The sequence below is a fragment of the Podarcis filfolensis genome (genome assembly GCF_964270895.1).
Source record: "Podarcis filfolensis genome assembly, chromosome: 3".
In the NCBI taxonomy this organism is placed as follows: Eukaryota; Metazoa; Chordata; class Lepidosauria; order Squamata; family Lacertidae; genus Podarcis; species Podarcis filfolensis.
Genome location: NC_139606.1, coordinates 67,887,791 through 68,031,969, shown reverse-complemented (window position 1 = coordinate 68,031,969; position 144,179 = coordinate 67,887,791). Strand labels below are relative to the sequence as shown.

Sequence of the window (144,179 nt, the reverse complement as noted above, 5' to 3'; positions counted from 1 at the left end):
TTACCCATTTTTGCTATTTCTGGATGCAACGGGGCACCTGTATTTAGCTCTGCTTGCACTAATAGACATCCTGACCTCTAGTGTTTAATTGTATTGTAATCGCTATTCCTATATTCTTCGGTATTGTTCTAATTTCCTCTCATCAATCAAATATACTTAGCTCAGCCCATTTAGCTGCAGAACTTTTAATGTAGATTTCTCTTATCGGGAATCAGGCTGTAAAGAATTTCAGGCATTTCCCTGGTTTCAACTTGGGTCCAATATAACGTGAAAATTGAAAGAATATCTCTGACATTCCAGTTTTTTGCTTCTCAACTCCACAATAACTACTCATAGCAAATCGTCTTATGTTATCTTACAAGAAGCCCTAATCTAGTTTGTTGGCTTATCAGATTGCCATTGCCATTTGTTTACATAAAAATGCATAGGGGATATGTATTTGGCTAGCTTAGCTTTATCCAGGGAGGAAATATGGCATAACAATTTCAAATAAAATGATCTCAAAAACATAACATGTAAAATAAAAGTGTGTCTATTTGCATTTGCACATCACAAGCTGAGTGATGTATTGGAATTTGCTGCTACAAGAAAAGCTGCCCAAGGCAAAATTAATGACACAGACAAGTTCAACATCTGCCAAGGCATCTAATAACTCTCAGCCATTTTGCTTGTTGGAGGTGCCTTTGTTTGAAATGACAGGTTCTTAATAGCCTGACTTACTCGCCAAGTCTCAAGGGACTCTTTCTACTCATGGACTGTTGGGAAGCAGGGCGGGGGGACACACAGGGGTTCTTTTACTCTTTTACAGCCCATCATGCTAATCAAGGAGAACATCACCATGTGAACCCATTTTAATCATGCAAGTAAAATAGACAGGAAGCAAAAACTGAATGGAAGCAACTCTTACATGTTTCTCTAGTTTTTGTTTAAAACATCGTTTGTATTCTGAAACTCTGCACTACAGAGAAATTGCAAGTGTGTTGCAATATTGCTAATCATTGCAATTGTTAGTTGAGGGCCATTAGTGTTGATTGCACAGGGTTCCTGCCCTGAGGAGCTTGCAGCATTTGAGGCAGGAGAAGCTACTGTACAATGAAAGCAGAATAAAGTGGATTCACAAATGAACATGGAAGTAATATGCAGTTGTTTAAAAGCTATTCATGCTTTCAAAACAGTGTTTCGAAACTGGCACTTTTGAAGAAAAAGCAATCCCCGATACTACTGAGAATCCCCCTTGCCTGGCTTCTATTTGCTACCAAGGGTTCTATTTGAGGACATAAAGGTGAGGAGATAACGTTTAAAACTAAAAATTATCTTATTAAGAAATTATCCTGTAGTGTGGTGATCCTTTTCCTCTTTAATCAATCATTTTGCAAGATAACACATATACCAGAACAGCATGAAAAGATCTAGATAAGCAGCAAACACATGTAACGAAACAGCTCACTCAGAAAAGTCATCCAGCTTCCTCACAATGGCCTGCATCTTATCAGGGATCAGAAGCAGTTTCTGCCATTCTAACACAGCCTTGCATGGCCACTTCTCCTGCAAATAGTAATTGGAGATCCCAGACTTATGATGATAGAACAAAGATGTAATATGATTTATTCTAACTGTTGCCAGAATCCAGTGCTGTCTTATTCCATTGGTTTCGGAAGCCACAAATAAATGCTTTGTTATTTTTTAAAAAAAAGTTGCTGAAATTTTATGTGGAACACACACCACATAGAGAAAAAGCAAGCCAGTCTCTACAGAACAAATGGTTAATTATCAATCTGACAGATAATCTAGATTATTTACTTCTCCCCTATAAATGTTCTACAACAGAGCAAAAAATATAGGCAACATTATAACAATCTTAGACTGTATTTCTAAAATACACTTACTTGCATTGCTATGCTAAAGTGAGAAGAGGACAGATTTCAGTCAATTATGTGCAAGATAACTTTTTTTTGAGGGGGGGAGATGTTTTGCCAATAGAATAGTATGAACAAACAACAAACTATACACTTTCTAAAAAATGAAATGGGACATGGTGTGCTGAGCCAAACCAATACCATAATAGAATGTTCATTCCCACTTCTAGACAACATTTGCCTCAATGACAGTAATCACTAAAATATATTGAAAGTATATTTAAAATGCAGCTGTTATGATTGGGATGTAGAGCTAATAGTCCACACATGTTGTGGAGAAGCTGACATCTGACTTGTGGGCATCCAGCATTCTAGTCACCTGCAAACACATTTGAAAGATTTCTGTAGGTGGAGATACAACCTTGCTTAACTTTAATATTTGAAACATCACGTTTCGTGGTACCAAGCTCACAAGACCAGCTGATCGAATACACACAGGGAAAATAATGTATACAAATGATTAAAATGGTCAGACATTTCCTAGTTAGTGCCTCAAAAGAACTGCAGTTCCTAACTGGCACTGCATAATATAGCTTTCTTTCTGCTAAATGTGCTCAGATAGCCAAGCGCCTGTTGTTAATCCTGAGCATCTGGGAGTCAGAATAATGCTGTCTTTAAAGCTGTGCATTATTCCACAGTGGCTGAGGAGGGAAACAGCCACCCAGAGCGATCCCTTGAGAGGATCCCATAACAAGGGTTGCATCTAGACACTGATTGGTAGAACACTCACATTTCTGATTCCTGTATACTGTGTTATCCCCCAGGTTAAGTGGGGTCCTTTCTCCCCACTTGGTGTTGATCCTGGATTTGCATAATACTGACTGGTTGGCCCTGTGTCAATAAAATCAGTCCTGCTTCAGAAGCAGTTAAAAATAATGAAAGCAAAAAATGTGCTCTTCAAAAGCATTAAAGCTTCAGGTATAACTATTGGTTTTCTGATTAGCTCTGGGTGAAAAAACAGGCAGTGGCAGCACAGGTGACACAAGTCCATGTGTTAGCTCTAGTGTAAAGGGACCCCTGACCATTAGGTCCAGTTGTGACCGACTCTGGGGTAGCGGCGTTTGTCTGCAGACAGCTTCTGGGTCATGTGGCCAGCATGACTAAGCCACTTCCTGCGAACCAGAGCAGCACATGGAAATGCCGTTTACCTTTCCCGCCAGAGCAGTACCTATTTATCTACTTGCACTTTGACGTGCTTTCAAACTGCTAGGTTGGGAGGAGCAGGCACCAAACAATGGGAGCTCACCCCGTTGCGGAGATTCGAACCGCCAACCTTCTGATCAGCAAGCCGTAGGCTCTGTGGTTTAGACCACAGCGCCACCCGCGTTCTAAGCTCTAGTGTACAAAGCCCTAAATGGCTTGGGACCCAGGTACCTGAAAGAACTCCTCCTGAGGAACAACCATATTAGGTTCTAAGATAAGCAGGGAAGTCCCTATTGGTGCTGCTACTGCTGGGATCTACCCAGCTGGCCCTCTTGGTGGCAATTCCATGCCTATGGAATGCTTTCTCTGGTGAGGTGCATCTATTTCCCCCATTATTAACTTTTAGGAAAAACTTTAGAACATTCCTATACACCCAGGCATATGAATTCTGAAAGATGACCTTGAAACTATACGTAGCTGTTTGGCACATTTTTAGATGCTCTCAATGCTTTTAAATATTTGTAGATGTTATTAAATGTTTAAATGCATTTTTATTTTAAAGCTGTAATTTTATCACCTTGTGCTTGTGCCTCTGGGCTCCTTTGTGAGGAAAGGCAGGAGATAATTTTAGGGCAGTAATCCAACATTCCTGCTCCATCAGCACAAGAGACTTCCACTTGTTAGACAGAGTTTCAACCCTCCTCGCCTCTCCCATGCAGCCACCCACCCTCCCTCAAAAGCACCTCTGGAAGGTAGGGGAACACTTTGGGGTGCAGGGGGGGAGGAGTTCCTCTGCTCAGGGAACACTGGATACAACCCTAGATAAATTAATAACAATACTAATAGCAATGTGGCAGGGAAGCAGAGGTTGCCTTGCAGCAGCAGCAGATGATGTGTCAGCCTAGCAGGTTTTGAAGGAACTGAGAAATATGAGGGCCACTCTTAACAAACTTAGATTATTAGGAAATCCTTTGACCGGCTCATGCATATTATAACTATCTAACTTATATAATGGGAGTTGGTTCACAGGGTGGCTTCTGACACATGTCACAATTGTACAAAACGAGTAATTATGTGGTGATTAGGTGATTCAATTCATGCTTGATATGAAGAAGTCTCATGGACACACTAAAAAGCAAAGAGACTGGTGTTTTACAGAAATAACTTCTGATTCAGTTTTCAAAAAGGAATATTAGCTCTTACTTTGTTTAGTTTGCTTTTCAATCGTTTCCTTTTGGAACCCTTTCCTAATTTTCTAGGAATGCAGCACTTGTAGAATGCTAACAGTACTACTGGCCAGGAAAAGCGGAAACCCACGCCTACAGAACACAGATCATTAATCAGTTCATAAAACTGTTGTCAAGCACTGGACATAATTCACAATCAGAACAAGTTCACGTAGAAGCCTTTCCATGTAACTTCTGGACTGGCCTTAATTCAACCATCTATTTAGGTCAGAATGATTACCTAGAAACTATACTCATTTTAAGCCAGATGTTTTAAGTTCTCTCATCCTGATTTATTATTTTAACCATTTTTGAATGCCCAATAATTTCCGTTCCATCTGTGAACATTTTAATGTACAGCCTTCCAAATTCCTGGAACTGTGTTACTGCATAACCCCGGGCATGCTAACTTAGAAGTCAGTAGGGCTTACTCTCTAGTAAATGTGCTTGGGATTGCAACCTTAATGTACACCACACCATGGATACAGGCCCTCTCCCTTCATGTGTATCCCAGCTCCCAGGACCTAAGGTGTGCTAGGTGATACAGAGTTAGCGTATACACCTGGCTGCGAAGAAACTTAAAAAGGATCTCTTCAGGTGCAGGAGGCACTAACTGCGTTTTGTAGCCCAGTTGCTGATCTGGAAGGGGTCAGGCTGAACTAGGATAGAACCCCCCCCCCCCGAGTCTATCTGGCCTTTCCTAGTGCAACAACTTCCAACAGGGTGTTTCTATTCTCATTTCTTCCTTGACTTAGCTTCCATTTGTTTTAAGTTTCGTTTCTTCTGCCTAATCTTGAATAGAGCCACTTCAGCTCTGTGGTTGTGTTTGAACTGGTACGCTGCACCACACTTCCAGTATCTATACCACCAGATGCTGGTATCATACTGTTTAGATCCTAGTACAATGAAGTGACCATGGGACAAATCCTCTCTTGTCAAAAGCAGAACAATTACATCCCATATAGCAATGTGGTGAAAGCAAATATTTTCCTTCCCACAAGATAGCCAAAATTGGGGTTGGCGGTGTCCTTTTCACATGGGGATGACCTGGGGTTTTTTGGCGGCGTCAGAGGCGGGGGTGTTATTTCATTCTGGCTCAGCCTTAGACTAGTACTAACAAAACAATTCACTAGTTAATAAAATATCCAATTCTACCTCAAGGTTATGTTTAAGAGTAATCTACACCCATTGTTTTTACCAAGCTACCTCCATTTACGAATCAATGTCATTGTTTACTCTGTATTCATCAGAATAAATCTTTACTGCAAACATGAGGAAAAGGAAAGAGGGCAATTGCAGTCTTGGTCAAGCCCTCCTGTTGCAACATCATCAGTAGGAACTGTGTTTGACAACACCCTCTTTTATAAAAAGGCACAGACTACTTGAAAGGCACTTTGTCCTTTGGTGAAAGTTCATCCTATGGAAACACCACTTGACAATCAGTGTAATAAAAGAGGGCAGGAGCAGAACAGTCACTTATTGTGCATTAACAGTCATCACCTTGAGCAGAAGGAGCAAGTTAAGAGGTGTAGCAGAGCAGGAACTCTACAAAATATCAATAATAGTTATAGTTCACAATTTAGAATTGTGAAAAATGTGGAGCTGCCTAAAGCCAATTTTCACCAGTTCCTCCTGCTCCCCTCTGCCAAACCCATTCCACATTCCTTTTGTGAGACCCCCATCTTTCAGGAAAGGCTTTTCAGAGAGTATAGTAAGAGGAGAGGGCAGAACTGGGCAGCTTTCTGATTGTGTACATCGAAGCACACAGCTTTATACACTTAAAGCCCCTGTGGAAAAGGCTTTCAAAAAGTTTCCAAAAGTAAAGTGAAGTGAACCTATAGAACATGCCATTTCCCCAAAGGCATGCAAAATACATCCAAAGGAGAAACTTCTGTTGTTTATACCATTTCTACTAATACACTTCACTGAACCATCACAATAAGAATATGCAAAGGCTCCCCAAAGTTGCTATGAATTCAGGCTTAAGTCCACTGAGCCTATTCAGAGGAAACAGCCAAAAGCACATCTTCTGACATATAGGAAATCACTAACAGGAAAGAAGAAAACAGGATGCTAAGCTTTATCTGCTCATCTGTTTGAGATGGAATAGAATCCAGCACTTTTGTCTAACAGTTTTGTGCCCTTTTTCCTGTTAAGAAAGGTTCATATTTCACAACATTGTTCTATTAATATTCAGAAGACAAGCTTTAAGGCAGGAAGGTGGTGATGAAAATGGGGGAAAGAACCTGTAAATTGCAACCATTCATTAAAATGATCAATGAGGCAGGATTTTCATTTCTAACTCGGTAACCTCACTGCATGTTTCCTGTTTACAGAGTCGCAGATGGCTAGAAATGTAAGATTCCCATGATAAAGGAAAGAGTTCATATCAACTGCATGCCCTCTTGGCTCTTTTTTATGGTATAAGGAAATCCGATGACTGTTGCAAGAGGGGTAGGAAGGTCCATTAAGGCAGCCTCCATGGCGTAAGAAGTCAAACCTGGTTCTCATCAAGTCTGTGCAACCTATTTTGAAGGGACTTAAAAGTTTTCAGACAATAAAAACTAAGTGTCACATTTCTAAATCTAGAGCATTCCCAATATCTGTAATGCAGGAATAAATCACAAGATGAGTTCCAAATATGAGGCATATCCCCACACCAGCTCCTTAACCCAGAAGTCTACCACATTAAAGCAGGCACTCTCAACTAGAATCCTTGGAGAGACAGGAGGGATGCACAAGCTCTGTCACTTCTCCATCGCCCAGGCCCACCTCCAGCTTTCAATGCTGGAGGGCAAATGTCTGCAGTAAGGAGGACTATACTCTCTCTAGCCACTTAATGCATTTTGCTTTAAAGAGAGGTGTGCCTGTTCGTCTTTGAAGGTATAAGACAGAAGCCACAACTCTGTGGTAAGCATGCATACAGCCCTGAGCCCGAGACCTCGGAGAATCATGCCAGTCAGTGGAGCCAGTACTGGATTAGAGGAACTGATGGTATGGCAGGAACAAGGCAGTAGTTCTACTACATTGCTTAAGTGTACTTTGTATTTTTGCAAGGAAGGAAGATGGAGAAGGAACCCACATTATTGAACTCCACCTATTGTCATAGCTGTCAACTTTTCCCTTTTTTAAAGGGAAATTCCCTTATTCTGAATAGGATTCCTTGCAAGAAAAGGGAAAAGTTGACAGCTATGCCTATTGTGACCCCTAGTTCCCTTCAATAAGAAAAAGCTCTTCTCTTCCCCATGCATCCCCTCACTAACCCCACTCCAGCAAAATCCAGTTTCCCCATAGGAAATTATGTGTCCTGCAGTGATTCTAAATAGAATATTTGCAACTCAACCTTTCGCCTAACCTCCCACCCACCATGTTTTTCTCATTATGGTTATTAGGGCACAGGAGCAACTCAGACTTTGTATGATTAGCCCATCTTAACTTAATCAGCTTGAGCTGCTACAGTTTGAAGCTGGTTAGCTTGTGTACTGGCTATGGAGTACCATATCTGGCAATCACACACCCAGCAAATGAAAAGGTCATATGCCACAACTCTCTAGGTCACCAGAAAGACATACATGCATATATGGGTGTGGGTGTGGGTGCGCGTGCTTACACACATACACTAGCTAGATGGTGATACAGCATTTCATTTACCATGATCTAGCTCTTAGGATTTCAGCCCCAGTTTATCCTGCCTTTACAAGACAGATGATTATCTCTGATCCATATGAGAGCTCAGGACACTTAAATCTTGTGATTGCTAAATAGCCAGATGGGCTGTCTGTCTGTCTCTCTGTCTGTCTGTCTCTCTCACACACACATCTCAAAGATTCTTTAGAACTTAGTAGTCTGAAGAAACAAAGCACCTGCAAAAAAGGGAGCAGTTCAGTGTCTAAATTCAGGCATTTATTTGCTAAGGGTCGTGCCTAGCAAAAGCAAACAGTTATTGTGAGAAATATAAAACTAACTGATTCCTAAAAGCTAAACAAGGTATTACAAGCTCCTGTGGGCCAACAAACTATAAATGTACATGGACTTTCCCCTCATTCAATGAACATTACCCTGTATGTTACATCTTATAAATATAATGTCATGAGATGTTAAAAACAGAATTGAAGTTTTGCTTTTCAGTCTCTATCAATATTACAAAACTGGTGAAGAACAATTGAAAATATTGTTCATATTCTCTTAAAATATAAAAATGTGTCCTACTGAAGAAGAGGTGCAAGAAGATGGGTTGCACTGGATGTATTCTGGCACTAGGTATAGTGAACCTCTTCACATTTAGGAATATGAATTATTGAAAAAGCATGGATTCCAGGCCCAGAACAGGGAATTACAATAAGGTTCAGTTTGGAAGGCTTACATGCTCCAACACAGAGCTGGTTTGCATACAACGCTAAACCAACCTGTCAAACAGCACAAATGCACAGGTCCCTGGAGGAGAGATTGCCACCATTTCACTCTTTCCCTGGTCCTCCTACTGCTGTGAGCTAAGCCATGATTTGCTTCAGCATGGCTGTTGGAACCCAAGCTTGTGGTTTGTCTCCTCCAGGCAAGTCTTGAGCTGTAAACCCAAGAGTAGTTTGGAAGAAGACAAGCCATGAGCCTGGGTTCAAATGACCAAAGCAAACCATGGCTTAGCTCACAGTAGACTGAGGACTAGGAAAGGAGCACAGTGGTTGCAATTTCCTCTCCAAGAACCCACAATACACTAAACCATGGTTTGACTTAAAGTTACTGGTACATGTAAACCATTTCATTGTCCAGCTCATTGTCAAAACTTCTCATATCAGATTGTTGTAACTCAGTTTTGGGGTATTCACATGCATTCAAATGCATGTAAAGTTTAAAATAAAGAATACAGTTGCATAGAAATGCTATTAGGAAGTACAGTTGTTTTATGGCTTAAAACCAATGCAAATAGATAGAAAACAACATTTCTATACAGCACGGGCCAAAATGTTATTTTAAGCAACATACACTTACACACAATCTTTGTTTCCAAAAAGCCTCACCTTTAAATAGAAAGGGCAAGCAAAAAGAATGCATATCTGTGTTGGGAAATACCCCTACCTTGACTTGCTGCTTATAAAGCTTCTTTTTCCCCTGTGTTGTTTATTTAGTACTAATAGTATGCTCATTTACACACTGCCTAGGTGTTTGTCTAGAGGAAATCATACTATTATGAAATGGAAATATTTTAAAAACGTCTCTGCATACTGAATGGGATATTCTTTAAGTTTGGGCTACACTAGGCATTTCTACTAAACTTTTCATTTCTTTGGGCTTTTCTGAAAACCTTAGCCATTGCCATTCAAAGGCCAGTAAAAATAACAATATACAAAATATTTCCTCTCTCTGCCTCCACGCCTGCTTCTAGTGGAGTTTTAAATTTAAAGTAAACCAATGCCAATCAAATCCTGACAGCCAACTGTGCAAATTCAAAATTTGGCAAGGAAAGCTGACATAATCCTGTGGAGAAAGTAAAACTTTGACAAATAAAGCAAACGCAATTAATTAGAGGCAAAAGATAAAGACCATATTCCTATTAAAATTACCACTTGTGTAAATGTTACTAAATGTGTGAAAATCAAAGTGATAATCACTGTATTTTCACTTATTTAATTGTGGTCAGTCTCAAGAGATCACAGCCAAACCATTTTCTGGCAGTTGTGAACACGAGTTGCGTTAATCTGATGCTGCTTCATCATTCTTGCCAATTTTCCCTTCCTTCCTTTCTTTGCTCAAACCATGGTTTGCCAATTCAGAGATCATGCTTTGAAGAAACTAGGAAAGGGATGAAGGAATCAGCATGTAAGAAAGTAATGCAAGCCCATGATCCTTTAAGGTTACAGTCACCAATGATGGTATGACCATGTTGTTTGAACTGGGCGGATGACTGACTTCACAAGGAAACAAGCTTAATGTTTTAACTAAATAGATCAACCAGGTTTTATTGTATACTTCATATCCTTGGGTTTATCTACTTGTTAATTGCTACCCAACACACACCCTTGGAATGGCAAAAGTTAAAAAATAATAATAAGCAAAACAGCACAAAGGGGAATAGAGAAATATAGCAAATAGCAAATAACACAAATATTAATAAACAAAAGTATTAATATCATCAGGTAGTTCTTCCCATGGAAAGCTGTAACAATTTTGCAGACAACATGAAAGAAATTATTCTGGACAGGACTTGGGTATTCCAGTGCTCTAATCAGACAATTAGTATAAACATTATTACTTTAGAATCCAGTGGAATGACACAATTATTAGGGTAAAGGTAAAGGTTAAACTGGCTGTAGCACCACCAATTAATTCTGCCTAATTCTTTGTGATGCAGGTTCTCTGCAGCAATAACCACACATAAGGGAAATTTAATAAGCAATCAAATGCCTTCCAATACTTCACTGGTCAATTATTACGTTTTTGTAAAGTGTGAATAGATAGTACTTTCAGGCTTTATTCACATCTTGGAATCCTTCTAATTAGATTAATGTTCAGGTTCGCCTGCTGACACAACAGGTCTGGAACCCAAATAAAAAAGTGAGCAATGACCAAACTTGAAAATATTACTTTGTCCAACAGAAAATGATATTTCTTAATATTATATCATCATGAAATAATCACACAAAATAATTAGTAATTAGGGCTCCATTTCACAGCTTGCTTACTCTTTAGGCCTATTATATTTGCAAATAATTAAAGCTAAACAGAATGGCTACATTCAGACATTACGTGAAATCATACTTTAGGACGACATGAATGAGCCTAGGTGATTCTTGAGCTTACCCACACCCCCATCTCCTTTTGTTTCCACTTCCACTTCTATTTTACCACAACTTGTCATGTCATCTGAGCCAACAAAATGTTATTATTGTTAACTATGGTCTGCTTTAAACAAGCAAGCTTGAAATCATAGTTAACAACAATAATAACAGTTTCCCAGTTCGGGGGGGGGGGGATACAACCTGTGGTTAAGCAAAGATGGAAACAAAAGCTTCCAAAGTCCACAATTTTTTCATCTAGGCTAGAGCAGCACACTGTCACATAAGGGGAAAGAATCTTCTTTCTGCTGTACAGTGGTGCCCCGCAAGACGAATGCCTCGCAAGACGGAAAACTCGCTAGACGAAAGAGTTTTCCGTTTTGGAGGTGCTTCACAAAACGAATTTCCTATGGGCTTGCTTCGCAAGACGAAAATGTCTTGCGAGTTCCTGCGGGTTTTTTTTCCTCCCCCCCCTCTTTCTAAGCCGCTAAGCCGCTTATCCGCTAAGCCGCTAAAAGCCGCTAAAAGCCGCTAAAAGCCGCTAATAGCGCTAATAGCGCTAATCCGCTAATCCGTCAATGGGCTTGCTTCACAAGATGGAAAAACCGCTAGACGAAGAGACTCACAGAACGGATTCTTTTCGTCTTGCGAGGCACCACTGTATTTGTATTTGTTCATGGGAATGTGGAATTCAATGAATAATGCATCTATTCTTAGGTGAACATTCCAAATTATCAAAAGCAGTTAAACAGTAGGCCTGCAAACTTCCCAGTCAGGCAATAACTGGGGCTTTACATAAAATTTAGTTCAAGACATAAATGAATGTTGGCTGCCACTTTCCCACCATTTCTTTGTAAATTTAACAAAACAAACTAACCTTGGTTATTCTGCTTTATGGTTCTCCTCTTTTCTTCCACTGTTTCCTGAATCAGCAACATTGAGACATGTTAGTATGTTGAGCACGTTGACATGACTCAGTTGCTTCACCAAATCTTCTGAAAGATAAAAATATTTGAACATAGATTTAGAATAATATTAGAAATACTTACCAATACCTGCAGATGTTTGGGTACATTTCCAAAGACCTAACTCATACACTAGTAAACCAGACAACTTGGGTGTGCCTTCCCTATAGAATAAAAGGTAATCATGCTAGACAGTTCTTCTAATGACTATTAATTCCCCCAAGGATAGCATTTTTGCCTTTTATCCTAGAGGCAATCAATTCTAGAGACACTCAGTTCTTGGTACACATCTGGGTTTCCCAGTTTAGGTGGTATGAAGATGGACAATTTTGGATTCTGCCCTTCTACAACAAAAACTCTTGTGGTGTTTTCATGATATAAAGTGGCTCATTATTAAAGATGTAAAACCAGTGGTTGATTCTTTGATAACAAGTTGTTTGCATGCAATTTCCTAAAGGGAATTGTATCCCCAGGAACGAAACACAGAGTCAGTGAAGCATCTATGTGACTGCAAGTAAGAGCCTAAATTACATGTTCTTAAATCAGCACTAGTGGTCAAAGCAGGACAATAATACAGAAGAATGTTCTTTATTTCACTCATGCCCCTTCTTATCCACCAAGGACAGAGGTCACTTCTAGACAATCTGTTTAGTGAGAATTCATCCTGATTGGTTTGCAGGGAGATCAGACAATGTTGGCTATTTAATGAGCATTCATTCCCATTTGTTTGGGTGGGGGGTTGCATTAAAGCAAATGTTATCTCACTCTTTCCAGAACATTTCCCCATCATTTTCCTAATGGGAAAAAGTCTTGATCTTCTGTGGAAGATTTGTTGTGCAAGAGCTTCCAATCAACTATAATTGTGCAACATGGATTCGCCAGTATGTAAATGAATCCCACCCCAAAATAGTGACAGTCTGAAAGTGCAACTTGCACTACTTCTCTCCATACAACAATATGCTGCTTACTTCCTTCAATGTGCTTGAGCTGGATAGTCCAGGAATGGCAACATTTACCAAGTCTTTATAAAGAGAGAGAAAGGCCTTAAGTCCTTTTCAGGATACTCCCATATGCAGTGGCTGGATATACAGAAAGAAAACTCAAATTCAGTTTAAGCCTCCACATTGTGCTGGACATACATGACCTGCTCACACTTTACATGGACAGTGTGCCCATAACTCAGTTCTCAGAACTATCATCATTGCTCTTTCCTAGAAGGCAACCAGCTCCCTCTGGTCTTCTTCTCCATCACCTTGTTTGTAATAACTAAACTGAAGACATCACCACTTTGCCTCACTATCTAAATAAAGCAGCTTGAATGATAAATCTTTAAACAGTTAAATGGCGTTTTTCATTCCTACGAACCAAGTCAATTTCCAGTTGGAAAAACATGCAATATTTCTGGATGCATTTCATATGAAACTGAAATTAACAAGCCTGCTTTTCAGCTTCTTCTTCCCAGAATTTAGTACCTTGTTGTACTAGATATTTATTTTTTACAACAGTTCTAGAGTGAAAGAAGAGTAGGCCTATTTTTAAATGAAAAGTTTCTTTCAAATTCCTGGAGGGAGTGAAGCACAAACTGTTATGAGGACATTTAAAAATTTGCTTTTGGAGGTTACTTAACAGAGATAATTATCACAGACCATTGGTGTTAAAAGGCATCACATGGTAACAGCAGAGGCACCTGACCACTGCCTGTCTGCCATCAAAGAGAACTCTGGGGATGTAGAAGACTACTATGGTACAAAAAAACTCATGGATTAAATAAATGTGCTCTTTCTTTCATTATAAAGTTGCCTGGGGGAAGAAAGCACATATTCCAACATCACTTAGATATTGAACATCACTTGGCTATCCATACATCAAAATAAAAGCTTCCCAGAAGCTGCTATTATTTTTCAGGATCAAAGATTAAGCTAGCTCTGAGATAGCCCAAGATCATGGGTATCACAAGGTATATTGCTCACAGAATTATTAACGCCTTGCATCAAAGTGAAGACTTCCTTATTCAATAAGACAGTATAAGGGGTGACTTGTGAACCCATGCTGGGTGGAAACAAAAGAATACTGTCTTGCAAGCATGGAGCACATGCACCCTCTCTATACAAACACACCCCAATGGATGGAAGGGGTGGGGTTGGCTGTGGCAGGGCAGAGCTCAGTAGACTCCTAGATTTGTAGAGTTGGAAGTGACTCTGAGGGTCTTCTAGTTCAACCTCCTGCAAGGCATAAATATGCACGTGGTCCTCTGGGGATCAAACCTGCGACCTTTTCATTATCAGCTCCATGCTGTAACCAACTGAGCTAACTGTTCCTTCCTGTAAATAGGCATATGGGCACTCATACCATTCAATACTCAACTGGAAAATACAATTTCCACATAAATATCATAAACACTGCATCACTGCTTTTCTGTTTCTCACATGGAATAGCTGTGCTTCATAGGAAGCTTTTTCAGATGGGGGACAGGTTGGAGCCAGCTCCTTAAAAAGCATCCTAAAGCTCTTCAGGTCTTGGACTAGGGCCAAGTAATACAGCCTTGCTGTCTATATAGAGTAGGAACAGCTTCTGTTCTTAGTGAGCCACGAACTCTCAATCCTAGCTCATCCCTTGTTGAATGATTGAGGTTCTACAAGTATTTTGCCAGTCAAAGTTCTTACTTAGTACTGAACCAATCGAAGATTCTATCTATTAAGCATTTGTGAGGAAGGTTCTTGAAATATACTAAGCTCAAAAGGGTAACACATGGAGAATCAAATCTAATTTTCAATGTGAACAATTAATTTCCATGCTTTGGACCCAGTATCTATTCCAGAAGGATTCAAAAACAAATTACCCACAATTTCATTAAGAAGTAGAACTCCTGTCTCAATAATACAAGGCAAAACAGAATTAGCATATATCAACACCAAACTGGAAATCACACCCAAAAGGAAGCATGAGCAATAAGATTTGAAAGAGATTATTTGTTCCCAGCTATTATAACAAGACTGTTTGCATTTGTGTCGGACACTTCCTCAAAAGCAAAACAACCTTGTTTCATAGTGGAAGCTGATCAAATACCCAAGATTCCAACATTGTACAAAACAGGACATTACAACATTGGAATTCTTGTCTTCAAATGCAACCAGAAAAGAAACTGATTTCAGTTGAAATGGCTAGAGAGCTATAAATGAAGAATGTGTAAAATTTATTAGCAGAAATCCAATTAACAGACCTGGAACAACACCAATAATAAGTTATGGTTAGAATGTCTAAGGGAAACACAGAATGAAGTAACTTTTATTAAGCATAAGTAATAGTTACATCTGCTTAAAGCTACGTTTATGCTGCCAAAGCAATAGAGTTCAATGAAAATACATATACCATGCATAAGTTCATTGTGGTGCCTGATTTTCCATGACAAGATGCTGACCACTCCTGGTGCAAACAGCAACTCCATGGTAACAGAGTGATTAGTTAAGGAAAGAGACACAACAAATAGCAGCCTAAAAAACCAAAATTGCTCAGGGAGCACAACTGTCCCACCTGTTACACATAAGGGATGCTTCATGTTGTATCTTAGTTACACAAAGCTATCTTTGTGTGGGAAAATGATCATAAAATCATTTTCTAGGAAAGCTGTAATATATTGCATGCAGTAGCAATGGAAGAATAACCATGGAAGAATAAAAAGTGGGATATAACTGAACAATAAATACTTACGTAGCAATCGTGTTGGGGGTTTTGTCCTCTTTTGACAAATGTTAGGCACCTAAATATGCCATTATTCCACACCTGAGCCTTAATTCCCTTGAAGGCCACACAAAGGTGAAGTCTCACTGATGCATATGTTCCCAATATTTGAAACAGAACTTGATGACTCCAGGTCAAAAGAGACTACCCAGGCAAGAACCAAGAGGCAGCTGCTTTAAAAAGTTTGCTACATGATTGATGTACCTGCACAGGGAGGCAGTAATTTACTGCCCCCAACTATGCAATAAGCAAAACATTATCCAAATCCTTCTGCTGCAGTCACTTGGAATGCTACAGAAAGGAGATCACACTGGAATGACTACTAAATTTTGGTAATGTTCAGCCATAATGCTATACCATTGTTTAGCGTGGAAAGAACAAGCTGCAACAATGGCTGGGGTCCTCTATTCTCCCCTTTCTGTCGATGTAGTTGCAAAGAGGCATTCAGAAGCTTTTCCTTCCAATTTCTGTTAGCTAGTTTTGCATGTTGTCTGAACTGAAACCAAAACTGATTAACGTTAACAAGCCAAATTACTGTTTAACCAAGCCATTTACCAAGCCATGGTTCAAAGTTGGATTCGTTCAAAAAGCTACGGATAAGATTTACCAGGGTTAGAAGATTTTGAGCAACATGAAAAGTTTCAATTAATGTCAGCTACAAGCTAAAGTTTCTGAATTTCTCCTTTTGTGGGAGGGGGAATTTGTGAGTCCAAAGCTTGCCTAGGCTCATTCTTGCAACACTAAACTATGATTTAGCATGCAGACTGGCTACAAGAAACCAGCAGCAGCACAAGTAGTCACTACAGTTTAACACATGCTATGCAGCCACTTTTATAACACAACCACTTTGTTAAAGTTCAGCTAAGTTCTAGGTCTAATAAGTGCCAGACCAGGCCAGGTCATGAATGAACAACACCATCATATTCCCTTGATAACCATGGAAGAATAAAAAGTGGGATATAACTGAACAATAAATACTTACGTAGCAATCGTGTTGGGGGTTTTGTCCTCTTTTGACAAATGTTAGGCACCTAAATATTTGGGGACTTGAGGACATAGCCCAGTTTAAAGTAGAATGAAATAAAGTAGCTTGAACTTACTTTTTAAAATTCTTCTGTCATTTGAAGATGGGTTTATGCAAATTCCATGCAATGATAGGACATCTGCATAAAGGAAGAATGTACTAGGGAAGCCTGCACAGCTGCTGTTTACACCTTACTGGTAGTCACTGCCTGAGGCACATTTTGGCCTATGATGTGCTTAGATACTTTTCAGGTTGAGGACTTTACTATAAAAGGGTAGAAGCCAAGACATGCTTCTACTCCACCCAAACCCAGGTCTTTAATAGCTGGTTAATGAACCTGCCATTAATTGCTTTACACTACTATGACCAGATGTTCCTAATCTGGATGTACTCTTCATTACCCATTTCAATAGTTTCAGAACTCTGTTGGGTTCCTTAAAGGAGTAAGAAATTCTGCCCAAAAAAGTCAGCTTTTTTTTAAGTGATAGAAAAGAGTTCCATCCAAAAATAATGGATTTGCTTGAACCTTTCCTTCCAAGTTTCATAATGGAACTTTATTTGGATTGATGTTTCCTGAGCCGTGAGCTAATCTGGCACAAAATATTTCCTAATTCCTGCCACTAAAATGAGCTTAATCTTGTTTAAAATATTGTGAAAACTCTTGTCACTATGTGCCACAAAACAGTACATCAGCACATCCCAGAAAGAAAGGAAAATTACAGCAGTCGTAGAGCAGGTGAAGTTTATTTTCCTCCAATTGCCCCAATGAGAGGGAAATTCTTTTTTCCCCAGGAAGAACCAAAAGGAGTGGCAACATTCCCTCTAGACATTCCACCCTGCTCGTATGACCCAACAGGACTTTGGATTTGGCATTTAATCCACCTTAAATTTCGTTTGCGTTGGCCCAGTAGGATTTCTTTGTCAGCTGACTTTGTTCACTCATCATACCTTCAGCTCTTTCTCCAGGTACAAAGTTTGTGCCTACCTGTTAACTTCCAAATAACAGAATTTTACAGAAAATGCATTTTCAAGGCCAGGCAACAATAACTGAAAGAGAATTATTCAACTAGATTTACTATTTATCAGGTCAAACCTACTTTTACAAAGGTTTTTCAGATCGTAGTAGGCTCATCTTTACTTGGCTTCACTTTGCTTAAATAAGCAGAACAAATCTGAGTTTGGGCTTATCACAATTTGATGGAAGCAAATGAATTGTCTGATTTGGGCAGGGGGACTGTTCAAGGAAAACAACCACTTTTTGTACATGGAGATTCAGATGACAGAATCTTGATTCTGGGTTAGCTGTGCAAATTGGCACTTGCCACACATCCCATCCCATAATTCATTAAGTCTTCAAGAATCAAGAGTTTTCAAAAATTATCTAAAGGGTTTTCCTTGCAAGGAAGAAAAGTATATATAGGAATTAGAGGGCAAGAATCAAACAAAGGGGCAAGAAAGAGTAGCTGGGTAAAGAGAAAGCACTGAGAAAGCTCTGTGCAGGGCTGATCATGGAATTCCACCCCATCCCTCTTCTGCGTCTTGGAAGATGCTGCCAGCATGCCTACATCAACTTCCCTTAGTGAAGAGGATATCAGCTTTCTGAAATAGCAACAATGGCGGGGGGACCACCCTCAAGATTCCCAGGGTACTCGTCTCTTCCGAGCTAGGTTTCAACCTTTCTTGGCAAATTTACAAACGTTCACGATACACTCAGTCCTGCTTATACCTTAACCAGGACAGTTCAAGCTGAGTAACTTAATGTCAGCTTCAGTTCCTGCGCTCTCTAGCTAATACCAGAACTCATTACAACAGTTGCTGCCGATTCCACTGGGCAAAAACAGTGGTTGTCAATGTGGTGCTTGTGGAAACAATGGCATCCTTGAGATCTCCCCTAGTACTCTCAAAGCCTCTGAGCTCTACCCACTCATGGTTATCTTTCTTTCCCTTTAAAAGCATTCAGAAGGAGGGAGCTGGAAGAGCAACACTCTGTCCCATGTCCCCTCTCAGTTCTATGTAATTTTTAAGGCCCAGATTAATTCTACTAGATCCAAATTTTGCCAGATGCCTTGGCAAGGTGATGTGTGTACAAGTGCTTTCTCTCTGTCTATCTCTTTGGGGTGGGGAGCTGATCCAGAAGTGGCCAGAAAGGAAAGCACACGCCGCACTCGCTCAAAAATCCAAATGCACCCATTGGCCTGAAAAGGTTGTGGACCTCTAGGATGGACAAATTGTGATTTGATGGACAGAATAAGGCAGCTTCATATGTTTACTTACATCTCTAAAAAGTTATGATGCAAGTAGCTGCCTCTCCTTTCCCACTTTTGCAATGGCCGTGGCAACATATAAAACTCTGGGGCATAACTCAGTTCTCTCTTACACAAATCCTGCTGGAGTGAATTGAAAATGCCTTCAGTGGAAGTTTGAATGGTAGAGAATCCATTTCACCCAGATTTGTGTATCCTGGATATCATAGTCTCAGAGTTCTATGCACCAAAAAGAAACAAACCTGGTATTTAAAACATTTACATGCTAGATTCTCCAATTATAGGGTCTGCATGCCAGCAGAAACATTAGTCATTTGCTTAGTAACAAACCAAAATGAAATCCTTTTACATTTGGTTTCCATACAATATCATTTACTTTTATAACTCAATTTTTCAAAAGGTTTCTATCTTTAAAACAAAGTTTTGCACAGTATTTAAATTTTACCACTATTCCTATATATAGACTTCATCTTACTAAAATAGCAATGCTCAAGCACATGGGTGGAAACTTAACAGTAAATCTGAGCAGCTTGGAGAGCTCGTATGAATTTTACAGTAAGAGCACTTCACATTAGACATGGAATAGGAAGGCCAGTGGGGACCTAGTCAGCATTCTGCTCTCTTCCACACATGCAGGGTACAGTATTGCAACTATTTCCCAATTCAAGCCTTCTCCTCAAGAGGTAAATGGGTGCAACTCCACTGCCACAAAGTTCTCCTAAGGTTATTAATTTGGATGGAAGAAAATAAAACACAAGCTTAACTTGCAAAGCAAAATCATTGACATTTAACATGCCTTGGCTGGATCACATCTGAAAAGTCTAGGATACTCTCTCTGGTTTTATTGTCATTTAGTTGCATTAGTTTTATTAATTGCATATTAATTGAAGACTAAAAAATAATGCAGCAAATATGAAACTGCTCAAACAGAACTTGTGGTTTGTTATTTGGTAGACACAGCAAATGTCGTTTTGAAATGGAGATTTTTTTTTCTAAAAACAACAACACAAAGTTCACATGCACATGGCTACAATTATTTTTTAAAGGGTTTTGTGAGGGGCCACCACAGGCAAAAATAAAAGGCTACGCAGGATTTGGTACCACACTAGGCTACAATACTGAGTGCTACAATGTGTTTGCAGTTTCATCATGGACCTATGGAGCAGGGATGAGTGGGGAAGGCTGGCTGGCTCAATGGTAGGTTGTTACTGACAAAGTGGCTTGGCAGGGTGCACTAGATTTGGAAATATCAACAGCCCCTGTAGAAAGAATCATGAATATAGCTGGAGCCATCTGCAGTTCTTTATTCAAGGAAAGGAAAGAATCCAGTAACAGAGCACTAAGAAATGCAAAGGTATTATCTTGCTTAGGTATAATAATTGTCCAGAGCAACATAGCTAGTACCAAACCAGTACTGAACCAGAATACAAATGCAGCAAACTTTACTCTATCAGTAAAAAAATAAGCTATTTCTTCTGACTTCAAGGAATGTGATAACAGCTGCAAATATTACTTCTGCCTGACAAGTTGCAGACACCTTTCCATATAAGGTGAAAAATGTATAAAAGCTGTTCAGGCTATACTGTTGCCTCTGTCCCAGCTGGTTCATTACACTCTAGTTGAAGCCTTTATGTTTTTAAAATCTATATAAAAATATTTAGAAGCAGACCACAACCACTTATCTAAAGAATAAAAGTGGGGAGATAAGCTTTAATTAGGATAGAATCATCCCACATTTTACCTTCTGATGTTTTGGAGTTCTCAGTGTGTCACCCATGGCCACTTTTCTGGTTGCCAGAATGGAGGGTTACATGTGTTGTTGGTGTTTCATTTTGGAGGGGGTTATATGTATTTTGTTTATTTGGGGGGGGGGTCCAAGTACTGCCTTTTCTTCTGCTGTGAAATGGGTATTTTGTGACACCCACAACAGTTTCTTCGATTTCCAAATCTGTGCCAGGGTCCAAAAAGGCTAGGGATCCCTGTATTAAACCTTTGAAGTTTAGAACTTAAATGCAAAATGCACTTGAACATTCTCTTACTGAGATATGGCAGTGTGTCATCTGTGTCTCCTGAACTAAAACTGGATCTGAGGGAAAACTCATATATGGGTAAGCACATCACAGCAGCAAAACCTCATATGTTAGAACCAGAAGTGATTGCAATATTTGTCTTGTGCAAAGTAGAACTCTCCATGTGATGACATACGCTCTTCCTCCCAAGGTTCCCTGCATAGGAGCCAACTCCTAGGGGCTGAGGTCCCTTTGTCCCCACCCAATAAAATATTTGAGGGGACCCCCCAGTTGATGGGCATTGCCATTCAAATGGATGTGTGTGCAGCACCTCGTGGTCGATTATGTGGAGTGGGGCTTACCTGCCCCCCAATATTTTATCCAAGGTGGCACCCCTGGTTTCCTATACTTTCACTTCATCAATCAGTTCCTTCCTGTTGGTGAGAACCAGGTCCATGCAAGATGACCCCTCTGTTGCTTCTCCCACCTTCTGGGAAATGAAATTGTCCAATTTTGTTGGACTTTACATTTTTGGCAGTTTGCGTTCCAACAGATAATGGGGTAGATGAAGTCTACCATGACTACTATATCTGTCCTTTTTGAATGTCTGGTAATCAGCTCTAAGAAAGCATCATCCACTCCTCAGTCTGGCTTGGAGGTCTATAGCAGACACAGTAAGGTCACTGTTGATTCCCTCTCTTACAATCTTTACCCATATTCTCTCAGTCAGCCTTTTATTTCCCAAGTCATGGATCTCTTCACAAGTGTACACATCCTTTACATATAATGCTACTTCTCCTCCATCCTTCTTTGATCTATTCCTTTTGAGCAGGTTGTACCCTTCAATTTCTACATTCCAAATGACCTGTGCCAAAAATGTTATTCTTCAAACAAATGTGCCAAATATTATGCTGCCCTATAGATTTTGGTTGGTTGGCATCTGTCTGGCTTGACAGACAATGGTATGTGCCTCCAGGGGTGAAGTCAAACCACTGCATTAGTAGCACCAAAGTGATCTCCCCAAGGAACAAGCCTGGGCAGTGTGTATCAGCCTCACTGATGTGGTCCAAAGGACAGCAGAGCAATACAACCACCTTAGGGACTCAGGATTTGTGTAGGGTTTACTCCTTAGACTTTTCTTCTCCTGAAGATATCCCAGAAGGCAGTAGAGGTTTAGGATCAGAGTTTCACTTCTTCTAGACTGGCTACCTTCCCAGGTTGACAAGCCCCATCTGCTTCTTTGCAGCATGTGCAGAAACTGCCTTCTTGCCTGTGGAGGCCACTATTAGTCTTGTCTGCTCAAATGGAGCCTGTTTTTGCATGCAGGGGAAGTCCCTAACACACCGAGAGTTTGAGACCCATTGGCTACCCTCACTTGGTTTAGCCAGCCAAATTTATTCCCAGGTGTGGCCGCCATCACAGGCTGGCAGCTTCTAGGAGCCACATATAAGAGCTAAGTCATGGGTAGGCAAACTAAGGCCCGGGGGCTGGATCCGGCCCAATCGCCTTTTAAATCCGGCCCATGGACAGTCCAGGAATCAGCGTGTTTTTACATGAGTAGAATGTGTCCTTTTATTTTAATGCATCTCTGGGTTATTTGTGGGGCCTGCCTGGTGTTTTTACATGAGTAGAATGTGTGCTTTTATTTAAAATGCATCTCTGGGTTATTTGTAGGGCATAGGAATTCGTTCATTCCCCCCCCCCAAAAAAAATATAGTCCAGGCCCCCCCACAAGGTCTGAGGGACAGTGGACCAGCCCCCTGCTGAAAAAGTTTGCTGACTCCTGAGCTAAGTGCAGGATGGGGATCAAAGATGGACAAACTACCACAAAAGAAGCATGATATGTCCCCACCAAAGCTACTAACTTCCCTAACAGCCCATGCACCCTAGCCCTACAGCACAGAGCTGGAAACAGTGACCCTATTCTCCTTAATATTGGGGGTAGCCTGTATAAGTATGTATGCACACACTGAAGAAATTGTTTGCTACTAGGAAGGGTCCCCCCCCCTTTTTAAAGAAGGATTGCATTTTGTGCATCAGAATAATCACCTGTGTTGTGCAGTGCTGCTGAATTAGTGCATGAGAGTGCATAAATGGAACAAAGCTACACAGTTAACACAGTGCTTCAGAGCATTTGCCTATGCTAAATGGAAAGTAATGCATATTCCTAATTATTTAAGCATTGCTGTACATGATATACTGACTATGAACAGATGTAGGCATAGCCAAATACACTGTGGGCATATAACTCGCATGCCTAGTATGTGAACTATTTTTTATGCTTTCTGACCTGCTGATTGCTTGCTGTTGAACAACAGGCCATGAAAATATGTGCGAAGGAGAAAGATATAAATGTGAAAATACATGTGTGTGGTTTATGGGTTTGGTTATTTAAAAAAAGAAAAGGGGGAAATAGAACCATTCATTACTTTTGAGAAATATTCAATATGCTCCCCAAAGCATCTGGGGTTTACTTCAAATTTTATGCCAAATTACAGACTGTGAATTCCAACGAGTTTTCTAGGCAAAGAATGTTGAACTGTGTTAATAATGGAGAAACCTCTGGTACTTTTGTCCATCTATAACACTTGCTATGATTGTGATTTATATTATTTTTTCAAACATACTTGGTTTATTAAACCAACAACATGCTAAGCATAATTTCATTTTCCTTGAGGAGAACCTTACATTTTATTCATTATCTGGCTTCCAAAATCCCATTTAGTTATAGATTTTGATACATGGGCAGAGTCACAAGAAACAGTAACTCTTTGTGAAAATAAAACTGGAACCATTTGATGGGTGTGCTAGCAAAACTGGAATTCCTGTATAAACAAATACCAAGATTTTAAAAGTAGCTGAAGCAAAACTGGCATGCCCTATGCATTTGACTGAAGTATGTGTGGCTAATGTTTGATCAGCAAAATGTCAGAGGGGATCACAATTGTTCAGCAACTGGCCACACATCTCATGCACTTCGCAATGTTTCAGAAATGCATGGAGGAATCTGTTGTAATCCAGAAGAAATGAATCATGGCATGAAATCAGGCAAACAAAAACACTAAAGAAATGGGAGAGGGGAAGATATTGTCCAAACTTGGGAGTGGGGTGGAGTTGCTGTATGGTCTCTACCCACAGACCTGCAGCTTTTCACATTGCCTGAGTGGAAGAAAGGAGCAACACCACAATTGCAAAATGCAAATGGACTCTATTGTAATTAGTAAGACTGGCCACCCTTCTTCGCAAAATCTTTGTAACATTAATGCACTACCCCCCCATGTTTTTCCCTCACTCCAGTTCTTGTAAAAACAAATTCTGAATTCTAAAATAAACAAAACCCGCCCTATATGCTAACCATCACAACCAAAGTAAATTATTCATCTGCCCATGCTACGTTGTTTAATAAAATTAATTCTTCTTTTCCGGCCACTCTTCTCAGAGTAATTAGAATCTTATAGCAGCAAAGTTGAAGGAAATGTAACCATATGGATCGAATGTGGCAGGAGGATAACAACTTTATTTGTGGATATTAGAGAGCCCAACTCAAATATTCATATACACATATGTAAATAGAAAAGGATGTGGTTATTTAAAGGTCAATAACTGTATTCGGCTGTTGACTGAAATCTGCTTTGTCTTTGGTTTAAAAGTTTCCTGTACTTTACAATAAAACCACCAAATAAGCCACTATTCTCGGAATATGATGCCAATTAATAAAAACTATACAAAATATAACTAGAAAATCAAAATGGATTTCTTATGCCCTGGAAATGTCAACAAAATGCCCAGTTCCAAATGGTATTTTTCATTGTATTTATTGCTTAGCCAGAGGTCAGAAAGCATCATGTCATGAACAGTAATGCATTCCACAACACACAGTTTCCATGGATGGAGATAAAGAACAGCTTCCTTAAAAACAAAAACAAAACAAAACAAAAAAACACCCAAGACCCTCAATTAAATACACAAATTTCACACAACTTTAAAAAGCAAAGAGCAGCAAAATGCCTAATTACAATTTTTGTAATTACACCTGTATACACATGACTGCACTTTTACTATGTGCTAAAGCTGAACAGTTCAAGATTAGAATTTTGCTTCCATACATTCCTATAAGATGATTAGTATTATCATAAAGGCATGAATAGAAAGCAGGTATGTTTCATATATAGAACATACTTGAGCAGCTACATATGTAGAACTTATTCTTTAATAATAGCATGTGTAGGTATTTAAGATCACATCTACTGATTCATCATACAATTTCCCAGGCACAATTTGAAGTGTTGGTGCTGACCTTTAAAGCCCTAAAATGTCTCGAAACAGTATACCTGAAGGAGCGTTTCCACCCCCATCGTTCGGCCCGGCACTGAGGTCCAGCTCCAAGGGCATGCTGGCGGTTAACTCTCTGCAAGAAGTGAGGCTACAGGGAACCAAGCAGATAGCCTTCTCGGTAGTGGCACCCATGCTGTGGAACGCCCTCCCATCAGATGTGAAGGAAATAAACAACTACAGTCGTACCTTGGAAGTCAAACAGAATCCATTCCAGAAGTCCTTTTGACTTCCAAAACGTTCAGAAACCAAAGCACAGCTTCTGATTGGCTGCAGGAAGCTTCTGCAGCCAATGAGAAGCAGCGGAAGCCCTGTCAGATATTCAGCTTCCAAAAATAGTTTGCAAACTGGAACAGTCACTTCTGGGTTTGCGGCGTTCGGGAGCCAAAATGTTCAAAAACTCAGCTGTTTGAAAACCAAGGTATGACTGCATCTGACTTTTAGAAGACATCTGAAGGCAGCCCTGTTTAGGGAAGTTATTATTTTCTGATGTTTTATCGCTTTATTTTTATTATTATTAATAATAATAATATTCTGTTGGGAGCCACGCAGGGTGGCTGGGGAAACCCAGCTAGAATGGCAGGGTATAAATAATTTATTTATTTATTTATTTATTATTATTATTATTATTATTATTATTATTATTATTATTATTATCATCATCATCATCATTATCATTATTTATCCCAATGAAACTGGTAACCCAAAACCTGCCAGACCATGGCCATAGAAGGCTATTTCAACACTGCAATTCTGTGTACTCTTGGGTATATAAGTTCTTACTTAGAAGTTGAATCCTTGAACATCTATTTTCTTTTGTCATTGCACCCCCAATCTTCTGCTCAGGTTAGCCCCCCTGTTGGTAACAATAGATGCAAACAATGAAAGAGGCCCAAACTATTCAAAAAGCAAACACTACCCTAGATGACCCTACAGGTTCACAATTATTTAAATAAAATGTTCTACACAGTAGAATTCAGAGGCCTCTATAAACACACACACACACACTCGATAAATACTATAGGACAGAAACATCACATACATATTACAAAGCACACATGATTTCAAAAAAAGTAACTCTCTTAGGAAAAACAGAAATCATACCCACGTCCTGATACCATTTACAAAGTTATCACCTCATTGCTAGAAATTGTGCTAGTTTCTGTCTTTACTCCAGATAAGGTTGCACCACATAGAATAAACACACATCCCACAAACACATAAACCCTTATCTGACCACTGACATCAGGGTCTTTTCGTTCACTACAACTAACATCAGCATACGCCAAAGCAGTCACAAACCATACTTCTACAAAGGAAATGGGAATCTCTTTTGATGACACAAAAAGCAGATAGGTAACTGACTCAGTGCAATTCATGCTTCTAATGTTACATTTAAAGGGGGAAGCAATGCACGTCTCCTAGGAGATACAAGGTTCCCCAAGGGTGAAGAAAACTCATGCCAACACATGAAGGAAGATGCATACAGTGATACCTCTGGTTACGTACTTAATTCGTTCCGGAGGTCCGTTCTTAACCTGAAACTGTTCTTAACCTGAAGCACCACTTTAGCTAATGGGGCCTCCCGCTGCTGCTGCCGCGCCGCTGCTGCACAATTTCTGTTCTCATCCTGAAGCAAAGTTCTTAACCTGAGGTACTATTTCTGAGTTAGCGGAGTCAGTAACCTGAAGCGTCTGTAACCCGAGGTACCACTGTAATTAACTCTTAATACATCAGAAATGTACATAAAATGCAGATTGGTTTCTTCCACTTTGAGTCCCAAACTGATATATATTTTCTGAACTAAGTTTTGTCAAATCTTTGAACTTATAAAATATACTGATTATTAAGGACAGATTCATGCATGGAAACCAGACAGTGTTTCTCTCCTCCGTAGATGCCTGCTCAACCATTCCTGGATACAATATTACCTGGTAAGCAAATTGTCACTACAGAGGTATCAGTGTGGTGCTATTTCCACAATCATGGCATCATTTTTTTTAGGTCTGAATCAGACATAAAATGAATAACTGATTTCAGACTTTATATGAATAATTACCCTGGCCTTAAGAATTCACTAAGTCTGTGTTTGTTTGTTTGTGTTTGTTTGTTTGTTTGTTTGTAAGGTCTTTCTACTGCTTAATTGTTAAAACCTCTAAGTGATTTATCCTGTTTTATTCTTTGCAGCTCTAGAAGATCTATCATGGATCACACAGTGCCTGCTCCTGGCAAACAGTAAACCACCAGTGCTTGCATGTAAATACAAGTGTGCAGAAATCTGGCGACACAGCAATATGCCCATCCATGTGTGTGCATCCTTTGGAAATAGTTCTTGAGAGCCCAGAGGCTGATCAAAAGCAGAAACTCTAGAATAAATTTCCTATTTTGTCTCCAGTACTCAAAAAGTATTATTTCAGCCAGTATATATCTTATATATCATAATGGAGATTATGCTTCATTCTCTAGCAGCAGATCAAGCACAAGACTAAGGAGTGGTTCCACACTTTATGCAGCATTCATGTTTGCCACAGATACACTAATGTTGTGCTAGTCTTTCCTTTGGCAAATACAAAGTATAAATGACAGATCTGTATGCACAGCCATCAGACATCTACCAAGTAATCAGGGCTCCCAGGAATGCCAATATAGATATTTCAGGATGTTCATCTGACAATTCCACTTAAGGAGTTTGCTGAAGGAAACCACCCAGAGCAAATATGTTTGGAGTGTGAGATGCAGAGCCATTTTGTATAGTATACCTACTCAGCCATATCGCTGCGGCTAAGCTGAAATTTGAAGCTGCATTGCAACTTATCAAATATAATTAATGAAATACCAAATCTCAGTGATGTAGGGCAGATACAGAAAAAACAAAAAAGGCAACCTTCCCAAAGAATGAGAGTATTCAATTTCATATGGAAAGTAGAGAATAGGTTACATAAAGATCTTTTGTATGGTTCAAGCAAATAGGTATCCTCTGCTGCAAGTGAGACAAGGTCAAAGCTTTTATCATGTTTATCACAACATGTGGAAACAAATAAATATTTTCCCTTCATATACAGTGGTACCTTGGGTTACAGACGCTCCAGGTTACGCGTTTTAGGTTACGGACCACGGGAAACCCGGAAGTACCGGAAAGGGTTACTTCCGGGTTTCACCGCTCGTGCATGCGTCACAGATTATGTCTGCAACCCGAGCTTCCACTGTATTTAAAATACTACATGAAGTAATATGGGTTCAGTCCACACTCCAGTGCTAATCACCACCTTTCTGTTTTTGAGCAAACTCTGTAATTCCAGAATTGTAAGAGAAAAACACATGTGCATGTAGTATCCTAATGATGCAAAGTGACTCAATTAATTAGAATGATGTGTTTCCTCTCTTGGCCACTCTCCCTCTTTCTGTAAAGTAGGAATTTCCTTTTGGGCAAGCTAAGTTGTTATTGCTCTGATAGCTACAAAGAATAGAGACTAACTTCCATTTTTCACAATAGACGAAACAGGTCTAACTTCTTGATGTGCAGCCTTTATTATTTAGCACAATCCACAAGCCTGAGTGGTGAAAATATTCCAAAGAAAGTGAGTTTGCACATGATTTTATGGGTCATTACTTAGATAACCCACTGCTAGTCCAGAAGTGTGACTGCTATTCATATGGGTCTATGTCCTGTGAATCAACTGGTGTAAAGGAGCCATAAAGAGGTAGGCTAACAAGGTAGGGGGTGGAGGAGAGGAGATTATGTACCTACTCAAACATAACTCTGTTCACATGGATGTCACCACTTCTGTGCACTGGAAGCCCCATAAGGCAGGGATTGCCCAGTCACTTAGGAAATTTCCACTCTACTTCACATACTGCCTTCCAAGAGATACTGTAGGTAACTGTAACAATGCACAACTTAAATTTTCACGCTGCTACTGTCATCATACACACCATGTGACACTCCCCTCCATTCCTAACACTGGCTTCCACACTGTCCTGTAATCTTTAGGTAAAGGTAAAGGGACCCCTGACCATTAGGTCCAGTTGTGACCGACTCTGGGGTTGTGGCGCTCATCTCGCTTTATTGGCCAAGGGAGCTGGCGTACAGCTTCCGGGTCATGTGGCCAGCATGACTAAGCCACTTCTGGTGAATCAGAGCAGCACACAGAAACACCGTTTACCTTCCCGCCGGAGCGGTGCCTATTTATCTACTTGCACTTTGACGTGCTTTCGAACTGCTAGGTTGGCAGGAGCAGGGACCGAGCAATGGGAGCTCCCCCTGTCATGCGGATTCGAACCACTGACCTTCTGATTGGCAAGTCCTAGTCTCTGTGATTTAACCCACAGCGCCACCCGTGTCCCTCGTTCTGTAATCTTTAGAAGCTCCTTAAAGCTTACTTTCAAAGTCCTCAGTGGTCTTGCCCACCTCTGTGTCCATACATTCGTGTCCTCCTTAGTGCCTTGAACTCTACCACTTTCAGCCTCCTGAATGGTTTCTCTCTCCCTTAGATGACTTCTCCATTATCTTGTGCCTGGAAGACACTCACAGGTTGCCCTCTCTTTCTTCAAAGCCAACCTAAAAAAAACAGTGTTTTCCACAGAACCTTTGCCTCTACTCTCCTCTACTACTATAATAATGTTTTCAGGTATGTTTAAATGTAATCATACAAATTTGTCCCCCATTACCTTTCCCTTGTATTCATCTCTTTCTTCATAATATAAACTGTAAGCTCCCTTAGGCAGGGGCCCATCTTTCCAACACTTCATATCTTACAAAGTGCTACATACATAGTACTATGTAAATAATAATATAAAACAGTAATATGGAAAGCAGCATTATCCAGGAGTCCAGAGCCTCTAGAATTTAGATTATTCAGGTTTAGTGTAATTTTTTTTAGAAAAAATTATCCAAGTTTCTCAGGGAGTAACGTGAGACAGGACTATTCAATGCTTAAGTAGTATTGCAATGTTTATAGCTAACTTTTCCCATGGGAGATGCTTAAATCTGTTCACTTTTACTTTATAACTAGAGAGTACGAATATGTTCTTTTTTATAACTAATATTCATTAAAAAGAGATGGAACAAAGACACTTTTAATCGATGCACTAGAAAATAAACCTATTTACAACTGGTAAATGGTTAGTAGCTAATTATTCTTGCTGGTGTGGCACTTGCAAATAGCTTTCAAAAGAGAATATGCATTTCCATGGTTACACAGTATGAATGTTTTCAAGAACCAAAGTAAGTGAACTATGAAATAATCTCAGTACAAGAGATAATTTGCATCAAACACACTTAACACCTATAGGATGTGCTTGTTTGATAACCATGCCATTATCACGATTCCCAGTAGCTTACTGTATATTGCATGCATATTTATGCAGAAAACCAAAAAGCATCAGGATAAGCATTGATGAACAGGTTTATTTAGTTTCAAGCAGAGCTCTGGGTGGAGCAAGAAAAACAGCATTCACAAAGTCGACGCAGAGACTCCTTATAGTTTCATACCATCAAGATACCATCTCAAAACCAATGGAAGTCATATACACATAACCCAAGGTCACAAGTTTGATTAAAATTATTTCCCATTGCTAAATCCAAAATTCTCCTAACAAGTTTGTTTGACATTGCTGTAGCGTTTTTTTAAAAGATAGTAATCTCTACAAATGTTGGCACACTACTACGTGTGATTTTATTGTTTAACCAAAAAATTGATATTTTGTAACGTTCTGTTTACAAACAGCTTAGAGATTTTCCTTTCAGAAATGTAAAGCAGTATAGAAATGATTTAAATAAATAAAAGACTATTCTAGTATAATATACGGATTTTTTATTTTAAAAAGTATTGATGTGCAGAAGATGAAGAATCCTAAATTCAAGAAAGGAATTAAAAGCAGGTGCCTCTTGTTTTAATAAGTAGGTCACCCACCACAGCAGCTGGGGTAAGGGAGACACTATACATGAGTGGGAGAAATTGGACGTGGCAGCCACATCTTATTTGCGAATAATAGTCTTATCACAACACTCAGATGACTTAATAATTACAAGTGTCACCAGCAGCAAGTGCTTGGGGTTTGTAGAACCTTCAGCTCAGCTGCACAGAATTTAGTGCAAGGCTCCACAGCTTCAGATAAAGGCCAATTTCCAAAGATTCAGGAGTGTGAAGGGTCATCTTTAATAACCCATGTCCTAAACCATGAATCCATGATTCCCTCTCATCATCATTCTTTGTTACCGAAAGCATGTAGCTAGCAAACACCTTTGTTTCTAGTTCCACTCTCTTTCAACAAAGATAGGGATACTGTTTTTTACAAAGTATCCCAAACCTATGGACTTCCCAAAGCTACATTCCTGTAACAAAGCAAACTTCTTTCAGTCTCCTGTATTCCTAGTTTTAAACTTTGGCTTGTCTTTGTATAAAATTAATCTACTCCTCTAACCCCAGAGCTCTGGGCTGTAATGCATGCTGCATCTGTAAATCAGGGAGAGGTCAGAGACAATTTTTAGAAGAGTTGAAAGCAGTTTGAGAGAGAGAGAGTGGTCTGGATGGTGTGCATATTTTCTTTGTCCCACTGGTGCTGCTGTGAGATAGATAGATAGATAGATAGGAGAACTATACTGAACTAGTTTACCAATTGCAAAAATAGGATGAGAGTATATACCATGGGCAACAATCTCCCCACCCCCTAGGGGGAAAAGCACCTATTATCTGCCTCCAGCCTTTGTTAAATAACAGCTTCACAAACAAACCAAAGACTTGGAGACAATCTTGCTTAGCAGCTTTCCCCCTTTCTTTTCTTTTTTTGCATGTTCAGTACTACGCAGGAAAGCTATTAAACACTTCAAGAGAAGAAAGCAATATTTATTATGAGTTACTGTATTTGTACAGCACATCCAGCCAGGACCTCCAGCAGCAAAAGTTCAGAAACATTTTCATAACAACTACCATGCTTATTTTTAGTATCCTCTTGGATGCTTTCTGATTAAAGAACTGCAGTGAAATTATCCAGACACTCTAGTAGGCGTGCCTTTCTGTGATGGGCACCAAGGAAAGCATACGCACACAGAAACATTTTGAAACAAGACCTTAAGAATTCAAATGTAGTTCAAAATAACTTCAAAAATACAAAACTACAGAAAATTTAACTAATCCAGCTATGGTGGTGCTTTTTGTAATTGTTTTATTGTTGGGATGTTATTGTATTTTACCATGTTGTTCTCCCTTAATACTGGCAGTATAGAAACTTCGGGGTGGGGGGGATAAATAAATACACAAGATAGCTTGGCTGTTATGGGGTGTGTAGCCAGGCTAATGCTCTCTACTGACGCACACACAAGTTCCTATCTTTGTACTCTGAATTGCTGTGGGCTAATAACTGCTCTCTAGTTCCATGCTGGAAATCAATGATCACTCCGATTCTGAGTCGAATGCTTTTAAAAGGTGGGTGACTAAAACAGGTGTTATGATATCAAGGACATGCCAAGGGCAGAGTCATATAGGAGATTGTTGTCCTCCTGGACTAGTAGGTTAGCACACAATTTAGAAATGCATTAAAAATATGGCAGTGTTCCCACAACTTTCCACAGCACAGATTCCACCAACTAGACCACAGGCTAGCTTGTGAGCAGACCAGAAAGCATCAGAAACCCACTCCAAAAAAGATTCGTGCTCATGCCTTAAATAGCCGACCACGCAGCCTTAAGGCTGCAATCCTAAACACATGCGCTGGATAACAAATCCCACCGAACATTGTGGGGCTTGAGTTGCTTCTGATTAAACATGAATAGGGTTCCCCTACAAGTTCCAGAAGGAAGAATTCATTTGATTAGAACGGGCGCCGCCTAGCCAAGCAAAACTCTCGCAGCTGAAGTGATTACCAAGCATCAAGCAAATACACCAAGGCTGGGAAGCAATCCCAGGAAAGTAAACCTGTTGTCTTTTTCAGCGGGTCTACGCCGGAGCAAACAAGATGTGGGAGACGTACATCTATCCCAGTAGAGTTTTCACACCCCACCACCTTCCAGAAGGAAACCATTAAAAAAAAACAACCAACCCCCCCCCCAAAAAAGCCGAGCTTTGCAGTGTTAAAGCAACTTGAGGAGAGGGCGGCGGCTTCGAGCTTCGTAGCTCACCTCCAACCTAAACAAGAGAAGTTCTGAAGGCGCTTTAATCAGTTCAACCACTAGAGCCGATGGTCTCAGATGGGCTGCAGCCCATGAATTTCAGCGGGTCTACCCCGAGAACGTGCTGGTGGGACAAGCCTTACGAATTCAAGGGAAGAGACGCGCGCTCGCCCCTCGAAAAGCCCTCAGGAAAGATGCCCTCCTCCTCCTCCTCCTAGTCCTACTTACCTCGGGGTATGCCAGCAGCGCTTCCTTCCGAGGAGACCCGCGCAGGGCTGAGCTGAGCCGTCCGCCTCCGAGGGCGGCCGCCGAGCTGCTGTTCCGTGTGCTGACAAGAAGAACTCAGCCCCTCTGGAATGGGCTCGAGAGCTCGCCCTCGCTTTCCACCAGAGGGGAAGCGGCTTTCTCCGCCCCGCGGGCTCTTCTTCCACGCACAGGCTCTCCCCCGGCGGGCTCGTACAAATCCCAAACAAACGCAGCCCCGCCTCGCGCCGCTCAGAGACCCAGCAGCAGCAGGCGGCCTCCGCGCGGCAAGAAGGCCAATAGGAAAACGCCGAGGGAGCCGAGTTGCTCGCGCCTCGGAGGTCGCTCGGAAAGTGGCCGGCGCGCGCGCGGAGGGCGGCTGCTTGGGCGCGGGCTCCTCCTGGACTCTGCTCCTCACAGCCGACAAACAGCAACACACGAGCAGCAACTCCTCCTCCAGCTCCGCCCCTGCCGGGCGGCTGCCACCGAACACTCCTCGACGTCTTGCGCGGGAGAGCGAATATCAGGGCAGAAGCTGCCTGGCTGTGGCGGCGGGGCAGTCCGGGCAGGAGGACTTTGCTTGGGGCGGGAGGCAGGCTGAGCAGCAGCGCCCCAAAGGCAGAGGACAGGCCTGGCTTTCTATCCTAGGAGGGCGGGGGGCAGGCAGGGTCCGCATGACTTCTCGTTCCTTCCTCAAGAGCTGCGCTCTGAAATGTTGTGTGTCTGAGGTAGTTTGTTTTCAGAGGCCCGCCGACACCTATTGAACACACATTGCTATCGAAAGGGCCTTGAGACAATTAAAGGCTGGCCTAAGGTATATGGCTGCCTGAGGGAGCTGGGAAGCTGCCTTATAGTAGGGTTACCAGACGTCCTGGTTCCCGGGGACAGTCCCCGGATTTGCAAATCTGTCCCCAGACAAATTCCGTCCCCGGAATGTCCCCAGATTTGCACATCTGTCCCCGGGAAACGTGGTAGCGGCAGCCTCAGCAGCCCGGAGCCAGCCTGGTAGTGCAGTTGGCTCTGGCTGGCTCCAGGCTGCTGACTGCCGCCACTGCCGAAGGAGAACCAGGGACGTCCGGTGGTACAGATCTCCTGCCCCCTTGCCCCTTTGATTTGACTGATGGGGGAGGCTCGGGAGTTGCAGGTGGGCGGCCGTTGCCCAGCAGGGACGCAAGGCACATGGTTTCTCTGCCAGGCAAGGTGCAAAGCCTTTCTTTCGCACCCTGTGAAACATAAATGCACAGAGTTTTTTAAAAACTGGGCAACGGTGCGCCACACGCCCATGACTCCCAAGCCTCCCCTGATCTCCTGCCCCCTTCCCCCTTTCTTTTGACAGATCGGGGGAGGCTTGGGAGCCACGGGCAGGAGCCATTGCCCAGTTTTTTAAAAACTCTGTGCATTTATGTTTCACAGGGTGTGAAAGAAGGGCTTTGCACCTTTATGCATGTGTACTTGGGCCCAGAGTCTTTTGCCTCACCATCCCCACTACTGACTCCCTGTTGCTACTCAGCTTCCAAAAAAAAAAAAAATGTGTCCCCGGATTCATTGAAAAAAATCTGGTAACCATACCTTATAGCCCCATCTTAATGGTTGGTCTAGCTCAGTACTGTCCACACAGACTGGCAGTGGCTCTCCAGGATTTCAAAGAGGGGGATGGAGATGCTGAGGAGGGAACCTGGAACCTTCCGCATGCAGAGCAGATGTTTTACCAATGAGTTACAGCCCCGCCTTCCAAATGGAGGTGAATGGCAAGATGGCGTCCTCACCCAGGGCCATGAGTGTAGCCAAAGGGGGGCAGCTGCCCCCCTAAATCAGTAAAAATCAATACAAATCTGAGGTTCTGCCCCCGCTAACAAAAATCCTGGTTATGCCCTTGCCCAGGGCCACCCCAAGATATTTTGGCACCGGAGGCAAACTGCAAAATGATGCCCTCCCCTTGCAACCAGAAAATAAGGGGCGAGTGAAAATCTACATCAGGAACAAGGGGATGGGGGGCATAAAGATCTAGAGCAGGATCTGCTACCCCTGTGGATCCTGCCACCCGAGGCAGTCACCTCACTTCACCTCCTGGTTGGGCTGGCCCCGTCCTGATCCTCATTACATGTATGGAAGCCAGCTGAACTGGCATTTGGATTTTATTTCAGTGCTGGCTGTGGAACAGTTTTCTCCATCGCACCCAAAGGCAACAGGCTACTTATGTGGGTGCATAATGTCCTTCTTTCATTATTTCATTTGCAATAATTAAAGAGTCACTTCAGAGTAGTTTTTAATAGGAGTATAGATGTATGGGGGTCATCTGCATACCCTCCAACATTTCTCCGATGAAAACAGGGACATCCCATCCCATCATTATAATTTTACTATTTATACCTGACGCATCTTACTGGGTTGCCCCAACCACTCTGGGCTGCTTCCAACATCTATAAAAACATAATAAAATAGTATTTTTTTTATAAAAAACAACAACTTCCCTATACAGGATTACTTTCAGATGGCTTTTCTCCAATGAAAATAGGTTACAGATAGGTAGCCGTGTTGGTCTGCCATAGTCAAAACAAAAAATTTTTTTTCCTTCCAGTAGCACCTTAAAGACAACTAAGTTAGTTCTTGGTATGAGCTTTCGTGTGCATGCACACTTCTTCAGATACACAGATACACTTCTTCAGATACACAGATACACTTCTTCAGATACACTGTGTATCTGAAGAAGTGTGCATGCGGACTTCCGGGTTGGCGCCATCGCCGAATGGCGGACTCCCTCCGAGCTCCGGAGGGAGCCGGCTCGGCAGGGGCTGGGTTTTACCGCACCGGCGATGCGGGGACCCTTAGAAACCACGGCCACGGGGGCCGTGGACTTGGAGACTCGGCTAGCACCGCTAGCGCCCTCCCGACTCGTGAAGGAGCCTTTTTAAAGGCTACGGATCGGGTGCCGGGGAGAAGCGTGGTGCTTTGAGTCCTCTGCCATCCCTGCCGAGCGAAGCCGCATGCCATCCGGCGGAGAGCGCTGACTTCTTCCATTGAGAATTTGGACTTTTAACAACAACCCGTGAGTAAATTGGAAATCGGGTTTAAAAGAAGAAAAATTTTTTGGATTTGAGACGAGCGGGGGGGGATCTAAAAAGGAAGTCAGTCCCCCTCCCTATTGTAGACATTTTAAAACAAGGATTGGGAAGCCAAGGCCCAAAAAGAACGGTATCTTTGCTAAAATCAAGAACTCCATGATGGGAAAGTACAAGAATTGTGCTGGAGGAAGAATTGAAGGAGAAGGAAAATGCACCCCCCTCCCTGGGAACCGGGGCGATTGAGGAGTGAGCCTGGTGAAAAGAGCCGGTGATTTTGACAGCTGTCAAAGTAGCTGTCAAAGTCGGAATTTTAAAGAGGATTTTATTACAAGGACCTTGCTGGTCAAATTTGTTACAACTTGATATAATTTGTTAAGACTTGAATACAAAATGGCGAAAATACGGAGAACAATCGGATTTTTGGAAACAAAGTTACAACAACCCCCCTAGAGGAGCTTCGGGACATTACAAAGATGGGCGTAAGCCGGGAAAAATACAACACTTCGGAATTTCACAGAACTGGTTATCTCCTGGGAAAGCTGCAAAACTGAAACTGAATCTCGTCTACAGGGTGTTTAGACTAAAAGGAGACAACAGAATACTTTACTGAAGAAGGAAGGGACTGAACGCAAGTTTTTGTTCCTGAATAACAACAACCCATGTAGAGTTACTAAACTTCTGAATAAGAAAGTTTTAGCAGCGGAACAAGAGGAAGCTGGACTATAACCTTGAAAGAACAATGGGGGGAATTTTATAATTTGACATTTTTAAAGATTTAGGAATTAATTTTTAAAAAGTAATCCTAAAAATGGGAAATAATTCTGCAAGGAGTTGGGGGAAAAATGGGATTGATGGACTTAAGACTTCCAGGCTGGAAACATAGATTGGAGGATAAGGGAAATTAAACCGGGGAAGGGGAGGGAGAATTAGAATCCAAAGGCTTGCAACTATTTTCTGAATTGGTTTTCTTTTTTCTAATATATTTCTTATTTTTTTTATACTTTTATTCTGTGTGCTTTTACTTTAATGGGAAAAAAGGGGGACATTGTGGAAAGAAAAGGGGGCGGGCTATGGGGAGAGATCTTTTGCTTTTTTTTATCAAGGGTGTTGCATAAGGTTTGTATAAATTTAAATTTGAACAATGGGGTATATAAATTGTGCTTTAAATCAGAAACAGAACTTGTGGAAACAACAATATGAAAGGGGAATACGGTAGGGGTGGGGGAAGGGGGGAGTCCCAGAAAGTGGATGTTTGAAAATAAGGTTCTGAATGTATCTTCATAATTTCTTTTCTTCTCTTTCTGTATTTTGGAAACTTCAATAAATATTATTTAAAAAAAAAAAAAAATGAAGAAGTGTGCATGCACACGAAAGCTCATACCAAGAACTAACTTAGTTGGTCTTTAAGGTGCTACTGGAAGGAAAAAAATTTTTTTGTAATGAAAATAGGGACATCCTAAGGCCCGGGATCAAATCAGAAACCGGGTGGACGGCTTCTCTAAATCAGGGATATCCCTGGAAAATAGGAACACATGGAGGGTCTGCATCTGTAATCTCTGGATCTTGACATTTCTAACTATGCTCTACCCTAAAAAACCCCAATAAACTTTGTACTCAATGGTACTTACGGTACTTCTGAGTGTAAATGTTTAGAATTGTGCTGTTGGATTCTGTCCACCTTGTTAAACGTCCGCCCTGAATGATTTGGGCTGCAGTGCTTAAGTTCCACAAGCAAAATGAGTGATTTGTACCACTGCACCTTAAAAAAAAAAAAAAGCATTGACAGCTTGTTCCACCCTGTTTCCTAGGAAACTTTCCTGCCTCTCAGTGACAGCAGGTTGGCTCCTCAGCGCTTTTAGGCTAATAGGGTGAATGTCTCACAAGGTGCTGGGAGGAAACAATACAAATGAGGCAAAATAGATACTAGCTTGGCACATCCACTCATTTACCCTACATATCTGTGTAGAATGTTAGTGAGACTGGAGAGACCTTTGGGAGGCTACCAGCCACATTGGGTTAGTAGATTGGATTTGACTTGCTGCCAGTAGTGCATTCAGGGCAGGGCTTGGGGGCAGGTGTCCAAGAGTCCACTCAGGAAAATAAGCAAGAGGGCCCTCAATACCAGTAGAGCTGGCTTACCATGTTCTGAAGTGAAGTAATAATCAATGCTGTCTAAAGAATGCACCACTACTTGCTCCATCACAAACTCTGCAAAACTGCCCTGAGGACTGCTCCAAACATTTTACATATGTGTGTGAAGGGGAGGGGAGGCCCCGGCACTCTCATACATAATTACAGCATATGTCTTTCTTTTTTCTGTTCTTTGTCTGAATGCATATGAACTGAAAATCTGTGGCCAAATGCAGCTTCCTCCCCAACATATGTACACGTGATAGGTGGAATTTTCACAGAACATGGAACACATGTTTTACTGACTTACAGTCATACCTACCCCGAAAGGTAAAGTGGCACATGTGAAATGCAACTACTCTATTAGAAAGGGGGAATCCAGCTAAATTGGACTTTGAAGGGTCAAGACAAAAATGAACCTGTGACACGAGGCAGAACATAATGCACACACATATACAAACACAGTCTATAGAGGGCAACTGTACAAAGGAAGCTAATTATGAGAACAGAAATTGAAAGAAGCTCTGTTTCCTATGCTGATTTAATTTCTCTGGGAGACTCCCTTAAATCAGGCTTTGTCAGAATTCCCAGTGGGTATAGTTCACAATGACAGTGGCTATATTAAAATCATTGTGAGGAAAATGTATAAGAACAATGGCTAGGTTGCTAGGAGGTAGCCAGTTGGAGGGATGAAGGGGGCCCGATACTCTTTGGGAGAGAAAGGAGAATTGTCTGGAAATACCCAAATGGCTGTTCTGTTTTGTGTGCTGAAGTTTGGGCAAAACAGAAACCCCACTGCTGGATTAGATTAATGTGTCTTTCCTCCCTCTATGACATAATCCCAAATGTATGTTTTGCTATTCCGCTATACCACTCCCGCCACTGTGTTGTGTTGAGGGTAAGCCTGTCTCTCCATTGGAATATCTTGGTCTTCAACATAACCACTAAGTGATCTAATTTCAGTTGAGCTTTTATATTAAAAAAATTATTTCTGGCTGTCCGTCTGGGCAGAATTCTTCATCTCTTCTTTCACTGTGTTGTGTGTGTGTTTGAGCTTACCACTAAACTGGTGTTTTCACATTCTTAGAAAATTACTTTTTTATGCTAGCAAGACAACAGAAAAGGAACCCCCCTCCCAACTTTTACATTACAAGCAAACCAGATGTGTGGATAGAGTCATTATATAGTTAATCACCACCAGAGCCCTGTTCAGGCATCTGCATGAACATGAGAGGGCTTAAAGCCTGGGGAGGGGGAAGGAGAGGGTGTGTCTGCAGGGTTCACAATTGTGTGGAGGCTTCTAAGCATGTAGAAGACCCCTTCAGACATTTGGGCTGAATGTGCAAAGGTTTGATGAGGAACCCATGCATGCAGAGACATTGTGGCAGGGATTGTGTGCTCATTCCACTCCCTCCTCCCCCAATTGTAAGCCACTTTCAGACTCTTGCTATTCTTCAGTGCATTCAGTCACATTGGCAAGTTCAGGTTGCACAATTAAGATTGATTGTGCCTTGCGCCACACACTTGCCTCCCCAAAAGAGAGGACTTTTTTTTTTCATGAGGAAAGTGAACAAACTGCAAACTGTGGATTTGATGCTGATGAAGAACTTGTTGTTATGCAAAGGACTTCACCCTTCACAAAGCACTAGAGCAGGCAAGGCAACCTAAGTAAAGTCCAGATGAGGGATAAAAGATAACTTAGGATTGATCTGGAAATGGTAACTTCTAGTCCGCAAAACAGTAGAAGCAGTTGCAGCATCCCTTTTGAAAATGGCAAATTGGCTCTTCATGTCTCTCCAAAAGCAGAAAAAGGAAAGTCCAGAAAAGGCAGTCCAGCCATTTAAAAAACACCCGACAACAACAATAGGCACCCTTTTAGAAAGCATACCTGGCAGGTGCATACCTTGCCTAGCCAGAGGAACATAGTGTGGAAAATGTTCCAAAGTAGGGTTTGCCATCCAATGCCATACCCAGTCAGATGGTGCAAAAAGCGACAGCAGCTGTAAAGGGCTAGTTTTATAATCTGGAAAGACACCAACCCTCACAGAAGAATAAGCTACTGGTGGGACAACCATTAATTTCAGAATAGATTCTGGATCTGATGCCCCCGTTATTTCAGAGAAGATTTCCAAGACTTTCAGAGAAGGCTTACCCCCACCTGCATAAGATTCGACAACTAGCACTCACTATCCTCAAGCAAAACTGGGAAGCAGAGAAAACAGCACACATTGCAAATAGAATGACCTGCTTATTGATCTTTTATGAGTAGCCCAGTGGAATTGCTAAAGAGAAAGCACCCGTTCTGTTGTGGTGAGCCCTGGGAAAAAGTTGCTGTTTCAGACCGAAAGAAGTTATAAGCATTTCTATAACCTGTGCGAGGATAAAAAAAACATGGCAGACTCCAGGTACCATATGGAATGGGGAAGGAGGAATGGAATGAAACACACAGATCAGATTCTGTTGATTCTGGACACTGAATGCTTAACAGGAGCTAACAAGACCTTCCTGTTATTGGAAAATATACAAATGCAAAAGGACTACCTGAAAATGGAAATTCATCTACTGGGACCTTTCTCACACTCCATGGGGTGTGACCAAGAACAATATAAAGTGTTTATATTTATCTCTACCCTGCATAACTTGTGACCTGCCAGGGTTAGGGAGCAAGCCTTACCATAAGTGTACATGGCAGTTATTTCCAGAACTAAACCTTCAACAATGCCACTATAGCTACATTCAGTACATTTTGGGGTAAAGATAAATGAGGTGCTAGTACTCATATATTGATAAAAGTGCAATGGGTGTCAGCCCCAAATGTCAGCCATGGGCAGCAGAGAGAGAGAGAGAGAGAGAGAGAGAGAGAGAGAGAGAGAGAGAGAGAGAGATGCTGGTACTCCATGCCATTGAGTACTGTTACAAAAAAGAAAAAAAGGGGGGGAGCCTTGGCTATATTCACAAATTGTTCATATTGCATAAAATTAGCAGGGGTGCCTAAGGTTACCATTCCCACCCCAATCTGGATCCTGTGTCTGGCAGGTAGAATTTCAGTAGCTGAATATTTACCTGTTGTGGAAATACTATGTAAATATCAACAGCACTAGAGTTGTTCCAGAAAACGCTAGCAGCCCCACATCCACTGTGGGTACCCACAATATATCCTATAAATGCCCCATATATTTTTTTCACCATGTATACAGTGTTATCAGTCGCATATCTGCCAAATTTAGTAACATGCAAAATAGCCTCCGCCAACCATGTGATCAGAATATCTAGCAATGGGCTCTACCAAATGTCCCTTTTCACAGGAGGCAGTGAGCTGCATGTTAACTGATCTGATGATGATAATAAAGAAGCTTCACAGAACAGATACTTGTGTCCAGATGGTTTATAACTTAGGCAATATGTGTTGCAAATCATTGTTCTGCCGCAAAACCATAGCTGAAATTTCAAAACGTGATTCCTTCCAGGCAACCACATGGTATTAATATTCTGTGTTAGTTTAACATTGTCAATAGCTGTTTCATTAGCGCAATTCTGAGCTGGGAATTAACCCCAAGAAGGTCTGAAGGGATTAAGCAGGAAAGCTAGTCCAAATGAGAAGAAATAGCTGTGTACACACCATCCCCAAATTTAGCTCAGATTATGGGGATTAATCCAGTTTAATGACTTCACGAATTGAGAACAAACCTGAGCTATCACTGGCCTGCAATGCAACTTTTTAAACCCAGGGTGCCCCTTCCCATTCTCATGTATATCTGCCTCATGACACTGCATGTGGGCGTTTGCAGCAAGAAAGGGGGCTTTTTTGCCCATGGTTGGGGGGCGGGGAACAACCATGGTAGATCACTTGCAGCAGAAAATCAGTGGCTACAGGAAGGATTAAGCCTTCTTCCTCCATTACAAATTTCCCCCTCACCCACAGCTCCCAAAAGTAACATGTAGTTCTTCCCAGAGCAGGCATTTTAAAGTCCAGTCCAGTGCTCAAATTATTATAGAGATGGGGACCCCCCCATAATGAAACCCACAAGCTTCCAGTTCTTCAATGACCCCCATGTTTAGGCAGATCATGCCCAGGGCTGCTAAAAACAGCATCTAAGAGAAAGCATCACAAAAGAGAGAGTGTGTAGTTCCTTTTTCCAATGCAGTCTGATCCTTTAGATCACTTACAGTGGTTTAGTTACAATGGAACCAGAGGGACGGCCCTGGTCCTCCTCCTCATCTCCCAAACAGCATCCTGGAACAACAGGACCTCAGTTACAATCACTAAACCTCTCCGGACCTACAAGTGATATAATGCATAAACAGCTGGCTCTTTGTTTCACATTTCCCAATTTGTTCAATTTATGGTGTGTTACTAGAAAAAAAACAATAAAAATGCTGAAAATTATAGCTCATCATTGCTCAATTTCTTTCAAGCCCCTTTCCCCTCCAGGATTTCAAAAAATAAATAAAAAGCAAACTTCTCAATCCTTGAAGCACTCCACTGGGAACTTACACTGTCAGAGCAGTTTGATGAGCAAGCCTCATTCTCCTTTTGGGTCATAGCCTTACCATCTGCACACAGGGAGGGGAGATTTATTGTCCTGCATTCAAAGGGAGGAAATGTGAATGTTCAGATCTTGCACAATAACTCCAGTTTAGCAATGACAGTTCTTCAAATGGGTTTAAAGCATTAATAGTCTTCATGAAACCTGGAGGTGAAAAGTTCTGTTGTACATTCATAGCACACTGGGCAAAGAAATATAATATTTTGCAAATAAATAAATACATTGTCATGACAAAAGGGGGGTGACCTCTCAAGGTCATTTCTATCTGAAGATTGTAACAGTCCTGATAATAGATAATTTTGTGTGTGTATGTACTTCAGCAACCAGACGCAGTGTGGTTTTACACGATAAGCACCAGAGGAGCCCCTCAGAGACTATTTACTTAAACAATGACTTTATTAAGAACACTTCGCATTTATATAGCACTTAACAGCGTTCAAGGCACTTTGCAGTATCATCTGTCTCAACAGAAACCTTTCAAGAATCCTGCAAAGTAGGTAACTGATAAGCTGAGGATAGAGATCAACATTTATGTTACTCTGGCACTATGGGAGCAGATGCACTATCACTCCTTCCTGCATTGCTAAGACAGCCTGAGAACTTCTACATGGGAGGATCTCATCCTTATCACATGAGCGTCTCACAATTTGTTTATTTAAAATATTTCTATCAAATTAAAATACTCCAGTGACCCAGGAAAGAGTGCCACAGACCACTGGTTACCAGAGTAATGAGCTTAAGGCTGCAGTCTTGCATCCATCGGACGTAGCCCATCAAACGGAATAGGAGAGACTTCTGAATACAGTGGTACCTCGGGTTACATACACTTCAGGTTACATACGCTTCAGGTTACAGACTCCGCTAACCCAGAAATAGTGCTTCAGGTTAAGAACTTTGCTTCAGGATGAGAACAGAAATCGTGCTCTAGCGGTGCGGCGGCAGCAGGAGGCCCCATTAGCTAAAGTGGTGCTTCAGGTTAAGAACAGTTTCAGGTTAAGAATGGACCTCCAGAACGAATTAAGTACTTAACCCGAGGTACCACTGTACTGTTGTATACTATTGACACTTACAGTCTACATATCTGGGTCGGCTTGCCTAAACAAAAATGTAGGGCGGGACCAATACAGTTTGACACCTGAGGCAAAGCACAAAATGGTGCCTCTTCCTGCCAGGGGTGAGTGAATATCTACATCAGGAACAAGGGGGTAGGGATAAAGATCTACATTGGGAACAAGGAGCACCTCCTATTTGCCAAGAGGCTGCTGTAGGAGGCAGAAGATCCAGCCCCAAAGGAGCACACCGCAGCCATCACTGCCACCAAGGCAGTTGCGGCAGCAGCAAGTGATGCATTCCTTGAAGGCAGATCTGCCGTTCTTGTGGATGCTACCACCTAAGACAGCCGTCTCCCCTTGCCCCATGAATGGTCTGGTCCTGAAAAAATGTTTCTAGCGGGTCCTGAAAAGAGTACAGGTGCCTTACCAATGCCAACAGCCAGGTCATTCCAAAGTGTTTGAACTTTTGCTCCTGCAAGTTTGCCAAAAATGTCTGGTTGATCACTTTGAGAACAGGATGCTGAACAAGGTGGGCCATTGGCCTGATCCAGCAGGCTTTTCTTAGGTACTTACATTCTAAATGTTAAGAACAAAAACTGATTCCTGGCAACCAGTGAGAAATTGCCCTATGTTCTTCATAGAGGGTCGTGCAAGGGGGCTGGAATAAGGACAGCTCCCTTTTGCTCTTTCCGCTGCGCTTAAATGAAACTCAGACACTGCAGCATAGCTGTGGGCAAGTCCCAGCATGAGAATGACACGCTGACTTGCCACGGCACCAGGTTGTTGTTTGCTATTTTTAAATGTACAGCTGACATGCACCCGTAACTGAATGTGGAGAACAACCGCTTTGTTCCAAATGCAGAAGTAAGTGTGATGACCACAGGAACCAAACTGTACCATGAATGAGTGCAAAATTGTGAGGAACAGCAGTAAAGAACTGGCCATTCTGAGACCAGAAGGATTGTTCATTCCACACATCAGCCTCTTGTCATCCCTGTACAACATTTTCAACAGTGACTATTTCAGTAAGAAGTTACTGTGGCCGATATCCTTGGTTTATTTTCTGCTTGCCCCCATCACCCTCCCATGTCAACTGGGACCACCATGCCTCTGAATTATACTATTTAGCATATTCTGTTAACAACCCAGATCATTTCTGCTGGGCTGAACACTGCTCACATCCACACCATCCATTTAAAACACTACCGTACGTTGATATCATGGCTTCTCCCAAAGAATCCTTGGAACTATAGTTTGTGTGCCTGTTCCCATTCACTCTGTACCCAGGGTGTTCCCACTGCTGGTGCATACAACACTAGCCACAATCAATATCTATCCTGTTGTTTCTTGAAAAATGCTGCATTTTTATGCATTTCTTCTCCCCCCCCAAAAAAACCCAGCTTCAAATTGAATTGAGAACAAGAACAACCTAGCAGCAATTTAGTAGATTTAATACATGCATTGTGGCTGTTGTCCAGCACTTTTATGAGACACAAACAGAACATTATTTTCCATTAACATTTTTTCATAGTTACATTTAATGTAAACCCCCCCCCCAACATCTGAAAATAATTGAAAAGCAAACACCACAGTTCTTTTTATACATTCACCACCATGGTGTTGCTTATATTCATGCCTTACTACCCACATCTATATATGTTTTCTGGGCTCCATATTTCTGCCTCAAGAGGTGGGAATGACAGTGGAGCTCTCAGCTTATCTTGCAACCGTGTAGAAAACTTATATGGATTGTTACATGGTGCTTAGTTTTCAATGGATGATTAATCATTGGATGTCCTGCCTACAGCATTCATTCATATCATGAAAAGTATCTATAAAAATGCAAGTGTGTGTGTGAAATGACTCATAGTCACACTTGCACTTTTCCTGCTTAAAGTCTTATGGTCTAAAAATACAGCAACAGAGCAGTCTTTATATTCACCAGGGACAGCTTAGCCAAGTTAGGTGTGAAAACGAATTGGACCAGAGCCAGTGTCGTATTCTGTGGAGCTGCTTATTCTTGGAGTTGGCTGTGCTACTCCTGATCTACAGGTCCTAATATGCATGCCCTGACAACACTCTTTGTTTTGTTTGGTGCCAATCACACTGAATTTGAAAGGTGTCAATCCCATATTGAGCGGTTTTGATGGAATCAGTGAAATGAGTGACTAGTGCTCTCAAAACTGCTCACACTAACAACGTGTGGTTTGACCAACTTGTGTGGATGTTACGGTAACTGCACAAGGAATGAACCCATGATTTGCTATGGTGGTAACCATCAGTCAAGTTCCACGATAAACTGATTTAAAATATTGTCTCATGGGAAGGAAAAAACGAACGCATCATGAACACAGAAAAGTAACATGCAAGGGAAGACCAAACTAAATGTGAGGGCGGTAGATCAGTGTGTCAAAACATAGATTCACCCCAGTCCTGAAAAAGGAGGTGATGGGCAGTTTTTACCAGCAGATGAGCGCATTGGAGATGGGTGCTCCACTTTCCCACAGCACCTTCTCCCAGCCAAGCACAGCCCTTGAATGGAGAATGAAGACAGACTACAGGGAGGTTGTGTGTGTGTGTCCGTGCGCGCGCGCGCGCGCGCAAGTATCAGCACACCTTCTGCTGATAAAAACAGAGGCAACCCCTTTTTCCACTGTGGCAGATAATGCTTTTAAACACATGTCTGGCTCTGAGAAGTCTGAGCATACTGCTTTCCTATGTGCAAGAAGGGATTTAGGTTGGAAGTAGTAGCATCCAAACCTGCAAACCCTCACCTTCAACCATACAGTGCAGAAAAAGAGTCTAACCTCTTAATCCTGCTGAATGCATAAACTGGGAAGAGCTTTGTTTTCTATAGATGCAATTTGAGGCCCAGCTCATATATGCCACACAGAGTGGGCTGCTGTTTCATGGTGCAGTAGTAATATCTGCAACAGAAAATCACATAGCTTGAGTGGATCACGCAGAATGTTCCCACCATGCTGCAACAGTATGTATAAGCCTGCCCAGTGTGGGATAATGATTAGAGTGTTGACTAGAATTGGGAAAATACACATTCAAATCACCACACAGCCACAAAACTCACAAGCTCACATACAGTGGTACCTTGGGTTAAGAACTTAATTCGTTCCGGAGGTCCGTTCTTAACCTGAAACTGTTCTTAACCTGAGACACCACTTTAGCTAATGGGGCCTCCTGCTGCCGCCGTGCCGCCAGAGCACAATTTCTGTTCTCACCCTGAAGCAAAGTTCTTAACCCGAGGTACTATTTCTGGGTTAGCACAGTCTGTAACCTGAAGCGTCTGTAACTTGAGGTACCACTGTACTCTGCCTTGCCCCAACCCTGTGAGGACAAAATGGAGCAGACTAGAAGAACCATGTCTGCCACCTTGGGTGCTATACACCTTGACAGCCTGGCTGGATCAGGCCACTGGCTCATCTAGTCCAGATACATGTTCCCACAGTAGCCAACCAGATGCCTATAGAAAGCCAGTGAGCAGAATATGGCACATGAGCCCTCTCCCTCCTCCTGTGTTTTCCAGCAACCGATATTCAGAATCATTGCTGCTTCTAACTATGGAGGTGGAGCATAGCCATCATGACTAGTAGACATTGATAGCCCCCCCCCCCGAATTTGTGTAATCCTCTTTTAAACCCATCCAAGCTGGTGACCATCCCTGCCTCTTGGTAGAGTGAATTCCATAGTTTAACTACGCACTGTGAGAAAAAGTACTTTGTTTTAGCGGTCCTAAATCTTTCAACATTCATTGGGTATCAGTGAGTTCTAGTGCTATAAGAGGAGAGAAAAAACCTTTTCTCTATCTTCTTTCTCCACGCAATGCATAATTTTGTAAACATCTACCATGTCACTTCTTAGTCACCTTTTCCCTAAGCTAAAAAGTCCCAAATGCTGCAACTTTCCTCGCTCCATCCCCTCAGTTATTTTGGTGGCCCTTTTCTGAACCTTTCCCATCTCAACAAGTTCCTTTTTGAGGTGAGGAGACCAGAACTGTAAACAATACTCCAAATGTGGTTTCACTATAGATTTCTATAACGGCATTATTATCAGCAGTTCTGTTTTCAATTCCTTTCCCAATGATCTCTAGCATGGATTTTGCCTTCTTCACGGCCACTGCACACTGGGTCAACATCTTCATCGAGGGATCTACTCTGACCCCGAGGCCTCGCTCCTGGTCCATCACCTCCAATTCAGACCCCATGAGTGTGTCTGTAAAATTAAAACTTTTTGCTCCAATATACATCTATTTGCACTTGTTTATTTGTACATTGAAGCTATGGAGGAAAGGGGTGATATATATACAATGGTACCTCAGGTTACATACGCTTCAGGTTACAGACTCCACTAACCAAGAGATAGTGCTTCAGGTTAAGAACTTTGCTTCAGGATAAGAACAGAAATCGTGCACGGCAGCAGCAGGAGGCCCCATTAGCTAAAGTGGTGCTTCAGGTTAAGAACAGTTTCAGGTTAAGAACGGACCTCCGGAACGAATTAAGTACTTAACCCGAGGTACCACTGTATAGGCAGTTCATAGTAAGAAGAAGATTGCTATTTCAGCTGGAATACAAAAAGCCTGAGAATCCACATAGTTCTGCTGTTACACAACTGAGGAAGGGAGGGAGGGAGGAAGGAAGAGGATGATCAGAAGACTGATGTTTTGGACTAGGATGAAAAAGTTATGAGAGGTTAAAAGGATTAATCATACAGGACTCATCCCAATGACCTATTTATTGAGCATTCATTCAGATTTGTTTGCACAGTGTTTGCATATTCTCCCATTATCCATTCATTTCACACTTTCTGGTGCATTTCCCCATAACTTTTATAACTGCAAACATCAGTTTATTTGTATTGGGTATTTTTGTGCAAGGCCGACAGAACACTTTAATTCACTTCAGTTGGACGAACTTAAATTTCCTGGTATGCACTTGAACTCATCCCTCCATATACCAACAATCTGGAGGCAACTGTTCACTATCTAGACTTAGGCCAAGCTCAGCCTGACCTACCTTACAGGGTTGACATGACAATTAAAACACATTTTATTCTAGTCTTATCTCCACAGAGGCAGAGGAAAGCACAATAACATAAATGTTCCAGCTTATTTTGGTTGGCTCTTAACAGAGCCATTTGCTTTCTTTAGTTCTGCTTTACCCCTTGGAAAAGGGAATTACTTCCTCTAGTATTTTTAAAGTTATGCCTACTTTATTTAAAAACATTTCCTTTAGATAAAACCAATCAAACCTTTTGTGCCGTCCTGAATACCTCTTATATCCTACCTGTCCCACAGAGCCCGTGTCTAAATGCCAAAAACTAGTAGTCACTACAATAGCAGAATAAGAATTTATTTTGGAGTTGAAGTCAACCACACAAGGGGCAAAGCCAAAGTGCTAGCTGGAAGGACACTCTGGTGTGCGGACTTCGCACACATTGTGCTGCATTGTGCCACATTTGCATTGTGTCTGCTTCACACCCACCCCTTTGCTGGCTGCCCTGCTTTACTGAAAGGCGAGTGATTTGAAAAACAAAAAAGGACGCTTCCTGAATTTATTTAAAAAAAAAAAAGCACACAGAAGGCAGATGCTGGGTGATTATGGTTTTTCCCACACATTTCTGAAATGTCAGTCATTGGATTCACACTTCGCTTGGAATCAAAGAAGCACAATGCCTAATAGGCAGCAACCTTCCAAATTGCTATTAGGCTAATTACTTAGCTAAGACAGCTGGGCGAACTGTTGGACGGGACCCCCCCCCCTTTTTGCAACATGCACAGCCTTTGCTGAGAATGCTGAAGAAAGCCCCCTCCTGGGGAACCATTTTTATTAAAGTTTTGTGCAGGCGAAAGCAAAATGTGCAAAATGGGAGAAGAAAAACAGCCCCTTTAGCAAACATAAAATCGGGTGCATCTTCAGCAGCTATATAGTTGATTAGCAGCGCCATTGCGCTATCATCTTTTCTCTCTCCATTTTTTCCCTTAAAGGAGTAGCATGGTAAGAGAGAGAGAGAGAGTTGCCAGTGCAGCGCTCCCCAAAATATACTTCTTTGAACACAAGTAAGATGCAAAAACACAGAATGAAGATGTGGATTTTAACATACCCTTGCTACAGTGATGCTGTCATTTTATTTTATTTTTTTGGTATGTGAGGCATTGGTCTCAAGGCTGCTTGGCATTATTTTAAGGCTACAGTCCTTTGTGGCCTTAGTTTGGTTTAAGCCTCACCGAATGCAGCAGAATATCTGAGTAAACATGCATAATATTGGACTTTCTGAAAACCAGTGCTTCCATTATGCCTCTGAATACCAGTTGCTGGGAACTGCAGGTGGGCAGGGCGCAGTTGTGCTCATTTCCAGCTTGCAGGCTTCTCACAGGCCAGTGTAAAAAGAGGATGCTGAACTAGATGGGCCATTGGGCTTGACCTAGCAGGCTCATCTTATCTTCGTATGTAAGTCACAAAGAATTTGTATACAGTGGTACCTCGGGTTACATACGCTTCAGGTTACAGACTCCGCTAACCCAGAAATAGTACCTCAGGTTAAGAACTTTGCTTCAGGACGAGAACAGAAATCGCGTGGCGGTAGGAGGCCCCATTAGCTAAAGTGGTACCTCAGGTTAAGAACAGTTTCAGGTTAAGAACCTGAGGTACCACTGTACAGTACCTAGTAGAGGGCATCTTCCCCCACCTCTCCCTCTCACACCCCCCCAAGGCTCTTAGACAGTTCTACTTTTCTAATTTTTAAGTATAAAAAAGCTGGTTCCCACAACAAGGTAACCCTAACAATGACTTAGCAAGACATATGAAGTTGCAGCCTTCTGGAGAGGAACTCAAAGCTGCTTTGCTCCTTCTCAATCAGTTTGCGTTACTGGGGTTGTGCAAAGCAATTCACTGTTGAGCTCCCATCCCAAACACACTCAGGAGGAAACAATTCCGCTTGAATTCTGAGTAAACACAGGCTTGCACCGAGAGGACATAATCCAGCAGTTCTGTGTGCTTAAACCAAAGCCATTGAAATCAGGGGGCTTAAGTGTGTCTAACTCTGCTAAAGGCTGCCTTCCTTTTCTGCCCGAGGGTCAGACTAAGCATTATGCTGAATGCAGAGTGTGCAGAGATGTCTCTTGTTTTTCTTAAATTAATTACAGCTGTCAGGGGGTTGATCGTTATTGAGATTGCAGTGAATGGGGAAGGGCGTTTTATCCCTTCCCAGCTGCTACCCCTCATCTCCCCCTCTCCCCATGAGGCTATGGCTGTATGCACTTATGTGTGTGTGCACATTTAAAACATATCACACCCCCCTCCTCCACACACACCAAGAATCCTGGGAGCTGCAGGTTGTTAAAAGTGATGGGAATTGCAGCTCTGTAAGGAGTAAACTACACTTCCCAGGGTTCTTTTTTGGGTGAGTGGGTGCTTTATATTTAGAGTGTGTTTGCAGCCTATGATATTTAGTTGGGTGAGATTTGGTTGGAGGAGGCAGAGCCTCTACACTAGCTTCCTATCAGGTGGGTTGCTGTAGCTTACTGTGTGGAGGTGTGCTTAAAAGTGCAAAAGTACCAGCAGAAGCACCATATTGGCTTCTGCCGAGTGTGTTTGCACTGCACTAACCTTTCCAGATCACCTTGCTCCTCTCCCTCCCAGTAAGCAACAGCGACCCACATGGGTTGAAGTCAGCCTAGTGGCACTGGCAGAGGAAGGGGGTGCGGTCTGCCCCGGGTGTCATCTGGAGGGGGGGTGACATCGCCACCTCCCCCGGGACACTCGCCATGAGCGGACCTCCCCTGGGATGCTAGCCCTGCCCCTGCGGGCAGCTAGCTCCACCCCCAGGTGCATAGTATGTGAGCCGCTCTGGGCATAGCTGTCAGTGTTTTCCTTTTTTTAAGGGAAATTCCCTTATTCCGAATAGGATTCCTCGCAAGAAAAGGAAGAAGTTGACAGCTATGGCTCCGGGTGCCGGAGCAGCTAGCTCTGCCTCTGTTTAGTACAGGCATGGCCAAACTTGGCCCTCCAGCTGTTTTGAGACTACAGCTCCCATCATCCCTAGCTAACAGGACCAGTGGTCAGGGATGATGGGAGTTGTAGTCCCAAAACAGCTGGCGGGCCAAGTTTGGCCATGCCTGGTCTAGTGGCTCTGCCTTACCTGGTGAGCCACTTCTGATTAGCTTTATTAAATATATATATTGCTTCCTACATATAAAAAGTCCCAACGTGATTTACACAACTGAGTTTTTAAAAATGCAATGATAACAACCACCTAAAGCTATTTTTAAAAATCACAAAAACATAGTTTAAAAGTTCCCTTTGGCAACAAAGGGAACTTTTTTACATATTGCAGAGGAAGAAGGAGGAATTTTTGGAGAGGTCACACATCTGGGGATGAAAGAGATAAACACAGGCAGATTTAGGGAAGCACAACTGGTTCAGTTGCACTGGGCACAGAGCCTCGGGCGTGCCATAGGGGATGCCACAACTATGATTTAGAATGGAGCTTGATGTTGCACTGGGCGCCACTGAAATTTGAGACCCTGAGGTCTCTGCCACTGGGTAAATCTCCCAATCCTCTGCATTGCAATCCTGGTAACCGTCACCCACTCTGCACATGTAATAAGAAAAATAAGAGACACAGCTGCACACTGTGCATTGTGTAGCTTGACCCTCCTCTGCTCTGTGTGTATATACTGGGTGAAGCTTTTCCCATCACTTCATGGCTGTCCCCATGAAGTTTCACCTGCTACAGTTCTACCTGGCGGGCAGCTGTTAAAAGCAGAAGGATGGGAATGGAAAGGCAACTCTGAACTCTCAAGCTTGGTATGTATTTGATAACAAGAACCAGGACCTAATTCTCCATTCAGTCACACCAGGTTTACACTGACAGAAGTCACTTGAGGCAAATGAAATTACACCAGCATAAAAATCTGGTGTAATGGAGTGGAGAATTAGACCCTCCGACACTAATTTCTTCTGACAGAACGGGGCAGAGCTATTTGCCTGATGTTTGCTTCTAAATTGTTCCGCTGATGAAATTTGTCAGGGGCAAAAGCCCCTGAAATTCATGACTTCTTTCTCCTCCATTAACTAATTCTGGAAAGGTAACTATAGTGCAGGCCGCTCTTTCTGTTTCCTCACAGAAATGCTTGTAAGCCCTGAGTAAGATATGGCATCCCTAATGAGACAAGGGGTTTCTGATGTTGTTTTTTGCTTCTATGCCCATTTGGATTTTGACAAAGACTGCTGAAGGAGGCCACAATTTGTGCCTGCCATAAAAGTGTAATTTATCTATCCTAGTCACCTTTGGCCATGAAACCTTCTGAGTGACTTTGGGCCAGCCCCTCCCTGTTGTGCGGATTGGGCACAAAGGGAGACAACAAGAGAAGGGGTAGCAGCAGTGACAGTGGCAAGGAGGACATGAGGGGCGATTCAGGGCACCTTGCCCAAAGCCAACCTGCATAACTGGAGGCAGCCCTACTTCCTTTCATGGGACAAGTCATTTGCAGTTATGCAATCTGAGCAGAAATTGAATAAAGGAAGCAAATGGAGTATGCAATTGTACAAATCAAGTCATGCCCTTACAGATAAATGAAAATACTTTCCCCCGATGTGCAAGATCCTAAATACTTCATCATAACAGGAGCATAAATAATGAAGCTTGGGTTCCATAACAATTTCCCCCTGTTGTATTTCACCACTTGGATTTGCTCTGTGCTTCAATCCTTCACTCACACAATCCTCTCCCTCCCTCCATCTCTCTCTCTCACTCAGGCCCATTATCTGAATGTGACTTTCTACAAGCAATTTTTCAAAGTTTCAGTCTTTTGTACATTGTAGCATTGTATAATTATACATTGTATAATTATTTATTAAAAGACACAGCTAGATAAGTAGAAAACAGATGTTCCAGCTGCTTAGGAATTATGTATATGAAGTGGTATATAAATACCCTAAAGAAATAAATAAATAAGGTTGGGGGGCTTTTTATTGCAAGGTTGTCATGTGCAAAGTGGTCTTATATGGGCAAGTCTCCCATTAGAAGGTGTGGCAACCTCTATTTGAAAGGCTGTCCGGTTCAAGTCCTGTTTAAAGATAGGTAAGCAGGGGGCTTGAAGTTGCCCATTAACACAGACTGAGCAGGCACAAAGATTACCTCGTATGTCTTCTGCACTGTGGTATTTCTATTTAAATGATAGCAATTAAGTTAAAATGTGCATGTATACCGGTACATTAGTATATGCAAATTTTATACAAAACTCTTTTTGCTATTCTCTTCTTTATTATGGGGGGGGGGGCGCCACCCTGCTTGGACTACTGCAATGAGCTCTGCGTGGGGCTACCTTTGAAGGTGACTCAGAAACTACAACTAATCCAGAATGCGGCAGCTAGACTTGTGACTGGGAGCGGCTGCCGAGACCACATAACAACGGTCCTGAAAGACCTACATTGGCTCCCAGTACGTTTCCAAGCATAATTCAAAGTCTTGGTGCTGACCTTTAAAGCCCTAAATGGCCTCAGCCCAGTATACCTGAAGGAGCGTCTCCACCCTCATCATTCAGATGAGGTCCAGCTCCGAGGGCCTTCTGGAGGTTCCCTCACTGTGAGAAGTCAAGTTACAGGGGACGAGGGCCTTCTCGGTAGTGGCGCCCGCCCTGTGGAATGCCCTCCCATCAGATGTCAAGGAAATAAACAACTATCTGACTTTTAGAAGACATCTGAAGGCAGTCCTGTTTAGGGAAGTTTTTAATGTTTGATGTTTTATCGTATTTTTAATATTCTATTGGAAGCTGCCCAGAATGACTGGGGCAACCCAGCCAGTTGGGCGGGGTATAAATAATAATTCTTGTTATTAACCTTTCAGTCTAAGATGATGGGACCCAACCCATGAAGCTCTGTTGAAGCCTCATTGAAATTGCTGGAGGTTGTGCTGGAGCAGCAGCTTCACTGCCCTCTATCTCATGTTTCTAAGAAATCATATACATATCCTTTCAAAAAGTTTCAAAATCCCAGGTCAAAAAACCCCTGAATAAGGTATTTAAATGCCACCTTGGCGAAGGCTGGGATGGGGACAAAAGAAACAAGCGATACTTTAGGAATTTGATTTATTGCTTTTACAACACTGTCACACACCCAGGTATTCTGCATGAGCCAACACTGATGTGTCAGCACACTGCAGCATGTGCCTTTCTCAGCAAGTTTGCCAGCACATTTTCACAGTGCATTTTAAAGCAGAACATGAAAAAAGGGCTGCTTCCCATTAACCTCTTGTGTACCTTCTGCATCTACTTTAAAGGGTGGGGAAACTATGCAAAAGGCAAATATATACTTTTATTTCTTTCAGGCTTTCTGTATTGGGACTTCGACCCACAAGAAGAAGAAGAAGAAGAAGAAGAAGAAGAAGAAGAAGAAGAAGAAGAAGAAGAGTTTGGATTTGATATCCCGCCTTTCACTCCCCTTCAGGAGTCTCAAAGTGGCTAACAATCTCCTTTCCCTTCCTCCCCCACAACAAACACTCTGTGAGGTGAGTGGGGCTGAGAGACTTCAAAGAAGTGTGACTGGCCCAAGGTCACCCAGCAGCTGCATGTGGAGGAGTGGAGACACGAACCCGGTTCCCCAGGATACGAGACTACCACTCTTAACCACTACACCACACTGGCCCTCAACAAGCCAGTCAACCAGGCATACCACAGCAGTGGTCGAAGAACACTGATTTATGTGATACATAAATATGTGATACATATGCAAGGCCCTTTCACCCTAGCCTAGGGGGCTGGGCCCACACTCACCAACCCTACTGAAGAGGCTCCTCATGAGGCTAGAGGAACATTGCCTGGCTATTGTTTTATTGATTTATTGATTTTATATGCTGTACACCGCTTTGAGGTTTTTATTTAAAAGATAAAGTGGTATAGAAATTAAATACACACACACACACACATACATACACACAAGGTTTGGTCCTTGCATACTGCTGGGTCTAGCAAAATGTGAACCACGCAAAATCCTTCTGTGACTACCTGAGTGCAAAATACACACACAAGTGGCATATCAGCTCTTACTATTATTCTCTGTATTGTAGGAACTTCTGCAAAAGGAGCAGCCATTCACAGATATGCAGCCATTCAGCAGATGGCTGTTTTGCATTTGTTTCACAGAAAACTCTAAAACAAAATTCACTCTCCTAGAAAAAAATAATAATTCTTGAAATAGGACAGAAACAAATAGGGTCATTCATATGAGTAAAAATAACTAAGTTTGGATATTTTTCTCTTGTTTTTGCCAGCACAAGGGCAAGTTGATGCAGACTGTCAAAGGAGATGTGAGATCAATTGTGTGAAGGTGTACTTATGCGTGTGTGTGTGCGTGTGTGCGTGTATAGTAAAGGCAAAGGACCCCTGGATGGTTAAGGCCAGTTAAAAGTGACTATGGGGTTGCAGTGCTCATCTCGCTTTCAGGCTGAGGCAGCTGGCGTTTTGTCCACAGGCAGCTTTCTCGGTCATGTGACCAGCATGACTAAACCACTTCTGGTGCATGGAGAACCGTGACAAGTTCCAGAGAGCACGGAAACACCACTGCAGCGGTACCTATTTATCTACTTGCACTGGTGTGTTTTCGAACTGCTAGGTTGGCAGGAGCTGGGACAGAGCAACAGGAGCTCACCCTGTCGTGGGGATTTGAACTGCCAACCTTCTGATCAGGAAGCCCAAGAAGCTCAGTGGTTTAGACCACAGCGCCACATGCAAATAGCACGTGTCACACCATCATCAGGTCCTGAGCAGCATCGGGACTGCAGGAATGGGAAGGGACTATCCCACTCCTCCTCCCAGATGCTATTTTTCATTGAGAGGAAAGCCTCCATCAGCACCGACAGAGGTTTCCCTCCCAAGGCAAGTAGCAGCTGTGGGGGAAGAGGGATTTTTGTTGGGGTCATGACAGGAGGAGAGGGTTAAACTCCCCCTCTCCCATGGTGCTGATGCTGAAACATACAAGGAACTTGTAGCTTAATCCTAACCCTGTATGTCACATTGACTACCATGGGACTTACTCCCAAACTAATTTGCTTGGGGTTGCAATCGGAAAGTTATAAAACCACTAGACGTGGAAGAGTTCTTCCCCCCTCCCATAATTGGGATGTGCCCATTAGCAACAAGCAAACACATTAGTCATGCGGCTTAGGTTTTTTTAAAATAAATAAATAAATCGCAGCAGGCTTATATGTCCTTGATGTGAGTCAGAAGGAAAACTGGCTGAATGTGAGGCAAATTAAGCAGGGGGCAGGGAGAGAATGTGTAGTTTGATCCTAACATCATAAGCATCACATCAAAAGGCAGAAAAGCAGGAAATGCACTGGCTTAGCAAATGGAAGTAACTGGCAACAGAAATATAAAAAAGAGAGGAAAAAAACTATATATTCTACTTTAACGTGAGTAGCCGAAATATCCCTGGTCTTTTTTCTTTTTAAGTTACGCACAAATTACTGTTTAGTATTTGATAAACCATGCCCATGTTTATAAAGTGGAAAATTAAAACAATGCATGAGGACTCAATCATCTCGTAGCCATCTTAGGTTGATTTTGATTGCACATTCCAGAACACCCCATATTTTCCAAAGGCCTCATTTGCATTATACATTTAAAACACTGCCATACCACTTTAAACAGTCATGGCTTTCCCCAAAGGAGCCTGGAAACCGTGGTTTGTTAAGGCACCCAACACTGTGTCCATTGCAGGACCAGGAGGCAGTTCCTCCAAACCATGCCACATGCACCATACCTGACTTCATAAGTAACATCAGGGGTGGATAGGTAGAGATGTGTCTGGATTGGCTGCTCATGCAGCTCATCCCTGCAGAAAGCAGGATTGAACCCCTATTCACCAGCTGCTGCATGGAGGGGTTCAACCCCCCTCGGTGCAAGTGTGCACACAAGCTTACCATGGTTGAGCTTTGTTGTCTCATGCTTTGATTTTATGGCTTTACATTCTAGTTTGGATTTAAGTGGTTCTCATACTTACCTACTGTAAGCTGCTCAAAGAATGTAACAGTAGTGCAGCATACAAATGTTGTCAAAGAAATAAACTTCTGCTGGCATTGCTGTAGTTGACCTGACTTGGAGGCAATGGTTTCCTATTATAGACAAGGCAAAGGGGTCCATTGCTGCAGCTGCACTTGCGGGCTTCACTTGTCACATGGCAGCCAATGTGTTGTTAAAGATCATTTTCTCAACGTTCAAGTTATTATCTTCTTACTGTTGTCGCCAGATTTGTTAACTGATCAACGAAGCTGTTAGATGCCAGCCCCACCATGGAAAACCCAACTAGTTGGTGACCTTCTGCAAAAACATTTAGTAAGCCATATCTTGGTTCACTGTTTTCGGCAGTGGTTAAGCTGGTGTTAAATCTAAAAATAAACCACTGTTTTTAGAGCCCTTTCCAGAAAATGGTTGCAGGGTACAGACAGGTGTCTTTGTGATGTGGGACAGAGTCATATGCAGACCTGACCTGCGGCAAACAACAGTTTGGGAGCGTTGCCAAGTTTTGTTCCAACCTAGAGTTTCATGTATTCTGCGATGTAGGCACAGTGCTCCTGCATGTTGTGAGGACGGGTCCATTCATCCACACACATAAAGGAATCTGGTAGAGAAAATCTCAGGTGTCATAGTTTCATTGTTGTGCAACAACGGGAAGAGCTCAGTGGAGTGGGAGGCCAGCCAACCAGAAGAGTCTCTGAGGTGTACTTGCCTGGAGGCATCTGACGTCTGGTCCAGTTCTAGGGTTGGGCAAACCAGCAATCTGTGTGGTCTGGGGTCAAGGAATCCAATGAGCATGAGGTCAAGGGTCAAGATGAGCAGGAAACAACAAAGTAGGGCCAGGAACGACAACTGTTCATTCCAGTGTCTGACTGCTGCTGGAAGCTCTGCTTAAGAAGGCTGAAACCAGCTGGTTCTCATCAGCACCTTCTCCTCTGTGTCCTAGAAGGCTGATCTGCTGCAGGTGGAGTCTTTCTCCCTTCTCCCCCTCCAGGCTGCTGTTCAACAGTTGAAGTTGTCTCCTGGCCCATGACAGGCAGGATCTAGAGTTACAGGCTGTCATTCCTGCATTGCATTCCAACCCTACGATTCTATGATTCTAAGTATCTGGGACACTTTTGCAATGCTGTGTGTCTGTAGCCATTTTCTGCCACACATGCTAATTCCTTTGTGTTCAGAACCAGCTCTTCTACTTTAGAGTCATAAGCAGCTGTTTGCCCCAAAAAGTCATATCCAAGTTGGAGATAAGTTACCGCACAACACCAGAATATATATATAGATAGATAGATAGATAGATAGATAGATAGATAGATATAGATATATAGATACAGTATATAGATTTTATATATATATATGAGACAAATGATTCATGGACAGCATAGCAGTTTCCATAACTTTCAGCCCCAAACACAAGATAAAGAGTCAGAGAGAATTGTTGTGTTCTACCTCATTTCTCTGCAGCCTTCTAAAACTAGAGACAAATGCTGAAATTTCCCCAGATGCATACCATTTAATTATCTCAAAAATACATGGACATTAGAATTGGAAGAAAGAATAATAGGAAGCCGCTTCCGACCATGACAGACAATTGGTTCCCCTCTAACACAGGATTCTTGTTTACAGTAGCTGGTGATGGGTCTCCCCACAGACTCGGGAGGGGGCCTTTCTAATCCAGCCACCAGAGATAGTTTTGTCTAGAGATTCTGTGGAATTGAACCTGGCACCTTCAGCACACAAGGCATGAACTGCGCCACGGCTCCTCCCATCTTTCCATGACACACAAAACCTCTTTCCTTTTAAGGGCACAATTGAATGGGAAGTTCTCTTCAAGGCCACTGCAATGAATGAGAGCTGCATGAGAAAATGCCTGTTAGCAGTGATGTGGTTTTTTTTACAGTGACAGGCGTTCTGTGGCCTTTTCTTCTCTACTGGAGGGGCTATGGCTGGCAGCTTACTTAATTTATTTTACTTGGTACATTTCTGAACCCACTCTATACCTGAAGATTTCTCAGCAGTTTATAAAGCTAGGAAAATAGAAACAGAATGGGAAAAAACCAATACAAATGTAAAAAAAAAAAAAAAACCTGAAAAGTGGCAGATAAAAACAAAGTGAAAAAATAAAAATAAAAAGGTGCAATGGTTAGCCTGCTGATGGATTCACCTGTCTGGCCTGCAACCCTTATTAATATTAATGAGAGATAACACCAGGTATGACTTTAGTGATTGGTTAACCATATCACTTTTTCCAATGCAGAGACATCCCTGTAATGTATCTATAATGGTTGCATCATCTGGATGGTGGTGATACTTTTAATCTCAGAAACAGGCACTCCCCCATTTCCTAATTTGACCAGATGCTCTTCTCCTAGTTGGGTTCCCAGATGTTTGTAACAGGCTTGTATAGTTATTTGTTTCTATATCCCATCTTCTGAAACAGGGGTGGGGAACCTTCCAGGTGTTTTGGGACTTCAACTCTCATCAGCTCCAGCCAGTATGGCCAATAACCAGGGAAGCTGGGAGCTGCAGTCCAACCGCACCTGGAGGGCTTCGGGTTTCCGACCACCACCCTCTTGCGCTGGACCTTTGGGTGACCTCTAATTGTGGTACCCCACATGTGCAACAGCCTTCCACTTGCGCAGAAGAGAAACCCATTACAGTGGTACCTTGGGTTAAGTACTTCATTCTTTCCGGAGGTCTGTTCTTAACCTGAAACTGTTCTTAACCTGAAGCACCACTTTAGTTAATGGGGCCTCCTGCTGCCGCCGCGCTGCCAGAGCACAATTTCTGTTCTCATCCTGAAGCAAAGTTCTTAACCTGAAGCACTATTTCTGGGTTAGCGGAGTCTGTAACCTGAAGCGTATGTAACCTGAAACGTATGTAACTCGAGGTACCACTGTACATCCACTGATGCAATATTGGATTTCGGCCATTCTGAGGCAGTGGGAAAACAGTGCCAGGGGGAAAGGCGAAGAGGTAGGAGGGAGATGTTTGATGCCCCACTATTGGGAGAATGCTGTCTCATCACCTGCAGTTGTTGCACTCTTGTCTGTCATGGATAGCTTGCTGCCATTCCTGGCCTCTTCCCATGTGTACTATATTCACATGGTGGAAGGAAAAGAAAAGAAAAAAAGGGCTGTGGCAGTGCCAGTGACAAAGTGTGGAAGCATCGGTTAGGGAAAAGGGTACCGGGAGAGAGCCACATTGCTGCAAGTGCCAAGTGGAGATGACTGGTCTCAGACTGTCACCTTCTTGGGCTTGGGCTTTTCCTTCCCTCTCTGCCTTAATGGTTGCTTCTTCTAGGGACAAAATGAAGCCATCTTGCACACAAAAATCTCAGGGACCTGCTTTCTGGCCTGTCTCACCATTAAATCTGTAATTCATTTCTCCTCTGCCCTCTCCATCTCCCTTAGACTTTGCCAAGTTGAAGTACGGTGGTGTGTTATTTCAGCCCTCACCTCTTCTCCTCGTCTCGAAGTGTAGACAGAAGCAAAATAGTCAGCCAGAGTTCCCTCTCCTTTTGTCTATACCTACCGAAGCATGGCCTTTTATTTCACCATTCGCATTCACGGTTGTACTTTGGCCTTCTCTCTCCTTGCATATCTGCCCTTCCCGAGCATATAAATCAAGTGTTGTAAGCAAATCCCAGATTTATTGCTAGACTAGCTCTTTCCGGTTTTTGTGGGCTTTTATTCAGTTCTTTACCAACAGGTGGTACAGTGGTACCTCTGGTTACAGACTTAATTTGTTTTGGAGGTCCATTCGTAACCTGAAACCGTTCTTAACCTGAGGTACCACTTTAGCTAATGGAGCCTCCCGCTGTCGCCGCGCCGCAATTTCCGTTCTTATCCTGAGGTAAAGTTATTAACCTGAGGTACTACTTCTGGGTTAGCGGAGTCTGTTACCTGAAGTGTTTGTAACCCAAGGTGTTTGTAACCTGAGGTACCACTATATGTTTAGTAATGCCCTCAGACACACATCCCTGGGACTAGTGCTTGGGAGAATGGGTGCCTGTTATTGTATGGCTCTGCTTATAGATATTTCTGTTACATCTGGGCCCTCTTGTATGCTGGGATGTGCGTTTTAATGAGTTGAGCAGAATGAGTGATTCTTGAGGCCGTGTGTTTGGTGGGGTGTGATGAATGTAATAGTGTTTAGCCTACTCCTTTGCTTCTGTTTTGTTCGTATTGTTTTATAGGTTAGAATTGTATGATCACTGATTTATTGTGGATTTGTTAACGATACTGGGACTTGATAGAGTCAGCTGTTATTCACTCAGCCACTGTAATTGTGATTTCTCAGCTGAGACTGATGTTCTATTGTGTTTTTATTCAGTTTTATGTATTTTATCATTTGCAATGACTTTGGCTTAAGAAATAATATTTGTATTTATATTGATGTTCTGTTACAGATGTGGGCACCCTTTGGCCCACCAGATGTTGCTGAACTTCAGCTCCCAGTGCCACTGGCCTCAGACATCTGAAGGCAGCCCTGTAGAGGGAAGTTTTTAATGTTTAATCTTTTATTGTGTTAGATGCTTTAATTTGTTGGAAGCTCCCCAGAGTGGCTGGGGCAACTTAGTCAGATGGGCTGCATATAAATATATTATTATGATGTTTATTATTATTATTTGACCATGCTTGCAAGGGCTGTTGGGAGTTGTAGTTCAGCAGCATCTGGAGGGCCAAAGGTTCACCTGTTTTATTTTGTTCAGTTTTGTTGTTGTTACATACTGCTTGAAAGTTGCTTGGGAATTCTCTTGAACGGCATCCAGCCAGGGAAAGGGAGCAGAAAGACTTGGCAAATATACCCATAGCATTCTAAGAGTCTAAGCACAATGTAGCGTTTGCAGTATGTGATTTAATTCTGTGTTTCCTGCAAGCGCCGCACCCCTGTGTAAGCAAACTGACAGGGGTAAAAACCATGGTGAACAGCTTAGGGAGCAATCCTTTGTATCGTTCCCTTTTGAAAAACACTAAACCTCACATTGACTTAGTACTGTATCTGGACAGCATGCTACAGTTCTGCGGTGGTCAAAGGAAATCACACCTACTTAACCTAGAATGCAGGTTTCCTAAATCAACACTGCAAATATAGCACACTGTGATAGCAGCTGGCCCCACACCCAGTTTTGACGTCTGATATGTCATTTTATTATACGAAAGCAGCCTTGTGATATGAGCAGCAAACATCAGCTGTGCAGCCTCCAGCCTTGTGGTCAGGCATTGTAACTATTCTGCTATCCCTTTGATGCTGAGTGTAGCATGGGAAATGGTGAAACCTTCCCTCATCCCCTTCAGCTTTGAATCCATCCACTTAGGAGCCTGCTGCTATTATAGCTTCTCTTCCTAGCCAAGAAAGCAAAGCATCAGACAGACCTCCAGGTCTGTGCCCGTTTTAAAACAGTAGCCGAGTTGCTGGCACTATTCAGACGCTTCTGATGAACAAATCACACCAGGGGGGACTGGAGGATTTCCAAACATAAACAACCCCAGAGACAAACATGGTGCAAAAGGTTGTGCAAATCACCAGACGTGAAGAAATGCCAGCAGTGGAATGAGTTTCCACAGCCAGGAAAAATCAGAAGTGGTTCACACTGTCAATCCCTCCCCAATATCTTGTCTACAATCACATGGAGGCAAATTTGTACAAAGGAGGAGCAGACAGCTGCCCTTTCCTTCTTTGATCAGTTACCCTTTTCCTGGGAGCCAGCATCTCGGAGGTGGCTGCCATATTCCTGAGTGTGCAGCTCACGTAATATTAGCCTTTCTTCATGGGATCATTTATCCACCTTCATGATCACACGTTGGAGTTAAATCATGCCATAATTATTATTTTTTAAATCAGCTATAAAAATCTTCTGAGCTCTGAAAAGGACACTGGAAGCAACTGTAAGAAAGAATTAAAAAGAGCTGGAGATGCGGCAGTGTGCTTTTGTTTCTCATGACTATAAGAATTATGGTCTAGTTGCTACTCTGTAGATAATGTGGGCCTGTTGGTGAAAATTCAACAGCAGTAGTAGTGTGTAAAGTGGACTTGTGAGGGATAAGAGTGGAGGAGAGCTCCCCCTAGTGTTACTGGAAGCAGCACAACCGTGCATAAAAAAATATAATAAGAGAGGTTGCAGATAGCTGTGCAGAAGAAACTTTAGCTGAAACTCCATATAGGAGGACAGGTCTATTGACAGCTACCAGACAGCCATAACAGACAGGTTGAACTTTCCTGTCCAGAGGCAATCTTCTTCTGAGTGATAGGTGCTTAAATGACAAGAGGAAAGCCACCTCATCGTCCTCATACCCAGTTTTTGTGCTTTCAGAAGAGACATCTGGGCTGCCCACTATTCAAGACAGAATACTGGGCTTAAGGGACTGATCCAGCACAGCAACATTTCTGTTCAACTGCAGGGCTCACTGAAGAATTTTGTAACTTGAGCCTAAATTAAAACTGAGTTTTCTTTCTTTTTATTAAAAAATAATAACAACGTTGCATATTGTTCTTGTGGGTTATGAAATGAGGCCATTTTGATGTTGTGTGGTCTCTGTTTATATGCTTTATAAATTAAAAATAGTGTGCTTCATAGCCTCCCCCCAATACATACCTCTATGTGGCAAAGCTACCTTATCAATATGGACTTCTCAAACGTCCCTTTGCAGGGTTTATTTTATTATGATGTCTGAAGAAGTGTCCAGAACCTTCTGTTTATTTTAGTGTCCTGAAACTTCCAACATTCAGCTTGATTAGATGGCCCTGAGTTCTAGTATTAAGATAGAAACTTAGAACCATAGAATTATGGAAACAGGGAGTTGGAAGGGACCCTGAGGGTCATCTAGTCTAACCCCCTGCAATGCAGGAATCTCAACTAAAGCATCCATGACAGGTGGCCATTCAACCTCTGTCCAGTTTCTTCCTGTTCATTTCCTCCACATCCTGCATGATCACGTTTATTTCAAAACAAAGAAGTCCCAAGCTAAAAAAATCTCTAGTACAATAAAGTTTATATTCACTTTTTCACAGATTGATTTCGTGAGGAAGATTCAGCATGAATGCAGGATCCTCGTGATGGCAGCGCCCATGGAAATATTTTGTGGCGGAAAAGGCATCAAAGCATATTTATGAACACGTGGCTAACTTCTGAAAGTCACTGAGAAAATGAGAAACATTAACTCTACTTCAAACAATACTAGTGGTTTCTTCAAATAAACTTCTCCTTCTGATGATAGAGAGGATCTAGTGCCAGAAGCCTTTGGGGGTTCCAATGCCTTGAATAAGAAGATTAGTGTTAAGAATGCCTCATGTCCAGTTATTTTGAGAAACAGCAGAGGAAAATAGGGGGTGGGAGGGGCTCAAAATTGGTATAGGTCTGCCTGTTCTACCCAGGAGATTACGAAGAAAATGTATGTGGATGACTACACTTGAAATATGCATTGTATTATTTTTCTGTGTGTCGACAAACTTAAGACAGCAATTGGTAGTCTTTACTTCCGGAAAGCTAGAATATGTCCCTCTTTGCTTCTTACTGGCTAACATGTTCACTATGGCAAGCAACCTTTGCAATAAAACAGCACCACAACTGAACACTCAGTGGCTTGTTCCCATAATGAGCAAATTATGCCATCGGATTAAGTGTGGGCTTTTAAAAAATAAAGCCAATGCCACGTGTTTCAATGGGGAAGCATCATTTCTGGAGTTCCCACTGCAACCTTGAAGGCTAACTGGGCACAACAACTCTCACATCCAAACAATTCTGAATCAGCTGGCTGCCTTAATTTAGATCAAGTCTAAAATTATGTCAAAACAGATGTTCTTTTTTGAGGGGTGGGGCATGACTGCCCATTAAAGGCCTGTTCAAAGACTGCCCATCTCATTTGAATGTGAACATAATATTGTTCTAATTGTGTAGTATTGAGTTGATTCAACTCGTCAAAGTCAGCTAATATTGTGTAGAAAGCTAGCCCTGCCTTGCATCAGAATGTCTGAAGTTTCCACGGGACAATGCTGCTCAAAAGCTTGTTGTTGAAACTTCAGGAAGGGAGGGGTGGAGGCCAGACCTTGTAAATATTCATGGACATTCACAAAGAGAAGCTTGCCAGATGCTGGGGGGGAAGGAGTGAAGGCTTTTGAAAAGCAGATTTATCCAGAGAACAAAAACGCCCAACCTATGCCCTTAGCATGCCATGGGATTTTCTTTCTCTCTCTCTTTAAAAATGATTTCTTCAACAGATGGAGTCTCCCTTTTGCAGTTCCTGGAAACCACCTCCAATAGCACAGCTTGACATAAGGACAGCCACAAAAATAAGGGGCTCAAATATTCCAGGTACCAGAAAAATGAATACTAGTAACACGAGGAATGCAATGAGCGTGATCCAAAGTTAAGCGCTCTGAAGTTTCACTGATAAAGCCTCCCCGATTGAAATTAGTCAATTGACTTAAAACTGCTTGGTTGGATCATGATCTAGGCTGTGTGTTAGAAAGGAATTTCTGTAGCCCTACTAACATACTTCAACGATACTTTTCATTTTGGATTTGTAACACTGAGGTCTGTGAGCCAGCATCTGCCCCACTCCACTTACAGCCCTCTGGACTGGCTCCATCCACCAGTACTGGTCACTGAATGCTCTTGAACTAGAAGGGACTATAAATGGCTTCCTGTTTCTGCTGTCAGAGCAGCGATGTCTTCTTGGCTCTGGTATGTTCCTATGCCTTCTCTAGCTCCAGCTCCTTAGTTTTGTTCCCTGACGCCTGGGTTGATCCCTCAGCTCTGACCTCCTGATTTCCAGCTTACTGGCCTATAGCTCAGCCCTGACCCTAGAGCACAATTGCTATTTTCATTTTTTTTTTAAAGAACCAACTTAGCTGCTAATGAACACCCCCTGCATTGCAGATGATTCTGGGACATGGTCTAGGGCAGATGTTTTGGACTACAACTCCCATCAGCCCCAGCCGGCATTGATGATGGGAGATGAAGTCCACAACACCTGGAGGACACCTGGCTGACCACCCCTGATCTACAGCACACAGTTCACATGCAGTACTGTCCAGGTGTGCAGCTTCAACATTGAACTATCAATCACTTAGAACACCCTCCTCCCCATCCCAAACTCCCCTGCAGCTGTAGGTCTTTGGGGAAGATTGGTAGAGATGGGTGCGCATTTTTTCACAAAAGGCATAGGGTGCTCTGTGTTGGTGTGTAAGAAAAATAAAATTCTAAAGTAGGGCGACACCATTATCAGCATTAACTAAAGTGTCACAAAACAGCGAACAAAGAGATTCTGGATTTTGTGACATTTCAGCTGATCCTAATAAAAGTATCGCCCTACTGTGGCTCATGGGGAAAAGGCTATTGCGGATCATTTTTTCCTTGCTAGGGAAATACAGCACAGCATGTCACCTGTATCTGTTCTTGCAACTGTCTGTCTGTTTTCTAGCCTTAACATGGTACTGGCCCTGTAAAAGTTGAACAAAGACTCAGACAGAAACAGAAGGAGCCATGAGTGTATCAACCACAGCACTGAAAATATAACAGAAACAGCGCAGACCTGTTTCTGTGGAGAGTGGTAGTAGATTGGGGGTGTGCAGAGGACGTCTGCTCACCTAGGGAGAGTGGCAACACACCCTAGGTGATCTATGTTCCAAAGTGTGTTGTACACAGCATGGGAAACTAAACAAAGGCACACAGTAAGATTTAAAAGCCATGCTTTACAAGATGCAGACAATGGTGAAATAATAAACTGTGCATCAAAACTTTTCTTTTTCGTTTATTGTTATACAGGTCCAATGCTGCAGTCACCATGCAGGTACAGCATAAGGGGAATGATCTTGCTGAACGATTCTGACTAATCAGATTTCAAGAGACCATGAACTACAACATTCCAAGTGACTGGCCCTTTCATTCTGAGAGAACAAAACACAAATAAGCAGATAGACAAAAATGACCTTTTCACGTATGGCTTATGATCATGCTTCTCCCCACCCCCCACCCCACCTGAGTTGATCATGAAACCAAGTCCACATGTTTGAGCCTGAAATGTAGAGCTTTTCTTTGGGTGCTTAATTAGGAATATGAAAACTCTTGCCTGCTGAGTGCATTTTAAAATTACTTAATTCCCACCCTTTCCCAATTTCATCATTACTTTTCTTTTTAGAGCGTAGTCTTCTAGTTATTAATAGAGAACCGAAGGACAAGACTGGCCAAATATTGGCCCTGGGGTTTTAATTTCCAGTTCTTCTGAAACTCAGAAGACCTTTCGGCTCATCAACCTGAAAATACCCAAGTGTCCTCTGGGCCTTAAACCCTGAACCCAAGACTTCCTGTGCCAGGAATTAAGGGCTTAGGAAGTGGCGTTTCAATGGATCACAAAACATGATGCTGCTTTGGCATTACACCTTTGTCAGTGCAAACGTCCAGAACTGAGGGCACCAGTCACAATTCAAGGTCTACACAATGATTGCACATGTGGTATTACATCAAATAGAGCCTCCTAAGAACACATGTAGAGACATGTCCTGAAAGAAAATGGAACACCTTTGACATGGTAGCATTTTTGTTTTCTTGCAACCTGTCCTTCGATGACTAGCATTAGAAGATGCAAGTGGGTTTTAGTTTATGATTTACAGTCCAGTGTTTTCTTCTGGTCCTGCAGAAGAGCCTCTCTCTCTGTATTGGATGCAAAACAACAACTGTTCCTTTGAGCAGATCATCCTCAAAAACACAAAAAAAGATTTAAAAAAACTCACAGAGTTTATTGCTTTCAATTTATAAAATTAAGCCTGCCTCAGACAGGTAATACTGGTAGGTACATTCGTTATCCCTGGTTTCTACTGGAAAGTGTGCTCTGACACACAACGCTTCCTCAATATATAACGCCAGGTTCCTTCCTTCTAATACTTCGCAACCAAGATCCGATGTGATTCCCAAAAGAACACTGAAGTTCTTCTCATTGAACTCTGCCAAGCTCAGCACCCGGTAAGCTGCCACAACATCCTTCATCATATTGCCTGTTGACAAAAGGAATAATTACTAATTGTCACTGGACGCATGTTTCGAGCTTTTTTTAAACAAATGAAAAACAGGTTCAACATTCAAAAGCAAATACAGAAAATTCCCTAGGTTAGTATTTAATGTTTTCAGCAATCTAATAATAATGTCTGAAGTCACGTACAGTCTTGTGTTTAAGACTCGCGTCTGGTTGCTATAGGTGACCAGAAATTGCATGTAAGAGAGTGCATGGAATTCTATGTAAGTGAATGAGTGGGTTGGCAGAAGAGGGGTTAGGCACTCAGTCCTTCCTCTGTGACCACAAGAGAAACCAAGCAGTCTTCTAGAGCAGGGAAATCTGCCCCTCTTGTGCCAAGCGCTGACAGGATAGTTCAACAGGGTAGGGTTTTGCCGGGGCAGGTGAGGGCTGGCATGCTAGAAAATTTTGTGGACTTGTTTACAAGGCTGGTCTATGTATTGATACTATTTGTCTTCTCTGTGCTCTCCAGACTAAACTGAACAGTTATCTCTTCTTGCTTACTTTGACTGCAGGATTGCTACACATTTTTTAGAAGACACACTTCTAAGGGGTGAGCGTAAATTCTTTTCAAAACTTTCTGTTATTCATACTTTAATTCAGCAAAGAATAGTGGATTGTTATAAAGAAGACCATCATATTAAGAAATGAATTATCCAAAGAGCTTGAATATACACCCATCACAATTGTTCCCAAAATCAGTGATGCTGATGACGTCACTGCAGACTCCTGCGTCACCTGAATCATCTAGGTACTGCATTAACTCATTAAATGGCATCTGCATATAGGTTTTTATTATTATTTTGTCTCTTCTGCAAATGAATATGAAATAAATTATCATCTTTGAACAAAAGCACTCTGTGTATTTTATCCAGCTTGGAATGAATACCTGATGGGAAGGCATGTGACAGTTGAGTTTATCTGAGACACAAATCCTGGGACCTTGACTTAAGGTTACTGTGCTCTAAACCATTCAAGAAATGTCCACAATCAGGGAGAGGGTTCTGTTACACTGGTCCAACACATTCAAACCTGGAAAGCTACACAGTGCCCGTGGTACAACACACCTTGGCCCACCAGATACCTACCTGGCAGGCTGGTGGCGTCAGCAATGAACAGGTAGGAGTCTGAGCAAATCCCATACGGTATATATTGTATACCTGTGTGGAGAGCTTCACTCATGGGGATCAAATGTGGTTCTCCATAGCTCTATATCTTGCCTGTGGCATTCTCCCCAGGCCCTGCCCATCATGGGTCCTGCTTCAGATCCTGAGTCCTTTTGATTGGCTAAAATCTGCCCTTGAACTCTGCTAATGACCCTTGCTTGCCTGGATGTAGGACAGAGTGTGGGCAGAACCTAGCTTATTGTAGAATGGTAAAATTTACATTTGCTGGTCTGCCCTCCTCCTTTGCCTCTGGCCCTGCCCACCACAGGCATGTGGGCCCTGGAAGTTTGCCCAGAAGGGAATGAGGTCCTCAAGATGATGAAGGTCTCCTACCCTTGCTGCAAAGCCACAGTTCTGTTGCTCCCACATCACTGGAACCACCCCACAACCCCTTTTTCTTCTGTGGTTGCTTAGAGGGAGAGGGTGTCCCACAAGTTGTAACTCTACTCAAGCAGTTCCCTGTAACCCACCCGCTTTGCTGGTCTGATAGGCTACACCATAAGTGCTTCAGAATCCACCCTTTGAACTAATGCAATGTCAACAGAGCCCTCAGAATCAGGCGGGGTAACAGCTAAATAGACATGCATTCAAGAACCTAGCCCTTACTTTGTCCAAAGATATTCCAATGTAAATCAGAAGGCATTTCCCGTTCAATCAACCTCAGAGTGCAGAATAAAACGTGCCAAGGAAGCACTTGACAGAACTGCTTCGAGACTGGGCAGGGATAGACGGCGAGTAAATAATTCCCCTTGGAAAGTTTAAAATATCTGAAACATAATCTAAAGAATATGTTTAAACAAACAGGAATCTGCCAACTCTCCAAAGAAAATTAAGATCTATTAAAAACCCATGCACTTAGAAGTAATGCTGCACAGCACATTAAAATGTTTGGGTTAATTTCCTGTTCTGAAAAATTGCTCCATAATGACAGCTTACGGTCTTGCTTGACTCAATAAAACCAGCTCAAGAGTGCTTTTGTCAGCCTCTTTATTTCTGCATATTTCTGTACATATGCAACTGTTATTTTTTTTTTACAGAGGGGCACCTACTAGCATGATCTCCTCCTTTCTACCAAGGTCATAAAGCTGCCACAGCCCTACACTTGCGACATAACCACCTGAGACAATTGACCTAGCACAGTCCTTTGGCTCAAGGGCTGTGAACTGCCCTGGGAACTACAGAGGAAGGGTGGTATACAAATTTAATTAATACTGTAAATAAAAATAGAGGTCAGTGCCTCAGCACCCAGGAAGCTAAGAAGAGCTCAGAGACAGAGCAGCTCAGAGTTCCTTGGCTTGCAGGAAGTCAATAGTAAATTAGCAGGTCTTCAATCCCAACTTCTCTCCCACGGAAATCCATGAACCTAAGTTAGTCAGGTCCGTTAATTTCAGTGGGTCTACTTCTGACTAGAACTAGCATTGGATTCAACCCACAGGAAGTGCTCTATTAAATAGGACCGCATTACCCATGCAGAATACAGGACAGAAATGGTAGAATATGGTATCACACCAATAAAAGAAAAAGGTTGATGCTTCTTCTAAATACCACCAAACCTGTATCAACAATTGAAGATATGGAAACTACTGAAAACTTGACTACTAAAATGCTCTTTGATAGTTCTTGGAAGGATACATCTGCTGCAGAACCCAGTGGTGTACATCCTTATAGGAGCACCATACACCATTGTATCCTTCTGGGCATAATTAAAGATGCTGGATTTATATACAGTATATATATATCCTTGAGGACCAACATGAGTAGCTCTTCCCTTGTTTTAATGATCTCTGTGGTAAGATGCAGGCAGATTCTTGATGACGCTCATCTTGTAGTAAGATCAAAAAGTGAGGGCATGTTGTAGAGAGACAATTGTTACTCTATTTTTTTTAATGATCTCATTCCCTCCAGAGGCTCTGCAGGGTCTGGCCTTGCATACCTTTCAGAAGATTATGAAGATTATTTTGGGGAAGGGAGCCTGGCAATGATAAGCAGAGAATTGCTTTAATGGTGGGTCCATTTTTAAGTATATATGTTACATGTTAAAAGTTAATATATAATCACTGTTAAGAGTTGGTGGTGCCTGTGGCAATTGCTCCAATGCTACTGTATGACCCTGGACCTACCAAATAGGCACTCATTTACCCTAGCTTTGGAAACTTGAGGTGTATTTTTGGGACCCACCTCAAGTTGTTTTGAATTGTTTTTAGTATTGTGTTTTAATATTGCAACTTGCCCTGGGACTTTAGTGTGAAGGGTGGTTTAATAATACAGTGGTACCTCGGTTTACGAACTTAATCCGTTCTGGAAGTCCGTTCTTAAACCAAAGAGTTCTTAAACCAAGGCGTGCTTTCCCATAGCAGGGGGGAGGACTCAATTTACACTCAACAGGAAGCGGAACACGTTCTGCTTCCAAGGCAAAGTTCACAAACCAAAACACCTACTTCCGGGTTTGCAGCATTCTTAACCCAAGTTGTTCATAAAGTAAGCTGTTCTTAAACCAAGGTACCACTGTAATAATAATTAAAAAATGACAATAATCATTTTGGAGCTTCGCAATTATATCACCAGAGCACAATTAGGAGGAGAGAAAGGAGTATTGTGCTGATTATGCTCTAAGGGAAGCTCAATTTGGAATCAATAAGATTAAGCTCCACTGTCATTATTCAGGGCTATTATAAGAGGAAAAGGTCATTGATAAGCGGAGATCTTAGATTGAAAGGAGGTTTCCCCCTCAGAACCAGTATTTGATTTCCTGCCCCGCTTAGGACTTTCAGCACCAGAGGAGCTTGTAATGTCAAGCTTGTAATGTTTGAAAAATTCACATTACCTTCCTCAGATTCAAAGGACCAGATCAGAGTCCATAGTAGAGCCCCAAACTCCCCGTGCCATCAGAGTCAAAGGCTCCTAAAGCAGACATGGGTAGAAGCACAGCCCATAAAGGACAGAGCTAGCTGCTCAAAGGAAGCTGCAGTCCTACTTAAGACTCAATATTGATTTGCTTCTTGCCTTGATGGAACCAGTTGGTTGTTAACCATGGCTTGCTTGCTGGATCATGAATTGGAATTGGTGGCATGTGATGTTACGGTTCTAACACCTGTGTCTAGTGACACCCCTCCCTTCAACCTTGGGCTGGAATCCTGTCCTCTGGTTAGGATCACAGCCTGAGATGGAGCATCTACAAATCTACGAGTTGATGGCATATGCTATTTAGGTTTAAGAGCATTAACTTAACTGAATCAAGCGCTACAATGGGCCTGTTAATATAGCTGCCGTCCTATATGCCTACTCAGAAGGAAGCCTAGGTAAGTGATGTCTTGGGTAGAAAATTATCCAATGTAAACATGTAAAACATTTTGTGGATTCTATTGGTTCATTCTGTGGCCTACAGAAAATATTTCTCTATTCCCCTTGAGTTGCAGGGGCGGCTGCAATTAAAAGTGGCATGATGGGTGGAAATAACTTTGTAAATAGGATTTGCATGTTCAGGGCTAGGAAGAATTGAAGTACAGGGGTACCTCGGGTTAAGAACTTAATTCGTTCTGGAGATCCTTTCTTAACCTGAAACTGTTCTTAACCTGAGGTACCACTTTAGCTAATGGGACTTCCCACCACCGCCGTGCCGCCACCAAGCAATTTCTGTTCTCATCCTGAAGCAAAGTTCTTAACCTGAGGTACTATTTCTGGGTTAGCAGAGTCTGTAACCTGAAGCGTCTGTAACCTGAGGTACCACTGTAGTAACTTTCTGGAACTATTTCCTGCAGGTAAAGAGACTGCGCCTTGATCTGCTTTACACTCAGATTAGTCTGTATTTACTTAATACATTTATATCCTGCCTAATCCAATGGAAATGGTTAGTTTTCCAGGCAGTCTTCGTCAAGGTTGCTGCATCATGGCAAAATAAAGTTCAGTGTAGGAGTGCAGACCCTTGGGGTATATCTTGACAGGAGGGTTTAGATGTGATGACTGTAATTTTGTGACAGGCTCCTTCTTCCTATGAAAACAACAGTGAGAGGATTCTAAACAGAATACAAAATGTGCATTGCCTAAGCTACTTCAAATTTGGTTTCCATGTATTTTCTGCTGCTGAAAATAGAAGTGATATAATCTGGTCCTTTTCCAGTGTAGAATTAAAAATAATGGTCTTAATGTGTCAGAAGAAAAATGTGTTAGGAGAGTCCAGTATAAAATTGTAGCAAGTATGTTTTCCTCTGCAGACAAGCGACTGTCTGCATCCAACATTGGAAAGAGATGGATGTGTGAATCTATTCATCTTCAAAAAGTAACAAAATGCTTACCATCTAGCTTTTTTCACTGTACGTGGCATATGTAAAGTCTGTATCCTCAGGCAATGTCAATTAGGGTTGCTACTTATACATTCCCCAATATTAGTACTTGCAAATTGTATGCTTATTTATATTTATGGATATACGTAAATTGGGATATACTACTATAATTTAAATCAAAATGCATTCTGCCCGAACAGAAAAGACTGTGATCAGGTGACCTGTGAGTCTCCTCTGTTTGCAATATCAGATTCTAACCGTTGATGGGCACCTTTAAGGCCCTCCCCTTTTATAACCAGACATGGACAAGACAACCCTGCAAATAGAGGCCCATCCTCTGTACGTAAGATACTTGGCCACCCTAATAACACATTTGAGGATATACCAGTTGAAGCAAATGTGAACAGCATTTCTGCTAAGATGCAACAAGTGCCCATTGTACTCTCCGTAAACAATTGAAGACACTTTTGTTTCAACTTTTTTCCAGTTGGATTAAAAGGTCTCTCTCTCCCTTTGGTTTCCATCTTGTTTTGTTTTTTAAAACCTATATTTAGTCATTCTTCCATACTGCTTTCAAAACTATTTTTTAGTTGTTTTAAGATATATTCGGAAATTGCTTTGAGAGGCAATTATTTAATAAATAAATAAATAAATAAATAAATAAATGGATGGATAGTCTATGGCAGAAAATACATTTAAATGGAAGGTTTGAAAATAGTTTGAACATTAAATGAAACTTTCCTAGCTTTTATATGAAACTCTACAGTGGTCATTGTCAATGAAATAATCTTACTCGTATTTGTCATAATTACAATCTGTACAGTGCCGGATTACCAAGTAGGCACCAGCCAATGGGCCCCACTCCTTTTAGGGGCCCTGTAACAACAGATCAAAATAATATTGATTTGGTTTATGAAAATTATTGGTTGGTAAAATCAAAAACTTATTAGAAGATAATTTGTGAAGGCCCTCCCCACCTCCCCGAAGATTTCAACTGCTTCGAGGCCTCCAGTCCTGAATCTGTACTGTCAGAAATATCGACAACAATATAAAGAAAACGACATTATTAGGATTATAACAACTGTGCCATCTTAAAGTTAACAGCAGGCCTGGATGTGGTAGAGAAACCTCCAGTGAGAGTCATTGGTGGAATGTAATTTTCAAATAAGGAAAGACTCTTTTTATTAGAAAGGAAATGACTAAGGGGGAACTTAGCAGGTCTTAACTGTAGCTGAAGGCGTAAGTGCAGGACGTAAGCCTCTCCCTCCCAGAAACCTCAAGTGTTGGGAGATGTCTGATTAATTGCTGACAGGTAAGTTTTAATGAAAGCCAAGTACTTATTCAAAGAATGAATAGCGAGCTTGTTAAATTTAATCCTGAGGGATGTCATTAAGAGAAATAGTACAGGGAGAAAAATAAAACCAAGTCAAAAGGAAAGAGCTCCGGCGATCTTGTAGGGTTGCTTATCTGGTGTTACAGTGGTACCTTGGTTCTTGGATTTAATCCGTTCCGGGAGTCCGTTTGACTCCTGAAACAGTTAAAAAACCAAAGCACAGCTTCTGATTGGCTGCTGGAACTTCCTGCAGTCAATCGGAAGCTACAGAAGCCGCGTAGGACATTCAGCTTCCAAAAAACCGGAAGACCCACTTCCGTGTTTGCGCCATTCGGGAGCCAAAACGTTCAACAACTAATGCGTTCGACTTCCAAGGTACCACTGTACTTGCATTCTCACAAAGGAAAAGCGTTTCACTACCCTTAACAAATATACAACTTACAAAGAACAGAGTTAAGGTAAAACATTCCATTATAAACTTCATCTCTATTCTTTCTAAGGCACTTGCTTTCAAACCAAAGAATCACACTAAGCTTCCAGGAGTTCCTAGGAACAAAGCTGATTGACTACCAGTATAGTCTATTAATATCCTTAATATTAGCCATTGTCAAAACAGGGTAAGAGGTCAGGCCACCATAAAGCTGACAATATATCCCAGGTTTGATTAATTTCTGGTTGCACACTTTATAGTTCCTGCTGTAATGATATCTGTGTTTCGATTTGGGTTCACTCTTTTTGTTTTATTTTTATTTAACATAATTTATATATTGCTTATTTTAGAAAAGAGCTCTAATTGGTTTATAATTTGGGTCAGCTGATCTGAATTTCATTATGATGAAAAGGCAGCAAGATGATGTTTTAATAAATTTAGAAAACAGTCAAAGATTTAATTAGAAGAATCAAACCCTCCCCTGCTCCTGCCAGCTAATGCCACTACTTTTTACATATGAAAATATTCACCCACAGATTTTTGTTTCTGACATTGGCTGGAATACTAAAGGGTAAAATTACTTTACTACATGCTTAAATACCTCATGAGTCTCTGCATGGCACCAGTTACTTTGAAGTAAGTTTGCTTCTTTTTAAAAATAATGAAGAATGGCTGCAACAAACTTTGAAACTCAGAAACAGAGAAAATTTTGGCCATGGGTTACCATGTTTCAAAAAGCAAAAACCAGGACAGCCCCCCCAAAACCGCAATTTTTCGACTGACTTGCCTAAGATCCAGGACAAAGTGCCACCTTTTGGAAATTTCCTCCGGACATCAATTACACCTTTGAATTACTTTTTTTGCATATGTGCATACTCAGAAGTAAGCCCCACTGAGTTCAATGGAGCTTGCGCTCACGTAAGTGGCCGTAGGACTACTTCTAAATTAATATGCATTCTAAATTAATTTGCAGATTAAACCACACCAACATACTGCACTAATAGTAGAGAGTAGTACGGAGAACATCCTGGGAATGTGCTCAGACATAACATTGAGTGAACTAAGGGGAAAAAAACAAACTTCAGGGAGGGAGGACCTGAGGAATGTCAGATGGTGACATGGAACAGGGCCTTTTCTGTGACAGCCCCACCTCTACAGAACTCCCCACACTAGTGGTGGTGATTTGGTGCCATCTTAAAATACTTCTATTTCATCAGGTATTTGCTGGCTAACCATACAGCACTTCTGAGAGAATATATTGTTTCATGTTACTATTTTTATAGCTGGCATGAATTGGTTGTAATTCTAAATGTTGCCTTACTATTTTGTTACATTTTTATGGCTTTCAGCAATGTTGTTGTGCTCTAATCAGGACAAAGAACAGGAAATCAACCAACCAACAAATGATGACAGAAAAGCTATGTAGCAGATGTAACTAACATGATTCTAAACATTTCAAATAATTTATAGTCAAGGGAAAGAGCTCTGGCACACCTGCTCCACACCAGACCAATTACATCTTCCTCTGAAGGGACGGGGTTTTCTCTGCTGCCATTAGACAGGGTCCTATGGACTTTCTACACTAGCAAGATCTTATAAGGAAGAATGTAGTCACAGAGTATAGTTTAAAGGGTATGATTTGAAAGCAACTTCCTGAAACTAAGCAGGTCTGGGACGAGCCGGTGCTAGGATTAGTGACCAGCTGGGAGCCACATGTAAACGATCTTGGATTCCATAATGGAAGAAAGTAGATAAGAAATGAAAAATAAATAAATGAACGAGTGTGCTAGCAAGCAGGGCAGCCTGCACTCACTTTGTTTTTCTCATCAGTTATTATCAGGCATTTCCTTCAGGGGTATAAGATATTCCTTGTACCTTTCTGGTAATGCTGATGCAGAAGACTGAACTATCATCATGGATGGCAAGAAGTTGAAGTCAAACCTCACACTACTGAAGCAATCATGGATTCAGATAACCAGGGTGAGTGAAGATTATGACAGGTTATATACGTCATATGTTTTCTTCCAACTGCAAGAGATACTTGCAAACTGCATCTGATTTCATGACGTACAAAAATATCTTGCTCCGCCCACATTCCTAGGCAAACCATTCTTTATTTTCCCTGAGAGATACTGTTCAAATCACTGGCTGGGAGGATGATTTAGACTGGGTTTAGAATGCTTTTAAAATGTTTTTATATTGATGTGTTTGCAGCTCTGGGCTCCTTCAAGAGGAAGGACAGGATAGAAATTGAAATACAGTGGTACCCCGGGTTAAGTACCTAATTCGTTCCGGAGGTCCGTTCTTAACCTGAAACTGTTCTTAACCTGAAGCACCACTTTAGCTAATGGGGCCTCCTGCTGCTGCCGCGCCGCCGGAGCACGATTTCTGTTCTCATCCTGAAGCAAAGTTCTTAACCCGAGGTACTATTTCTGGGTTAGCGGAGTCTGTAACCTGAAGCGTATGTAACCTGAAGCGTATGTAATCCGAGGTACCACTGTACTACTACTACTATTCTAGGGAAGATCAGACTAAACAAGGGTTGGCAACCTTTTAGGACTAGTGGGGGCATTTTGAATTTTGACAGTGTGATGGGGGCACCAGTCACATATTGGCTGCCATGGGGCATTGGCAGAACACAAATAGATTGCTCTGGAAAGCATGGCAATACATAAAACTAGAGGGAGTAGTCCTAGTGAAACTTTTCCCAGAACTGTGTTTCCATACTATAAAAGGCTTAACCTGTTGGATTTATTCCTGCCAGACAGCTACTAAAGGCATAAGAGCCCTGTTTCCCCTCAATGCTAAAGCCCAGGCTGCTATCCTGTACCCACTTACCTGAGAGTAAGCCCCATTAAACACAAGGCGACTTACTTCTGAGTACACATGTAGACCATTGTACAGTGAAAACTTAACAACTGCCTAGTCTTTACAGTGGTGCCTCGCAAGACGAAAATAATCCGTTCCGCGAGTCTCTTCGTCTAGCGGTTTTTCGTCTTGCGAAGCAACCCTATTAGCGGCTTAGCGGATTAGCGCTATTAGCGGTTTAGCGGCTATTAAAGGCTTAGCGGCTTAGCGGCTAAAAGGCGATTAGCGGCTTAGAAAAAGGGGGGGGAAGCGAAAAAAATCGCAAGACTCGCAAGACGTTTTCGTCTTGCGAAGCAAGCCCATAGGGAAATTCGTCTTGCGAAGCGCATCGAAAAACGGAAAACCCTTTCGTCTAGCGGATTTTTCGTCTTGCGAGGCATTCGTCTTGCGGGGCACCACTGTATTTCCTGCAGAACAGGATACATGCTTAGGCTTCTTTGCAATGCTTTCACATTTGCCCTTTGGGGACAAGGCATATTCTTTAGCATCTACTGACACGTATTGTGTAGTAGTATTTGCAGAAAACAACTTCTAGGGAGTACCTGATCTCAGATTAACCCTCCATAGAAAAGATGCATCCTGGTTGCTGGGAAAAGGGAAGGGCAAACTATGAAGATTCCAAGAGCTAGGCAATAAGACAGAGGCAGGAAAAGTGCACTAAAAGAGAGGGAGAAACAGCAGCTCTGTGCGACCCCAGGGACTCCTATTGCCTGATCTCCTGGCAACTCACTTATCAACCACAGCCCTGCTGTTTGGCCACACACACTGACAAGTGGGGGCAGCCAGGACAGCTCGTCCCAAAAACCATTCAGAAGAAAAACTGCATATTTTGCTTTATAACTTTCTAAGATGGCTAGAGCCTTACTTTTTCTTTTTAAAAAATGAAAGGTCCAAGTCTCTAGTTCCTAATCAGGCATGCCAATGAAGGCCTTCACAGGTGCCACAGTGCCCATAGGGGGCTAGGCTGGTGCCCCCCCCCATCCTAAATATTTGAATAGGAACTTAGTATCTATTCCAGTCTGATCCGTAATAATAACATTTTACTGAATTTTGGGTGGTAATGCATGTTGAATAACACATCATTCATAATATTTATACTATCTTATCTGCCTGCAGTGCTGGTACAATATCACTGAATACTGCTATAACATCACATTAAAATATATATATTATTGTAGTGATGTAGCTGCTTGCTGGCCCCAACCAAAGCACTTCTGTACTGGTAAATAAAGCTTGGGCCAAGACTGTTAACATTGGGCCTGCAACCCTATGCATATTTAGCCTCTTTGGTAAGTGTCACTGAACACAGAGATTATTTATGAATAAGCATGTATAAGGGTAAATATCCTAAGCACATGCATTTGGGAACACATCTCAGAAACATCAATAGGATGTTTCATCAATAGGATGTGTGCATTTATACATATTTACTCAAGTCCCACTTTGTTCTGCAAACTTGCTTCCAAATAAGTATAAGTAGGATTAGGTAAAATTGTCAGATACTGTCTTGTCTCTTGTGTTAAGAGCGGGATTTCTAAAGTGCAAAAGTTGAAATGGCGTTCATACACCGTACAAAAGAAAAGATGATATGTTCCAACATTTGAAGTCCAGTTTTATTGAGACAATACATTGGTGTACGCAATTCAAACTTTATTTTTACGCACCATCTATCATACATATGTTTTACAAAGTTCAATAATACAATTTCAGTGTTGATGTAAAATGAAAGCAGATGGCATATCGATTCAATGTATGATGCCTTTTAAAAATGTACACAGATTCAAAAGAACTCTCATAGTCCTTAGAAGCCCACTTCGTTCTGTCTCAGAAGCTATGAACCTCCTCTAGGTCAACTGTGAATTCTTCTAAATTGCATTGGGATTAGGTCTCTAAGGTCCTGCCTGAATGGCTAATCAAAACCTACATTTCCAACCCTAAATCAAAATAAATATAATGATGCTTCACAGCATACAGGTGGAAGAAAGGCAAGTTGTTAGACCAGATACCTAAATCCTCTTGCTGATGGAACATTCGACTCTCAGTTGTGTGGCATCTATACAGAATAAAGTGAGGAAGGTTTCACAGCTGGTAGCTAGACTAGGCAACCCATTGGGCTGTCTTCAGTCTTGATCACTTTTACACTAAAATACCATCCAAATCACACTAAAGTCAGAAGATGACCCTCCCTTATAGGGACTATTCCCAACGTTCAGCTTTTGAGTGCCATTGCTTATGTAAGAAAAGGGCACCAATCACAAGTGGGAGACATCACTAGGGGCAAGGGGCAACAAAGCTTGTAAAAGTACAAAAAGTTTAGAAAAATTGACTTCTAAGGGGAGAACACTCCCCCATCGTGAAGCCTGAGCACACTCAGTGGTCATGGGAGCACGCTCATTGGCTGTTGGGGAGATGCTGAAATATTGTATCCCTTTTTATATACCCAATTAATCAATATGCTCTGCAAAAGAGGACCTCTTGAACATGCTATCATGCGATGCACTACAGGAATTGGGCCATTAGTGTGGTGTCAACAATTCTTCGGCATACCCTCCTATTGCATGTTAGGTGCCATGTCCACTGTCCTTTTGGTTCCTACTGAAGACCTCTCTTTTTCAACAATTATTTCATCCCAGTCTGCATCTGTACTGGAACTATTTTTATATATTGAATTGTTTTAGGTGTTTTTACCCTTTCCATGTTTTATGGTTGTTCCCACCCCACTTTATAATCACATAGTTTCCAGTTGTAATCTGCCCTGGGACCTTATGTGGTCCCATAGGTGTAGGAAAGCTGTGGTGCTCCAGATGCTGCTCCCATCAATCCCAGCAGGCACAGCCAATGGCCAGGGATGAGAGCTTATTTCAGTGACATCTGGAGGGCCAAAGATTCTCCACATCTGCAGTAAAGGGTGGGTGAGAAATTAAATAGACAAATAAACACTTTAAAAAATAAATAAAGTTCAAGACATTTCAGCAACCTTTACAGTCGCTCTTTAAGATAGGCCAGTATTATTATCTACAAATTGCAGGTGGGAAGACTGATACGGAGAGAGTCGCTTGGCTAACACCGCCAAGGATGTTCTCATGAGCCAGGGATGCCTGAGCATCCAGTCTTCTTCATACCTGCAGCAAAAGGGGGACATGTTCTGAAATGAATCTGAGTTGTGTTATCTCAACACTTTGAAGATGAGACGAGGTAGATAAGATTTGTAAATCCTGAAAATGTCTCAACTTTCAACTTTCTTGTATCAGAATGTTTTGTGACAACAGGAGCTGTCGTAATTGTAATCAGAGGCGTCTTATATGAGACCTCTTTCATATTAAAGGAGCATTTAAATGTTTTGACTTAATGCTGAGACATGTTGGGGTATCCTACTAATGACTTCTTCTAAAACAGGTGCAGCCAACCAGGTGCCCTCCAGATATTAGACTATGATTAGTATCAGGCTCAGCCAAAGATAGCCAATATTCAGGCATGATGGGACTATATCAATTTGTGGAACAAAGTAATAAAAATAAATGGAGAAAAACAATGTGCAAAAATTACAAAATCATGTAAACAACTTAACAACAAAATAAACAACAAATTAACAACTCTGTTTGTCCAACAACATCTCAAGAGTACAATATTGGCTCTCTTTGTTCTAAAGTATATGTTTCAAGCGGTTTTTAATGTACAGGGTAGCAAAAGGCTGCATTCGCAACATAACTGAAATGTGATAACCTCAAATAAGTTAAATTTTGAAAAGCATTTTCTAACTGCAGGCACATCCTTTTCATCATGCATCTGTTAAGCGCACTTAGCGAAAGTCAGTTTCTTGAACTGAAGCTACATTCAAATACACATTTTGCAGCAGAATCCTGGGCATGTCTACTCAGAAATGAGTTACCCAGAGTTCAGTGGTACCTATTCTCAGATTAAGTGTGTAAAACTGGTACTTCTGAGCATCCATGCATTGGATTACATTGTTTAATCTCTGCTCTTCTCATTGTTTCTTTTCTTCTTTTGCCACCTCACACATATTTCCTACAACCCCAGGCAGCTGCTTTGATGTTGAGGGACAGCAATCCCACTTCGTTGTGACACAGCCTCTTCTGGGCTCAGTCTGGCCTGCTTTCTCAGTGCTGGTGAGGGATGCTATCCTGCCACCAGCGCTGAGGTAAAATTCAGCTGTAGTCTAGTCAGCATCTGTATGTGGACAAATGTCACATGTCTTGGCTCAGCTCTGCAAAAACTTGACAGTTTGTGGATTAGACTGGGGCCAGAAAATACACTGATTTTGGCCAGACCTGCTTCTGGGCTTGTGATCTAAGGCAAAGTACCGCTACAAGGCCTTAGGAAATCATAAAGCACAGCTATGTGGTCCCAATGCTAGACCTGGGATTTCTAGTGAAGCCCAGCTGTGAAGCTTCAATCATCCTAAATCCAGTGGTTTTGACTGGGTTTTTAGGAGTTTGAAGTCCATTGTATGACAAATCTGAGGCCCAACTGCATTTGTGACAGGTTAGTCTAGCTAGAATCTTATTGTGCAACTTAGTTTGAAACAGAAAGCTTCTTTTTACATCTGTAGTAGCATGTAGAGCATGCAATAAATTGACCAGTGCCACATATTCACTTACTGCTCAACACGTAGTACCACTTCATATTTTGTGTCCTCCAAAATATGTATAACATATATGAGCGAAATGCATGTATGGTTGATTCTTGGTCTCCGCAGTGAATACTTGTGATAAAACACACACACGGCACACACCATATATTAAGTAGCTCTCAATCTGCTATATTTAAGCCTCAGGGCCCTACAGTAGACCCTAGCCTAGAAGCGTCAGAAAAGGGTATTTATAACCAGATTCATAACAATTCAACCCGTAGCTGCAATCACAGGAACTACGGGTTGAATTGTTATGAATCTGGTTATAAATATCCTTTTCTGATGCTTCTAGGCTAGGGTCTACTGTAGGGCCCTGAGGCTTAAATATAGCATCCACATGTGGCAATCCAGATGTTAATCTGGAGGCAAAATATCGTATGTGAGAAATACAGACTTTAAAAATATTCTAAAGGCCAATAATTTATTAGTTGCAAAAGAACCACTGCAGCTGCTTTTGAATGTCATTTTCAACACAACATATCTATGTGTTGATTCAGAGATAGTTGCAACCTTTACATCAGTGGCAGCCGACAGGCTTCCCTCCAGATAGTGATTGGACTGAAATTCCTGATCATCAACCTTTGCTGGCTGTGGCTAATGTGAGCTGCAGTCCAACGAGTGGTGGGCATTATGCTTTCACCTCAGTCTTACGTATGCCTCTCCCAGGGTCATACCAGAACACAAATTGTCTATAATGAAGGCTCAAAATGTCCTTTTCAATGACAATTGTAAGATTTATTGTAAGAGGTTTTGCTACGACCGAGTGGCATAAACATAGTTAATGCATGAATCAATCAATAATGTATGCACTTTGTTCATACCCAGCCCTAAGCATCAATGGGGTCTAGATAATGCTGTGAAGGGCAGCCAACTGTGAACAGCCCCAACTGTAGAGTGTATAGCAGCCGTCCCACCATTACAAATCTGTATTGGATGACCCAGACATCAGAGCCTCGTGACATTCCTGGTGTCCTGCTTCTGAACAGTATTTGTTGCTTGCTTCCTGTTTTTCTTTTCTTCCTCTTCTCTGATTGTGGCATGCTGCAGAATCTTGGCAAGATGATGGGGAGCAAAAAGAAAGATCCCAAATCCTAGTATCAATAGTGCAGTTTGTCATTTGCTGGGGGTGTGCGTGTGTGTGAAGACAGTAATAATTCTTTCCGGTTAAAAAGCTAGTCAGATGCTCTAATCAAGCCACACTTGCAGTTTTTCCCTTTTACTAGTCTGTAAAGTAGATGAAATATGTGAGAAATGAGATTTCCCCATGTTAAACTACTGCAATTAACACTTAAAAACCATTTATGAAACAAACCAAATGTTACAAGTCCCCACAAAAATGATGGTGGTTAAATTCATCTGCCACTCGCAAGCCCAACTGAAATTTCTGTATATTGTTGGAGACCTCAGGGGAGCAACACTTTGTACCAGAGATCGGGGTCCGGATGAGACCTTGAGGAATGACTGTATCTGGCCTCTCCAGTCTCATTTTGTGCAGCATGACAAAAGAAGCCTATGTTCTTAATCCCACAGAAGGTTAAGTATTGGGATGCTAGCCCAAGAAAGGCTAACAGCTGAAGAACAGGTACTAAGAGGCTTGAATTCAAGAACGTGAAGTGAAAGATTAATAAACTGCTGGGAAAGCCAGTGCAGCAGCCTTTTAATGAGGAAGTGGAATGAGAAGTCAGCCATTTGGAGGTTTTAACCAGCTAGTCCCATTAAGGCAGGGATGGGAAACCAGTGGCCCTCCAGATGTTAATGGATTACATTGGCCATGCCAGCTGCAGCTGATGGGAGTTGGAAATCCAAAAATATCAGAACGGGCACAAGTTTCCCATCCCGGGCTTAATGCAAAATGGAAGCTGGCATTCCTCAAGAAGAGGAAAATACTGCTCTCCACACATGGTACAACAAAATAATAGACCTTTAGCACCTTATTGCTGGCATCCAAGGGTGCTATCATCTTAAGTACAGGATGAAAGAGCATCAAGTTGCAGGGAGCATCTTCCTCTAGTTGTGGCAAAAAGGCAAGACGCAAAACTGCTAAGATTAACAACAGAAGCTACTGATTCTACTCATGTTTTAGTTCTATGTGGCTGCATTGTTTTGTTTTTGTTTTTTTTAAAAACACACAGATATAACCTGATGTAAAATTTGCTTTTCTGGCTTTTGGCAAGACTGCATGCACACAGGTAACAAGCAAATGTGATCCGTAAAGATTCCAGACTTCTGACAAGCCACAGGGATAAAACTGGGGGAACAAGAATGAGCATTGCAAGACTTCAACTACTATGCTTGCCTACATTTATTAAGAATTTGAATTATTAGCATTACACTAATAGTGTATGCAACACCTTTCAGAGATACATAAACCAAAGAGACTAGTCTTGCTACCGAATTGCTGACAATCTTAAATACACAGTGGGGATACTGTCCTCAACTGTGGCTTGGGTGGGGGGTAGAGAGATATAAAAGTGTTGGGTGGTAGAATGTATGTAAATTGTCATTATAGCTGCTGAAAGCTTGCTTACAGGCGAGGATGTGTGCAACATGTATTACATTTGTATATGTAAAGAATATGTTATTTCTGACTTGTAGAAACATGAATAACCAATGTGGTGCTCTCCTAATGTTCTGAGACTACAGCACTCATCATCTCTAACCACTGACCATATTGACTGGGGCTGCAGTCCAACCATGTCAGCAGCCCCTGCCCTACATCTTTTATCGAATGTCACTCATCTGGAGCAAAAAGGAGTGCGTGCACACACACCCCTCATAGAAATGGGACCTCTCTCCTGTACATCAAAAATAAAAGTTGCTGCTATTCTGCACTGTGTACATAATAATTTGCTAGTAAGATAACTAGAAAGCACCAAACTGCCTAGCAACATCAATTTAAGAGGTAAATAAAGAAATCTTAATACCACCAAGTTTGTGGCCTTACACCAGCCAGTCTTTCATTCAATCTATTTCTTTTGGAGTTCCAGTCCTTCCACATTTAATAGGCAACCCATAAACATATACTGTAATAAACAGAACCTTACAAATGTTAAATCTCCACCTTCTTTATCATCCTTTCTCTGGTTGCCAGAAACCAATGTAAGTAATAAGAAGGTACTGCAAGATTTTTGGAAAATGCACAGATTTGGGTTTGGTTAATCTTTTTAGGAAAGTGTTTCTAGAATATACTGGCAGCTACTGAAAACTCCTCCTTGGCCCCCTTGCTGTCCTAAAACATGATAGATAAATAATAAGCTTAACAGGGCGCTTTGTGCTGTGTAGATGTGTCTCATAGAACAAAGGATCAAGCGTATGGGTTCCCTCCCCTTCTCCTACTTGCCTCGGAGGACTTCTGCCACATTTACTTTGTGGCGACTGCTGCCCCCTGGACCTGGTAGGATGGGTAGGAGGTTGTGGGGGTTTGGTCAATGGGGTCAGGAAGTTTCTCCTCATATCCATCCCTTACAAAGATACTGTGAGCATTTAATAATTGCATTTTTACAAACGCTTAGTACCTAACTAAACTATGTGCTGTGATGATAGTTATGAGACTCACAAAAATCCACACATGCATGCACACACGCACAGTGGTATTCAAGTAGATTTTTCTGAGAGTAAACCCACTGAAATTAATTAGTTAGAGCCATTAATTTCAATAAGTCACCTATACTGTCCTGTGAGCATAATAATGTTAACGAAACATTCATTCTGCAACACTGAGTTGAATGAGGATGATATAGTCCAAGATGATGGATAACAAAAGCATGAAGCAGAAGACCCACGCTGCAGTCCTAACCCTAGTGGTACTACAGTGATGATGGTGATGATGATATTGGTAACAAGAAAAAATCTCCCCTGAAGTAAATGGGGAATTGAGCGACAAACACACTCTTAGGCTACATTTCTAATCCCACTACTACAATGCTGCTGCTGCTGCTGATGATGATAACATTTTTTTAAAAAAACATCTATTTCAAAGGAAATAGGGAATTGTGCAAAGAGCATGAGAGAAAAACAGAAACACTTAGCAAGCCATACTTGTCTCTCATTTCAACAAAAGCCTCCAGAATTATACCCCCTCCCAACTATCAACACACATGTATTCTAGCATGTGGGTGGTATTCAGTGCTAGTTCTTCTCAGAGTAGAATCCTGAAAGGGCAATGCCACACAAAAGAAGACCGTTCCATTGTATCTGGAATCTTGGTTTACAATAAATGATGGTTAATTGTTGAGTCAAGCAATTTCAAAACATAATTTATGAAGCTGGCTTGTTTAACAAACCAACGTTGTAAACCAGTATTCCTGGTTCATGCAAGATTCTTTGAAACTCTAAATAAATTTGGTAGAAATCAGCTTCCCATCTATATACAATACAGAATTGAGGAGGGGTTGGAGTTTACAGAAATCTGCTGGGATTGGCTATGCTATGAAGATCCTGGTAGTGAACACCACTGAACTGCTGATCGCTGCTGGCTTGCTGTCACCACCAATCACCTGCTTGGCTCTGACTTCAAGCCTCCCTTGCCAAGGCACAACAGGGAGCACTTGTAAGGCTTTCAATTGTTCATTGGCAGCTGCATTTCTGGCTGTCATCACATATGACATCAGGTGTGGGGCAGATTACATGGACTGGGGGAAATAGCCACGCCAGCCAAATTGGGACCCATTCTAATTAGGCCCACAGGCTCTCCACCCGTGTACCAAACCATGATTTTAGCATTATGTGCAAACAGACCCCATTCTGGAGCCATTTATACACTATTTTAGCTGCACAATTGTCTCTACTCCTGCAAATTGCTCCTAAGCTGCTCCTGGCAGCATTTACACCTCCTACTTACGTGACAATAGTGGATTGTATAGTTACATGCAATGGTAACAGTATCTGACCCATTAAGCAGGTGTGTAAGGAGAGTGATACACAGCCACACAATTAACAGTGTCTCCCACTGGCCCAACTGGTGGTGACATAGGGCTAGGCCTTCTCTGTAGTGGCATCCTGGCTGTGGAACACTATCCCAACAGAGATGTGCTTGTGCCCCACACCAACATCATTCCACCAAAAGCTAAAGATCCACTTGTTTTTCCAGGGGCTTTGGGGAAGGGTGGATTTGGCTGATGACCTGTTACTCTTTGAAAGCTGCACTGCGAATTCTGTATTTTACTGACGCTATTGCAGGTTTCCATGGTTGTAATTTTATTTGTATTATTTGCTGATCTATGCTCCACCCTGGGATCCTAATGGAGGAATGGTGGGGTATAAATATGAAGAGTAATAAAAAATGACAGATGCAATTATTCTGGAGGGCGGTTTGGGAGCAACCACAGTAGTGGCAGCGACCACACAGCTTTCAAGGTAAGATATAGAAAGTATTAACAGGACACGATTGGAGCTTTTCGGGGATTATATTATCATGAACCAGATCACTGGTGAAAAACTGTTGTACTGTTACCAAAGCATTCATTAGGCACTACAAAATCTTTATACAGTATAAAATATGCAAGTTTGAGGGTTCAACAAACTGACAAAATTTGCATGGGGTCCAGAATAAACCAAAGAATGCTATTTAAAGGAAATGGTTACTTGTCATTTTATTTATTGTCCATTTACTTCAATAATTTATATATTGCTTAATCAGCTATCTCTAAGCGGTGTTGTCACTAAGCAGTTTTGAATTGGTTGCTTTCAGGGAGATAGCAATTGTGATTTTCTTTTAAAATCCCTTATGTGTCAATGCAATTTGACAAATCAAGAAATAATTTGCACTGGTCTAATGTTTGAAACTACTGTTTAAATCTGTGATCAGATATCTACTGTTATACAAACCTGATATCAATACCCTACACCAGCAGTATGATGCAGAAATGTATTCTTAAAAAAAGGCAAAATGGATTTTATTATCTCCTATCTTACAACCAAAGCAGAAATTTGCTAATAAAGTGATCATTGCAAGTCACGTTGATCAGAGACTAAATCTACAGAATTCCTGGAAATGTGTGTTACAGTGTCTTACAGCTTTGATTTTGTTCAAGTCACATTAATCCAATTTATTATCTTATTAGTGCCTTTCAATGCTGACAGAAGTACTGATGAAATTTGTCCTCCTAAAAGATGGGCTCACCGCTTACATCCAACTGTTCACTGTGCTCTGAAGCAGGCATCCTGCAGCAATCATCTCATCAGGAGGTTTGTTCCACATGTTGTTGGAATCAGGTTTTCAGTGTGGCGGCACCTACCATTTGGAACTCCCTCCTCTTACATATCAGACCAGCAGTGTCTTTTTTGTCTTTTCAGTGAAGACCTTCCTATTTCAAAAGGTCTTTTAAGTGGAGATTTTCCCACCAGGTACTGGATTTGATATATATGATATTGTGTTCTTTTATCATTGATATTTTTATTGCTCCAGGATGTTCCATAAGATGCACGCCACAAACAGAATGAAATGAAATGAATAAAAAGAATCTTCCAAAAAGAGCACAAAGGAGTCAAGGGTTAAGCCCTGAAAACAATAAGGTACTTATTTGCATGAGAAGCTGTGTGTTGATACTACCAGTTTTTCAATTATCTCAGTATCTAATTGGATTACACAATGAAGTGATTAATTTACAGCTGACGTTAGCGGACAGCATAAACGAGACTCCATGCCTCTTAGCTTATATGGAGCTCAAAATTCAGTGCAAGGATGCAATGATCCACTGTAACTTGAGTAACTTTAAAGAAAAAACTTAGTTGGTCTCTAAGGTGCTACTGGTCATTTATTTTAATTTAATTTTAATATATTTTTAAAGAACCCCAAGAGACTGGCTGCTTATATTGATCCAGGATAATTTTAAATCAACGTCTGATTAACTTGAAGTGGGGAAGAGCTACGGCTCAGTGGTAGAGCATGCCAAAGCTTCACATTTCAATCCCCAGCATCTCCATGTTCAACTGAGAAAGGCTCTTGTCTGAAACCCTTAAAAACTTCTGTCAATCAGTGGAGAGAGTAACAAGCTACATGGACCAATGGTCTGATGTGGCATAAAGAAAGTTATTGTGTCCTAGGTCAGACAGCAAAATAGTTTGCTGTCCATTTTCTTTTTCATCCCCTTACACAGCATCAAATGTGGCTGAGAAGAATCCACTAAACTTCAAGAGCAGAATTTGGGGAGGTTCATTGGCAAGGAGTAGCCTGAAAAGTTCTGGTGCATGTGCAGAATGTTGCTTTCAAGCCTATCTTTGACAAATAGAGATATACTTTGGTATCTACCTAGGACAAGAGCTGAGATACCGTACAAATGTGTGCTACATTATACCAGAATATTCAAAATGTCCTTTATTCAACAATCACATCTCAAAATGTTAACCTGGGTCTTGCTAGATCCAAGGAACCATCAATTTCAGCAAACATGAGAGCAGCCATGATGAACTAAAATGGATGACAGCAATTGAACGATCCTGCTCTTCAAAGGCTGCTTGGAAATGATGCTGAATATAATGACAGCCAACACGTGACTTTGGTATCTGGATTGGAGAGGAAGATTTAAAAAAAGCTGTACAAAGATGCCGAAGGATCAGCAAGTGTTATTGCATATGGTGAAACACTTGGGCTATTTTGGAAGAAGATACTGAGACGTGTAACACATACTGATACTGGGATGTGTCACAGTGACCTGTGTGAAGTCAATGGTGAATGGCAGAGATACCAAGTGCACCTTCCACTAGATCAGGTTGTTAATAATAAAAAATGATGCAGAGTGAGTAAAAGATTAGAAGAGGGTGTACAGCTTTTTTCCAGTTTACTTTTCTTCTTCACACTACACTATAGCTACCTTTCTTTTCTCTCCTTATGGTTTTATCTCCCTATCTCCTTTCTTTTTTGCTGTTGTAAAAAAAGAGCAGTGGTAAAAAAAGAGCAATTATAAGACAGTGTAGAATAGCCAGAAAAACGGATGATATGGACTGGAGTGAGTTTTATTTGCAGGCATTGGATTCTTATTCAAACTGCTTTAATAGCTTGGACAATAGCATGCCATTTCTTAGATATTATTCTGTTAGTTGCCATTCTATGCTTTTTCCATGGTACTGCCTGAATAGGAGGGATAATTCTGCCATATTACAGAAAGCTCAACTGAAACCCCTCCCCTTAATTACAGTGTAATTCCATATATTAAGAATAAAGACACCACCAGTAAATCTTTAGGTAAGCTGCAGATACACAGCTATGAAGGTCAATTTCCTTTTGTAACTAACACACACATAATTTTAGTAAATGTCTCTTCCATGAAATTGTATCATTGATACAATCATTTTATATAGTCTAAAATCTCTCTTGACATAAATATCCCAATTTTCCCACAACTGAACCAAGGATTTCCTCTTTATACCCGATTCTTTAAAACGATCTTTCCTGCTGGCCCCTGCTTCTCATTTTACAACTGTGAGGTGAATTCTATTTTACTGCACAGAAAATATTTCATGAAAACGTGAAAGGCAATTATGGGCAAAATTTACAGCAGCTATATTTTAAGAAGCAATTGAAAACTTAGGAATTGCTTTTGAGATCACTTTCAGGCCCTATTAGAAGACATTTTTCCCCTTAAGGGATGACAGTTTAATGCATACTTGGTTTGATTATAATGCTAGGCTATGCACACTGTGGGTGGAAGGGGGAATGGAAATGTAAGAAAAGGCATGTACCATTTCCTGGCTGCCTATCAAGTTTCTTAAAAAAAATTAAAGCCTTCAAAAATAAGATACAACAAAACTAAGCTCTTTCACTTCTATTTTTAGCCAAACATTGTACAGGTGGGCTGGCATTAACCTACCTCTTGCGTTTATAGGCTACTGAAGGAATGTAGTGTTAGCACTGTGCTGAAAATTTGTTTCCACTTTTCAAAATGAAAGTAGCACTCTCAGTGGGTAGACATACGCTTTACATTTTCACCTTTTTTGATCCTGTTCTTTACAGATGGACACATCAGTTTATTTTCACTCTGTATCAGTTCTGCATGTGTTCAATCATATTCATCCATCCCAAGTTTTGTACATTTAAAAAAACCAACCAACCATGAAACACTTAAACTGGTCACATTATATAGGCATTTTGCATGCAGTCTTTCCCCTTCCTTTTGTATACTTTCTAATGCATTTCCCCCCTAAAATGGATTGGTTTTTTTGGACTAAAAACTGCAGCACAAGAACCAAAATCTATAAGCAAGTCTGGCAATTTAGGTCACTTTGCTTCAGTATTTGGACTAAATGGATTACTCATCCATCCCTGCTATCCATGGGCACTCCCCACCCCCCCACATGATGCTTCTTCAATTACCATTTATGCCTCTCTACTTTCCAGAGTGATCCCAGCCAATCAGCGACAATATAATAAACACAATGACTTCATGATGCTGTAATCCCAGTTTGGGTAACTAGCTACAAAGCCACCTGATGGAGGGCAACACAACTAAGTCAGAGAGGGCAGTACGTCCTGGACTAGTTACACGGGTTATCCTGGTCAATCAGAAAATATGCACTAAAATGATGTCACTGAGGGAAAATGGATTCCCGTTTAGGAAGTCCTTTCCTGAATATAGGAACATTTGTTGCCTTTTGTCTTACCCTAAAAAATAGTAAGAGAATATTCTTTCAATGCTGATTAAAGTGTCACAAAAGCTGCCCTTTCTTTTGGTTCAGACATACAGTGGTACCTCGGGTTACGTACTTAATTCATTCCGGAGGTCCGTTCTTAACCTGAAACTGTTCTTAACCTGAAGCACCATTTTTGCTAATGGGGCCTCCTGCTGCCACCGCGCCGCCAGAGCACGATTTCTGTTCTCATCCTGAAGCAAAGTTCTTAACCTGAAGCACTATTTCTGGGTTAGCGGAATCTGTAACCTAAAGCGTATGTAACCTGAAGCGTATGTAACCTGAGGTACCAGTGTAATGACGACTTGTAGGACAGCGAGTAATGGGAAATGGTTTGCATGCACCAGGGAGTATCAAAATGAACAAATAGCCCTGAAGAACATAGCATTCTGGTGGCCATGTGTACTTGTGCTAAGTATAATGAAGTCAGATAAAGAACCAAAAGCAAGCTCAGATACCTTTTTCAAAAACTCCCAACTGTACATCCACATTAACTGCTTCACTTCTTCAGCATCTACACACCCCTTTCAAGAGCAATTTGACAAATTTCATTAGTCACCTTTCATGTGCATCTCATATTAGGGAATCAATGCTGTGGTTATCCAATGTTCCCTTGTATTGATGAATCAACTAGAATTCCTAACAGTTTACATGCTTGTCGCATGTCTCCCAACAATCTGACACAACCACAGTGGTGGATCATTTGTGCACTTCTTGCGGATATGATTCAGACAGCAGATGCTATTTCCCAAATAGCAAAAGCACACTTTATTCTTACATTTGAAAAGGTTTGTTTTCAGATTGTGTAAGAGCCAGAATACCCTCTAAGGCAGGGGTCAGCAACCTTTTTCAGCCATGGGCTGGTTCGCTGTCCCTCAGACCATGTGGTGGGCCGGACTATTTTTTTTGGGGGGGGGGGATATGAACAAATTCCTATGCCCCACAAATAACCCAGAGATGCATTTTAAATAAAAGCACACATTCTACTCATGTAAAAACACACTGATTCCCGGACCGTCTGCAGGCCGGATTGAGAAGGCGATTGGGCTGCATCCGGCCCACAGGCCTTAGGTTGCCTATCCCTGCTCTAAGGAGCTTAGCCCCACGGGTTCAAGTGCATCTGGAAGGGAACATAACTCAGTGGCAGAGCACATGCTTTTGAAAGTCTCTGGTTTAATTCCTGGCATCATCAATTAAATAAAAGATCAGGTACCAGATATGGAGAAAGCCACATGGATCTATGGACACAGTATAAGGAAGCTTCCTTAAGAAAGCAGTCCACAGCACTGACTTAGATAGATTCAATAAGCAAATGGGCATGTATGGACAACCTCTGATATAGAGAATAGCCTCGTCTATGAGTCTGTACTTTGAATTCATGAACAGTTCTCTAATAGCACAGGATTTATTGGCATCAACTTAACTGAAATATTTTTAGTCAGATGAGAAACACGGAGACTACAGTATGTATTTCAGGTGCCACAAATGAATAAAATTACCACCATTAAATGTAATTAAAATGTTTTACTCCTTCCAATACTGAATTAGGTAATTAAGCACCTATCAGTCAGGAAGCAAAATGAGGCCACCCAAAAATAAAATAGTGGATTCCTGTACTTGAGGAAACAGGTATGCAGAAGTATATTAGTTTGCACGTTTCTTTTAAATGGTCCTGAGAGTTTCTAGGGCATACAGAATGCTGAATGCATACAGGCAAAAACTTAGTAACTATTTTTCTTTCCTTCCCATCTCCAAATCTGAAGCACAACTACAAGCGTCTTGATTCACACTGACTGGAACCCCGAACAATAGCATTTCAGCTATCAACAGGGATATTGCATGTTTTCTAAAGCTGGTGTCCACCTGTCTCTTCTTAAAACAAAAATCGCAGAGGAAAGATTGACTCCAAATTCTACTAGTGATTTTTAAAATCTCAAACTCTTGAAGAAAAACTATAATTACTGATGAGAAGTTGGTGATATGGTGAGTGAGAATCTGATGTTCTAGAGCTAATATCTTCAGTTTTACTAAACTTTAGCAGAGAGGAAACCCAGGATTTTCGGAAAAAAGAGAGACATCTTGGAGAATGGATCCTCATTGCACCAGTGATCACAGGATACTTTTTCAGGTCCTCAGGGCTCTATGATAGCTAATATCTGCCAAAGAATGTTATTTGCCTGCGCATCAAAATTAAAATCTGAGCAACTGGACCATATTTAAACTTCTTCTATGCACTTTCAGGATCCAAGGAGGAACAAGCCTTGGTAATGGGGAAACAAGAAAAGATAGAAAAATGAACCAACTATAATGCTGGAAAGAAAAGGGTTGTGGTGATAGCAAAGCAAAGAGACATAATAAAGAGCCAAGAAGTTCATATGGGACACAGTGGGGAGAGACCCACTGTGCAAGCTGAAGTCCTTCTGCTGACTGGACCTATCAGTTGAATCACATTCATTACATATATAGTAATTATTTCTGAAATTCTATCTATACATATACATTAGCATATGCAAATCCATGTGGGTTTTTTTAATTATTAACAATGTGTTAAGTTTCAGAGGGGACCAAGTTGCAGAGGAGGGCTAGGTGACTAACAAAAGGCTCAAACATCCTTTCAATCCTAAATGCTTTTCTTCAGGAGGGGAGGAGCAGCCTCCTCAGCCCCCACATTGCCTAGAACTGGAAAACATCCCCACAAGCAATAAGCTTATTTAATACCAGTACTTCTTCTCAAAGCCATTTAGAACAGAGGCACCATGTTCTGTGCTTCTCTAAGCACACAGCTCCAAAACCGCCCCTTACTGAGAAGCAAGCATGCCTGCACTTTAAGCAGGTCAACAGAAGTGTAGTAATGGCAACAGAAGATGCTGGGTAGAATCCAATGCAGTGCTAAGTCTCTTGTTCCACTGGCGCATGGATTTTTCTTTGTGGAACGGAACATTCCCCCCCCCCCACACACACAGGGGAAGTGCTATTGTGCAAACAAAAATCATTGCACTGATGGGATGCAGTAGTTGAATACCATCCACAGACACAACAGAGACAGCCTAGAGCAGCTCCAAATTTTGGAGGTTTCAATTTGAAATTGTGGCTGGGCCCTTAGCTAAAGCCATTTACAGATGCCTCGTAGTAACACCTTTGTCAATGTTGTCTTTCCATGCATGAGGTTTTCCCTGCTAAAAAAAGAAAGAAAATTTCAACATTTTCCTTCAGTAAGATTCTGTATTTCCTTATCATCCTGTAAGCATAAATTGCCAAAACGGAATAGCATAGACATCTGGTGGTGGATTATTTCTTTCATATATAAAGTCTACGCAAGAAAAGTAAAAAACTAACTATCCTGCTGGGTTGGATTAGTCCAGTCGCAGACAACTCTGGGGTTGCGGCGCTCATCTCACTTTACTGGCCAAAGGAGCTGGCGTTTGTCCGCAGACAGCCATCATGTGGCCAGCATGACTAAACCGTTTCTGGTGAACCAGAGCAGCGCACGCAAACCCCGTTTACCTTCCCGCCGGAGCGGTACCTATTTATCTACTTGCACTTTGACGTGCTTTTGAACTTCTAGGTTGGCAGGAGCAGGGACAGAGCGACGGGAGCTCACCCCGTCATGGGGATTCGAACTGCCGACCTTCTGATCGGCAAGCCCTAGGCTCTGTGGTTTAGACCACAGCGCCACGCGCTGATGGTAGCGAGTACTAAATGTATTCCCTTCCCCCTTACATCTTAACCTCTGTATTTCACTGTTTCTGGATTTTTTAAAAAAGCTTTACTTAGTTTTTTGTGCTGTTTTTAACTGTAGTTGTGATTTTCAATGTTTTAATCCATTTGCTGCTGCATTGGACATCAGCATTATTATGAAAATTAAACAACTGCACGTTTGACTGCAAAAATTCATGCATTTATCTCAGCCAAGACCTTTAAATTGATGGAAATAACTGTATGTTTTATTTAGTTCATATTTATATGCACTTTTATTACTTTACATCATGGGTGAGGAATTGGATCTGACTAGTAGGTCAGATTGTTATCTCCCTCAGCCCACCACCCACAGGTCAAGTCTGACAGGTGGATGAGGCCCCCCAGCTGTTAATCATCTGATGCTCTGACATCAGGTAACCTGATTTTGCTCACAACTTACTTTCAAACCATGTGGGTAAAGGTGTAGCCCATGAAAAGCAGTATATGAGGGGCTTTGCTACGCATGGTGTTCCGTAAGTGCAGCAATCAGCTGTGCATAATAATAATAATAATGATAATTTTTTACTTATACCCCGCCCTCCCCATCCAAGGCCGGGCTCAGAGCGGCTTACAAGCAATAATAAAAACAAGATGAATGATTACAACTTAAAAACGAAAATAAAAAACAACATTAAAATATTAAAATGTAGCCTCATCGCAGGAGGAGAAGGAAAAGAAAAAAGAAAGAGAGGGAGGGAGGGAATCAAATTGGCTCCAAGCCAAAGGCCAGGCGGAACAACTCTGTCTTACAGGCCCTGTGGAAAGAAATCAGATCCTGCAGGGCCCTGGTCTCATGAGGCAGAGCGTTCCACCAGGCCGGAGCCAGAGTTGAAAAGGCCCTGGCTCTGGTTGAAGCCAATCTAACTTCCTTAGGGCCTGGGACCACTAGGGTGTTGCTATTTATGGACCTTGAGGCTCTCTGTGGGGCATACCAGGAGGGGCGGTCTCGTAGGTACGAGGGTCCTAGGCCGTGAAGGGCTTTAAAGGTCAAAAGCAGCACCTTAAATCTGACCCTGTACTCCACCGGGAGCCAGTGCAGCTTGAAAAGCACTGGGTGAATATGCTCCCATGGCAGAGACCCCGTGAGGAGCCTCGCTGCAGCATTCTGTACCCGCTGGAGTTTCTGGGACAGCTTCAAGGGCAGCCCCGCGTAGAGCGAATTACAGTAGTCAAGCCTGGAGATGACTGTTGCATGGATCACTGTCGCCAGGTCGGGGCGGGAAAGGTAAGGGACCAACTGCTTGATGCGGCGAAGGTGGAAAAATGTCGCCTTGGCTGTTGCTGTAACTTGCGCCTCCATGGAAAGGGAGGGGTCAAGGATTACACCCAAACTCTTAACGGAAGGCAATGGCACTAATTGGGCCCCCGCAAGAGAAGGGAGTTGGTCTCTCATCCCCATGCCATCCTGACCTAGCCATAGGACCTCTGTCTTCGAAGAATTTAGTTTCAATCGGCTCCCACGAAACCATCCAGCCACAGCTTCCAAGCATCTGGTCAGTGTGTCCAGGGCCGAGTCGGTGTGGCCATCCATCAGCAGATAGAGCTGAGTGTCATCAGCATATTGGTGACAGCCCAGCCCAAAGCTCCGGATAATCTGGGCAAGGGGGCGCATAAAGATGTTAAAAAGCATCGGGGAGAGAATTGCGCCCTGCGGCACTCCACACACCAAGGAGTGGCGCGACGACATTTCCCTCCCTAGTGCCACCCTCTGACCCCAACCAGAGATAAAAGAGCACAACCAGTTACGGGCTATGCCCTGTATCCCCACGTCTGCGAGGCGGTGGTCCAGAAGATCATGATCGACCATGTCAAAGGCTGCTGACAAATCTAAAAGGATCAGCAGTCCTGACCCGCCTCGATCCAGTTGTCTACGGAGATCATCTGTTTGGGCAACCAGAGCCGTCTCCGTCCCAAAACCAGGACGGAAACCGGACTGAAATGGATCTAATGCCGATGTTTCCTCCAGAAACCTACCAAGCTGTTCAGCAACCGCTCTCTCAATTACCTTACCCAGGTATGGAAGATTTGAAACTGGGCGGTAATTGGATAGGTCTAAGGGATCTGATGAACTTTTCTTTAAGAGTGGACACACCACTGCTTCCTTCAGTTCCCCTGGGAATGTCCCCGTGTCAAGGGACAAATTGATAATTTCAACCAGGGGGGTCCGCGCAACATCTGGACACTCCCTAATCAGCCAAGACGGGCACGGATCAAGGAGTCAGGTGGTGGGCCTACCAACTTGGAGGAATCTATCCACATCAGTAGGGAGTATCCGATCGAAATGGTCCAACACTGGACCTGAAGTCAGTCGAGGGGCCTCCAGTTCAGTCACTGTATCTAAATTGGCAGGGAGGTCACGGCGGAGCAACAGGACTTTCTCCGCAAAAAAGCTCGTGAATGCCTCACAGCTGTGGGTCGAATTTGTGCTTAAATTTGGTTGTCCTCCTAAGGACGTTATTGACCTAATTATTCTAAAAAGTTGTGCCGGGCGAGAGCTAGCGGATACAATGGAAGCTGCAAAGTAAGATTTCTTAGCAGCTTTCATAGCCATCTCATAGGCTTTCATAAGTGTCCTATAAGATGTTCTTGAGGCTCCGTCACGAGTCCGTCGCCATACTCGCTCTAGCCGTCTGAGATCCCGCTTCATTTTCCGGAGCTCCTCAGTAAACCAAGGTGCCCGGTTTCGACGGGGTCGCAGAGGGCGCCTAGGCGCGATCTCATCAATGGCTGCCAACACATAAGTGCAACACAGTTTCACAAGCCTCTTGCATAGCAAGTCAGAAGCCTGACAGCTACATCCTTACCTGTCCTACAACTGGCATCATAGAATGGCACTGGTGGGTGTGGCTTGGCTACAGTGGCCTGGTGGACCTAATTATGCCTGTGGACCAAAAATGCCCTACACTGGGTTCAGGTTAATGAAAGTATTTTTTGGCAGAATTAAACTAAGGACACAATGTTCTAGGTCATAATCAGTGCAAGAGTATTCTGCTCACAGGGCAAGCGTATTTCAAAACATTCAATTTATGGCAGTCCTATGGTATTTTACTTATTTTTCTAATGCATTAAGAGAAAATTCTTCAGCACTGGCCATAAACGTAAGTAAAATAACATAAAAGAGTAGTTTCCATTCAAAATTTGCTCCATCTTGTCACCATGTGTAACTTTGTGGGACAGCAGCAACACTTACAACTAATTCTATTTAAGAGTCACTTGAGGTCTGGCAGAAAAACACCTGTGACTACTCCAACAAATAGGACACTTTATCCCATATATACTTTGAAGTCCTGAATCAGGTGATCCAGCGTGTACTACGCATCATTCTTCCCTGTGTCTCTGGGGCTGTTTGCATGCCATGTATTTAACTCTACAGTAGTTTTAATGTCTGTATGCACTGAAAGTGGACAGGAAAGGGAAACACAAGAAATGTTGCATGCTTACACAAGCTTTGAAATCTAGCTTGGGATTGTAAATTTTCCATCTATCCTTGCTTCTAAAGGTTCCAATCCCAAGCTTCATGATAAACTGAAGAACTGATCTGTTACAAAAATATGTAGTTTTAAAAGTAAAAAGACACAAAGGTTATTCGGTGCTTAGCATGAGAAAATTGCTGTTACATCATTTTCACTTTTCAGGTCGTTCCATGGTTGGGTATGATTTACAACAAACATGAGGACCAAGTGGAGAAAAGTGAGGTAAAAAGCAAAAGAGCTTTCAAAAGTAAAAATTTCAGAAATTGTGGGTTTCAGAGGTAAACTAGCTCAGTTCTTCCTTGCCTGAGAAACTGTTCAAGAACAATTATATCTGCTTATAATTTTAAAAATGCCATTTCTGAAAATCACATTTGTAGGGAGTGCAAAAACTTATCAGCTGTACTCCATAAATAAGACCAAGATAGCTTAATTTAAAAGTGAACAAGCACAAGCCCCCGAGGTTAAATTTCATTGAATGCCAAGACTGCAATCCCTACTGAACTCAATGGTGTTAGTTCTGAACAAACAATGCTATAAGAGTAATAACCAGGAAACAAAGAAAATCAAGTTTAATTATTAAATAATCTGACTGATGTCTTAAAACAGCTTACATATTTTAAAAAATAAGTCTACTGGCTTAATCACTTGTGATTTGAAACAAGAGGTTTTAGATGAATAATCCAAATATGCGCTTTGTTTAAAGTAGTTCTGATTATGAGGATATGATTTTACATTAATTATAGGAACTACGCAAAGTGTTACTGATGACTTACAGGTTTATGAACTGCAACAGAATCAGAACCATGCCTATCAGATGTCGAGATAATTTATGTATGTTCAAATGTAGTCACTGAGTGAAGATCAATTTTAACCAAGAGAATTTACTTTCTGGGGATTGTCAATGCATTTTCCTAAGAAACTGCAAAATACTGCATGGACTGTCAGCTGTAATACTCCATGTGTATTCGTGGTCAATATGAGTTAGCTTATTTTAAACAGAATGAAACAGCATATTTAATTAATCCTCATGCAGTGCTGTCAAAGTATTGAGTTGTAGGAGAATAATTTTATTGATCAATTAAATTTGCAAAATATTTTCTCTACCTATTTGGGAATCTGGAATATATTTCCTATTATAACACCACATCACAGTCAAATTTAACATGCTAAAAGCCATTATGCCATCAGTGAAAGAATACTGCCAGTTGCTTCACCTGACTGTGTCATATTACTAAAAGAAAGCCCTTAGCAATTTCAACCTAAAATGCAAAATATCTGCTATGTGTGGGTACAAAATAACAGGAAAATAACAGGGAAGAAAGATCTGTCCAGCAACACTTCCTCAACGTTACTGAACAATCTGGGTGGAAAACTTTAGTTTGCCATTAAAGCTGATGATCTAATTGACAGATTAGTCACTATACTAAAGCTACTGACAAAACAGATCCTTTCAACTAGAAGACTCAGAGAGCAGACTTGGATCCCAATTTTTGAATTTTGTCTTCACAGAATGCCACAACTCAAGACTAATTTAACCATAACTAAAACCTTTGGTGGAAAACATATATAATGTTGAATAATAAAAGGCAGGAGTCTTGTCTTTCTTACTTAGCCTATTCCAATAATAAGCGACAGTACTCACAAATATACCATTCTGTATGCAATTGTATTGATGTACAGATTCTAATCAGTTAAATACTAATACCAGTGTTGCTACATTCATTATTTTAACTGTTCAAGTCTTAAAAGACCTGCAGAATTGCCTATCAAGGCTCATCACTTAGGCCAAACTTTCTATCCAGAATCTAACACTTGACAAACATCCAGACTGATGGAATCTGGATAACACCAGTTCCAGCAAGAATATTTAACAATCTTTCTCCCAAAATAGGGAAATGCAAAGACATTCAACCTATTACATTATTCCAGATTAGCACACAAAAACCCTTCAGGATTACATGCAGGATCACACTGGTGTGTCAATAAAAGTGACCCAATTCCTTCACTACAATTTGAAAATTACCTTAAAATGTGCAAGTCCAATGAATCTGAATCCATTTTAACAGCCAGACCATCAACAGTCTGGTGCATTTTTAATGTATATCAACAGACAATAGTGTACAGGTTTCCGTTCTGGAATGAAAGATAGAGAACTCAAGCTTTCCTAAGCAGCAATGTAACTGTAAATTGGATTTCCCTTCCCAAACAGCAATTACCAAACATCATGGCAACAAAAAGATACCTTCTATTAATGGCAGTGTTCTAGTTATTCACGGACTCTTTTCAAGTATTGCATTGTTTCAACTTCTTAGGGAAAAAAGTTAACTTTGTAAGACCTGAATTGCTTCTCCCTCTAATTATTTTCTACATAAAATGTTAGTTTATTGCAACACTCTCAACGTTATTATTAAAAGGTGGAATCCAAATAGCATTGCTTTGCTAACAGAAGACATCTGTCAGCAAAATGGAAGACAATTTGGGGTGGTTGCTCTTCCCACCATCAGCCTGCACTGCCTCCCTAATTTGGTCTAGAAGGTTTCCCAATCTTCTTGAACAGACTTTAGGATTATGCAGGAAGAGGGAATTGCTTCAAATAGCCTTCCATTCTACTGATAAATGTCAGGGGAGTAATACGGAGTTCCACCCATATTTTTTTACCAGGTTGTATTGCGAGAGGATGAATAAGAAATGTAGAAAATAAAGTTTGCTTTTTTAAAAAAGAAAGGACCATGTGACAGTACGATGCCAACCTGTCCATTTTTTTGCAACTAACAGGTCCTACAAATATTTTCATCTTTTAGTACAAAGAATCACATTTTTGGGGCTGCATTAAATTTTTAGAAACTGGTCTGCTAAAAATATAAACTACTAGATGGTAGTACCTAATATTTAAGGAGATTGACAACCAGATACCTGGGATTTTTTTTGCGGCCTCATCTAACAGATATAAGATGCTAATTACTAGTATGGTAGCCATTTTAGTAATAGAGCAATCTTATGCATGACTACTCAGAAGAAAGTTTCACTCCTAGGTAAGCATATATAGGATTGCTGCCAGGATGATCTGAAGTGGCCAGCTATTTGTTATAAGCTAATAGTGTTTTGTTTCATTTTCTTCTTAAAGAGGTTCAATTATGTTTTGGGCAACAACCATGGACCAGATATTCACTGCAAGAAGATAATCACAAAGTATTTTAATGCTACCACTTTCTATCCAGAACACTATAACTATTACAAAAAAAGGACAATTCAAACATTTTCTTCAATATTTGCTTCGAACATAACCACACTTTTTTTAAAAAAACAACAACTAAAATCTTACTTTACACCCTCCCTTCAGAGTATATTGGACTTCACCTTCTAAAGCAATCATAATTTAGAAGAGCAAATGTTAATTTGATTTAACCTGTCACATCAGCTTTTATCATCTTCTTGCTATCTAAAGAAGGTGAAAGACAATTTTTCATTTTATAACCTAATTCCATTTCAATTTTATTTAACTGTCTACATTATTCTGTGAGTGTGTGCACATACACAATCACACACAGAAGCAGTGGTATCTACATACAGTTTTACACAAATATTTACATACACATGTTATACACAAACTAATGCGATTCCATGATTTACTTTTAAGTAGAAAGGCATATGCTTTTGTAGCATATTTAATTGTTGCACTGGTCTTACAAGAGTACTATAAACCTTTTGCAACAATTAGCTAAAGCACATTTCATTCAGGATTTTATAGATTGTATATAAAAAATACAATACCTAGAATGCTTATCAAACAAATAATGCTTTATTGGCATCTAAAAAAACATTAAAATGTATGTTATTTTTTCAATTTTTTAACCCACTGCAGTACGAGCAACAAATCACAGACACGTACTTTTGAGAAATAAGAGACTATAATGCAGAAATATCAAGAACACACCATTCTCTGTATTATTTATGCTCCTTTTTTCTTTTTGGCCAAACTGTAGGAACATATAGTATCACAGCTCTGCCTATGCTTTAAAATTCTGCAGCAGCCTAAAAACCTGGACAAGATACACCAGCACCTGTTTTCAAGTATAACAATTTCCATGGCCAACCTAATAGCAATATCTAAAAATTTCCATTTCTTCCATAGGAAGTCTTTGTTTGTTTGACAAGCTGTTATTTATCCTTGTGAAGTAAAAGCAAGTGGGGCAAGTTTGCGTTTTGTCAGAAAAAATAAAGAAAAAATAAAAGAAGGAAAGTTTACCTACCATGTTCAAATTAAGAACAATTTTCTATACAGGTCAGTTGTACAGCTATTTAAGTGAAAGATGAACATGAACATTAGATTAACTTAATTCTGGCAGACAAAAGTGAACTACTAAGGTCCAGTCAGCAATTCATCTATTACAGAGAGAGATGACAACTTTACAAAAGGTATCTTTTTACCTACTGAGTGATGATTATGTCCCCTCAGTTTCTGTGCTTTCTACCACTGGTTCACTTTCTAATTCAGCTTCTGTGTCACTCTTCTCTTTTTTTGTGTCACTTGAAGTTGCCAGCTTTTCATAAAGTTCTGGTTCACCCTGTACTTGCGCTGCAGGTGGCTGACTCTCTGTCTCTGCATTTTCACCATTAACTTGGGGCACACTGTCAGTCTTTTGTTGAGATGTGCCACCTTCAAAAAATTCAAATGCTCTTGGATGTGGAGGGGGTATCCAGTTGTTCTGTATTCTCTCTCTCCCAAATCTGTTTCCATTAATTTCTCTGCCAAAATTAAAATCTCTGTCATCCCTGTCCCTCTGCCTTTCCCAAGGTCTTCGGCGATCATCAAAGTCTCTGTGAGTGTCTTGTTCAAGTCCCCGGTTCCAAGTTGGGCCACTTCGATTTTCAAATCTGTAGTTTGTTTGACGATACCTTTCTCGGTCTTCCTGGAAGCCTTTAAGACCACCAAATGTAGGAAATGAATGATGCTCTCTTTCATCAAAATCTCCTCTTTGTCCCCAGTGCTTATCTGAATTGAAAGCAAAATGGTCTCTCCTACCAAGTCCTTCCATGCCTGGTCTTCCAAAGTTCTCTCTTAAATCTATGTGTGGCCTGGCAAGATGTTCTCTTCCATCTACTGGAGGTCTTCCTAGACTTTCTCTTGGATCTAGTGGTGGCCTTCCAACTGAATCCCTCATATCCACTGAAGAGGTCCGATTAATGTTCTCCCTATTTTCCACCGGAGGAAAGCGATAGTCTCTATCTCCTTCTTGCTGAATGCTGTCATCTCCAAGTGCCAACCTTTTATCTGGATTCGACATGTTATCAACACTTTGTCTACCGGAAGTTCCAAATGGTCTCTCTGTTTGAGTAAACAAATCTCCTGAAAGGAAAGCTCTAGGCGGAGGAAGGGATGGGTCAAGGATTGCTGGAGGAGGAATGCTATGCTGTAGTGGTATTCCAGGCTGCAGGAGAGGAAATCGTGGCCCAGGTGGCTGTGGCATTAGTCCTGAGCGGATATCTACTAGAGGCATTCCAGGCAACCTTTGACTAGCAATAGTTAAATGGGGTACATTTTGAATTCCAGCATGTGGCTGTAACCCTAAAAGTCCAGAGCCACTTGAAATATTTGGTGGTGGTAATCCTAATAGTCCAGAACTACTTGAGACAATCGGTGGTGGCAATCCCAGAATCCCAGAGTTGCTTGAGACAATAGGTGGTTGGAGTGCTGCCAAAAGCCCAGAACTACTTGACACTATAGGTGGCTGGACTCCTGACAAAAGTCCAGAGTTACTTGACACTATGGGTGGCTGGAGTCCCATTAGAAGGCTGGAGCTGCTTGAGACAGTCATGGGCTGGAGTCCTGCCAGAAGTCCAGAGCTGCTTGAGACACTTGGAGGCTGGACACCCGTCAAAAGCCCAGAGTTGTTTGAAGCATTAGGTGGCTGAACTCTTGTCAAATGTCCAGAGCTGCTTGACACACTGGCTGGCTGCACAAGCCCAGAACTACTTGAGACACTAGGTGGCTGTATTCCCCCTACAAGCCCCGAACTGGTTGAGACACTTGGTGGCTGCATTCCCCCAGTAAGTCCAGAACTGCTTGAAACATCATCTGGAACTGAAAGGCAAATACAAAAATTTAAGTCAGCAGAAAAAAAGAGTACATACTATGAAATAGCTAATTTTCTTTTTTTTAATCAGCTGCTTGTGTTGCTTGAAACTGCAGCAGTTTCATCTCTGAGTTAGATTAAACCAAGATCAACATTTATCAGTTGGTTTCTTATCTGTTTGAAATCGTATTTGTAAAAAGTAAACCCAGCATCTCAAATTTGGGTACAGACTGAATTAAGCAGGATTTGAAATAATAATAAAAATACTCCTAAAATATTTTAACTAGGGTGTCACACAATCAAAATCAAAAGAGGAGATATTTCCCTCTACCTAGTCATGTGAGTTGAGATAAAATATAAAAGAATACAGAAAGGGATTTAAAAATTTGGTGCCATTCTTTGTAAAATGCCAACATGGAACAAGAAATACACATGAATGCTACTGAAAAGGCCTGTAACGCTAATGAAAGTAACATGTACTCTGATCTTATTGTAGAACACTCCAGAATGTAGGAAACAACAGGAACTATGTTCCATATGAGATAGCATGGAGCTCTAGACATTATGAATCCATCTTTTACTCCTCCAGGAAAAAGAAGCAAAATGTTTCTTGGTCTCAGAGAAACACAGTGTTTCAGCAGCTGTATCTGCATCTGTTGCACATTCAAAACCAACATGTCATGTAGAAAGCTAAGCTATGCACTGTGAGTTTTAAAATCAGGGGACATTTTATTATTTGATCAGCACCTTACAATATGTGGCCTTGGCACCAGTAGCTACTCCAATAACTACCCCTTTAGAATACCCATGCAGAAATGACCACTCTAGTTGTACAAACTTTATGAGCAAAGTTTCATTGGGCTACTTACCAGCTCTGTTTTCACTTGATGAAATCTGAAGATCTGCAAGATGGGATCCCTTTTCATCTAAATCTGACTTGTTACTTGACAGAGGAGTAAAAGCACTTCCAGCAGATAATGTTGGGGTGGTAAGACTACTAGAAACAGTGCCAACTGGTAGAGCAAGGTTGCTATAATCTTTCATTGACTCTTGAGCAATTGGTAGTGAAGACTGTACAAGAGCTGTAAAACAGAACACACATACAACTTCTTACAACCCTATGCATGCCTACCCACAATGAAGTCCTGGTATATTCAATAGGATTTGTGCCCTAATAGAAGTGTTAAAGATTGCAGCTTATGTTGCAGTATCACAGTGAATTCTTTTCATATAGTTGTATGTGCAAATGATGTAATAAAAAAATCTGGTAATCCTAAACTATAGACTAAATATGCTATTTGCAGTATTATCAAGCTACCATTTACAGCAGCACAAAATGAACACACATTTACTTTGCCTTCACCTTACAAGCAAACAAATCATTTTAAAAACAGTTTGCTATCAAAGTAGCTATCATAGAGGCTGGCAAGTTTCTCCTGAGCTACAACTATTTCCATTGATCTATACAATTAAAAACAAAGGACATATTCCAATATAAATACACAACACAGTTAATGTTTTTTTTAAAATTCTCATCAGTAGCTTCCTCCAACAAACATACCAAATGTATTTTAAGTTGTCCTCTAAATGTAGGAGCCATTTTGGAGTTTGGTGAAAGAGCACTGCCTAACTGAAGACACAAGGAAAGATATAAACTAACTTACGGGTTGGAACTACCGGCGGTGGAACAGGTGGTGGAACTGGGGGAGGCAAATAACCTAGAAGAAACAAAGAATAAATCTGAATAGACAAAGCCAGCAAAAGTGATCTGAATAACTTATTTGTATAGAAGACAACATTCACTGCATACAGTCGTACCTTGGTTTTCGAACACCTTGTCTCGAACGTTTTGGCTCCCGGATGCCACAAACCTGGAAGTGAGTGTTCTGGTTTGTGAACTTTTTTTGGAAGCCGAACATCCAACGTGGCTTCTGATATAAGAGTGCAGAAAGCTCCTGCAGCCAATCGGAAGCTGCTTTTTGGTTTTCGAACATTTTTGGAAGTTGAACGGACTTCCGGAATGGATTCCGTTCGAGAACAAAGGTACAACTGTATTTGCAAGTGCTCGACTGAATTAAAATTATGAGCAAGCGGTATTATTTAAACCAATATATTCTGTTTTGCATCTTTTGTGTTTTAAAGTGCAGTTGTATGGGGTTTTTTATTTTATTGTTTCATCTTCTTGTAAGCCGCTTTGAGGTTTTTACAATCAAGTGGAGTATAAATTTTAATGAAATAAAGGAGTATCATTTAAGAATTACAAGTTAAATAAACATACGTCAGTTAACTCCAACAGCCCATCCTATGTATGCATACTTAGAAGCAAATCCCACAGGATTCAATGAAGTTTACATCCAAGTATGGATCTTTTAATCAGATCAATCTATGTGAATTTATGCATAAATTTATGTCTAAATTATATAAAGGTAACTTACCAGGAGGTGGGTGTGAAGGATTGAAGCTTGCTCTCATGAAGGGAGGTGGAGGAATTGGACTATAGCCAGGAGGAGGGACAGACATTGTAACAGGAAATGTTGGTGGTACTAAACTAACTGCTGGCACAGATGGAGCTACAGGAATCTGTTTAGGAGAAAAGTAAAGTATGCCTTCAATATTTACATAATCCCGTTATTTTAAGGCTATGCAGATTTACTGGGAAGTAAGTCTCACTGTATGTAGCAGTACTTCCTGTGGAAAACATGCCTAGTATTGGGATGTATAAGTAATAATTAGAATCAAAATCTACACAATGACAATAGTAACTATGGTCTTCCAAAATGTGAATTAAAGGCTGTTAAGCCTGCTCCATCTTGCAGTGTCACTTCTTACTAAATCTACTGTACACTGCTCTGATCTCCTCCACTGAACAGAGTGATCTGGGACTTTGGGTCCCCTACTCTGTCACTTAACAGCCAACCAGCACTATTGTACTGTATCAATATTGCCTAAAAATCATGTCTGATTGGCTGAAATTTCCCAACATTTTGGAGCTTAAGTGAATACAGAAAGTCCTTAACACAAAAAGCTAACTCAAAGGTATTTTGGTTAATTGAAAGAAACAAATGACTAAGTAAGAGAAAAAGAGATCCCTGAAATAATTAAGCAAAAACATAAACAATTAAACTCACAAAAACAAACTCCCAGATCTGATGAGACCCCGCAGTGAGCAGAGCAGAATCTAATAACATACGACCGGCAGGGAATATTGCCTTTTCATCATTAGTGTACAATGAAAATTCACAGGAAATCCAATTTTCAAACTCATCCAGAGAGAAAATAGGAACTGGATGTCTAAAAGCAACCACTTATCCTTAGATGTTCAGAGGAGATTCTTGTCACACTTGCCTACCACCTATGTGTTTGTTTCTGTTTCCCTCACTGAGCAGCAGCTGCAAGTCATGGGACTTTGTTTTCATTCCACAGTACAGATACTGTTGGATTCTCACGGGAAAGGGAGACTGGATGTGACGTTCACTGGTTTCCTGTTTCTTTGTTCTTTCGTTTCTTTGGGAGTTGCTCTCTGCTTCTCACAGAGACAAGATGTATATTTGTATGCTCTCAGCATAGGTTAGAAATAAAGCTTGGCAATGTAGCACCATATCTGCTTCATCCTTTCGTTTGCGGACTCTGGGGTGTTTACTCTGCTGGGCTCAAGGCAAAATGAGCCATATCAGCTCAAGGGCCGGAGCTGAATAAAACTAACACTATGTGCTTAGAGCTCGACTCTACTGAAGGATTTCCTCTGGTCCATTTTGTGGTGATTGTCAAGAGGCTGAAATAAGTGCCCATGCTAATGACTGTGAGTGGGACCTCCACACAGAAAAGGACAATCATAATCTTTCAGCACTGAAAGCACCTGGATGCTAGGCCTGCTTTCGGACTTAGGGATGTATATACTAAATAAATATCTCTTCAGACCATCTTAAACCTGCAGCATATTTTAGGGTGTTACTGGGTTGTTATTTTTATTTTGATTATATATATTGTGATTTTTATGTTGATCTTTTATGTGTCCTGCTCTGAGACCTCTGGGTATAGGGCAGTATATAAATTCAATCAATCAATCAATAAAATAATAATAATCATCTCTCTCTCTATATATATATCCAGCTTGTGCTTTCCTTCAGATGCACAACCTTTAGAAATAAATATGGTTAAAAGTGTATAGTAAGTGTCACTTTACATTGCATAGACAATAAAAGATACTCATAATTATGGAGTACTAATAATTGGGTGTTTCTTCAACTCACGGCTAACTAGAGCATTGGGAAAGTGAGCATGCAGGGAGAGAGATTTACTGTAAATTAGGGGTGGCAAAATGCTGGTCCATGAGCCTAATCTGGTCCACCAAGCCTATTCTGGCAGCCCTCTAGCTCCTGATCAGACAGCAGTTCTAAACAAAGCCCCTCTTCTCCACCAGTGAACAGATAGGAATGCTCCAGAAACAAGAAGGAGCACAATGATGTGATCCATGTTACCTGGGTGCTCAGCAAGCTCAGGAAACATTGGAGGAGACTGTTATACACCTTCCTGTTTCTGGAGCATTCTGATCTGCCCACTGGTGATGAGCACAAGGGGTTTCATTCTGTGTCATCAAAGCTAGAGTGATTTTGATCCTGATCATCCTTGGGGAAAGTGTGTTGAATTGGAGGTGAGTTAATTCTGACTTATAAATTATAATGGAAGATGGGGGGGATGGAATGTCCACTGTCTCTATTTGGGGGGCTTACTCTACTGTCATCCTCTATCCCCTGGCAGCAGGTCGTTCCCCACTGCTGCTGGGGAGATTGGGAACCCTCATCCTTTGCCAGACTATATCAGTGGTCCCTTACTAGCCGAGTGCTCTCTTGAGGGCTGGACCTGTAGTCTATCTGTTTTAGCATATACAGTGGTGCCTCGCAAGACGAAATTAATTCGTTCCGCAAGTTTTTTCTTCTTGTGAGTTTTTCGTCTTGCGAAGCACGGTTTCCCATAGGAATGCATTGAAAATCAATTAATGCGTTCCTATGGAGACCGCCTTCAGACCAGGTCCGGGGACAGTCTGTCCCCGGACCTCTTCTGAAGGCTGGCGGGGGGAGAAGGACTTTTCTCCCCACCGCCAGCCTTCAGAACAGCCTTCTGAAGGCTGGCGGTGGGAAGAAAAGCCCTTCTCCCGCCGCCAGCCTTCAGAAGAGTTCTCCCAGGGCTGCCTAGGCTGCGGATAGCAGCCTGCTGCCCCGCGCGAGGGGCGCTCTGCTTCAGAGCGCCCCTCACGCGGGGCAGCAGGCTGCTATCCGCAGCTTGGAGAGCCCTGCGGTGAAGTCCTGCAGGGCTCCCCAAGCTGCGAATGTCTGCCCCGCGCGAGGGGCGCTCTGAAGCAGAGCGCCCCTCGCGCAGGGCAGCAGGCTGCTATCCGCAGCCTAGGCAGCCCTGGGGGAACTCTTCTGAAGGCTGGCGGCGGGAGAAGGGCTTTCCTCCCCACCGCCAACATTCAGAATGCTGTTCTGAATGTTGGCGGTGGGGAGGAAAAACCCTCCTCCCACCGCAAGCCCCGGGAACAGAGGAGAAGCGCTGCGCGCCTTCTCCTCTGTTCCCGGACCTCCCACCGCAAGCCTTCAGGACAGGTCCGGAAATAGAGAAGGCGCGCTGCGCTTCCCCGCTGTCCCCGGAGATTTCCCTATGGGCTTTTGTCTTGCGAAGCAAGCCCATAGGGAAATTCGTCTTGCGAAGCCGCTAAAAAATCGGAAAACCCTTTCGTCTTGCGAGTTTTTCGTTTAGCGAGGCATTCGTCTTGCGGGGCACCACTGTATCCCCCTCCTTCTGCAGTTGGCAGCCCTTCAGCTTATTGGATAGCAACCTTCCTGGACAACTTGCTTTAAGATCCATGGGCATAGTCAAGGGGTTGCGGTTGGGAGCAGCTGCTGCCCCAATCAAGAAAATAAATAAAAATGCTTAACTGACCAATCGTGTCACAGATAACTCAGTTCTGCCCCCCCAACATAATGCCTGACTATGCCCATGCCAAGACCCCATAACAGAAGTATCAATTCTTCACTTTCTTCTTTTCAAATGGTATGGGGGATGAGGGGGACTTCTCCCACAAACTGCAAGAGGTCAGAAACCTTAAGAAAAGTCTCTGCTAAAAGGGAAAGCAAAAACTGCCTGGCTTTGCAGGCTGAAAAAGTCAGGCTTTTGTGCTAGATGGCAGCAATAATCGAGAAGGGTAGAGTAAAAACTTTTGAAACCAGAAAATTTCAAGTTCTGCTTGCTGACACAGAATATAACCCATTCCATGTCCGACTACCTTTCCTGGATGAGAAAAGCAAAGACAGAATCGAGTCCAATACTAACCTGTAGCATAGTGACAGACTGTGTGTAAGTTTCTGTTTGGGTTGTTACGGCTGTAGTCTTGTCAACTGTTGTAGTCTGGGTTGTTTGCACAGGCTCTTTCGTGGTCTCTGAGCTTCTTGCAGTTTCCCATTCTTAAGAAAAGAAACAAGGTAATAAGATTTAATTAGTGTTTCAATAAAGAAAGAAAAGGACAATTGGTCTTACCTGAATAGTAGATTTATTAGATGGATGATGTAGTATTTGGACTGGGCTGTTTCTCTTGTATGAGACTCAGGCAGGAGCAAATAATTGTGTGTGGTAGACCGCTTCTCAGTTTTTAAGACTCGCCAAGCAGGAGCATGGTCACAAAAATCTAAAACTAAATTAAAAACAAGGGCCTACCTCCCCCCGGCTAACACGTGAAGAGGAACAAGAGTAAAGAAAATCAACTCCCCACAATAAAATTCAGGCATATATACCATCCACTTCCTGACAATGTAATGCAAAAGAAAAAAGAATGTCATATAATGTATACAGTAAGAAACTGTTAAGAAAGCAGCGTGTGGTTGCTGCAACAGGTAGCCCACGCCGCAAAAATCACTGAGGAAAATGGCAGTCCAACCGCTGAAACAGCAACTGCCAGCAACAGGAAATAAAGACCAAAAGCAAATAATTAATTGGAAATAGAAGTAAAACACCGAACACAGAATAGCAAAAGATGTATAGCAGGGAGGCTGGTTTTTTTTGGGGGGGGGGGGGGCTTGTTCTACCTCAGCAGAGGACAAATCAAAGGGCAGACAGCAAACTGTAACAAAGACAGGACAAAGTATCAGACAAACAGATTAAGAAGAGGAAGATTGCCAAGTACAGTGGTACCTCTGGTTGCGAACGGGATCAGTTCCGGAGGCCCATTCACAACATGAAAAGAGCACAACCCACAGCGGCACGTCTGTGCACACGCGGGTTGCAATTTGCCACTTCTGCGCATGCGGCGAAACCCGGAAGTAACGCTTTCCGGTACTTCCGGGTTGCCGCAGGACGTAACCTGAAAGAACGTAACATGAAGCGGACGTAACATGAGGTATGACTGTAACTAAGAATAACAAAGAAAGGAGTTACAGAGGGCTCAGATGAATAACAGCCAAAACAGTGGTCTACCTCCCACAATTCTTTGCTTCTGCCTGAGTCTCATGCAAGAGGAACAGCCCAATCCGAACACTTCATCGTCCACCATAATAAATTGAAAATATTAAAACATTTTCAGAATACTTTCCATGAAACCTAAATCTTTTTAATGACTGGAGAATAAGGAGATATGCTCAGAAAAACTGCCTGGTCATACCAATTCATGAAAACTTTTATGCACAGCTAGATGTGAAGTACTAAGCTTGCTCGTTGAATCTACAGTGAAGGCAGTCAACAATTTGTGCCTGATAGTTTTAGAAACTCTTATATCAACAGTTTGTTGAAAACCATTAACTAGAATTTTTTTGTTATACCATCCTTAGAAGATCTAATATGGTAAGTTTTAGACTTACATGTTTACTCAGAAGTAAATACAAGTATGCCCTATGTAACTGACTCCTTAGTGAATTAGTTTAGTATTGTCAATCAATCCTAAAGAAGCTTACTCAGTAAGTCCTAATGAGCTGAATGGCAGTTACTGCCAAAGAAGGGTATAGAGGACTGCAGTCTTAGTTTAGCAATCATTCTAGTGCAAGATAGAATTTTTCTAGTGACTTTAGAAACTGGACATTTATGATTCAGTCTGACTGCCAACTGCTAGCCTACCTCTTAACTAGTATGATAACAAAACACCTGTCATTATCATTCTAATGGGCACATCTAGTATCTCGGAAACACATTTTTCTGTAACAAAAGATGAAAATAAATAAACCATTCTTACCACTATTTACTGTTTCCTGGTCAATCATGCCTCCTTCTGCAAAGCCATCTAAATCATCCAATTTAACTTTTTCCCAAGGTATATATGAAACTCCAACATCTGCATCCCAAAATTGTTTGTATTCAGTTTTCACACCTTTGTTTAAAGCCCATGCAATCTGAAAATAGAATACAATTCAATAGTTATGGAAATAAATCACAACTAACATTTCTACCAGGCTTTTGATCTCCTTTCAAACATACTAACCAACAGTCCCATTACATTGTTCATAAGATGGAAGAACTTGCTATGCAAAACCTTCAGTATATCCAAATTAAAATGAATTCTTTCACCATCATGTAATTATTTTCCTCTTCTGAATTATACTTTCTACAACTTCATTATCAAGTTATTTAGCACAGACCAAATTCTTTGAGCCTTTTGTCCTCTACAATTATTGTGTAGTACTTGCCTGAAATTCTTCCCCTATACCAATCCCCCCCAAATGATGCTCTAATGCAGATACTGTTACCGCCAGCTATAAAGTTATATTAATTGGTGTTTTAAAACTGTGTTCCTGTTGATTTCCCATTTTGAAATATTCCAATTGTAATTCTAATCACTGTCTTGGTAAGAAAATTTTTCTACAGAGTATCAAGAAATTCCTATTTATTCTCATTAACTATAGGTATTACCAACCATGAAATGTTGTATTCTTCACTGTATATGAAAGCAAACAATTACTATAATTTATCTTGAAGATGAATAATATGAAGACGTACCTTAATAATTTTAGATCCAATCTTGTAGGATCCAGAGCTTAGTTTCTGAAGAGCACGATAGGCATCTTGTCTATGAACCATACAGACATACGCACAGCCCCTGGGAGGGATCATCTATAAGCAAGAGTCAAGTAATAGTAAAGTGTAAACTAATGGCTAGGAATCAGGAATGGCCATCATGGTGGGGCGGTGCTATCCTCTCAACTCTGGTGTTGCTGCCACTTATTAGGATTGTGCAGAGCTGTGCATCAGTCAAAGTCTCTGGTACTCCCATCCTGTGCTCACAAAGCTCTGACCTTACCACTGCCCTGCCCCAGTACACAGCAGTGACACCAAGTGTCAAGAAGGCGACTCCACAACACTCTTGCAGCTGTGATCCCGTATCCACCACCACCACCACATACACACACTTTATGTCAGTTTCCCCTCCTTCAGCACCCACCATGCCATGCCATTCTGGAGGGTCAACCTGACTTTCAGGAGTGACGTTTCAAGAACCACAATGAGCTGCAGATGCAATGGAGGCAGGCAAACCTGCCTTGTTGTGTAAGCAGAACTCCACTTAAATTCCTCTAGAACTAGCTAGGAAGTATGTAAAAAGGTAAAGGTAAAGGGACCACTGACAATTAAGTCCAGTTGTGAATGACTCTGGGGTTGCGGCGCTCATCTCACTTTAAGGACCGAGGGAGCCGGCGTTTGTCCACTTCCGCAGACAATTTTTCCAGGTCATGTGGCCAGCATGACTAAGCCGCTTCTGACGAAATCAGAGCAGTGCACGGAAATGCCATTTACCTTCCCGCCAGAGAGGTACCTATTTATCTACTTGCACTGTGTGCTTTCAAACTGCTAGGTTAGCAGAAGCTGGGACAGAACAATGGGAGCTCTCCCCGTCGCAGGGATTCAAACCGCTGACCTTTCAATTGGCAAGCCCAAGCAGCACAATGGTTTAACCCACAGCACCACCCACATCCCTTACCGTTATGTACCAACCCTTATTTTCTACTAATGAGTACACAACTGTTCAAACAAGGTTATATTATTTTTAAAAAGACATATGCTGATTATTTCACTTACATTTATAGATTCTATTTGTCCAAATTCTTCAAATAAATTGGTTAAATCTTGCTGGGTGGCTTTCTTGTCCACCTGACCAACCCAAAGTGTAGTACTACAGACTGTAAAGACAAATATTGAATAAATCAAATAAGAGTTTGTTGCATATGTTCACTTAAGCTGGAATCTTTTACACAGGCTTTTGCCACCGAAAAGCTAAAGCAAGTTGGGGCCTTGCACAAGCATGTAATGTATCAAACCAATAAATACAATTTTTTTATTTAAGCAGAGAATTCTACTCTTTACCTACCCCTACCATAAAGCATGTAAAATCTCATGCCAAAACTAATACCGTATTTTTCGCTCGATAACACGCACCTGACCATAACACGCACATAGTTTTTAGAGGAGGAAAACAAGAAAAAAAAATTCTGAATGAAACAGTGGATGTATCATTTTTGTGCTTCATGCTGCGGCCACAGACATGTGATTTGATGGTGAGTTTGGGGTAGCCCAATGCAAAGATCCTGAGGATCCATGTGGATCCATGCTTTGTAACCACGTTTTTGTACCATTGCAGCCCCAGGCAACAGTGGGTGCGTGTGTTTTTTGGTGCAGGCTGTAGCCATGGACATGCTATGTGATCTGATGGTGAATTTGGGGTGACCCAATGCAAAGATCCTGAGGATCCATGTGGATCCGTGCTTTGTAACCACGTTTTTGCACCATTGCAGCCCCAGGCAACAGTGGGTGCGTGATTTTTTTGGTGCAGGCTGTAGCCATGGACATGCTATGTGATCTGGTGGTGAATTTGGGGTGACCCAATGCAAAGATCCCGAGGATCCATGTGGATCCATGCTTTGTAACCACGTTTTTGTACCATTGCAGCCCCAGGCAACAGTGGGTGCGTGATTTTTTTGGTGCAGACTGTAGCCATGGACATGCTATGTGATCTGATGGTGAATTTGGGGTGACTCAATGCAAAGATCCTGAGGATCCATGTGGATCCGTGATTGGAACCACGTTTTAAGTAGGGAGGGAAGGAAAAACATAGAAGCGACAAGGAGAGGGGTGTGCAGAGAAGCAGCTGGCTAAGAATGCAGGAGAGGGGTTTTACCGGAGGGAGGAAAGGAAGGCAAAAGTCCCCCCCCCCACAAGCCAACCAGCTCTCTCTCTCTCTCCCCCCCCCCAACCTGCATGTTGCCTTCGAGTCCCAGACGCACGGAGAGGAATTAGAAGGAAGGACGCTCTGCTTGCCTGGAGGGGAGGGGTTTTCTCTGCTCTTTGTTCCGTTTGAGCAAACACAGTAAGGAAACAGAAGCGGGTGGGCAGTAAGACCCTGAGGCAGAATGCAGGAAAGCAGCAGCTTCCTCCTTTCCTCCCTTCTCCGGACGATTTGATATTTGCCTGATTTTTGCCTTCACTCGCGCTTGTCAGCTCCAGGGACCACACATTCGCTCAATAACACGCACAGACATTTCCCCTTACTTTTTAGGAGAAAAAATCTGCGTGTAATAGAGGGAAAAATACGGTATGTACTGTAAACACATTGTAGGAAAGTGAATTAGGAAATGTTGGGAAAAAATGTCTCAACCCTCTGCTTCTTTTGAAAGAATGACTAATAACATATTAAATATTATTTTATTCTTAGAAACATTAAACTGCAAGCAGATGACTTACCACTTAGTGTTTTTGACCGTATAGGAGGCAACCCTTTTTTCTGTCGTTCTTTTTCCCTCTCTCTAGCTCTTCTTTCACTTGAGTAGGACCTGGAGGACTTCCTCTTTCTGTCCCTTGATCTAGAGCGCGAACGCTTTCTATGTTTACGCTTTCTAGAGCCAGATCGTGATCTGGACCTTCTTTTTCTTGGAGACCTGTAAAATAATTGGTTCAATGCTGCTAAGAGAACACTCATAAGAAAAGCACAAAACTCATTTTGGTTTTTGAACTTTGGGACAAAAAAAAAAAACTACTATATTAAGAAAATTACAAAATTACCTTGAGCGGGATCTTGAAAGTGTTCTTGATCTTGAAGGAACTACAGGTTTCTTTTCCTCTTGCTCAAATACCTCTTGTTCTACAACTTCTTGACCTTCATCTATGTCCATATCCTGAATAGAGAAGAAAGAGGGGCTCACACCAAAGTACAGGAAAACACGCTCACAATAATTTTGCAAAAGCAATCTATATGCACAAAATGGCTTGATTATGAAGGTCTTATTCCTCATTGCAGTTCTATACGCAGAAAAGAGTGATGTGGGAAAATCCTCACATGCAGAATCTGAGGGTATATGTGTTATTCTCTTGTGGCGCACATATTCATGAAATTATCACTTCCTTCAGAAAGGATAGCAACCATCTGTTCAATGAATGGGGAAGAATTCTTAGGCCCAGTATCATATCTATAGCATATTGCTGCCCAGGAAGACCCTAGCAAAGGCTAGTGCATTTATCCTTTATTTTACAAAATTTACATTACTGATCTTGTAAACTGTAACCACAGAGATCACACTTTGTAGATGCAAATAGAAACAGCAAATTTCACCTGCTGTTGAACATCCATTGAATTGTCAAGATTTGTTTCTACTTCTAAAAACTGCTGGTGGCTGCTGTCTTGTGAAGGTGATGCTGAATGCTCAGAACCAAAATTCCCTTCTTGTGTTTCCTCAGGACTTGCCTGCAAAAAGAAATTATGCAAGGTTAATATTTCCATCTGTTTTACCTGAAACTGTACTGGCTTTGCAGAAGGAGGCATGCTGTCCATATGTAGCAGCCCAATTTGGCATAAAACTGTATCATTATTAGAATATTTGTTGGTTTGTTTGTTTTTGCCCAATTACGTGAAAAGACCAAGAGGAGAGCCGTTGCAATTCTAGTGAGGAATTGAAACATTAATATTATGAACTGCGAAAAATATTGTAAGATGAACTTAGAATGCAAAGTTCTGCATTTTAAGGAACTGTTGTATCAAAAATTACATTTATTGTTTATTTATTAAATTTCTATATTGCCCTTCATCCGAGGATCACAGGGTGGTTTACAATATATATAGAGAGAGAGGTTACACAGGAGAAGTTAACAAATTTGCTGCTTTTTGAGACTAAACTATGACTCCATCAAATGCCACTCAGAGCATAGATTCATAAATCCAGATGGATATGTTAGATGTGTGTTAGATGTCAATGCTTGGTGACATCTAGTGGCACATCTACTCAGGTTTTCTCCTGAAAAATGAAACAAGTATTGAAGAATACCAATATTAAACTAATTCTCAACATTACTACTCTGCTCAGCTGTGTACGATTTTTAATTCATCCATCTCAAAGTCTGCCAACACCTTTTCACTATTTCATTTGATGACTATTTATAACTAGACCGTTGTGAGACAGGTTAGTTTTACCCTACTGATGATGTGTTGTTGTGATCGTAATCCTGCTCAGTATGAGAGGAACAGCAGGTTCAGACCTTTGGTGTATGTGCTTGGCTGTGGAGCCAATGGGGCGAAGCTACAATCTGTCGGATTATGATTGAAAGCCTCTAAGTCAGAATCCCCCAAACGTATTTATAACTATTATTTAATTCCCACTTTAGCCGCGTTTCTGCTATCAGAATATTTTCATTCAAACAATCCATTTTCTTTCAAATCCTTCAGATTCAGATACTCTTTGTACAAGTCCTTTGCAAAACTATCTAAATCTACAAAGTAGGACTGCTATGCTCCAAATTCACACAGTTATGAAGGGATGTTAACTACTAGTATTATTTCGGGGTTATGACACTAGGAAAAAAGGCCTAAAGTATGCAAGCCTTTCTTCATAACCTTCTGCCACCCCACTTGAATAGTTTGAACCTTGGACTTGAAAGCTGCTTAAAGAGAATGTCATTGGGATATTGCTACATACTCCAGTTTGCGTTTAAGCCAGTTTCACCAAACCCTCATCCCCAAGCACTTTTTGATCTCAGGGAAGTGCTTCTTGGTGGCAACTGATCAGAAGAAATCACTTCAAAACACACACACACACACACACACACACACACAGTTGCATGTGTGCCTCTTTGTACTGCTGCCTTCACTGTGTGAAAAACATTAAAAGTAAGTTATAATGCTTTTCTGCTTTTATGATAAAGAACATTAAAGTAAAACTCACTTTTGCAAACTAGAAACATAGTAATAATACTAAAAAGATGAGCACCTATTGTCCAAAAAACAAAGTATTATACCTTTGGAGGTTGCTGCTCCAGAAGCTGCTGGCGGAGATGTTCTAGGTTTTGTTGCTGTAACTGTTCAGCTAGTTGGTGAAAAAGTGAGTTGTTCACAGATTCAGATACAAGAGGCCTAAAACACACAATTAGAACAGTCAATCGACCTCTTACTACGTAGTAATAATCTTATAGATTGCTTTAATACAAAAACAAGTTCGTTAATAGGGCTGTGCGATAAATTGCCATATCGTGTTATGTGTTTCAACAAGGCAATATACTGGTGAACAAAAGGTGGAGACTTGACAGCTTCCCAGGGGGTAGCTCAGTTGAACCTATACTTGACAGATACTTTACAGATTATTTGCAGTCTCCTGCTTTGTTTGCTCTCTCATGCCACACTCTAACCTGTAAGAAATGATGATAAGCCCTCACACAAACCAGCAAACTCTTCAGCTTCATGGTATCTTTCCACTTAGAGCTCAGCTAATTATTCAGAGCCTGCTAACAATCCAGGAGGGGACACCCCCCCAAGCTAGACAATCAAAAGATCCTGGGCAAAGTAAACAAAAGTAAACAAAAAACTGGAAAGCACTTTTTCTTCCTTCACACTCACCCCCACCAGTGAAAAAAAGAGGGGGAAGAGTTTTATTTTTCTGGTGGTATTTGTGTTGTTGGTTCCCCCTAAATAGCTTTCCTCCATATTAAAAAGGAAGGGTTTTTAATAATTTAAATGAGACTATCTTTTTGCTTGCCCTCCCTCCCTCCCTCCCTTTGACAAAAAGGAAGAGATTGGTGGGATGAGGGCTTCTGTGGGGCAGCTTCTGTGGGGTGGTGGTGGAGGAGGGGAGTACATTAACTGGCTGCCTTATGCTGAAATGGGAGGTTGGGTAGTATGTGAGAATGATGGGGAGGGTGTTTTTCGGTAAGCAGTGCAAACAAATGTGTATGTACTCACAAGCAAGCCCTACTGAATTCAATGAGGCTTACCCCCAGGAAAGTAGAAGTAAGTTTAGTTGAACTCAGTGGGGCTTACACATGCACAGATTCCACTTAGACCTCTGAGTGGGGAAGCAGATGCAACTTGACTAGTAAATCACCTAAACTACTCTTAAATTAGTTTAAAATATATTAAATATATTTAATAATAATAATAATAATAATAATAATAATAATAATAATAATAATAATAATTTATTATTTATACCCCGCCCATCTGGCTGGGCCTCCCCAGCCACTCTGGGCGGCTTCCATAAAAACCAAAAATACAATAAAATATCACACGTTAAAAACTTCCCTGAACAGGGCTGCCTTAAGATGTCTTCTGAATGTCAGGTAGTTGTTTATCACTTTGACATCTGCTGGAAGGGCGTTCCACAGGGCGGGCGCCACTACCGAGAAGGCCCTCTGCCTGGCTCCCTGTAGCTTTGCTTCTCGCAATGAGGGAACCGCCAGAAGGCCCTCGGCGCTGGACCTCAGCGTCCGGGCAGAATGATGGGGGTGGAGATGCTCCTTCAGGTATACTGGACCGAGGCCGTTTAGGGCTTTAAAGGTCAGCACCAACACTTTGAATTGTGCTCGGAAACGTACTGGGAGCCAATGTAGGTCTTTCAAGACCGGTGTTATATGGTCTCGGCGGCCGCTCCCAGTCACCAGTCTAGCTGCCGCATTCTGGATTAGTTGTAGTTTCCGAGTCACCTTCAAAGGTAGCCCCACGTAGAGTGCATTGCAGTAGTCCAAGCGGGAGATAACCAGAGCATGCACCACTCTGGCGAGACAGTCCGCAGGCAGATAGGGTCTCAGCCTACGTACCAGATGGAGCTGGTAAACAGCTGCCCTGGACACAGATTTGACCTGTGCCTCCATGGACAGCTGTGAGTCCAAAATGACTCCCAGGCTGCGCACCTGGTCCTTCAGGGGCACAGTTACCCCATTCAGGACCAGGGAATCCTCCACACCTGCCCGCCTCCTGTCCCCCAAAAACAGTACTTCTGTCTTGTCAGGATTCAACCTCAGGTTTATTTAATATGGAGGTTTATTTAATATTTTTGTGAAATCTGCTACTTCCTTACATTTTAAGGCCCTCCACCGCAGCAGGGAGCCTCATCAAGGCCCATAGCTGCTACAAGGAAGCACAGCATGCCCTCTGCAACTGCGAGGAGATACAGTGGGACCCTCTGACCATAGGGAGGCACAGCAAGGCCCTCAACCACAGATATGGTGATATATCACAATATTGTGATATTTAGCTGGTGTTATATCATGATGTTGAAAATCAGGTATCACCCATCCCTATTCAGTAATACAACTGAATTTTACACTAATTTGCAATCTGCTGCTATAGCCTTGAGGTTACAATAATAGCTTTGACCCAAAGATGCTGTTGCAGGCCTCCCTGAATTCTTCTTCTTGTTACAACTGAGGGCCAAATCTTATGCTAGTTTAGAAGGCTCCCCAGGAAGCACCTTTGGGCAGCACAAAGGGCTCCAGTAGGAAGGGGGAAGCAAGAAAGTATTTATCAAAGGAACTCGTACCACTCCTTTCTTGTTCAAAAGAAACTGCTCAAGGAAGTTTGCAACATACTCACTGATACAATATAACAGAGTAAAACAGAGAAGAACACAACCCACGGAAGTTAGTATCCAAGCCAATGTTCTATGTACATTTAGATTAATGAAGCATGGGACTTTGAAAATATGTTTTAAGAACAGAGTACAAGATTGTAACATCTGCTATGGCAAATCATTTTTTGTAAAAGACCAGCAATTTTGAAACAAGCAACATTCAGCGTAATAGGAACAATATCAAAAGTAGCAAACTCTGCAACTAAAAGGTTTCAGTGAAAATTAAACTCATTTCAGAAGTTTCCATTGAGATTTAAACCAATGAAAATCTGAAGTAAAGAAAAGCCTTATTAATTTGCTGGGACAAACATAGCACTAGATGCTATAATAAGTAATGCAACTAATTGTTTTGCGTTTGCCCTTCTAACAAAGTTTGAAAAAAGGGAATCTAAATAGGTACACCCAAAGGTACTTCAAAATAAAATATGTACATTCATATAAAGTGGCTTAGAAGTGCTTTTAATTAAATAAATACTGCTTTTAGATTATCACTTATTAGCTTAATAGGCCAATATAGAAATGAGCATTCTGTCTACACATGCAGCCTCTCTGCTTTGTAAGCAAGCAAGCAAGCAAGCAAGCAAACCAACCAACCAACCAGGAAGTCTACTTTTCACACTATTTCCACTTGATATATTAAACGAAGTGAAGTCTTACATTTGGGAAGTTGGAGTTTCTTTTTTAGGTTCTTCATTAATGTCAGCTTCTTCACCAAAATCGCTAAACCTATCCATCAGCTTCTAGGAGAAAACAAACAATGCATTAGAAATGCACTATATCCACAAACTATTCAAGATGGCATGTTAAAAGAAAGGCACACTAGATTGACCTGTTTATTTTTGGCCTGTTGTAAATGTACGTTTTCATATGTCTGTATATATGTTACTTACTTGGCATATGAAAACGGTAATACAGATAAGCCATAAATAGCATGAGACTAATGAATACAACTTAGTTCTTTGTACGGTTACATCTTATGCCTGGGTTATATGTGATGTTTGATATGCTAGAAAGAACAAGCACACCTCAAACAAATTCAGCCAGTCCTCCGTTTAAATTGGGGTGGTGGTGTGGGTTAAACCACAGAGCCTAGGACTTGCCGATCGGAAGGTCGGTGGTTCGAATCCCCGCGACGGGGTGAGCTCCCGTTGCTCAGTGCCTGCTCCTGCCAACCTAGCAGTTCGAAAGCACGTCAAAGTGCAAGTAGATAAATAGGTACCGCTCCAGCGGGAAGGTAAACGGCGTTTCCATGCGCTGCTCTGGTTTGCCAGAAGCGGCTTAGTCATGATGGCCACATGACCCGGAAGCTGTACACTGGCTCTCTCGGCCAATAAAGCGAGATGAGCGCCGCAACCCCAGAGTCGGCTATGACTGGACCTAATGGTCAGGGGTCCCTTTACCTTTACATATGTATAAAAGTAGTGGTATATTTAAATTGGGTTACCTTACTGAATCAGGGATCTATGTCCCAGGTTTATGCTAGTGTACTGACACATCAACCATCAACCAATTTAAAGCTGGTGCCAGCAGTACAGAATTATGTACAGGTAAGCTGTTTCATATGGCTAGGTCAAGGTTTAGACCAGTCAGCATAAAATAGCCTACTGCATTCATAAGTAAGCTCCTGGGATTGCAAAGAAAGAAACTCAACTGTCCGTTACCTTTAAAAAGTAGATTTGATGAAAAACTAGTTCAGTGATCCAGCATCCAGGTCTGTGCATGCAATTCCCAACACTGGGTCAATAACTGCATATTAAAGCACCAGACATGGTGTGAATATGGATCATCTGGTTGTAGGTATGGGGAACTGCATCCAGATACCCCCACCATCCCCATATCAGGAAGGGGCTTGGATTCAGGCTCATCTCTCTTTCAATCTAGGTGACATTTTGACCCTTTGATTTGTTCAACATATTTCTAGATCAGGGCCAATATTGCTGAAAGAAGATGAAAGATTCAGCATATCACGTCAGATTTTTTTTAAAAGAAACTGCCATATTTTAATAAAAAAATTCTATTTACAAGATATTAAAAATATATTTTAAAAACAAGGCAAAAGGGAAACAAGGAAACAAAATCCTTGGAAATATAGTCTTCAAATTCTAGCAACCTTTCTCAAACTTGGTAGATCAACTTCTACCTTGTTAAAAGAGACACTCTGTTCTAGTGGGTTAAGTGTATTGGCAGCAGCGGCAGCAGCTGTAAGTTGTGCAGTGAGGGCTTGTAACTGAACGACGAGACCTGCATCCAGTGCTTGAAGTAATGACGGCTGTGGTTTCTGCTGTTGCATTTGCAGTGTCTGTATTAGTTGTTGAAGCTGGAATGAGGGGAAGAAGAGAGAAATGACATTTTTGCTAGTGTTATGTACACATTTATAAAATAAACATACAATTTGACTTCGAAAATTAAGTTTCATTTATGTCCAGCTATTCTTAAAATGTGCTTTGATAGACAAGGGATGGCAAAACACCAAAATAAAACAAACCCATTTATATGCATTATTATTTATTGTATTTGCTTCTATTTTATACGCAACATTCAACTTGTTCAAGCAATTTTCAGAAAACAGTAACTGCTTCCAGAGAAATGCTGAAAGGAAAAAGATGGATATCAGGGTTCTGCACCCAGTCTGGCCAAATCCCAAGAGCTGATCCTGTGTATCCTGTCCAGATCAGGCTGAAGCAGTTACAAATCACTACAGGCAGGATAAGATTGTCTCAATCAATTTGTACAGATTTGTGTCGATGCGTAGCTCAAAACTCAAAAGTCAAAAAGTGTGTCTCTGAAATGCTGCAATTATTAATTACAACACCATAGAAGGGTGGTGAAAGGGGAAACAGGGGAGCTGAACTATGCTTAATGAGAGCTGTAGGGTATGCCTAGTATGCTATTACCCCACCCGACACTCTTCAATTACTGTATGTGTCTGTGAAAGTTTTAAATGCAGAACTCTTTTGTAGGTTCTGTTTCTTTAAAAGTGTTTGGTGGGATTGGGTGGCATTCATTCAGTTTGTGTTTATTTTCTATCCTTTTACAATCAATGCCAGTTCCATCATTAAAACAAAAACAAAATTTTGTTACCTGTCTTTTTTTATTTTAGTCTCTTCTCATAGCGAAGAATTATCACCATCATTATTAATTACAATTTATTATCAGCCAGCCAGCCAAACATTGTGGACATAGTCTACTTAACTTAGCATTATCATTATTATCAATGTAGGGCAAACATAGGAGCATGAAAATTGACATAACTGAGCACTCACTGTTTTTTATTGAAAAATTATTTGCTTTTTTTAAAAAAATGTAAACTTTAAAGATGACTAACATGAAAACCCCTGGAGATAGCCATATAACATTTTACAGAGTTAAACTCCTCTATACAGCCTACCAAGTCTCCATATTTCATATTCATATGTAAAAAAGAAAAAGTTACAACTGTTCTTGTTTTGCAATGCAAAGGGATTTCTAGAGATTTCCCTAAAATCCCGGTCCAGTTGGACCAGGTCCAAACCATATTTACAAATCATAAAACACAAGTCAAATCAGGGCAGGATACCTCATGCATTACTCTTTTGGAAACATACAGACATACAAGGGTACCTATCAAGCTGGCATTCAGTATCACATCCAATACCAGCATTTGACAAATCAAGAATAAATTAAAGTAGGGGGGGAATACTCTTGGACCTTTCATGGACAATTTAAACTAAACATATAAGTAAGGAGGTTAATTACCCAATTCTGTGATTTTGTTTTAAAGCCGAACACACTTTACCTGTTGGCCTTGTGGACTCTGCAAGATCTGTGCTACAGCAGTAAGAGTATCTGTATTAGTTATCTGAGACACCCAAGGATCAGGTAAACTTTGGACCACATTGGCTGGTGTAGCAGGTGTCACAGGCGTTCCTGAAATCAAGGGGAAAGGCAGGAAGCATGTAATAAAAAGTATGTAAAGAGAATGAATGGGGAAGGGAAGGGAGAAGACATACAAGAGCCAGGTTGTTGTTGTTTTTTTAGCTTAGGCTGTGAACATATATATGTAAAGAGAAAAGCTGCATATTGCGAAAATACAAATCAACCAAAATTTTCTCTCTCTCCGAACAGAGCTTCAGCAAACCATGTGAAAGCAAGGCCTCCCCAACAATTAACTTATTCTGATTTTCAAGTTTTAACACATTTCCAGTTTTATTTTACTGGGTTTCCTGAGAAGACTGTGACTAAGCAGTATACAAACTGTTAAATTAAAAATAAAATAAAAATTAATGGAGCTACCTAGGATGACAACTTGTACTTGACCCATATGATAATCCTACAGGCAAGGACTACGAGCAGCACAAAGTAACACTATTCCTTCGACAATGCACACAAAAATATACCAGTTGAAAACCATCAGACAGAAAGGGCATCTCATCATTATCAACCAGTCAAATCTGAAGCAAAGAGAACTTAGTTGGCACCATCATTTCATACCCCTATATGAAAGCCTTGGATATGTTTACACACATCCCTCTCTAAACACCAACCAGGCAAGCAAGAGTAATTACCAGACTTCAAGATCAAATTTCAGGCAGCAAAGAACAAAAAAATATGGCCTGAGGAGGTATGGAATGGCGAGAATCCCAAGGGTCAGAACATTTGGCCCCTGGACCGGAAGTTCTCCACCCTTACATTAACAGATATAATTTGATTCAAATCCTTTTAAGAGCTATTATATGAGGTCCTTACTAAATAAACTTCTTTTCCTTATCAACTAACTACAATTTATTATAGTAGTACCTGAAAGAACAAGATACAGTACTAGGATTAAAATATCAAAACACTGGACAAAATAATCCCTGTATATGAAGTTCATCATTCCTACAGACATAAAACAGGCAAGTGTCATATATCAGCCTTTGCCAAATTAAAACCATGACGAAGTATTAATGGAGAAACAGTTTTTCACAATGGAGAACATTCATAACATTTTTGTTACCTGGTGTATTGTTACTCATAGTAGCAGTTGTCCCAGGCAAGACAGGGGTCACGACTGGAGGAGGAATTCCCGCTGCCATATCCAATAGAGGCTGGATAATTTCACTTTTGAACACATTATTCTTCTGCCACAAATTTAGCACTCTCACAATTTTACTCTAAAAGGAAGCAAGGGTAACACAACATTTTATATTAGAATTTACATCATACACACTCCCTACTGTTCCAAACTAAGTGTGGAATAGATGGCTGAATTTGGATGATTCTCCAGAATATGGTTTGGAAGAAATGTGTTGAAGGCTTGTGTGCTCCCAGTTTCCCTCTTGAATGTCAATTCCCTCTACCATTTCTAGGTTGCTTTATCGCATGCATGCCAAACCTGCTTCAAATCATGGTGTTATGGTCTATAACTCCCATCATGCCTGTCCATTAGCAATGCTATCTGGAGCTGATGGCATCTGCAGACCAACAACATCTGGGTGCACCGTGCTGGTTACCCTTAGCCTGGAAGTTGCGACTCATCTACTTTGCATGTCAAGGCAAATTACAGTTACAGCAACTTGGAAATAAATGAAGGAACCAGTATGCAAGAGGCGGTGGTGGCAGCAAATAAGTCTATGCCATGCTTCTGATCTTCCAAACTGTTTCAGAAAATTGTTCAAAAGAAACCCACAATGTTATCAGATATAAAGGAGGGTTTTTAAAAAAATCAGTTGCCCCTTAACCTGAAGCTCCCTGCTGCATGTTCCCTCCCATGCTGTTCCAAAGGGTCCACAAACTCTAAAGCAAATGGGAGATGGAAGGGGGGTTTTTGTGTGGCAAAAATCACCTCTTCCCCATTTTGATCCAGCCTCAACTGGATCAAAGCGCAAGCAGAGGGACACCATTAGATACAACCCCTATCGTATATGAAAGATGAAACATGAGACTGATGTGCTTCACATTATGCTTATAGCTAGGCTGACTTGAATGAAATTGGGGAAATGAAACAAAAAATCCTAAATTCTGTTTTTAATATAAATAGTTGTGCCATTAAGCTGCATGTTAAAGAGATGAATGCATTATTCCACTGACATAAGCCTATGCTTGATCAAAGCCCTCTGTCAGTGGAGGGACTCCACTGGATACAACCCTATGTGGATAACGCCATTGGATTCTTTTTGCTTGCTAATATTTTTAGGGTTGTTGAGAAGATATACTGAGAAGCCTTTTTTTCTGGCAGATGAAGGCAACAGCCACTATGCTGTTATTCCTTAATTAACAGTTCCTCTTTCATAGAATCTTAGAGTTGGAAGGGACCTAAGAGTCATCTAGTCCAACCCGCTGCAATGCAGGAATCTCAGCTAAAGTATCTATTACAGATGACCAACCAAACTCCGATTTAAAACCTCCAAGGAATGACTTATTTGAAAAATAAGTCATGAGCAACATGCCATCATCATCATTATTGTGCACTGAAGCACTTTGAATAAACAAAAGTGTTATATAAGAATAATATCTATGATATAACAACAATGTAAGGGTGTAGAGAACAGTGATAATCCTGTACTTAAAATACATAAAAATCACTATACTTCTTTCCCACTTTCCACAAATAGTAGTACAAAATTTCCAGTCACTATTTTAAAAATCTTATCAATGATTGCTACACCTTTCTCCCAAATTCTTACTGGAAATGTTTGCCTATTTTCCCAGAGACATTGTCAAGAAATACATTATCACCCACAGCACTAAAATGAAATTTAGATATGCTGAACTTTAATTACTGGACTGTCTGGGGGGGAGGGGGAATAGAGATGATCACCATACCTTGTCATCCCCAGGGCAACGGTATAAATTCTGGAAAGTGCTAATTATGTTATTGCTAAACCTAGGAGCGAACACATCCTTTTCTTGTCCAAACTGATGTCGAGACTGTCGAACAATAGAATCAATGACATATAAGCCAGGCACCTTGTATTCTGGTTTACACTATGAAGGAATATAGAAAGAAAACAGCCATTTTATATGTGAATCTCCAAGTAGTAGAAACAATAATAGCAAATTAAAACAACTGACCTAATTTCAATACTGTTTCAACAGCTGAATGTACCTGGGTAACTGCAAAAATAATGATAGGCAGGATGTGGTGGGGATTCTTCTTTATCTTTAGCTCTCTTTTTTTAAAAAAAAAAAAAAGTTCTATTCCCATTGGTTTACATAGGAACATAGGAGGTTGCCTTATAATGAGTGAGACTATTGGTTCATCTAGCTCAGCATTGTTTACACTCACTGGTAGAAGCTCTTCAAGGTTTCAGGCAGGGTCCTCTCCCAGTCCTACCTGGAGATGCTAGGGATTGAACCTTGCACCTTCTGCATGCAAAACAGATGCTCTATTACTGAGCTCTGGCCCTTCTCCTATGAAGGGTTCAAGCTTTCAAACTATCTGCAGAATGAAGGGACTTTGAGTTACCTTATTCATTCATTCATTCATTCATTCATTCATTCATTCATTCATTTCTATACTGCTCTTCATCCGATGATCACAGGGTAGTTTGCAATATAAAACCACAAAAATGCACAACCCAGTAGCAAATTAAACCAGTAACTACCCCCACCCCAACAGTTTAAAAGTCCATAGATTGTTTAATTAGCCAAAGGCCTGGGAGAAGAGGAATGTTTTTGCCTGGCACCTCAAGATATGTAATGGAGGCATCAGGCAAGCCTTTCAGGGGAAAGCATCCCACAAGTGGAGAGCCACGGCAGAAAAGGCCTGTTTTCGTGTTGCCACCCTCTAGACCTCTCACAGAGGATGCACTAAAAAAGGGCCTAAGATGATGATTGCTGGGTCCAGGTCAGTTCATATGGGGAGAAGTGGTCCTTGAGGCATTGCAGTCCTAAGCCATTTAAAGCTTTATAGGTCAAAACCAGAACATCTCAATTTGAAATCTACCTCTGGTATCAATGCGGTAAGTAGATCTATACCCATGGAGGTTTCTGTGCATGTAACTGTGGCTTCCAGGTCAGACATATACCAGCAGCCGCAGCCGCCGCCCACTAGTAGAAAAGCATCTCTATCCCATCCTAACTCTGCCAAGCCATGAGACTTGGAAGTCAGAAGCACCTCCTAATCTTTAAAATTAAAGTATCTTAAGCTACAGCAACTTATTCTTCCAATAGCAGCCTAAGAATAAAAAGCAGTGGGGTACTTTTTCATTCCTTACTTGTTGTATAAATGACTATACTTTGGGTGCATGGCACAACATTGCTCATAACACAGAAAACAATGCTTCCATGCAACAGCTTCAGCTACTGAGAAAGTTTTACACTATTTTTCTGTAAAATATGGATGTTTTACTATCAAAATGATGTGAAATGAACAGTACATATGAAAGTTAAAGTAATTCATATTTAGCTTTCAACATGCAACAAACAGCTATCATAACATGAAAAAGGAAAGGAAGCATAATAGTAGTTATCGTGCAAATAAAGATTTTTAGACTGATTTCTATGCACATACTCTGAAGTAATTATTGACATCAGTGCCTCTTATGCATATATGTATTTTTATTTGTCTTTAACAACCTATGAATTGATTTGATCAAGATACTAAAATATTACTAATATGATTTTATTTGGTAACTTACCTTTTGTATGAATTTTTCAACACTTTGTACAACATGCTTGTAGAACTAAAAGAAAAGAAGATATTTTTTCATTATTTTAATATATATATATAAATTCACTCCCCTTCTTGTTTAGTGATTTCCTTATACATTTTCTGGGTTCAATCTAATCAAGCACACAAACAATGACATGTTGAAGACTCCCACAGGACTCAATACAACCCAATCCTTTCCCCATTGAGAACATGCAAGCAGCTCAAGATGGGTAGGGGCACTGCAGGAAATGTGGGAATGTTTCTAATCCTCCATTCAGACCTTTCTACATGCAACATGCAAATTACTTGTGACCCTATTCCTTGCAATGTCCCCTAAGACTACTTAAATGCACATCCACATACTAATGGAGGGGGTTAAGGTGAAGAACGAGAGTAGGATGAAAATCATGGCTCTAAGGAGGCCTGTGGACTTCTCCACCTGCTGATATTGCACTTGCACTCATTTGGGTTGAACATCAAGTATCTACTTGTTTTCCCTATAAATAAAGGATACCTACCAATACCTTTTGCTCAACATTTTAAGCTACCCTGAATAAACTGATTGCTGGTTGCTAGTAAGGCAAAACCCCCTATTTTCTCCCATGGCTTCAAAATCCCCAGAACTTTTACAGCTCAAATAATCATTATTTGACACTGATCTTTTCAATTAAATTTATTATTTTTTTAAAAAAAGATCAGGAAATTATGAACATTGCAGTGCACTAACAAAAACCACTACCAGTTAAGAGACATATGTAAGCAGTAAAACCAGTTTCCTACCTTTATAGCCTTGATTGCTGCCTTAGTAATCTGTGTCATTTTAGCCTTTGAAATAGGAGGTTTGTAGTCATTCAGCGAGTAGAGCTGAAAGAAAGAAAAGAGATTTCTGGAAACGGTGCCTGCAAACAATTTCCATGTTAACAGCACAACACCAACAGATGGTTCTTCAAAGTAACCTGGGAAAGGAAGCTAACCTAAGGAGAAACTCAGCATAGGAAAGTAAACAAGTATTGGCTTTGGACATGGGAAACTTAGGTTCAACACCCTGCAAAGTTATGAAGCTTACTGAGAGTTCTACTTTTGCCATAAGGGTGAATAGAATCATTCACTGTTTTGGAGCAAATAAAAAGGCACAATCAGAAAAAGCATTAGAGGAGCAACTAAACCTGTCTTCTCCTTCAATGACCTTGGTGTCTGCAGAAGGTATAGATCCCACCCACCACCAATCAATGCTGCCAAGTGTAGCCTGTCTCCTTTCTTTCATAAATCACTGGAGCTTATCACTTTTGTGGAAGAACATTAAGCAGATATAACTGAATTCCACAATTTGCCCACCTCTAGGTGTCTGAGACTGCAGTCCATTTAATTGCCCCATAGAATTTTACGGGAGCCACTGACAACTAAGAATGCCCCTAGATAAATAAATCTCTCTTTCTAGATTATGGAGAAACCCTGAATTAACTTTTAATATCATATATATTTAATATATATAGACAATATTTGGGCCAATATGCAAAAAGCTGTTCCATTTAATTATAATGATAAAATTTATATCCTATCCTTCATCAACAAATGGTTGCAGTGTGGATCACAATAATAGAAATACATTATTTCATAACTTTTGCTGATCCAATGACCTATTTAAGGTGTTTAAAAAAGCAAAATGGACAATAACACATTACATTTTACGTTGATGAGCAGACATCCACTCACACAATAAGACTTCTACTTCCTCTCCTTCCACCTACAGCCCCCTGCACCCCTCTGGATGTGCTCTGGAGGGTCTCCCAACCCCCTGCAGATTTGGGGGGCACAGGGTGGAGTGGAAGGGGGAGTCCCATTGCCCAAGTGGAAGCACATTCTGCAGGCACCTTTGGATGCAATATTCCTAAATCTCATGGAAGCACTAAGATTCCCAGGTAGAACAGATTTTCCTGGGCCAGGAGACTTTTGCAACTATTGTTAAAAGTTGCAAAAACAAAGAAGCACAGGACTGAGTGAGGGAGAAACTTTTGGAATAACATTGGGACATCAGCTCCGCGCAAGGCATGACAGATAGCAGCAACAACCGGTAAAGATAGACATACAGTGAGGGGGGAAAGTATTTGATCCCCTGCTAAGTTTGCCCGTTTGCCCTCTGACGAAGAAATGACCAGTCCATAATTTTAATGGTATGTTTATTGTAGCTGTGAGAGACAGAACAACAACAGGAAAACCCCCGGAAACCCAGAAGACAAAAGTCAGAGATTGATATGCATTATAATGAGTGAAATAAGTATTTGATCCCTTTGCAAAAGATGACTTAGTCCTTGATGGCAAAACCCTTGTTGGTAATTACAGAGGTCAGACGTTTCTTGTAGGTAGCCACCAGGTTTGCACACATCTCAGGAGGTATTTTGTCCCACTCCTCTTTGCAGATCCTCTCCAAGTCAGTAAGATTTCGAGGCTGATGTGTAGCTACTTGAATCTTCAGCTCCTCCACAGATTTTCGATGGGATTATGGTCTAGAGACTGGCTAGGCCACTCCAGGACCTTCTTGTGCTTCTTCTTGAGCCACTTCTTTGTTGCCTTGGCCGTGTGTTTTGGGTCATTGTCATGCTGGAATACCCATCCTTGACCCATTTTCAATGCCCTGGCTGAGGGAAGGAGGTGCTCACCCAAGATTTGACGATACATGGTCCCGTCCATCGTCCCCTCGATGCGGTGAAGGTGTCCTGTCCCCTTAGCAGAAAAACACCCTCAAAGCATAATATGCCCCCTCCATGTTTGACGGTGGGGATGGTGTTCTTGGGGTCGTAGGCAGCATTCCTCCTCCTCCAAACATGGCAAGTTGAGTTGATGCCAAAGAGCTTGATTTTGGTCTCATCTGACCACACTTTCACCCAGTTTTCCTCTGGGTCATTCAGATGTGCATTGGCAAACTGTAGACGGGCCTGTACATGTGCTGTCTTGAGCAAGGGGACCTTGCGGGCTCTGCAACATCTCAGTCCTTCATGGTGTAGTGTGTTACCAACTGTTTTCATGGCGACTATGGTCCCAGCTGCCCTGAGATCATTGACAATTTCCCCTCGTGTAGTTCTGGGCTGCTTCATCACCGTTCTCCTGATCACTGCAACTCCACGAGATGAGGTCTTGCATGGAGCCCCAGACTGAGGGAGGTTGACAGTTATTTTGTGCTTCTTCCATTTGCGAATTATTGCACCAACTGTTGTCACCTTCTCACCAAGCTGCTTGGCAATAGTTTTGTAGCCCAGTCCATCCTTGTGCAGGTCTACAATCTTGTCCCTGACATTCTTGGACAGCTCTTTGGTCTTGGTAATGGTGGCTACTTTGGAATCTGCTGGATTGATTGCTTCTGTCGACAGGTGTCTTTTGTACAGGTACTGTAACGAGCTGGGATTACAGGTAAGACCTCTCCCTTACAGCAGGTGCTTCTAATCTCAGCTCGTTACATACAGTGAAGATACCAGGTAGCCTGACATCTGGCTGGCTGATAGGGGATCAAATACTTATTTCACTCATTATAATGCACATCAATCTCTGACTTTTGTCTTCTGGGTTTCTGGGGGTTTTCCTGTTGTTATTCTGTCTCTCACAGCTACAATAAACATACCATTAAAATTATGGACTGGTCATTTCTTCGTCAGAGGGCAAATTTAGCAGGGGATCAAATACTCCCCCCCCTCCCTGTAATATTTTACAAGGACAGGAAGAAACAACATGGGCAGAACAAATGTTACACACAGGAGGAACAAGGATACAGTAGGAAATCTTCACTTGTGGACTTATAAATCATTGAATGTGTCAATATGAATAGAAGTTATAAATATTGCAGCTGTTGTATAAGGGATTACTATTATGACTGGAATATAATTGAAAGCAATAAGATTTTGGAATGCAGAAATAAAGTAAATCATCAAACCATCAATTCTAGAACACGGAGAGCCACCTAAATTATGTAATTTGGTATTTGAATTATTGACATTGGGAACTGTATTGTTATTTGGCATTGATATAATGAGGCTATTATTGGATTATTGTAATTGAAAACTAATAAAAATTATTTAAAAAGAACAGACTTGTGAGAAATCTGGAAACACTTTATTTGTTTGTTTGTTTGTTTCATACACAGACAAACAAACAGTAATTGTTCCCACCAACAAAAATACATGTAATATTCCCGAAATAAAAAAACAGAGAAAAAGAAAGAAAAGAACTCATGTGAGTTCCCTCCTCCAATACTCATCATCCCTTAAACTTTAAATTCTTAGTTACATTGCATCTTATACATCTCATCTCTAAAATATATTAGTTTTTCCTAGGTCTACTTTACAAAGTTTAGTCTAGACATACCAACATGTTTTCCTTAGAACAGTGTTTACTCATATACTCTTCAAAACATTGCCATTCTACCCTTAGTTTCTGGTTTGTCTGATATCTTATGGCTGCTGTTAATTTCACCATTTCTATAAATTCAGATAATTTAAAAACCCTGTCTTTCTTTGTGGGAATACTTTCCTTTTCAATTCTTTGCAAGTAAGAGCCTGGCTGCTACTGTTCCATATAAAAACATTCTTTTCTTCTCTTGTGGGATGTCCCTTCCAATTAGACCTAATAGATATGCCTCTGGCTTTTTAACTATAATTTTGAGCATCTTTTTTAATTCCTCATGGATACATCCCCAGTATTTTTTAACTTACAGCCCCACCAAATGTGCATCTGGAAACACTTTTATTAGTAGTAGTAGCAGCAGTAGTAGTTAGTTGTTTGTTATGACAAAAAATGGTTGTTCTCCCATACATACATAGAGCAATTATCCCATACATACATAGAGCAATTATCATGCTACTCAGATTGTTCTTCACAACTATGGGTTTAGTCCTAGAGTTCCAGATAGGCATTGTGTATGATACCTTCAATTTTAAAACTCCACTACAGGCAACTCCCCATTTGCGTGCATTCAAGTTGCATGTGAGCACTGGCAAACACACAGTTTTCTGTGCCAAAAGGGGGTGGGACGGAACAGAACAGAAGGGACCTGGCGCACAGCAGCCAGGAATGGACCCACTGCGTAAGTGGCCATTCCCCTGTCTAACAATAGCCAGAGTGTTCTGGGTTATACAGCATTTGTCTCAAGTCATAAATCTACTGTTATGACAATATTTTTATGGAAGTTTTTGTAATTATTATAATTATTGCTATCTTTTCAAAACAGAGCTCCAAAACTGGAAAGTCATTTCCCTACTAGCCAGATACTATCAGCTGTATTTGTAGCATAAAAATATAGCAGGATAATTGATACAGAACTGGATGAGTGGAATGCTTGAGAAAAAAAACATTCCAGATCCTTGAATCTCCTAGAAGCCTAAAACTGTAACTTTTGGAAAATCTGTGTCTATAGGTACTTTTGTACTAAACTTTTTATCTGATATTGACATAACCCACTCACACATTTATTCCTGATAACACAGACAATAGTTTGGGAATATAATTCTCCCAAACTACTGCATTTCCTTGCAGTTATTCTCTAAAACTACTGCATTACTACATTTATTACTAGGTGTCATGCTAAGTTTCGAAAGTGCTCTAAAAAAATTTTGGAGCTCTTGTCCTAATTCAAATCACAACTTGTCACAATTGTAAAACTCTTTTCACAGCATTTCTGAGCACATAGCTTAGAATTGTGCTTTGTGACATGTCTCATAATATGTAGTATTATGAGCTTCTGAGAGAAGAGGAAAATTGAGAAGGATTTCCTCTCTTAAATTCTGCACCTAATATATCTAAGATTTCAAGGGAAAAGGCAAAAACAAAAAATGAAGCAACGTTGACAAATCATTTGTAAATTTGTCTTCTCTCCACATGGGACAGTAGCTAAAATAGTGTTATAGGAGAAAGGGATGTGCAGCCGTACCAATAGCGGCTAGTGGGAAGATATTTTTTACCTCCTGGAACAGAAGCAGCAATTGCAACAAACTTATTTGTTTACACCTTGAAGCATCCTAAACTTATAATTATCTAGAGAGTAATTCATCTTATTGATTTATTAAATTTATATCCCATCTTTCCTCCCAAAGGAACCCAGGGTGGTAAACCCAGCCAGATGGGTGGGGTATAAATAATAAAATCATCATCATCACTTTAAAAACAATTCCAAGAAAGATGCAAGCTGCGAAAAGCTCACAACATAAAAGGCCGGCTGAAAGAAGGTCTCAGTAGGAACCAAAAAGACAACAGAGACTGTGCCTGTCCAAGTCGTGGTTTTTTATTTTATTTTTTAAATCAATTATCACTGGAAGACAACAGCTTCCAAGGTAACTACATCCCTACTAACTTCCAAGTCCCATTCAGCAGGAATAGGGCTCACTGGCAAAAGGTGAAATTAACTATGCACTGTTCTGCTAACTTTCAGTACCAAACGAATTACTGTGGTATCACACAGCAGAATGGGAGAAAGCTCCAAGCCAGCAATCAAACTGTAGTTGGTGTGGTGTGTTGTGTGTGTAACCTGTCTGTCCTGAAGAACAAAAAGGAGCAAAATATTCTGAGACTACTATGACTGTGTGACAGTTTAACTTCAACTTGTTAACATTCTGATTTGCTACATAACTGTTGTAGATCAGCCTCAGTTGGGCCAAGCATCTGTAAGTTAGTCCACTACTGCCTTTTAATTATTCCATTATGCATAAAGATCTGTGTAACAGTCAAAAATCTAATCATACTCGACCAACTCACACTTGGCATAATTAGATAGGTCTTATAAGAAATAGTTCATCCCCACCTAATTCTGCCACAAATGGCTCAGACATAATAACAAAATTCCACACAAGAAATAGCAAAGTATGAATAACCAGTTACTAAAAAGGACAGTTAGTTATAGTTGTTTCCTTATAACTGATCAAAAAAAAAAAATGAAGGTCACTTATCTTACATCTGTTTTATTGTACATTAACGGCTCAAAAGTGTCTGGACTGCCCAAAGGTGGGAGAACCATTGCCAATGGTCAGAATATGCAGAATCCTAGGCTGCAGTAGAATTCAATGAATTCAGTATGACTTACTTATGGGTAGGTAGGTATTGGATTACACTGTAATATTACCAATGGAATACTGAGGAAACAAGTTGTGAAAAGGCATGCTTAGTGGAAGACTAAGCAGCATAACGGCTTATTGCTGCTCCTGTTCCCCTGAAGGTCACAGCCTCATCTCCAAACTCTTAAGTATAATAGTGCTTTCTCAAGTATGCATATATCCAACCGAGTTCTGCTTTGCTTTTTCAATTCACTGTTCTTTTTTATGCACAGAGACAAAGCAGAGTCCACAAATAATAACCTGCAAGGCTGCTGCAGATGGCACTGAACAGAAAAGTATTTGGGGTACATGTGAACTGACCAAGAGTCATGTAATGAGAGTGATAGAAAAATTGTCCCCAAATCTCCTTACAAATCTTTTAAGGCTGCCACTTGCATGTATTTGCTGACAGATGCCAAACTTATACACACATGCCACACATACATTTGTTAAATGATGTTGTTTGTATGTGACAATTTCACAATGTGAAACATGAGGTTTTCCACTGGACTTCATCGACCATTTGAAATTACATACTATATATGTAGCACAAAGTTACACAAGCAACATGCCACATACAAATTGAAAGGCTGAATAAATGCCCTCAAGCTGTTGTAATAATGGACTAAAAATCCAGCAATTTATCTAAATACACAAATGGCAGGTCATTGATGTCCAGACAGTTTCCTAGAATGCTTAAAGGTACTGCTCCTCTGCTAAAGTTCAATAAGAAATTAATATCAGATTATAATATCAGACAAAATGCTGGAGAGTCTACATCAATGAAGAAAAAGGTTTTCCAGCTTCTAAAAATGTACAATTTAAAATGATGTTTATATTATTTGCTTCCAAATAATGTTGTTTCCAAATCACTGTGAAATTTCTGAACTCTTAGGACCTATCTCAAATATTATTTTCATGTATTATGCAATTAACAGACTACTCTAACAATAACTTTTGACTGCACGCTAAAAGACCCTTGGGATATCAGAAACACAGAGTAGGTAACAATTATCCACAAAATAAAAGGGAATGCAATATTAAACTGAGGATGGTTGCTCCAGTGTCTTTCCTTTTCCATTTTCTTTTCTGTCTTTTTGAGAGGTGGAAGGTATTTTGTGTTGTTTTAACAATAATTCCAAGAACTGGAATTCCAGAGGCTCCAAAAACAACTGAAGCCATTTGTGTCAGGTGCCTTTAAAATGAGAGTCACCTCAGAGGCCTCTGCACAGGTTTCCAGACTGACCCCTCACTTCCTGATGCCAGTGTCAGTGTCAGATTGTGAGCAGAATGCAAAAAAACTCACACTGCCTTCCTGAATTTATGAATGCTCTTAAAAATACCACTACTCTATGCTTTCCCTGCTGGTCACTGAAATATAATTTCTGGCAATCATATTTGATGACTCCTGAGCTAAAACTACATGCATGCCTGCTCAGAAGTCCACTAAATGCAATAGTTCCAAGAAAAAGTGAATAAAAGTACAAAAATAAGACAGCAATCCTATACATAGTTACTTGGGAGTAAATCTCATTGAACTCACTGGTGCTTGCTTCTGAGAAGATTTGTATAGGATTGCACTGATAGCCATTAATACTACATGTGAAGAAATATGAACACTTGAAATCATTTTAACTTATTTTAACTATTATTAATATTATAAGCACCAGAACATATAAAACCTTTTATACTGATGACTTCAAAGGATATATAGTTCTGTGGTATTTAATTTCTGTCCTATGTAATTTTTATTTAGTCCAATTCAAATCATACTTTTCTGTGAAGTCCCACTGTTTTCAATGCAAAAACTATACTGCAACTGCAGCTTTTTAGCCGATTCCTATGCTTGTTGACTCGGATGTAAATTCCACTGGGTTCCATTGGGTTTACTCCCGAATTATGGTACACAGGATTGCAGCCTTGCGATATAAGGTACCATGAATGCACTCTTGCAATATATTGTATCGTGCAATACTATCATATTCACAGATGTAGGTTTGTTTTGAAAACTAAATACACATACTGCTTTGAAAAGCTGGAGTTCTGCTGAAAAAAGTACACCTTGCAGTATAATGCAGTACCGTCATATTCATAGATGTAGGTTTGTTTTGGAAACTGAATACTGTACACATACTGGTTTTAAAAGCTGTAGCTCTGCTGAAAACAGTACCTCCTCACACCGTGCATAGTCAAAACTGCAGAATTCACTCCCACAGGAGACAGTGATGGCTACCAACTTGGATGGCTTTAAGAGAGGATTAGACAAATTCATGAAGATAGGACTACCAACAGCTACTAGCCACAATGGCCATGTTCCACCTCCACTGTCGGGAGGCAGTATGCCTCTGAATACCAGTGAGTCAGAGTGCTCTTGTGCTCAGGTCCTGCTTATGTGCTTCCCATAGCCATCTGGTTGGCCACTGTGAGAACAAGTTGTTGGGCTAGATGGGCCATTGGCCTGATCCAGCAGCTCTTCTTATGCCAGTATAGCAGTTCTGAACGTTAGCCCCTAGTTGGTAAATAAAAGTGTGTTTGGTTTCTTCTTGCTACTTATTTCCCCTGAAAAGTGTGTACTTTTTAACAGTATTAAATCACTTTTCTAAATAAAGCTGCATGCTGTTTGTACAACTGGAGAGTTTTAAGATAATACAGCTTTATTGTGGAAAAACTGATTATATTCAAGGACACATGTCTGCGTAGGTTCTCAGCAACTGGCGTTTCCTTTCTTTCCAGACCAAATATTTTTCAAAATTAAGCGACATAACCAAACTCCAACGTGCATACAAAAAAGACTTTCATTTTCATTAGCAAGGTGGCTTTTTTTTTTTTTGACAGGCCAACTTCTACTGTAACCATCTGACCCTCTGACCCTTCTATTTGGCGTAATAATATTCTGCATGCCGAGCAGCAAACCCACTCGGTAGGCTCCTGGGCAGAGGGGGAATGTTGTGCATGTGATGCTTGTTGCTTTAACAGGCTAACGGAGACACAGACTTTTATCAGGCCTCTTCCACCATCTGCAGTGTTGCTGTCTCGATATCCCAAACATAACCTACAAAAGCAAAGGCTGGTACAGCGCGTTTTAGTTTTGACTGCAGCAGAGATAGACGAGCATCATGGAGGGAAGGGGGAGGGCGGCGGCGGCTTATTAACCTCCCCCCTCCCCGCCATAATGTAGGCAGTCACGATGGAGGGGGCGGCGACACACGGAAGGTGCTCGGGCAGTATTTAAACAAGGACGGGCAGGGCAGCATTTCAACGGGGCAGAGAGAAAGAGAAGGTGAAAGTGGGGAGGGGAAAGGGAGCAGGGGGGTCAGGAGAACACGGGCCAGAAAGGGAAAGCAGCCGGTTTCTTATTTTCACCTCTCCCCAATTCCCCCCTCCCCTCGCCGGTGTTTCACCGTTTATATAGAAACCGGGCCTCCCAGACTAAGGAAGAGAGCTCCCCCCCCCCGCCCTCCTCCTCCCTCCCTCGCACCGAGGGCCTCTCCTTCCCTCGTACCTCTCGGGAGGGGAGAGGCCACCCGGCGCCTCCCCGCCCCTGGGCCTGCCCCCGGCGACCAGAAGCGGGGCCCCTGCCGCCCTCCGCCCGCCCCTGGGCACAGACCTCGCTGTTGAAGGCTTTCACGGCCTCCATGTTGTGGCGGAGGGAAGAGGCTGGCGACGAGCTGAGCGGGAGGGGGGACGGCGGCTCTGCTCCCTGCTGTGGCGGCGGCGGCTGCGGCCGGTTTCCTTCAGAGGCCTTCGGGCCTTGTCGCCATGGCGGCGGCGGGGTGGCGGGCGGGCAGTCGGGGAAGGGAAGGGGGCTCCTCCCTTGCTCCGCTGGGCCGCCCCAGGGCAGGCTCCGCTGGCGCTGCAGGGACAAACACGCAATAGCTGCGGCGCGGGCACCAATATGGCGGCCGGGAGGGCTCTTCGCTCGCTTGCAGCAGCAGCAGCAGCGCAGTTCTCTCTCCGAGAGCAGCCGAGATGCCGGCCAGAGCGGCCCCTAGCGGGCGACCGAAACGCCGGGCAGACAGCCGAGAGGAACGGCGGGACACCAGAGAAAGCGAGAGACGCAGAGCGGCGTCCCGAGTTCCGCCACCCCCCCTTGGCGGACTACAGACAGCTAGGGTTGAGGACGAGCTCCCCTCGCAGGGCAGTAGGAGGTAGTGCAGCTTGGAGGGCAGCGGCAGAAAGGAACGCAGCTTTCGGTCAGCTCTGGCCGCAGAATGTCCCTGTGTTGGTAGCAAGAGATGCGAGGGGACAAGAGAGCTGTCACCGCCAGCCTCGTTGCTGGATCCTGCGCCGTTTTGCTCCCCCTCCCACCCTCTCAAGTCCCATCGAGCTGAATTCAAGATGGATTCCGCACCCAAGGGGGGAGGAGAGCGTTGCAGACTAAGGCCGCAATCCTGAATGCGCTTACTCGGGAGTAAGGGTCGCTGGAGACAGTGGTATTTGCA

General features: G+C 41.5%; 2 protein-coding genes across 10 annotated transcripts in view; both read right to left on the bottom strand.

Moving 5' to 3' along the window:
- TIAM2 (TIAM Rac1 associated GEF 2) overlaps positions 1–34,235 on the bottom strand; it is a 122,552-nt gene extending 88,317 nt beyond the window's left edge. The window contains exons 1-2 of one of the 2 annotated variants that reach the window (XM_083607927.1): positions 33,723–34,235; positions 11,933–12,050 (exon numbers count right to left, since the gene is read on the bottom strand). The gene's annotated coding sequence lies outside the window, so the exon portion shown is untranslated. The remainder of the gene's footprint in view (positions 1–11,932; positions 12,051–33,722) is intronic. The other variant, XM_083607925.1, reaches the window with a different exon arrangement.
- Positions 34,236–68,293: 34,058 nt separating this feature from the next.
- Positions 68,294–143,832, bottom strand: SCAF8 (SR-related CTD associated factor 8). Of its 8 annotated transcripts, none has more exons than XR_014546725.1 (22): positions 143,345–143,814; positions 133,448–133,531; positions 132,654–132,698; positions 130,837–130,998; positions 129,029–129,185; positions 127,829–127,959; positions 126,194–126,370; positions 124,711–124,793; positions 121,451–121,565; positions 119,775–119,906; positions 119,228–119,340; positions 118,910–119,103; positions 117,251–117,351; positions 116,177–116,290; positions 115,416–115,572; positions 113,531–113,661; positions 109,636–109,780; positions 108,865–108,918; positions 108,070–108,282; positions 105,555–107,208; positions 103,150–103,259; positions 68,294–69,546 (listed from the first exon to the last, which is right to left on the bottom strand). XR_014546725.1 is itself a non-coding variant. In XM_083607946.1 (21 exons), the coding sequence occupies exons 1-20, from the start codon at positions 143,372–143,374 to the stop codon at positions 105,569–105,571; spliced, it is 3,978 nt and encodes a 1,325-aa protein (XP_083464072.1). In that variant the 5' UTR covers positions 143,375–143,814; the 3' UTR covers positions 68,294–69,546; positions 105,555–105,568. The 8 variants fall into 8 exon arrangements, 5 of the variants coding, with proteins under 5 accessions (XP_083464072.1, XP_083464074.1, XP_083464071.1 ...); XR_014546727.1 differs by having other exon boundaries at positions 124,711–124,790; positions 143,345–143,703; XR_014546726.1 differs by lacking the exons at positions 68,294–69,546; positions 103,150–103,259 and adding exons at positions 81,225–84,439; positions 84,523–84,650.
- Positions 143,833–144,179: the final 347 nt, after the last annotated feature.

Coding starts and splice junctions, on each gene's coding strand:
- SCAF8 (XM_083607945.1), bottom strand. CDS start 143,374: ATGGAGGCCGTGAAAGCCTTCAACAGCGAG. Junction 130,999..132,653: donor TTGAAAAATTCATACAAAAG/GTAAGTTACCAA, acceptor ATTCCTTCATAG/TGTAAACCAGAATACAAGGT. Junction 119,104..119,227: donor CTTTCAAGATCCCGCTCAAG/GTAATTTTGTAA, acceptor ATTATTTTACAG/GTCTCCAAGAAAAAGAAGGT.